This window comes from Dendropsophus ebraccatus, unplaced genomic scaffold, assembly GCF_027789765.1.
Source record: "Dendropsophus ebraccatus isolate aDenEbr1 unplaced genomic scaffold, aDenEbr1.pat pat_scaffold_572_ctg1, whole genome shotgun sequence".
Taxonomy (NCBI): domain Eukaryota; kingdom Metazoa; phylum Chordata; class Amphibia; order Anura; family Hylidae; genus Dendropsophus; species Dendropsophus ebraccatus.
The window spans coordinates 1-102,329 of NW_027210171.1; the positions used below are offsets into that span (position 1 = coordinate 1).

General features: G+C 45.4%; 2 pseudogenes; both read right to left on the reverse strand.

Moving 5' to 3' along the window:
* Window positions 1–8,967: 8,967 nt before the first annotated feature.
* Window positions 8,968–9,909, reverse strand: LOC138777491 (oocyte zinc finger protein XlCOF22-like; annotated as a pseudogene).
* A 4,853-nt stretch (window positions 9,910–14,762) lies between these two features.
* Window positions 14,763–96,471, reverse strand: LOC138777492 (zinc finger protein 208-like; annotated as a pseudogene).
* Window positions 96,472–102,329: the final 5,858 nt, after the last annotated feature.

Genomic DNA, 102,329 nt, shown 5'->3' on the forward strand with positions numbered 1-102,329 from the left:
TTGCAATTGAGCATATTCAAACGAGTGCTTTACGGTAGGTGGGTCGTATCCAGGATCGCTGACAGGGTAATAGGGCGCCTTGTTTTGTACCTGATGGAAACGGAGGACCTTGTCGGCTGGGAGCCCTAAGAAAGATGAGAAAAGTCCCGATGCACTGGGTTTGTGTGTTGTTGGGTCAACGGTCCGTGGTTTCCGTAGCAGGGGTTGGGATTTTGCCTGCCAAGTGTAGGAGGCTAACGTATGTCGAGTAACGTAGGACAAGGCGGTGTCATCTCGCAGGAGGGTGACCAGTCCAAGGGAGGTGGAGAGGGGCCGGGGCACTGTGCCTCGCTGGTTGAACCATAACTTAAGAATTAGAATGATGGACATGTTTAATATACTCATGTTACACATGCGCAGGTAGTATAAGCGGCAATCTGGCAGACCACCCCGCCCGCAGCCTTAGAGCGAGACAAGGTCTCTCGCCTAATCCTGGGACGACCCCTGGACCATACGAAAGAGGTTAAGCAGCGTTGACTCGTTTCAGAGGAAATGGGGATGTGGATGGGGATGGTCTGCAGCGAATACAGAAGCCGAGCATTAAAGTCATTTTCAAGATATGATTCTCCCTAACCAAAGATTCTTTCTTGTTCCAGTGTCAAGATCCCTTGGTAAGCGGGCCAGCAAGGGGGAGGAAATTTACCTCAAACAGTGGGAAAGAGTGGGGGGGATGCGGATACCCGGTATGTGATGCCAGATATAGGCCATGCAATGGGAAGTTGGATTGAATGGTACTAACCAATGTGGGGTCCAGGGACACGTTCAGGGCTTCAGATTTTTGAGAGATTGATTTTAAAGTTGGACCAGGTTCCAACTGTTCCAACCGAGCAATCAGGGCGGGGAGGGCTACATGCGGATTAGTAACATAGACAAGAGAGGTCATCCGCAAAGGCTGAGCCATTTATACTCCCGGTTCCCGATGCGGATACCCGTGATATCTGGGTTGGAAACGAATCGAGGCTAATAAAATTCTCCATGATTAAGGCGTACAGGAGGGGGGATAAAGGGCATCCTTGCCTGGTGCCATTAAAATGGAGAAGGGGGCTGAGAACATCCCATTCACCTTCAATTGAGCCGAGGGGTTCTGGTATAAACCAGTATTTTAGTAAGGAAAAGGGGGCCGATTCCAACCTGTTAAAGGGTTTGTGTCAGGGAGGCCACGAAATCCTATCGAAAGCCTTTTCGGCATCTAGGGAAAGGATCATTAGAGGAATGTGGCGCGTTCGCGCATAGTGGATAATATCCAGAGTTTTGAGGGTGTTATCGCGGGCCTCCCCCCTGGCACAAAAACCCACTTGGTCAGAATGGATGAAGGGAGGGTAAGTGGGCATTTAACCTATTGGCCAGTAGCTTAGAATAAATTTTAAGTCAACGTTCAGCAGGGAAATTGGGCGATAGCTGCCACAGAGCTGGGGTCCTTGCCCGGTTTGGGATAAGAGTGATATGTGCGGTGGTAGCATGGGGCGGGAAAAGGGACAGAATCGAGATAGAGTTAAAGCCAGGAGCAGCATAGGGAGGGAATTCCAGGGGGCTTTATGAACTGAGCAGTCAGGCCATCCGGTCCTGGGCTCTTCCCTCCTTTAACTGTGAAATCACATAGGCGAGTTCATGCGCAGCAAACGGTCCTCCAAGTCTCCCATGACCTCAGCGGGGAGATGCGTTGTGAGGGTGGAGGAGAGAAGGGCCCAGGAGTCGTGACCCGAGTGGTCGGAAGGTGATATAGGGAGGAATAATATGCGTGGAAGTGGATGCTATTTCCGAACTATGATGCTGATTTGGTGTGCGGAATTCCTGATGCAAACGATGTGCATTTGTGCCATCCGATTCTTCAGGCTCTGGCCACATGCGCCCACACTTATTGCCGTATTCATAAAATTTACTACGGCAAGTTTGGAGAAGTTGCCCCCAGGCGCTTCAAGGAGGCGCTTAACCTCCGAGCGGGCAACTTGCAAGTCCCGTAATATAGGTAGGGACAGGGCCGCTATGGGCCAGCTCCAGAGGAAGAAACCTTGGCAAGTGCCTTTTGCAGGGAGATGGCCTTCGCTTTTTAAGCCTGGAGCCGTGCTTTATAAGCACTCCCCGGAGCACACATTTAAGGCCTCCCATTGAATATGCGTTATAGTTTGCTTTCAGATCAGCTAAACATACTGTATCCAGAAGCAAAGACTCATTTAAACGCCAGGACCCCCGCATCTTCGATAGGAACGGTAGGGTAAGGGAGCAAAAGACAGGGGCGGTGATCCGACCATAGTATGTTGCTATGGAGGCAGTCGCCAACCAGGAAATGCACTATGTGTATGAGGATATGGTCAATACGGCTGTATATCCCATGTGAATTAGAAAAAGAGGTATAATCTCGGTTCGCAGAATGCATCAAGCGCCAGGCATCATAAAGTTGTAGTTGGAGCAGGCTTTTTTGACTTTTTTAATCGCTGGGTACGAAAAATTAGAGCAGCCTTTGGAATTGTCCAAGGACGGGTCTAAGTTGAGATTAAGGTCTCCGCAGAAGAGCACGGTCCCCCCTGACTAAGGGGAGGGATAGATCAATTAGGTTCATGAGGAAAGCATTTGGTCTTGGTTCGGGGCATAAGTGTTATTATGGTAAAGATATGGCCACTAATGGAGAGGGTAAGTATTAGGTATCGTGCCGCTGGGTCCGTCGTGCAGGATAGTATTGGACATGGCAGGACTTGTGGTATAGCTAGGGCCACACCCTTGTTTCTAGAATCAGGGTTATTGGCGAAGAACCATTGTGTACAGTTCTGTCGCGGATCGTGGGTGCATGGCCTGTTTTAAAGTGCGTCTCCTTAAGCAGAGTATATGTACCTTCCGGCGGTGGAAATGGTGGAGAACCTGCGATCTTTTCCGGGGGCGTGTTCATCCACCTCGCGTTGTAGGTTTCTACATGTAAATCCGCCATTCAGGAAGATGTAGGTAGGCACCGCCGAAGACCTCCAGGGAATGTCCGGGACTGGGATATGAAATGAGACGGAGAAATCAGGGTGGGGGAGACACAGACAAACAGGGGAGCACACAAAGACAACAACAGCAGTAAAGGCAAAACTGCAGCGTATACTCTAAGAACCTCAAACTGAGTACTACCAGGCCCGGAAATGTCCAGGCTGGGTTTCCCATCTATTGGGGGGAAGAGACAGCTAAGCATGTAAAAGGCATAGACCTAAGGCTCCCTCCCAGACCCAATGATGAAATGCAAACAAAATTACAGCATAACTCGGCTGAAAATCATAGAAACTGATTAAAACAATAACGGGTGTAGCTACAGGGCTAGAGACGAGATGCTGTCCATGGCTCAGGGAAGGCGGGCTCGGGAGCCAGCGTGGGCGGGGGAGTGCGAGGGAGAAGCCGGGGCAGGTCGGGGGCCATCTCGCCTGGAGGATCGGGGCCCCACGGGCGTCGAGTTGGGAGATCGGGGCGAGAAAGGCCTTTTTGGTGCTCCTGGAGGAGGTCAGTAGCGAGGGCCACTCAGGTATGAAGATGTTGGTGATGTTTAAATCTCGTACGAAATCCCGGGATGTCTTCTGGCGCGCGCAGGGGTGAGGGACCGACCATTCAAGCGCACAATGAGGGCGAAGGGAATCCCCAGCGGAAGGGGATATTACGGTCACGTAGGATGTCCAACACCGGGCGGAGAGCTGGCCCTTTGGGCCAAGGTATGTCGGGAGAGGTCCTGTAGGATAAGCAGATGCACTCCTCTAGTGACATTGCGTCGGCGCCGGGCTCTTTAGTAGAGTAAAAGTGGACGCGCCAGATGACATCCCTGGGTCTCTGGTTGTCTCGGCTAGGGGGCTTAGTGCCTATGCGCTCTGTCTATCTCGATGTGCGTATTAGTGGCTGCTCAGGAGGTCATTAAGATGGTGGACAGCACCGCAAGTAGATCAGAGGAAGGCACAATATCTGGAGGCCGCGGATCCTGAGATTATTGCGCCTGTTGCGGTTTTCAATATCGTTCTATGTGTTGTTTGCAGGCAAACAGCTGATCAGAATGTGATTGCACATCGTGTTGAAGGGCTAGCAGAGTTGTGGAGGTAGTCTCCTGCACAGTTTCCAATACATCTACTTTAGATGAGACCGTGTGAGTTCAGCATGAAATTGCGCAAATTCATGTTTACATTCATCTAGTAGTTGCTTGGCCAGAGTGGAAATGTCGGTTTTAGTAGGAAGGGACTGGGTAAGAGCCGCTGAGATCCGCCAGGACACCGGCCTATTGTCATCCAGTACTGAGGGGCGGCTGGCAGTCAGTGGAAATGGCAAGTCAGGGACCCCAGAGGTAGCAGATTGGGAGCAAACCCTGAAAATAGGGGGGTGCCCTCCAGGGAAGAAGGGTACGTCCGCAGCCTCCTAGGTGACAATATTCGGCCGTGAGGTGAGACAGCAGTGGCGGTGCGTGGATGAGGGCAACCGTGTGGGTTACAGCCGCCCCCCGTGGTATGTGAGCTCCCCCAAGAGGATCCTGTGACCAGTGGGATGAGGAGGCTGGAGAAGCCCCCTTGATCAGGTTGGGGTAAGGGCGGGGGTCCCCCAGCTGGGTTTGAGCAGGCATTGGGGGTGCGAACCATGGGTTGTGCTCCGCGCCGCCGTCCCATGGTGCTGTCTGGGGTTGAGGCCTGGTGTGGCGTAGTAGGCAGAAGGCTGCAGTAGTAGGCCCGATGGGGGGGTCGGCCTTGGAGCGGCACGGCGGTAGTGCCAGATAGGGGGGGCACAGTGCGGGGTCTCCGATGAGGGAGGGGTACCTGCCGGACACTCTGGTCAGTGTCCTCCGCTGCCGCCGCTCCTCCGGCTCGCTCTGGTCTGCTGCGCGCCGCTCCGGCCTAGATCAAGATGGCGCCGAAGGTCCCATCGGGCCCTCCTGTGCAGCTGCGAGGAGGCCGGGGTAGTAGTCCTCTGGTTGCTGCAGGGAGGTGTCGGTGCCGGCGGAGGACCTCGGTAGGTGTCGGTGCTCAATTGCGGCCACAGATGATCTTGTGCGGGCTGCTGTAGGGTGGTCAGGTGCCTCGTCAGCATGGCGGCGGCCATTTTCTGTGTCCTGCAGCTCCGTGCCTGATGCGGGTCTGGTGTCTCCGGGCGTCGAAATATGCCCCGATGTCCCCCTGTGGGGTGTAGAGCGGGTTAAGGATGTCCCCTGTTCTTTTAGCGGTCTTTCCCCATGTTGAAGAGGGCCGATACCAGCAGATTGTAGTCTGGGTCTGGAGGAGCTCAGGCTGAAGCGTCCTCACACGGCCATAGTTGGTCACGCCCCCCTCGCTTCAGTTTTTAAAATGGCAATTTGCATATGTCACATACACACTAGCACGTGACGTGGATGCCACTGCAAGGGTTAATCTATTTTCACTCACTCAATCTTGCACTCACCTACCGCTTCAGGTGGCAAATTGAGCATAAATCCCACCCCAACACAGTCCAAGCACCTCAACACACACGCTGCCACCACCACCTTTCAAAATTTAATTGAAAAAATAATTGAAGCACATTACAAAGTTCTATAACTCTGTAATGTGCTTCAATCACCGTCTGCCTCCTTTCCTGTCTTTTCCCCCTTCCACCCCCCACCAGGAAGTGTCCTAACTCACACACCTAATTACTGTCGTCACCGTCACCAAGCTCTTCTCTCAGCTCCTTCTCCTGTTACACTAGCCTTCTCCTCCCCCGCCTTTTCAGGTGACTCAGCTTGCTCAGCTCCCATTGGCTGAACAACTGCAAGCCATCACTTGACTGGGGAGGGGGGGCTGCTGTAACAGGACCTAGACCAGCCCTCCTGCTGATGACTCATTCTCACAAGAAGGAGCTGCCTGGTGACGGTGACGGCAGTCATTATGTCTGGTGAGTTAGGACACTTCCTGGTTGGGGGTGAAGGGGGAAAAGACAGGGAAGGGAGGCAGATAGGTGATTGAAGCACATTACAGAGTTATATAACTTTGTAATGTGCTTCAATTACTGGGAAAAAGTTTTTCATGGCACTTGTCCTTAGAGTGTAAAAGGACACTGTCAACCCACAACACCACTCACTGGCACTCACAGGGTTAAAAACAACTACATCCAAAGGCTATGGATTCTTAGAGCATACAAGGACCAAACTTATTAAAGTTTTAAGCTTTAATAGACAAAGGTACAGTGCTTACAAAAAAAAGTAAAAATAAGATGACATACATTACATACTATAACAGTATAAAATAAAAGGGAGAAATAAGCAGTAACTATCTAAGACTTACAATAGTCGTTGCCTTCCCAGGGGGGTAGGAGAAATCATGGATCGCAGCTCAGTCAGACGACCCCTACACTGCCATCCCAGTTTTGCTGTTGCCGCCATATTTTATACAGTCAAACTCAGCTCAGTTTCAGAGCTGCCCATCAGGTGATTAGGATAATGAGTTGTCCCTGATGGCCGCCCATCAGGTGATTAGGCTATGAGTTGTCCCTAATTGGCTGATTAGGTGATATGGGGACGGACCAGGGACACCTCATTGCACTATGTCCTGTAATTGAACCATTGCCCTATGGTTGGGGTGTTGTGTTTTGAGTGGGTCTTCCATTCATTGAAGTAGATAAGAACTCAGGTTTCCCCGAGACCCTTAATAAACCAGGCGTAGTGTTTCCTGACCAGAGATCATATAAAATCTACCCAGAGTTTTGATGTTTCGACAAGCTAAGGTATAGTGAGTGGAATACACATAACGGTCTGTAGTGTGTGAATACGTAAACACTTTCATACCACATATAATATAACTGTACACACAATAGGAACAGGGCTGTCCATATTCCTCACAGCATATACTCCAGAATGTTATATAAGAGTAATCAGCTTAACAGCAATTACTTGCGAAGTCAATTTGCCTAGAAAATGAACTTTATCCCCCAAAACACATTTCAAACATCATTGCAGCCCTGCCTTAAAAGGACCAGCTAACATCGTTTCAGTGATTGCTCCATTAACACAGGTGTGGGTGGTTTGATGAGGACAGGGTCTGGAGATCAATCTATCATGATTAAGTAAGAATGGGACACACTGACACTTTAAAAGGAGGCTGGTGCTTGGCATCATTGTTTCTCTTTTGTTAACCATGGTTACCGCTAAAGAAACACGTGCAGTCATCATTGCACTGCACAAAAATGGCCTAAAAGGTAAGAGTATCGCAGCTAGAAAGATTGCACCTCAGTCAACAATCTATCGTATCATCAAGAACTTCAAAAGAGAGGTTCCATTGTTGCCAAAAAGGCTCCAGGGCGCCCAAGAAGACAGCAAGCAACCAGGACCGTCTCTTAAAAGTTGTTTCGGCTGTGGAATCGGGCTACCAGCAGTGCAAAGCTTTTCAGGAATGGCAGCAAGGCAGGTGTAAGTGCATCTGCATGCACTGTGAGGCGGAGACTCTTTGAGCAAGGCCTGGTCTCAAGGAGGCAGCAAAGAAGCCACTTCGCTCCAGAAAAACTCAGGGACAGACGGATATTCTGCAAAAGGTCCAGGGAGTGGACTGCTGAGGAATGGGGGTAAAGTCATTTTCTCTGATGAATCCCCTTCCGATTGTTTGGGACATCTGGAAAACGCTTATTCGGAGAAGACGAGGTGAGCGCTACCACCAGTCTTGTCTCATGCCAACTGTAAAGCATCCTAAAACCATTCATGTGTGGGGTTGCTTCTCAACCAAGGGAATCGGCTCTCTCACAGTCTTCCTAAAAACACGGCCATGAATAAAGAATGGTACCAGAATGTCCTCCAAGAGCAACTTCTCCCAACGTCCAAGAGCAGTTTGGCGATCAACAATGCCTTTTCCAGCATGATGGAGCACCTTGCCATAAAGCAAAGGTGATAACTAAATGGCTCAGGGCAAAACATAGAGATTTTGGGTCCATGGCCTGGAAACTCACCAATCTTAATCCCATTGAGAACTTGTGGTCAATCAAGAGATAGGTAGACAAACAAAAAACCAACAAATTCTGACAAAATGCAAGCATTGATTGTGCAAGAATGGACGGCTATCAGTCAGGATTTTGGTCCAGGAGTTGATTGAAAGCAGCCAGGGAGAACTGCAGAGTCCTGAAGAAGAAGGGTCCAACAATGCAAATATTGACTTGCTGCAGTAACTCATTCTAACTGTCAGTATAAGCTTTTGTTACTCATAATATGATTGCAATTGTATTTCTGTATGTGATAAAAACATCTGACAAACACACATAAACCAGAGGGCAGCAGATCATGTGCAAATATAATATTTGTGTCATTCTCAAAACTTTTGGCCCACTGTACACAGCTGATCCACCAACGGCCATTGCTGTCCTAGGAGAAAACTTAATTTTATGCCAATGTCTTTTTTTTTTTAATATTATTTTTATTCAGATTTTTACACACAAACTTCCCTAAAAAGGGAAGAATAAACTTAAACATACAAAAAAAAAAAAAAAACATACAGAAAGAACAAAGGAAGCAATGGGGATAACAATATCTCTCAAAATACAGGCTTACAACCTGAGGCAGGAATAACAGTGTAAGCTAAACCGCATAATACAACAATAATTAAATGGGCCGTGAGGTTTTCAAGGTGTCCTCCCCGGTCGCGAGCTACTGCGGTCGACGATGGGACTCGTAAGCGTCCCAGAGTGCCCGCCACGTCTTGCTGACAGTACCATTCAGTATATCTAAAAGGATACATTATGTTGTGTATGTCCTGAGTACTGTAATGGGTTTCCAAGAAGGATCGCCAACGCCAATGCCAATGTCTATGGCTGAAATTGAAAGCTTGTTTTTTTGTTTGTGTTTGTTTTTTAAATTGTGATTTATTTTTTCCAACTTTTGACACTTTACAAGAACATGCATTAACACATTGGTCCTTCTGTAACAGTCCCAGTACTGAAGCTGGTCCTTCTGTAACAGTCCCAGTACTGAAGCTGCTATAGTTGTCTGTTTTACTGAGAAATTGCTTATCTCCCAACAACAAGATTTGATTTCTGAGTAAAACATTTTCCACACTCCCGAGTATTAAAATGGCTTCTCGTCTGTGTGAATTCTTTTATGTTTAGCAAGATTTGATTTATGAGAAAAACTTTTTCCACATTCTGAACATGAAAATGGCTTCTCCCCTGTGTGAATTCTTTGATGGTCAACAAGACGTGATTTCACTATAAAACATTTTCCACATTCTAAACATGAAAATGGCTTCACCCCTGTGTGAATTCTTTGATGGCAAAGAAGATTTGATTTCTTATTAAAACATTTCCCACATTCTGAGCATGTAAATGGTGTGGCCCCTGTGTGAATTCTTTGATGGTCAACAAGACTTGATTTCTCAGTAAAACATTTCCCACATTCTGAACATGAAAATGGCTTCTCGTCTGTGTGAATTCTTTGATGTTGAACAAGATTTGATTTATAATTAAAACATTTCCCACATTCTGAACATGAAAATGCCTTTTTCGTCTATGTGAATTTTTTGATGTATAACAAGATTTGATTTTAAAGTAAAACCTTTCCCACATTCTGAACATGAAAATGGCTTCTCGTCTGTGTGAATTCTTTGATGCTAACAAGATTTGATGTCAGAGTAAAATATTTCCCACATTCTGAACATGAAAATGCCTTCTTGTCTGTGTGACATCTTTGATGTTTAACAAGATTTAATTTATAAGTAAAACATCTCCCACATTCTGAACATGAAAATGGCTTCACCCCTGTGTGAATTCTCTTATGTTCAACAAGATGTGATTTCACGTTAAAACATTTTTCACATTCTGAACATGAAAATGTCTCCTCCCCTTTGTAAGTTCTTTGATGGTGAAGAAGACTGGATTTGACTACATTGCTGTGAGGGGCTGAGGGTGTATCTGGCATAGTGGACGGCTCCTCATATGTATCTTGTTTGATATGATCCCTGAGGAGATCTGATGTCCCCCTGAGCTCCTGGTAGAATCATCTGCAAAGGAGAAAACACCATTTCTCTTATTTCCCAGTAATAGAAGCTTAAACATATTGCAGACATGGAAAGTTACTCTTTTTTATGTAACATAATAAGAATGATCAGATCTGTTCCCATCCACAGGAAGTGTCAGGGAGAAGAATCTAGAAGCTGGAGGCCGGGGAGATGACGTCCTTAGTAGGAAAAGAAATGGAAACTCTTCTCAAATAAAAAATAGGACTACTGACCCCCTACATATCAATAACTGAAATACAGAAAGTGCAACAGTAACCTACAGGTGCAAACACTTATTGTACTACTCCCCCCCCCCCCCCCCCCCCGTATACACACGATAAAAACCTGCTCTATAGATATTACAAAATGAGGATCTTCGCCAAACTATTTGACCCTACAGAGTGCACCGTGTCACCACATTAAGTGTCCTCAGAGACATGGTCCCTACTCCAGCATTCTCACACTAGCAATGGCCTCTCCTGGGCTGAATAAGCCTACAACTGGGCAGATGGGAGCCAAATCTCTATTTATAACACTTGCAGGACATGGGTGGAGTACAAGCCAACAGGAAGCAGCCGCAGCCCCTGCAACCTGAGAGGTATCTTATCTAAAGGGCCTTTTACACGGCCTGATTATCGTAAAAAAAAAAAAAGAAATTTAATCAATAATCTTCTGGTGTAAATGTGGCAACGATCACAACTACTACAAATATTCGCTTGTATGTCGCCGATCGTATCTTTCGGGCTTACCTCAAAATCATTGTTAATCCTTCTCCAGTCTTTCAGTGTAAACGCTCGTCGCTCACAGTATATAGATACGACCGCAATTACGGATATTCACAGAATATATACAACTGCATTTACTATGGTAATAATGATCGCATTATAAACGTTTCATAGCGATTTACCTTCTCGTTTATAACAAAAAATCATCACTTGTCGTTCACTAAATGAGCGATTTATCTGTATGTGTAAAAGGACCCTAATACTGCTCGGAGGGCTCAGTGTGTGTGTATGAGGGTATATATACACATATACATACAGGGGACAAATGTAGCGCCCAGGAGTAAGGTACCTGTGATCATGGACACCTGCGGACATTCACTATAATGGAAGGCCATCACTATCTCACTTTATTGTACTTTCAGGGGATAACTTGCACTGTGTTGTTTTGTTGTGCACACTTGTACTCGGTATATAAGGTCTTTTTGTCATGTTCACTGTAATTGCACTGTACCTGCACCATACTCTGAAGGGTTATATAAAGCCAAGCTATGACACAGGAAGCTTAGAAGCCGGTAGTTTCCCACTGTTGCTGTGAGATGGTGTGCAGAGCTGAGGTTTTGGAGGGGAAAAACAGACACTGATCTTTTCAATGTTGTTTATGTCTAGAAAGAAGCTGCTGTGTCATTCCCATAGACCTGTATGGAAACTCAATCAAAGTCTGTGGCATACTAAAGTTGTGATTGTGTGATATAAAGCTGTGATTGCTGCCCCACTGACAGATTTGTATAACCAATCCCTGCTAACAGGAGATGTCCCCGATGATTGGAGAACAGCCAATGTTATACCAATCCACAAGAAGGGAGTAGAGAAGAGCCCAGTAACTACAGGCCAGTGAGCCTGACATCTGTAGTAGTGAAAATGACGAAAAAGAAGATAATGGATCGCCTAAGAATCAACAACTTTGATGGATCCAAAAAGCATGGCTTTACTGGGGGCCGATAATGCCAGACTAATCTCATTGATTTCTTTGATTATGCCACAATAGTGCTGGATGAAGGTGGTGCTGTGGATATCGCCTATCTGGACTTCAGCAAAGCTTTTGATACAGTTCCCCATCAACCCCATAAAGGGTTGATATTCCTGGAGGTGTCAGTAATATGGAAAAACAATTTAGCTTGGCTAGATAAGTGGTCCAAACTGTGCAAATTGAAAAGTTTAACGTTTCCAAATGTAAAATAATGCACTTGGGGAGGAGGAATCCTCTATCAGAGTATCACATCGGCAGTTCTGTGTTGGAAAAGACTTCAGAAGAGAAGGATTTAGGGGTAATGATATCGGACAGCCTTAAAATGAGTCACCAGTGCAACCAGGCGGTGGGAAAGCAAATCGTATGCTGGGGTGTATAGCTAGAGGTATAACCAGTAGGAAGAGGGAGATTGTGATCCCGCTGTATAGAGCTCTGGTGAGGCCACATCTGGAATACTGTGTCCAGTTCTGGAAACCTCATCTAAAAAAGGACATTGATAAAATAGAACGGGTCCAAAGACGCGCTACATAAATGGTGGAGGGTGTGAGGCATAAACCATATCAGGAAAGACTTAGGCCCCATTCACACATCCGTGTCAGTTTTTACTGTCAGGAAATCCAGATCAGGAGGCCTTAAATGTCATCAGGAAAGTATCAGGATTTCCTGACAGTAATCCGTTTTTACCTTCAGGAAACCATCAGGAAAAACCTTCAGGATTTACTGATGAGAAAATAGGACATGTATTTCTGCAAACTGGATGGTCACAGCTTGCAGAATTACATCTCCCATCATGCTTGGCTGACAGGTCATGATGAAGTTGTACTTCTGCAGCCTGTGGCCATCCAGGTTGTAGAAGTACAACTCCCATCATGACTTGTCAGCAGGGGCATGGTGGGAGTTGTACTTCTACAACCTCGATGGCCACAGGCTGCAGAAGTAGAACTCCCATCATGGCCTGTCAGCGTCGAGTGGCCGCGGGGGGTGCGGGGGTGCCGCGAGTGGCCGCGGGGGGGGGGGTGTGGGGGTGCCGCGAGTGGCCGCGGGGGGTACCTGCAGACAAGGATGCGGACGAAGAGGCAGCAGGACGACGGGGCAGAGGCGGAAGGTGAGTGGAACTCTGGACGCTTTCCTGATGTTCTAAAAAATCCGGTCCTATTTTCCGGAACGGACACCCTTCCGGAAAATTACGGAAGGGTGTCCGTGTCCAATGAAAGTCTATGCGTCCGTAAATCCGGACGGAAATCCGGGTGGTTTTTCCGGACGTGTGAAGGGGGCCTTAAGGATTTGAATCTGTATAGTCTGGAGGAAAGAAGGGAAAGGGGGGACATGACGGAAACCTTTAAGTATGTTACAGGACTAAATAAGGTTCAAGAGGGAAGTGTTTTAGTAAAAAACTGAGCTCAAGAACAAGAGGACACAGTGAGAGGTTAATTGGGGGAAAGATCAGAAGCAACGTGAAAAAATATTATTTTACTGAAAGAGTAGTAGATACTTAAAACAAACTTCCAGCAGAGGTGGTTGGTAAATCCACAATAACAGAATTTAAACATGCCTGGGATAAACATACATCTATCCTAAGATAATAAGAAAGGAAATACTAAAAGGGCCGACTAGATGGACCTAGTGGTTTTTTTTCTGCCGACAATCTTCTATGTTTCTATGTAAAGTTGAAACATTGTATCTGTTAAGGCCGTGCTTCTCCACTCCACCCCGCCCACTAGAAAGTTCTAATTTTCTCCCAAACAGTATAAAAGGGAAGAGTCAGTCAGTCACCTGCTATTCTGCAGAGACCAAGGAGTGAAGAGACTCTGCTAGACCGCACAGAGACGAAGAAGAAACCGCTGTTTCCTGTGAACCCTGACTGTCTGGACTTATTACCCATTGGGGTGCACCACATCTTACCATCCCTCCCCAGAGAGCAGTAACACGTGGTGACACCTCAATAGTGTCTGAGGGCCGAGCACTGTCACCAACTTCAACCCCGGGGGCGCTACAGACATATCTGGATACTTAGGGGCACATAAGGGGGGATGCAACATGGATTTCAAATTTTAATCCAGCTGTGGCATCTACCCTCCATGTCCGTTCACTGCAGATCATATCAGGAAGCCCATTCAGCTCAATAGTCGTAGTATAATAATTTTACTTAATATTTAAAAAAAAAAAAGGATGTGTGAAAATTCATTGGGAGCGTTATTTAAAAAAAAAAGTGATTCCCGCTACAGATCCTGTCTGTGCTAGTCGCTCCTCAACAAGTGCTTCTGCTGCCATCTACTGTGTCTGTGCTAAGTCCTTCTGGGTCGAAGAGAGTCCATGTGCTAGCGCTGTCTACTGCTTTTCTGGGAGAAAGCGCCATTTTACAACGCTGATCCACCGGCGTCCAATGATGTCATAGAGAAGAGGTGAGTATACACAGCTGATCCACCAACGGCCATTGCTGTCCCTAGAAGAAAACTTAATTTAATGCGGCTGGCCCACCGATGTCCACTGCTGTCCTTGGGAGATAGTGTCACTTTACGCTTCTCAATTACCAATATCCACTGCTTTCCTGGGAGAAAATTGATGTTACGCCGCTGATCCGCAGATGTCTACTGCTGTCTATGGCAGAAATTGAAAATTTTACTTTTTTAAATTGTGATTTTTCCAACTTTTGACACTTGCATGAACATGCATTACCACATTGGTCCTTCTGTAATAAACCCAGTACTGCAGCTGCTATAGGTTTGGCTGTTCGGCTTGAGTAAAAACATTTCCCACACTATGAATATTAAAATGGCTTCTCTTCTGTGTGAATTCTTCGATGTTAAACAAGATTTGATTTTTCAGTAAAACATTTGCCACGATCTGAACGTAAAAATGGCTTGTCATCTGTGTGACTTTGATGTTTTAAATATATTATCAGATTTTTTTTAAAAATACATGATTTCTTAGAAAAACAAGCCCCTCTTTCTGAACATGGACTGGCTACTTTCTTTTGTGAAATTTGATTTACAAGTAAAACATTTCTCACATTTTGAACATGAAAATGGCTTCTCTTCCGTGTGAATTATTTGATGTTTAAAAGAGATTTGATTTTTCAGTAAAACATTTTCCACAATCTAAACATGAAAATGGCTTCTCTTTTGTGTGAATTCTTTGGTGTTTAACAGATTTGATTTCAGAGTAAAACATTTTCCACATTCTGAACATGAAAATGGCTGATCTCCTGTATGAAATCTTTGATGCTCACAAGATTTGATTTTACAGTAAAACATTTTCCACATTCTGAATATGAAAAAGGCTTCTCCATTGTGTGAAATCTTTGATGGTGAAGATTTTATAGTAAAACAGTTCCCACATTCCGAACATGAAAATGGCTTCTCCCCTGTGTGAGTTTTCTGATGATGAACAAGAGATGATTTGAGTAAAAATTCTTCCACAGTCTGAACATGAAAATGCCCTCTCCCCTATAAGATATTTTTTGTGAGTAAAACATTTTTCACGTTGTAAATATGAAAACTGAGGCTTTCCTATATTTTCTCTTTGATGCTCATTGTCTTTTCTGTAAATGTCAGCTTGCTGTGATGAGCTCCACGACGCCACCATAGAACAATGCCAACATTTACCTTAGTGAGGGACCACAGCTTGAAGAACATTTGGACATCCAGGGTATGGAACTTTTCTACCAGATCATTTTTTGGATTTTCACAAAAAGATGGAAGAACGATGTCTTGTGATCGGTGGTAATCTGAAACCACCTTAGGTAGGAAGTTAGGTTAGATCTGTATTCAGGATTATCCTATCTTGGATAACACAGTAGGGACAGGCTATGGTTAGAGCCTGGAGCTCACGTATCCGCCTTACTGAGGAGATGGCAACTAAGAAAGCAGTCTTAAAGGAGCGTAGTCTCAAAGGAGATCTAGAAATACGTTCCAAGACTACATTTAAATGCGGATAAATATTTTATAGGGTAGGATTAATTTTTGATGCCTTTTTATAAATCTCTTGATCCAACGATGGTCGGCTAGGTTGGTATCATGCATAGCGGATAGAGCAGAAGTTTGAATTTTAAGGATAGCAGGTTTAAGACCTTTAACTAAACCTGCCTGCAAGAAGTCCAGAATTTGAGGCATGTTGGGTGGTGATGGCATCTGAGGTGGAGAATCACACCAGGCACAAAAAAAAAACCTTTCCACAACTTCAAATATATCTTTGCTGTGACTGGTTTCCTGCTTTTTATCAGCGTGGAAATCACCACATCTGAAAGTCCGCTATTCTTAAGGATGGACTTTTGAGGACCCAGGCAGAAAGAAGATGAGCTGGGTTTGGATGGTATACCGAACCCTGATGAAGGTCCTGTAGAAGAGGGAGATGTAGCGGATGGTCTATTCGCTAACTTTGAAGAAGACCAAACCAACTCCTCTTGGGCCAATAAGGGACAATTAGTATTACAGTGGTCCTTTCTGTTAGGATCTCCTGTAGGACCTTTGGCTGGGTGAAAGGACCAAGGTTGGTCCTAGAGCTACGGATTAGTGAAAAAAAAGATGTCCACTTTCCGGTGTTCCTGGTAGTGAACGGGTCTATCTCAGGGACTCCAAGTGAGAGGTGGCCTGATTAAAAATGGCGTTCTTCAGAGACCACTTGCCTGTATCTATGATGTTCCTGCTGAGGAAGTCCGCTTGAATATTCATTGTTCCCCTGAGGTGGGTAACAGACAGAGATCTGATGTTTTCTTCTGCCCAGATGAAAATCTTATCCGATAGGGACTGCAATGCGTCACCTTTGGAGCTGCCCTGTCGCCTTAGATGGGATACAGCTGACATGTTGTCCGATAACACGTGAACGTGTGCATTCTTTAATGTATGCTTGGCATGAAGAAATAACATCTGCATGGTCTTTAGCTCTTGGTAGTTGGAAAGACATGTTTGTCATGTGGGAGGCCATGTTCCCTGAAATATTTGAGATCCCATCTGGGCTCTCCACCCTAATTTGCTGGCATCTGTGTACACTATATTTTGTGGTGTAGATTGCAGAAACTACTTTGATTAAGTTGTTGGTCTGAAGCCACTACTTTCGAGATATTCTCACCAAGGGTGTTAGAGTGTGTTTACGCCCCAAGTCGTTTTTGGAGGCATCTGGAATGCTCTTGGCTCCAGGACACCGCTGGTATGCAGGAAGTATGCAGGAAGATCCAAGGATCGATATCGCCTCCCGTATCTTGCGCTTCTTTTTCCTGATTCTAAGAACTAGTTTCCCTTTTTGTCTGCTGAGCGAAAACACATCTGTAATTTTGAGTCCACCAATATTCACAGGAATACTTTTTGTTGAGACGGGGTTAAATCAGATTTTTTTTTTTAGATTGATTATTGAGTCTACTGATCCCAGTAGTGACTGAACCGTCTGGAGATCCTCCTGTAGTTTCTGGGTATATTCTGCAATCAGAAGAAGCTGCAACACGTGGTGACACCAAGACAATGTCTGAGGGCCCAGCATTGGCAACACTTCATAAAGGGACATAAGGGGGGGGGGGTGCATTCACCATGGATTTTAAAATTTGAATATAGCTGTGACAAAATGATCCATCTACCCTCCATGTCTGTTCAGTGCAGATGGTAGGAGGAGAGGGGGCAACCTTGTGTCATTCCTGTGAAGATGTCGAAGGGCAAAGTATTATGGTGCGTTTACACAGAGATTTATCTGCAAGGTTTTGGAAGCCAAAGCCAAGAATAGATTTGAAAAGAGGAGAAATCTCAGTCTTTCCTTTATGGCCTTTTCTCTATTTATAGTCTATTCATGCCTTTGGCTTCAAAAATCTGTCTCTCTTTGTGTGTAAACGCACCGTGAAGTCTGTTGATCTGGAGTTGCCGTCAGTTTCTGTATAAGTTATAATATATTGGGAGAATATAGGGCCAAACCGTCTACGCTGAATAGTGGTGGGAATACAGGGCCATGAGGTCTTGTCAGAGGCCTTTCCTGCATCTAAACTAAGTATAATGGTCAAAGGTCATGAGGGGTTGTGAATTCGATCACTTATGAATTCTTAACCCTAGTAACAAGCACTCGTCATTACCGAGCCATGTCTGTGAGCGCCGGGACTATCTGTGTTTTGTCTCTTTTTTTTTTTAACAGAGAAAAGACCAAATATCGTCACGAAGGGAAAAAGGAGCTCACCAAATGTATAACGCTGATTTAAAGATGGAATAAAAAATAAATAAATAAAGTGAGTATATTACATAGCTGCTAGTGATCACAACCCCTGTTTTTTTTTTTTTTTAATTTTCACAACAGGTACCGCCGGGACTGTGATGTATATTAAAATTTAGGCAGAATGATAATATAGCTGGAAAACTGACAGGACACAGAGCTTATAATATTCCACACAGAATAGTTACAGCCGGTGACTGAGGAGAATGTGTGACTGTTCTCTGCATTTAGTGGTCACTACTCACCTGGGCGGTTACCTGTAGTGATGTCCTCCTTATACTGCTCATCACTGCTGTCATCTGTCTCTTCTTCTTTTACCCTTATGTCTATGGCATTCATAGAGTTTAGATGTTTCCCCATAGGAATGTCTCCCTTATACTGCTCATCACTGCTGTCATCTGTGTCTTCTTCTTCTTTTACTACTATGTCCATAGCCATTTTATGATTCAGATGCTCCCCGATAGTAATTTCCTCCTTGTACTGCTCATTACCGCTCACATCTGTCTCTGGAGCATTAATATTGTTCACATCTTCTCCCTGATTCATAAGATGTGAGAGAAATATTGTAGAAGTCATCAGACAGTCGGAGAAGTCAGGTGGGATGTACAGATCATAGGGAACATCTCCATCTACCTGATCCTGTGGGAGAAGAGGACGGGGACATCTCTCTGGTGCTGTTCTCTTACTGGATCTGACTGGAGGGAACACATACAGAGACTGAATTCATTCTTTCCATCCAGATAATACAGAGAGGAGGTGTGTATATAGTCCTGTCTATTACCTGCTGATGGGAGGGGCTGCTGATCCTCCAGCATCACATCCTTGTACTGATCCTTGTGTCCTTCTACATACTCCCACTCCTCCATGGAGAAATAGACCGCCACGTCCTGACACCTTATAGGAACCTGACACACACAATGATCACACAGTCATCCCCCCCACCCCTCCAGTGGTGTTACTGTATAATGTCCCAGCATTCCCAGCAGCCACAGTCTCACCTCTCCACTCAGCAGCTCCACCATCTTGTTGGTGACTTCTAGGATCTTCTCTTCCTCCATGTCCTCATGTATCAGGGGCCCCGGGATTGGGCTCAGGGTTCTTCCCCATCCTTCACACCTAGGGGCCCCACAGCGCCCACTAGAGGACTTCTTCACTACTGTGTAATCCTGCGTATGGAGAGACACATTACTATCACTCCATCCATTCCCAGAATCCCTCACCTCTCCAGTCCTATCCATCTGTTATTCCATAGATAAGAATGATGTCATGATGACATCACTCCCAGAATCCCTCACCTCTCCAGTCCTATCCATCTGTTATTCCATAGATAAGAATGATGTCATGATGACATCACTCCCAGAATCCCTCACCTCTCCAGTCCTATCCATCTGTTATTCCATAGATAAGAATGATGTCATGATGACATCACTCCCAGAATCCCTCACCTCCCCAGTAAGCAGGAAGAGTATGTGTAGGGTGAGGGTTATTATCCTCTCGGCCATCTTGTCTCTGTCTCTCTCCATGGTTGATGGGTTGGTCTCTTATATAGAAGATATCAGCAGAGGATCCTGTAGAGATGAATAGAAAGTAGAGGATACAATGTATAATAAAGAATGGGAGTAAAAAGTACAACAAACCCGGCACAGCGATAGAAAGAAAAACGTTATGAATGTACAAAGATGTTTGAGCTCTTGTGATGCGTCATAGAAAGAAAACTTTATCCTCACAACTCAGCACCGCAGGGACGGGGGGGGGGGGGGGGGGGGGGGGGGGGGGGTTGGGGGGGCCCTGGTGCAAGAGGTCAACCTGGCCGCCAACCCAACCTTCCTAAGGTCACTGTGTTCCTACTATTAAAGGACACCTGTCACCCCCCGTGCCGGGTGACAGGCTCCCGACCCCCTGTTAGATCCCCCTATACTTACGTGATCCCGCCGATTTCAGCGCCCGAAGCCCGGCGCGCGCGCTGACAGCAGAGTCAGATGCCCATAGAGAATGAATGGGGAGTCCGATGCTCCGTCATTCTCTATGGGCATCGGACTTATCTCTCAGCACGCGCGCCGGGCTTCAGGCACTGAAATCTCCGGGACCCGGCCGGCTCAGGAAGCGGGACCTGGCGGGATCACGTAAGTATAGGGGGATCTAACAGGGGTCGGGAGCCTGTCACCCCGGCACGGGGGTGACAGGTCCTCTTTAAAGGGGTTATCCAGTGTTAGAAAAACATGGCCACTTTCTTTCTTATAGAGACAGCACGACTCTTGTCTCCAGTTCCACTGTGGTTTGCTATTAAAGTGACTGTACCACCGGGTCCAGACAGAAGCACTGGAGGCGGTCGACCCACCCTTAGTGGAAAGAAACCCCCGCCCCTCTAGGATAGGGTTTCATTGATACTAATGGAGTCACGTCATGGAGTGGCTGGGGTTTTTACCAATAAGGGTGGGTCGGCCGCCTCCAGTGCTTCTGCCTGGGCCTGGTGATACAGTCACTTTTAGCCAAGTTTAAAAAACCGCACCCAGCCTGGAGACCAGAGTGATGCTGTCTCTGGAAGAAAGTGGCCATGGTTTGTTTGTTTTTTTTTTAATACATTTTATTAAGGCCCAAGAGCACCCTTATACATGACCATGAGGAGCTTATAAAATGTACTCGTGTAGCGGTCAGGCCCAGGTGCCTCAGAGTTTTTAAGAGACGCAATGGTTTCCTTAACGGTGGTAGAGAAGTTGAGTTGTTCTGGCGTTATACAGGGAGGTGTAACTTTATTGAGAATTGTATTGGGGTTTGGAGAGGGAGAAGTAGTGCTGATATAAAGGTCAGTATTGTACCTGCCCAGCCAGTCAATTATTTGCTTCGGGTAAAAAAATGTTTTATAATGGGTTGAAAGGGTTTGAGCCCCCTGCAGATTGGCCAAGAGGTTTCCTGTTTTATTACTAAATCAGCGATTGCGGCGTTTAAGTGTAAGTGACAGGAAGAGTTCCCTGTCACCTAACGCAGTGTGACTGTGGGGGTCCTGATCGTTGTAACGGACCGCCGGAGGTCTCTCACCTTCCTCTGTGCGGTCCGATCGGCGATCTGTGTAATGTAATAAATGAATGTAACAATCCCTCAAAGGGACTTAAAGTGTGTAAATAAAAAAAGTAAAAACCATTATTACACTACCCCAAAGCCCCTCCCCCAATAAAAGTTAAAATCACCCCCTTTCCCATTATATAAATAAAACATATAAAAATAAATAAACATATAATATACTGTAGCGTGCGTAATTGTCCGATCTATTAAAATATAACAATCGTCATCACTAACGGCGAACGGCATAAACCAATTACCAATTTTTTTTTTTTGTTACATTTTATTATATATATATATATATATATATATATATATATATATATACTAGAAAATGTACCCGGCGCTGCAAGTATAAAGTGTCAGTGTGCTAATTAGATTTGTTAATCAGTGGAATTAGTGTATACCTGTAGTGCATAGTTGGAGGGGTTCTGTATACCCACAATGTATAGTTTTTAGGGGTCTCGCATATCTGTAGTGCATAGTTGGGGGGGCTGTATACCTATAGTGTATAGTTGGGGGGGTCCTGTATACCTGTAGTGTGTAGTTGGGGGGGGCTGTATACCTGTAGTGTATAGTTGAGGGAGGTCCTGTATACCTGCAGTGTACAGTTGGTGAAGGTCCTGTATACCTGTACTGTATAGTTCGGGAGTCCTGTATACCTGTAGTATATAGTTGGTGCTGGATACCTGTAGTGTATAATTGGTGGAGGTCTTGTATTCCTGTAGTATATAGTTCGGGGGTCCTGTATACCTGTAGTGCATACTTTGAGGGTCCTGTATAACTGTAGTATAGAGTTGGTGGAGGTGCTGTATACCTGTAGTATAGAGTTGGTGTAGGTCCTGTATACCTGTAGTATAGAGTTGGTGTAGGTCCTGTATACCTGTAGTATAGAGTTGGTGTAGGTCCTGTATACCTGTAGTGTATAGTTTTGGGGTCCTGTATACCTGTAGTGTATAGTTTGGGGTCCTATATACCTGTAGTATATAGTTGTCAAAGATCCTGTATACCTGTAGTGTATAGTTTTGGGGTCCTGTATACCTGTAGTGTATAGTTTGGGATCCTGTATACCTGAAGTATATAGTTGGTGGAGGTCCTGTATACCTGAAGTATATAGTTGGTGGAGGTCCTGTATACCTTTAGTGTATAGTTTTGGGTCCTTTATACCTGTAGTGTAAAGTTCGGGGTCCTGTATACCTGTAGTATATAGTTGGTGGAGGTCCCATGCACTTTTAGTGTATAGTTTTGGGGTCCTGTATACCTGTAGTGTCCTGTATACTTGCAGGGTCGTATTTACCATTAGGCACCCTGGTGCGTAGGGTAGCACCTTGCAGAGGGGCAGTACCCTCCCGTTCAGACTTGCCAAAAAATCTTTGGTCAGGTCTTGTATAGCGGTGTTATCCAGTCACAGTATGGCGGTATTGGTCAGGTCTGGTATGGCAGTGTTATTCAGTCACAGTGTGTCGGTATTGGTCATGTCTGGTATGGCGGTGTTATCCAGTCACAGTATGGCGGTATTGGTAAGGTCTGGCAGTGTTATTCAGTCACAGTGTGTCGGTATTGGTCATGTCTGGTATGGCAGTGTTATCCAGTCACAGTATGGCGGTATTGGTCAGGTCTGGTGTGGCGGTGTTCTCCAGTCACAGTGTGGTGGTATTGGTCAGGTCTGGTATAGTGGTGTTATCCAGTCACAGCATGGCGGTATTGGTCAGGTGTGGTATGGCAGTGTTATCCAGTCACAGTATGGCGGTATTGGTCAGGTCTGGTATGACAGTGTTACCTAGCACAGTATTGCGGTATTGGTCAGGTCTGGTGTGGCAGTGTTATCCAGTCACAGTATGGCGGTATTGGTCAGGTCTGGTGTGGCAGTGTTATCCAGTCATAGTATGGTGGTATTGGTCAAGTGTGTTATGACAGTGTTATCCCGTCACAGTAAGGTGGTATTGGTCAGGTCTGGTATAGTGGTGTTATCCAGTCACAGTATGGCGGTATTGGGCAGGTCTGATATGATGGTGTTATCCAGTCACAGTATGGCGGTATTGGTCAGGTCTGGTGTGGCGGTGTTACCCAGTCACAGTTTGGTGGTATTGGTCAGGTCTGGTATGGCGGTGTTATCCAGTCACAGTATGGCGGTATTGGTCAGGTCTGGTGTGGCAGTGTCATTCAGTCACAGTATGGTGGTATTGGTCAGGTCTGGTATGACAGTGTTACCCAGTCACAGTATGGCGGTATTGATCAGGTCTGGTGTGGCAGTGTTACCTAGTCACAGTTTGCTATACCTGTAGTGCCCTGTATATACATGTACTGTATAGATGGAGTAGGGGGTCCTGTATACATGTACTGTATAGTTGGAGTAGGGGGTCCTGTATATACATGTACTGTATAGATGGAGTAGGGGGGCCCTGTATATACATGTACTGTATAGATGGAGTAGGTGGCCCTGTATATACATGTACTGTATAGATGGAGTAGGGGGTCCTGTATATACATGTACTGTATAGATGGAAAAGGGGGCCCTGTATATACATGTACTGTATGGATGGAGTAGGGGGTTCTGTATATACATGTACTGTATAGATGGAGTAGGGGGTCCTGTATATACATGTACAGTATAGATGGAGTATGGGGTCCTGTATATACATGTACTGTATAGATGGAGTAGGGGGCCCTGTATATACATGTACTGTATAGATGGAGTAGGGGGTCCTGTATATACATGTTCTGTATAGATGGAGTAGGGGGTCCTGTATATACATGTACTGTATAGATGGAGTAGGGGGTCCTGTATATACATGTACTGTATAGATGGAGTAGGGGGCCCTGTATATACATGTACTGTATAGATGGAGTAGGGGGTCCTGTGTATACATGTACTGTATGATGGAGTAGGGGATCTACCAGTTATTACTGTGGATGTTGTGAGGCAGCTTCCCTAGCAACCATTGCTCCCTGTGAAAATGAAAGCAGTAATCCTATTGGTTGCTAAGGCTCCAACTGCCGTGTCTGCTGCAGCTAATTATATCACCTGTGTGTGCAGTGAGGAGATTTTCCCATTCATCTCTATGGGGCGCCGCTCTTCCCCCTCCCCCTCCCCTCCTGTACATCTGGGGGGACGGGACCTTCGCAATAACCTTCCCGGGCACCCAATGTATCTGTGTGTCAAATTTGGGGTCAAACGGTTCAGGCGTTTGGAAGTCTATTTGGGACAGACAGACAGACTTTGATTTTTATTATATAGATATATGAAAAAAATAAAAAGTGATCAAAACGTCCGATCTTCACAAATATGGTATTAATAAAAACTAGAGCTCATGGCGGAAAAAATTACACCCCATACAGCCCCATAGGTGAAAAAATAAAACCGTTATAAGCGTCACAATAGGCCCATTTTATTAATAATTGCAAAAAAGGATTTCATAAAAATATATATATAACATTAGAGAATCTGTGTAACCTGCATATGGTTGTGTTCAGACTGACCTATAGAATAATAGTATCATGTCGCTGTTACCATATAGTGCATTACGTAGACACAGGAACCCCCCAAACGTTACCATATTGCATTCTTTTTTATGATTTCACCAATTTATATCTTCATAAATAATATATTTGGGATTCCATCATACATGTTATGGTAGAATGAAAGACGCCATTACAAAGTACAACTATTCCTGTAACAAATAAGCCCTTACATGGCCTTGTAGATAGAAAACTGAGAGTGCTGGAGCTCTTAGATGGGGAGGAGGGAAAAAGGAAACACTAAGATTGCGCGGTCCACTGGGTCATTTTGGGCCTGGTCCTCAAAGGGTTAAAGTGGTTATCCTATGTCCTCCACACTGCTCCCCCTTACTATCCCCCCATCCATAGTGCCCTCTCCCCTAAACACTTTAAAACTCTTACCTGGAAGGGTGGAGGCTAGAATGTAGTTGCCAGAGGTAGGTCTTGAGGACCTTTGATGATGTCATGCCCATGTGACCAGCCTCATGTGTGGGAGGAGCGCTTCCAGGACCTGCCATGATGTCACAGTCATGTGATCAGTCACATGGAGGAGGAGTCACATGATCAGGGGCTGCTGCTCAGTGTATGCAGGACTCTGCTGTGCTGGATGAGCTGAAGTGATGTGTGTGCAGCAGAGCTGTGTGTGTGATGTGCGTGGAGCAGAGCTGTGTATGTGTGTGTTATATATGCCTGCAGCAGAGCCCTGTGTGTAATGTACATGTAGCTGAGCTGTATGTGTGTAATGTACATGTAGCTGAGCTGTATATGTGTAATGTACATGTAGCTGAGCTGTATATATGTGTAATGTACATGTAGCTGAGCTGTATGTGTGTAATGTACATGTAGCTGAGCTGTATATGTGTAATGTACATGTAGCTGAGCTGTATGTATGTAATGTACATATAGCTGAGCTGTATGTGTGTAATGTACATGTAGCTGAGCTGTGTGTGTGTAATGTGCATGTAGCTGAGCTGTATATGTGTAATGTACATGTAGCTGAGCTGTATGTGTGTAATGTACATGTAGCTGAGCTGTATGTGTGTAATGTACATGTAGCTGAGCTGTATGTGTGTAATGTACATGTAGCTGAGCTGTATGTGTGTAATGTACATGTAGCTGAGCTGTATATGTGTACACAGTAGAGCTGTATATGTGTAATGTACATGTAGCTGAGCTGTATGTGTGTAATGTACATGTAGCTGAGCTGTATATGTGTAATGTACATGTAGCTGAGCTGTATGTGTACACAGTAGAGCTATATATTTGTAATGTACATGTAGCTGAGCTGTATATGTGTAATGTACATGTAGCTGAGCTGTATATGTGTAATGTACATGTAGCTGAGCTGTATATGTGTAATTTACATGTAGCTGAGCTGTATGTGTGTAATGTACATGTAGCTGAGCTGTATGTGTGTAATGTACATGTAGCTAAAACCGCATGCACCATAATTATGCTGAAATATAATTGCTGCTGGAAAGACACTCTACCTTGCCCATATTTATCGTGTTGGGACAAAAATTGCAGTAGGAACTTAGCGGGGAACAGTCCGCAGCAACAAATCCACAAATGAAAAAATGTTCCAGCAAAAAAAAAAGTCCTTAAAAAAAAATACTAACTTTATTATAGAAAAAAAACTTCCATAAAATATAGCATGTGAACAGGTACGTGTAAGCTAGACGCGTTTCAGCCTTTATCACTGCTAAATGAATAATGAACATACAACTGTGTGCAACAAAATGTGTGCAAGTTTGCGCACAAGACAAAAACATTTATAGGTACTAACAACAAGTCCCACAATATCCAGTCATTTATTAACTGTGATTCACACCATGCAGTTTATGCCATTCAGTGTTCCTCTTGTAACCTTATGTACATAGGATGCAGCGCCGGAAAATTAAAACCCGCATAGCAGAGCACCTACACTCACCGGCCACTTTATTAGGTAAACCTGTCCAACTGCACGTTACAACTTAATTTCTAATCAGCCAATCACATGGCGGCAACTCAGTGAATTTAGGCATGTAGACATGGTCAAGACAATCTCCTGCAGTTCAAACCGAGCATCAGTATGGGGAAGAAAGGGGATTTGAGGGCCTTTGAACGTGGCATGGTTGTTGGTGCCAGAAGGGCTGGTCTGAGTATTTCAGAAACTGCTGATCTACTGGGATTTTCACGCACAACCATCTCTAGGGTTTACAGAAAATGGTCCGAAAAAGAAAAAACATCCAGTGAGCGGCAGTTCTGTGGGCGGAAATGCCTTGTTGATGCCAGAGGAGAATGGGCAGACTGGTTCGAGCTGATAGAAAGGCAACAGTGACTCAAATAGCCAACCGTTACAACCAAGGTAGGCAGAAGAGCATCTCTGAATGCACAGTACCTCCAACTTTGAGGCAGATGGGCTACAGCAGCAGAAGACCACACCGGGGGCCACTCCTTTCAGCTAAGAACAGGAAACTGAGGCTACAATTTGCACAAGCTCATCGAAATTGGACAGTAGAAGATTGGAAAAACGTTGCCTGGTCTGATGAGTCTCGATTTCTGCTGCGACATTCGGATGGTAGGGTCAGAATTTGGCATCAACAACATGAAAGCATGGATCCATCCTGCCTTGTATCAACGGTTCAGGCTGGTGGTGGTGTCATGGTGTGGGGAATATTTTCTTGGCACTCTTTGGGCCCCTTGGTACCAATTGAGCATCGTTGCAACACCACAGCCTACCTGAGTATTATTGCTGACCATGTCCATCCCTTTATGACCACAATGTACCCAACATCTGATGGCTACTTTCAGCAGGATAATGCGCCATGTCATAAAGCTAGAATCATCTCAGACTGGTTTCTTGAACATGACAATGAGTTCACTGTACTCAAATGGCCTCCACAGTCACCAGATCTCAATCCAATAGAGCATCTTTGGGATGTGGTGGAACGGGAGATTCGCATCATGGATGTGCAGCCGACAAATCTGCCGCAACTGTGTGATGCCATCATGTCAATATGGACCAAAATCTCTGAGGAAGCTTCCAGCACCTTCTTGTATCTATGCCACCAAGAATTGAGGCAGTTCTGAAGGCAAAAGGGGGTCCAACCCGTTACTAGCATGGTGTACCTAATAAAGTGGCCGGTGAGTGTACGTGACATAAGAGCCAAGAATGTAAAATCATCTGGTGCAGCTAAGCACTTTATTGATCACCATGAAGGAGATGTAACATTTTTCACTTTTATGGGTTTAGAAAAAGTAACCAAAAATGTAAGAGGCGGTGACTGGAAGCAGAAGCTCCTCACTAGAGAAGCGTTCTGGATTCTTAAACTAAATACACGCTTTCCAGCAGGTTTAAACTTCAGATCTTCTTTATATCTATGAATAGTTTTTTAAAAACCTATGCTGATACTTTTAGTGCACCACTTTTTCATCCTTAGGACGTCAGTTCTCTCTTCATGTGAATTTTGCTCTACAATTGTAATTGCTAATGGTGCGTTTACACGTAACGATTATAGTGCGAATTTGCGCGATATTGATAGAATTCGAACGATAATCGTACGTGTAAACGCAGCGAACGATAAAACTACGAACGAGAAATCGTTCATTTTGATCTTTCAACATGTCATCAAACCGTTGTTCGTCGTTCGCAAAAAATTCGCAGATCGTTCCGTGTGAACAGTCGTTCGCCGATTTAACCAATGTGTGAGATAGGCTTAAGCGATCGCAAAACGATTTTCCGTACGCTATATCGTATCGTCTAAACGCTGATCGTTATGAAAAAAAAATCGTTACTCTGACATAGTTAATCGTACGATCGGGCCAATTATCATTTCGTGTAAACGCACCTTAATCAGCATTGTGCAGGTTGCTTGTCTTTTCCCCTTCCCCACTCCCAAGTCTGGTTCGAACCTTGCTTATTAATTAGTCATCTGATGTGTGAACCTGACTGGATACCATGTGGTGAGAGGGTGTTTCTTCTGTTGTTTTAGTTGTATGTCTATTATTCATTTAGCTGTGATAAAGGGAGGTTACAGCCGAAACGCGTCTAGCTTACATGTACCTGTTCACATGCTGTATTTTATGGAAGTTTTTCCTACAATAAAGTTAGTGTACATGTAGCGGAGCTGTATGTGTACACAGTAGAGCTGTATGTGTGTAATGTACATGTAGCTGAGCTGTATATGTGTAATGTACATGTAGCTGAGCTATATGTGTGTAATGTACATGTAGCTGAGCTGTATATATGTAATGTACATGTAGCTGAGCTGTACGTGTGTAATGTACATGTAGCTGAGCTGTACATGTGTAATGTACATGTAGCTGAGCTGTATATGAGTAATGTACACGTAGCTAAGCTGTATATGTGTAATGTACATGTAGCTGAGCTGTATATGTGTAATGTACACGTAGCTAAGCTGTATATGTGTAATGTACATGTAGATGAGCTGTATGTGTGTAATGTACATGTACAGTTATGGTTAAAAGTTTTGAGAATGATACAAATATAAATTTTTAAAAAGTCTACTGCTTCAGTTTTTTTGTTTTTTTTTAATTTAAAGTTTTATTTTATTTTCAATAAGAACAACAAACAAAGGACGTTGAGTCCCGTTTAAGACATAAACCACGTAGAAACACAATAACAAGGCAATATGCAAGCAGTATAAATCAAGGCGAATAGCCAAACAAGTATAGTTGGTACCTGACAGGGCCATAAAACCTGGCTACAAGGTGATAATTGCATGAATTTAGCAATAACTTAAAAAGAAAAACTTTGTCATGAGAAATTAGACATAGTGACACAAAAAGACAAGGACAAGAAGACACAGACACTGGGGGGGGGGGGAGGGGATGTTGTTAGCTGAATAACTTGCGTTTATAATGACATTCATTATGTTAAACATTTCGGCCGTGCCTACCAGTAGGGCGATGAGAATGGACCACGCGAGGGGAGGACAGCTCCCATGTTGAAAAGAGCAGGATTGTTCAAACAGCCACGGTTCTATAAGAATCGGTGGAACGAAAGAGCAACCACGGGCTCCAGGTGGCTGTGTACTTCTTTACAGCTGTTGGGGTGACCGCAATAAGATTCTCCATATCATGTATTTGGGCAATTTCAGCGAACCAATCATCTAATGTTGGGGGCTCCGTGGATCTCCACCGTTGGGGTAGCACTGTCTTCGCTGCCTGCAGGAGATGTCTAGCTAAGGACTTCTTGAAACGGGATTGGGCAGTGGGAAACATATATAACAGCACTGCTTTTGGGGTGTTGGGGATAAGGACACCTATGACATTGTGTATGGTGCGTAGGATAGTCGACCAGTATCCCCGTAGCCGCGGGCACGTATACCATACGTGCGACATGGTCCCCAACTCTGTCTCCCAGGCCGAGCAGAAAGACGGTAAGTGCCGAGAACCTGAGGACAGTAACTGTTGGTATACCACAGAGATGATGTGTGGAGGACAGGGAGGGGACACGTATAGATGTTCGAAATCTGTCAGTTCCTGGTGCAAAGTGTGCATACATTTAGTAGTGGAGTAAAAATGTTGCAATTGAGCATATTCAAACGAGTGCTTTACGGTAGGTGGGGTCGTATCCAGGATCGCTGACAGGGGTAATAGGGCGCCTTGTTTAAGTACCTGATGGAAACGGAGGACCTTGTCGGCTGGGAGCCCTAAGAAAGATGAGAAAAGTCCCGATGCAAACTGTGGGTTGTGTGTTATGGGGGTCAACGGTCCGTGTTTCCGGAGCAGGGGGTGGGATTTGCCTGCCAAGTGTAGGGAGGCTAACGTATGTCGAGTAACGTAGGACAAGGCGGTGTCATCTCGCAGGGAGGGTGACCAGGTCCAAGGGAGGGTGGAGAGGGGCCTGGGGCACTGTGCCTGCGCTGGTTGAACCCATAACTTAGAATTAGAATGATGGACCATGTCCAATATACGAGCATGTACACAGGCCAGGTAGTATAAGCGGCAATCTGGCAGACCAACCCCGCCCGCAGCCTTAGAGCGAGACAAGGTCTCTCGCCTAATCCTGGGACGACCCCTGGACCACACGAAAGAGGTGAAGCAGCGTTGCACTCGTTTCCAGAAGGAAATGGGGATGTGGATGGGGATGGTCTGCAGCAAATACAGAAGCCGAGGCATTAAAGTCATTTTCAAGATATTGATTCTCCCGAACCAAGAGAATTCTTTCTTGTTCCAGGTGTCAAGATCCTTGGTAAAGCGGGCCAGCAAGGGGAGGAAATTTACCTCAAACAGTTGGGAAAGAGTGGGGGGGATGCGGATACCCAGGTATGTGATGCCAGACGTAGGCCATGCAAATAAGAAGTTGGATTGAATGGTACTAACCAATGTGGGGTCCGGGGACACGTTCAGGGCTTCAGATTTGGAGAGATTGATTTTAAAGTTGGACCAGGTTCCAAACTGTTCCAACCGAGCCATCAGGGCGGGGAGGGCTACATGCGGATTAGTAACATAGACAAGAAGGTCATCCGCAAAGGCTGAGCATTTATACTCCCGGTTCCCGATGCGGATACCCGTGATATCTGGGTTGGAACGAATCGAGGCTAATAAATTCTCCATGATTAAGGCGTACAGGAGGGGGGATAAAGGGCATCCTTGCCTGGTGCCATTAAAAATGGAGAAGGGGGCTGAGAACATCCCATTCACCTTCAATTGAGCCAAGGGGTTCTGGTATAAAACCAGTATTTTAGTAAGGAAAGGGGGCCGATTCCAACCTGTTAAAGGGTTTGTGTCAGGGAGGGCCACGAAATCCTATCGAAAGCCTTTTCGGCATCTAGGGAAAGGATCATTAGAGGAATGTGGCGCGTTCGCGCATAGTGGATAATATCCAGAGTTTTGAGGGTGTTATCGCGGGCCTCCCGCCCTGGCACAAAGCCCACTTGGTCAAGATGGATGAGGGAGGGTAAGTGGGCATTTAACCTATTGGCCAGTAGCTTAGAATAAATTTTTAAGTCCACGTTCAGCAGGGAAATTGGGCGATAGCTGCCACAGAGCTGGGGGTCCTTGCCCGGTTTTGGGATAAGAGTGATATGTGCGGTGGTAGCATGGGGCGGGAAAGGGACAGAATCCGAGATAGAGTTAAAGGCCAGGAGCAGCATAGGGGAGAGGAATTCCAAGAGGGCTTTATAGAACTGAGCAGTCAGGCCATCCGGTCCTGGGCTCTTCCCTCCGGGTAACTGTGAAATCACATAGGCGAGTTCATGCGCAGCAAACGGTTCCTCCAAGTCTCCCATGACCTCAGCGGGGAGATGCGTTGTGAGGGGTGGAGGAGAGAAGGGCCCAGGAGTCGTGACCCGAGTGGTCGGAAGGCGATATAGGGAGGAATAATATGCGTGGAAGGTGGATGCTATTTCCGAACTATGATGCGTGAGTTGGTGTGCGGAATTCCTGATGCAACCGATGTGCATTTGTGCCATCCGATTCTTCAAGGCTCTGGCCAACATGCGCCCACACTTATTGCCGTATTCATAAAATTTACTACGGCAAGTTTGGAGAAGTTGACCCCAGGACGCTTCAAGGAGGCGCTTAACCTCCGAGCGGGCAACTTGCAAGTCCCGTAATATAGGTAGGGACAGGGCACGCTTATGGGCCAGCTCCAGGGAAGAAACCTTGGCAAGTGCCTTTTGCAGGGAGATGGCCTTCGCTTTTTTAAGCCTGGAGCCGTGCTTTATAAGCACTCCCCGGAGCACACATTTAAGCGCCTCCCATTGAATAAATGCGTTATAGTTTGCTTCAGATCAGCTAAACATACTGTATCCAGAAGCAAAGACTCATTTAAACGCCAGGACCCCGCAGTCTTCGATAGGAACGGTAGGGTAAGGGAGCAAAAGACAGGGGCGTGATACGACCATAGTATGTTGCCTATGGAGGCAGTCGCCAACCACGGCAATGCACTATGTTGGATGAGGATATGGTCAATACGGCTGTATGTCCCATGTGAATTAGAAAAAGAGGTATAATCTCGGTTCGCAGAATGCATCAAGCGCCAGGCATCATAAAGTTGTAGTTGGAGCAGGGCTTTTTTGACTTTTTTAATCGCTGGGTACGAAAAATTAGAGCGGCCTTTGGAATTGTCCAAGGACGGGTCTAATGTGAGATTAAGGTCTCCGCAGAAGAGCACGGTCCCCCTGACTAAGGGGAGGGATAGATCAATTAGGTTCATGAGGAAAGCAATTTGGTCTTGGTTCGGGGCATAAGTGTTAATTATGGTAAAGATATGGCCACTAATGGAGAGGGTAAGTATTAGGTATCGTGCCGCTGGGTCCGTCGTGCAGGATAGTATTTGACATGGCAGGGACTTGTGTATAGCTAGGGCCACACCCTTGGTTCTAGAATCAGGGTTATTGGCGAAGAACCATTGTGTACAGTGTCTGTCGCGGATCGTGGGTGCATGGCCTGTTTTAAAGTGCGTCTCCTGTAAGCAGAGTATATGTACCTTCCGGCGGTGGAAATGGTGGAGAACCTGCGATCTTTTCCGGGGCGTGTTCAATCCCCTCGCGTTGTAGGTTGCTACATGTAAATCCGCCATTCAGGAAAGATGTAGGTAGGCACCGCCGAAGACCTCCAGGGAATGTCCGGGACTGGGATATGAAATGAGACAGAGAAAATCAGGGTGGGGGAGACACAGACAAACAGGGGAGCACACAAAGACAACAACAGCAGTAAAGGCAAAACTGCAGCGTATACTCTAAGAACCTCAAACTGAGTACTACCAGGCCCGGAAATGTCCAGGCTGGGTTTCCCATCTATTGGGGGGAAGAGACAGCTAAGCATGTAAAGGCATAGACCTAAGGCTCCCTCCCAGACCCAGATGATGAAATGCAAACAAATTACAGGCATAACTCGGCTGAAAATCATAGAAACTGATTAAACAATAACGGGGGTAGCTACAGGGCTAGAGACGAGATGCTGTCCATGGCTCAGGGAAGGCGGGCTCGGGAGCCAGCGTGGGCTGGGGAGTGCGAGGGAGAAGCCGGGGCAGGTCGGGGGCCATCTCGCCTGGAGGATCGGGGCCCCACGGGCGTCGAGTTGGGAGATCGGGGCGAGAAAGGCCTTTTGGTGCTCCTGGAGGAGGTCAGTAGCGAGGGCCAATCAGGTATGGAGATGTTGGTGATGTTTAAATCTCGTCGAAATCCCGGGATGTCTTCTGGCGCGCGCAGGGTGAGGGACCGACCATTCAAGCGCACAATGAGGGCGAAGGGGAATCCCCAGCGGAAGGGGATATTACGGTCACGTAGGATGTCCAACACCGGGCGGAGAGTGGCCCTTTGGGCCAAGGTATGTCGGGAGAGGTCCTGTAGGATAAGCAGATGCACTCCTCTGTAGGTGACATTGCGTCGGCGCCGGGCTCTTTAGTAGAGTAAAAGTGGACGCGGCAGATGACATCCCTGGGTCTCTGGTTGTCTCGGCTAGGGGGCTGTAGTGCCCTATGCGCTCTGTCTATCTCGATGTGCGTATTAGGTGGCTGCTCCAGGAGGTCATTAAAGATGGTGGACAGCACCGCAAGTAGATCAGAGGAAGGCACAGATTCTGGGAGGCCGCGGATCCTGAGATTATTGCGCCTGTTGCGGTTTTCAATATCGTCTATGTGTTGTTGCAGGACAAACAGCTGATCAGAATGTGATTGCACATCGTGTTGAAGGGCTAGCAGAGTTGTGGAGGTAGTCTCCTGCGCAGTTTCCAATACATCTACTTTAGATGAGACCGTTGTGAGTTCAGCATGAAATTGCGCAAATTCATGTTTACATTCATCTAGTAGTTGCTTGGCCAGAGTGGAAATGTCGGTTTTAGTAGGAAGGGACTGGGTAAGAGCCCTGAGATCCGCCAGGGACACCGGCCTATTGTCATCCAGTACTGAGGGGCGGCTGGCAGTCAGTGGAAATGGCAAGTCAGGGACCCCAGAGGTAGCAGATTGGGAGCATACCCTGAAAATAGGGGGGTGCCCTCCAGGGAAGAAGGTACGTCCGGCAGCCTCCTAGGTGACAATATTCGGCCGTGAGGTGAGACAGCAGTGGCCGGTGCGTGGATGAGGGCAACCGTGTGGGTTACAGCCGCCGTGGTATGCGGGGGTGAGCTTCCCCAAGAGGATCCTGTGGACCAGTGGGACGAGGAGGCCGGAGAGAGCCCCCCTTGAGCAGGTTGGGGTAAGGGCAGGGGGTCCCCCAGCTGGGTTTGAGCAGGCATTGGGGGTGCGAACCATGGGTTGTGCTCCGCGCCGCCGTCCCATGGTGCTGTCTGGGGGTTGAGGCCTGGTGTGGCAGTAGGCGGCAAGGCCGCAGTAGTAGGCCCGATGGGGGGGGTCGGCCTGGGAGCGGCGCGGCGGTAGTGCCACGGATAGGGGGGCACAGTGCGGGGTCTCCGATGAGGGAGGGGGTACCTGCCGGACACTCTGGTCAGTGTCCTCCCGCTGCCACCGCTCCTCCGGCTCACTCTGGGTCTGCTGCGCGCCGCTCGGCCTAGGATCAAGATGGGCGCCGAAGGTCCCGTCGGGCCGCGTGTGCAGCTGCGAGGAGGTCGGGGTAGTCGTCTCTGGTTGCTGCAGGGAGGTGTCGGTGCCGGCGGAGGACCTCGGTAGGTGTCGGTGCTCAATTGCGGCCACAGATGATCTTGTGCGGGCTGCTGTAGGGTGGCCAGGTGCCTCGTCAGCATGGCGGCGGCCATTTTCTGTGTCCTGCAGCTCCGTGCCTGATGCGGGTGCTGGTGTCTCCGGGCAGGCGAAATATGCCCCGATGTCCCCCTGTGGGGGTGTAGAGAGGGTTAAGGAATGTCCCCTGTTTTTTTTAGCGGTCTTCCCCATGTTGAAGAGGGCCGATGCCAGCAGATTGTAGTCTGGGTCTGGAGGAGCTCAGGCTGAAGCGTCCTCACACGGCCATAGTTGGTCACGCCCCCCTCGCTTCAGTTTTTAAAATGGCAATTTGCATACGTCACATACACACTAGCACGTGACGTAGATGCCACTGCAAGGGGTTAATCTATTTTCACTCACTCAATCTTGCACTCACCTACCGCTTCAGGTGGCAAATTGAGCATAAATCCCACCCCAACACAGTCCAAGCACCTCAAACACACACGCTGCCACCACCTTTCAAATTATAATTGAAAAAAATAATTGAAGCACATTACAAAGTTCTATAACTCTGTAATGTGCTTCAATCACCTGTCTGCCTCCCTTCCCTGTCTTTTCCCCCTTCCACCCCCCACCAGGAAGTGTCCTAACTCACACAGACCTAATTACTGTCGTCACAGTCACCAAGCTCTTCTCTCAGCTCCTTCTCCTGTTACACTAGCCTTCCCCTCCCCGCCTTTTCAGGTGACTCAGCTTGCTCAGCTCCCATTGGCTGAACAACTGCAAGCCATCACTTGGACTGGGGAGGGGGGGCTGCTGTAACAGGACCTAGACCAGCCATCCTGCTGATGACTCATTCTCACAAGAAGGAGCTGCCTGGTGATGGTGACGGCAGTCATTAGGTCTGTGTGAGTTAGGACACTTCCTGGTGGGGGGTGAAGGGGGGAAAAGACAGGGAAGGGAGGCAGATAGGTGATTGAAGCACATTACAGAGTTATATAACTTTGTAATGTGCTTCAATTACTGGGAAAAAGTTTTTCATAGCACTTGTCCTTTAAGTGTGAAAGGACACTGTCAACCCACAACACCACTCACTGGCACTCACAGGGTTAAAACACTACATCCAAAGGCTATGGATTCTTAGAGCATACAAGGACCAAACTTATTAAAGTTTTAAGCTTTAATAGACAAAAGGTACAGTGCTTACAAAAAAAAAAGTAAAATAAGGTGACATACATACATACTATAACAGTATAAAATAAAAGGGAGAAATAAGCAGTAACTATCTAAGACTTACAATAGTCGTTGCCTTCCCAGGGGGTAGGAGAAATCATGGATCGCAGCTCAGTCAGACTGACCCCTACACTGCCATCCCAGTTTTGCTGTTGCCGCCATATTTTATACAGTCAAAACTCAGCTCAGATTTCAGAGCTGCCCATCAGGTGATTAGGATAATGAGTTGTCCCTGATTGGCCGCCCATCAGGTGATTAGGATAATGAGTTGTCCCTAATTGGCTGATTAGGTGATAATAGGGACGGACCAGGGACACCTCATTGCATATGTCCTGTAATTGAACCATTGCCCTATGGTTGGGGGGTGTTGTGTTTGAGTGGGTCTATCCATTCATTGAAGTAGATAAGAACTCCAGGTTTCCCCGAGACCCTTAATAAACCAGGCGTAGTGTTTCCTGACCAGAGATCCTCAATAAACTACCCAGAGTTTATGATGTTTCGACAAGCTAAGGTATAGTGAGTGGAATACACATAACGGTCTGTAGTGTGTGAATACGTAAAACACTTTCATACCACATATAATATAACTGTACACACAATAGGAACAGGGCTGTCCATATTCCTCACAGCATATACTCCAGAATGTTATAAAGAGTAATCAGCTTAACAGCAATTACTTGCAAAGTCAATATTTGCCTAGAAAATGAACTTTATCCCCCAAAACACATTTCAACATCATTGCAGCCCTGCCTTAAAAGGACCAGCTAACATCGTTTCAGTGATTGCTCCATTAACACAGGTGTGGGTGTTGATGAGGACAGGGCTGGAGATCAATCTATCATGATTAAGTAAGAATGACACCACTGGACACTTTAAAAGGAGGCTGGTGCTTGGCATCATTGTTTCTCTTTTGTTAACCATGGTTACCGCTAAAGAAACACGTGCAGTCATCATTGCACTGCACAAAAATGGCCTAAAAGGGAAGAGTATCGCAGCTAGAAAGATTGCACCTCAGTCAACAATCTATCGTATCATCAAGAACTTCAAGAAGAGAGGTTCCATTGTTGCCAAAAAGGCTCCAGGGCGCCCAAGAAAGACCAGCAAGCACCAGGACCGTCTCTTAAAAGTGTTTCGGCTGTGGAATCGGGCTACCAGCAGTGCAAAGCTTGTTCAGGAATGGCAGCAGGCAGGTGTAAGTGCATCTGCATGCACTGTGAGGCAGAGACTCTTTGAGCAAGGCCTGGTCTCAAGGAGGGCAGCAAAGAAGCCACTTCTCTCCAGAAAAAACATCAGGGACAGACGGATATTCTGCAAAAGGTCCAGGGAGTGGACTGCTGAGGACTGGGGTAAAGTCATTTTCTCTGATGAATCCCCTTTCCGATTGTTTGGGACATCTGGAAAACAGCTTATTCGGAGAAGACGAGGTGAGCGCTACCACCAGTCTTGTCTCATGCCAACTGTAAAGCATCCTAAAACCATTCATGTGTGGGGTTGCTTCTCAACCAAAGGAATCGGCTCTCTCACAGTCTTGCCTAAAAACACGGCCATGAATAAAGAATGGTACCAGAATGTCCTCCAAGAGCAACTTCTCCCAAACGTCCAAGAGCAACTTCTCCCAACCGTCCAAGAGCAGTTTGGCGATCAACAATGCCTTTTCCAGCATGATGGAGCACCTTGCCATAAAGCAAAAGGTGATAACTAAATGGCTCAGGGAGCAAAACATAGAGATTTTGGGTCCATGGCCTGGAAACTCACCAGATCTTAATCCCATTGAGAACTTGTGGTCAATCATCAAGAGATGGGTAGACAAACAAAAACCAACAAATTCTGACAAAATGCAAGCATTGATTGTGCAAGAATGGACGGCTATCAGTCAGGATTTGGTCCAGAAGTTGATTGAGAGCAGCCAGGGAGAACTGCAGAGGTCCTGAAGAAGAAGGGTCAACAATGCAAATATTGACTTGCTGCAGTAACTCATTCTAACTGTCAATATAAGCTTTTGTTACTCATAATATGATAAGCTTGTTTTTTTGTTTGTTTTTTTAAATTGTGATTTTTTTTCCCAACTTTTGACACTTTTACAAGAACATGCATTAACACATTGGTCCTTCTGTAACAGTCCCAGTACTGCAGCTGCTATAGTTTGTCTGTTTTACTGAGAAATTGCTCATCTCCCAACACCAAGATTTGATTTCTGAGTAAAACATTTTCCACACTCCGAGTATTAAAATGGCTTCTTGTCTGTGTGAATTCTTTTATGTTTAGCAAGATTTGATTTATGAGAAAAACTTTTTCCACATTCTGAACATGAAAATGGCTTCTCCCCTGTGTGAATTCTTTGATGGTCAACAAGACGTGTTTTCACTATAAAACATTTTCCACATTCTGAACATGAAAATGGCTTCACCCCTGTGTGAATTCTTTGATGGCAAAGAAGATTTGATTTCTTATTAAAACATTTCCCACATTCTGAGCATGTAAATGGTGTGGCCCCTGTGTGAATTCTTTGATGGTCAACAAGACTTGATTTCTCAGTAAAACATTTCCCACATTCTGAACATGAAAATGGCTTCTCGTCTGTGTGAATTCTTTGATGCTTAACAAGATTTGATGTCAGAGTAAAACATTTCCCACATTCTGAACATGAAAATGCCTTTTCGTCTATGTGAATTTTTTGATGTATAACAAGATTTGATTTTAAAGTAAAACATTTCCCACATTCTGAACATGAAAATGGCTTCACCCCTGTGTGAATTCTTTGATGCTTAACAAGATTTGATGTCAGAGTAAAATATTTCCCACATTCTGAACATGAAAATGCCGCCTTGTCTGTGTGACATCTTTGATGTTTAACAAGATTTAATTTATAAGTAAAACATCTCCCACATTCTGAACATGAAAATGGCTTCACCCCTGTGTGAATTCTCTTATGTTCAACAAGATGTGATTTCACGTTAAAACATTTTCCACATTCTGAACATGAAAATGTCTCCTCCCCTTTGTAAGTTCTTTGATGGTGAAGAAGACTGGATTTGACTACATTGCTGTGAGGGGCTGAGGGTGTATCTGGCATAGTGGACGGCTCCTCATATGTATCTTGTGTGATATGATCCTCTGAGGAGATCTGATGTCCCCCTGAGCTCCTGGTAGAATCATCTGCAAAGGAGAAAACAGCATTTCTCTTATTTCCCAGTAATAGAAGCTTAAACATATTGCAGACATGGAAAGTTACTCTTTTTTATGTAACATAATAAGAATGATCAGATCTGTTCCCATCCACAGGAAGTGTCAGGGAGAAGAATCTAGAAGCTGGAGGCCGGGGAGATGACGTCCTTAGTAGGAAAAGAAATGGAAACTCTTCTCAAATAAAAAATAGGACTACTGACCCCCTACATATCAATAACCTGAAATACAGAAAGTGCAACAGCAACCTACAGGTGCAAACACTTACTGTACATACTCCCCCCCCCCCGTATACACACGATAAAAACCTGCTCTATAGATATTACAAAATGAGGATCTTCGCCAAACTATTTGACCCTACAGAGTGCACCGTGTCACCACATTAAGGTGTCCTCAGAGACATGGTCCCTACTCCAGCATTCTCACACTAGCAATGGCCTCTCCTGGGCTGAATAAGCCTACAACTGGGCAGATGGGAGCCACATCTCTATTTATAACACTTGCAGGACATGGGTGGAGTACAAGCCAACAGGAAGCAGCCGCAGCCCCTGCAACCTGAGAGGTATCTTATCTAAAGGGCCTTTTACACGGCCTGATTATCGTAAAAAAAAAAAAGAAATTTAATCAATAATCTTCTGGTGTAAATGCGGCAACGATCACAACTACCAACGAATATTCGCTTGTATGTCGCCGATCGTATCTTTCGGGCCGACCTCAAAATCATTGTTAATCCTTCTCCAGTCTTTCAGTGTAAACGCTCGTCGCTCACAGTATATAGATACGACCGCAATTACGGATATTCACAGAATATATACAACTGCATTTACTATGGTAATTATGATCGCATTATAAACGTTTCATAGCGATTTACCTTCTCGTTTATAACAAAAAATCATCACTTGTCGTTCACTAAATGAGCGATTTATCTGTATGTGTAAAAGGACCCTAATACTGCTCGGAGGGCTCAGTGTGTGTGTATGAGGGTATATATACACATATACATACAGGGGACAAATGTAGCGCCCAGGAGTAAGGTACCTGTGATCATGGACACCTGCGGACATTCACTATAATGGAAGGCCATGAGTATCTCACTTTATTGTACTTTCAGGGGATAACTTGCACTGTGTTGTTTTGTTGTGCACACTTGTACTCGGTATATAAGGTCTTTTTGTTATGTTCACTGTAATTGCACTGTACCTGCACCATACTCTGAAGGGGTTAATATAAAGCCAAGCTATGACACAGGAAGCTTAGAAGCCGGTAGTTTTCCACTGTTGCTGTGAGATGGTGTGCAGAGCTGAGGTTTTGGAGGGGAAAAAACAGACACTGATCTTTTCAATGTTGTTTATGTCTAGAAAGAAGCTGCTGTGTCATTCCCATAGACCTGTATGGAAACTCAATCAAAGTATGTGGCATACTAAAGTTGTGATTGTGTGATATAAAGCTGTGATTGCTGCCCCCCTGACAGATTTGTATAACCAATCCCTGCTAACAGGAGATGTCCCCGATGATTGGAGAACAGCCAATGTTATACCAATCCACAAGAAGGGGAGTAGAGAAGAGCCCAGTAACTACAGGCCAGTGAGCCTGACATCTGTAGTAGTGAAAATGACGAAAAAGAAGATAATGGATCGCCTAAGAATCAACAACTTTGATGGATCCAAAAAAGCATGGCTTTACTGGGGGCCGATAATGTCAGACTAATCTCATTGATTTCTTTGATTATGCCACAATAGTGCTGGATGAAGGTGGTGCTGTGGATATCGCCTATCTGGACTTCAGCAAAGCTTTTGATACAGTTCCCCATCAACCCCATAAAGGGTTGATATTCCTGGAGGTGTCAGTAATATGGAAAACAATTTAGCTTGGCTAGATAAGTGGTCCAAACTGTGCAAATTGAAAAGTTTAACGTTTCCAAATGTAAAATAATGCACTTGGGGAGGAGGAATCCTCTATCAGAGTATCACATCGGCAGTTCTGTGTTGGAAAAGACTTCAGAAGAGAAGGATTTAGGGGTAATGATATCGGACAGCCTTAAAATGAGTCACCAGTGCAACCAGGCGGTGGGGAAAGCAAATCGTATGCTGGGGTGTATAGCTAGAGGTATAACCAGTAGGAAGAGGGAGATTGTGATCCCGCTGTATAGAGCTCTGGTGAGGCCACATCTGGAATACTGTGTCCAGTTCTGGAAACCTCATCTAAAAAAGGACATTGATAAAATAGAACGGGTCCAAAGACGCGCTACATAAATGGTGGAGGGTGTGAGGCATAAACCATATCAGGAAAGACTTAGGCCCCATTCACACATCCGTGTCAGTTTTTACTGTCAGGAAATCCTGATCAGGAGGCCTTAAATGTCATCAGGAAAGTATCAGGATTTCCTGACAGTAATCCGTTTTTACCTTCAGGAAACCATCAGGAAAAACCTTCAGGATTTACTGATGAGAAAAATAGGACATGTATTTCTGCAAACTGGATGGTCACAGCTTGCAGAATTACATCTCCCATCATGCTTGGCTGACAGGTCATGATGAAAGTTGTACTTCTGCAGCCTGTGGCCATCCAGGTTGTAGAAGTACAACTCCCATCATGACTTGTCAGCAGGGGCATGGTGGGAGTTGTACTTCTACAACCTGGATGGCCACAGGCTGCAGAAGTAGAACTCCCATCATGTCCTGTCAGCGTCGAGTGGCCGCGGGGGGGTGCGGAGGTGCCGCGAGTGGCCGCGGGGGGGGGGGGTGTGGGGGTGCCGCGAGTGGCCGCGGGGGGTACCTGCAGACAAGGATGCGGACGAAGAGGCAGCAGGACGACGGGGCAGAGGCGGAAGGTGAGTGGAACTCCGGACGCTTTCCTGATGGACCTAGTGGGTTTTTTTCTGCCGACAATCTTCTATGTTTCTATGTAAAGTTGAAACATTGTATCTGTTAAGGCCGTGCTTCTCCACTCCACCCCGCCCACTAGAAAGTTCTAATTTTCTCCCAAACAGTATAAAAGGAAGAGTCAGTCACCTGGTATTCTGCAGAGACCAGAGAAGTGAAGAGACTCTGCTAGACCGCACAGAAGACGAAGAAGAAACCGCTGTTTCCTGTGAACCCTGACTGTCTGGACTTATTACCCATTGGGGTGCACCACATCTTACCATCCCTCCCAGAGAGCAGTAACACCTGGTGACACCTCAATAGTGTCTGAGGGCCGAGCACTGTCACCACTTCAACCCCGGGCGCTACAGACATATCTGAATACTTAGGGGCACATAAGGGGGGATGCAACATGGATTTCAAAATTTTAAATCCAGCTGTGGCACCTACCCTCCATGTCCGTTCACTGCAGATCATATCAGGAAGCCCATTCAGCTCAATAGTCGTAGTATAATAATTTTACTTAATATTTAAAAAAAAAAAGGATGTGTGAAAATTCATTGGGAGCGTTATTTAAAAAAAAGGTGATTCCCGCTACAGATCCTGTCTGTGCTAGTCGCTCCTCACAAGTGCTTCTGCTGCCATCTACTGGTGTCTGTGCTAAGTCCTTCTGGGTCGAAGAGAGCCCATGTGCTAGCGCTGTCTACTGCTTTTCTGGGAGAAAGCACCATTTTACAACGCTGATCCACCAGCGTCCAATGATGTCATAGAGAAGAGGTGAGTATACACAGCTGATTCACCAACGGCCATTGCTGTCCTAGAAGAAAACTTAATTTAATGCAGCTGGCCCACCGATGTCCACTGCTGTCCTTGGGAGATAGTGTCACTTTACGCTTCTCAATTACCAATATCCACTGCTTTCCTGGGAGAAAATTGATGTTACGCCGCTGATCCGCAGATGTCCACTGCTGTCTATGGCAGAAATTGAAAATTTTACTTTTTTTAAATTGTGATTTTTCCAACTTTTGACACTTGAATGAACATGCATTACCACATTGGTCCTTCTGTAATAAACCCAGTACTGCAGCTGCTATAGTTTGGCTGTTTGGCTTGAGTAAAACATTTCCCACACTCTGAATATTAAAATGGCTTCTCTTCTGTGTGAATTCTTCGATGTTAAACAAGATTTGATTTTTCAGTAAAACATTTGCCACGATCTGAACGTAAAAATGGCTTGTCATCTGTGTGACTTTGATGTTTAAATATATTATCAGATTTTTTTAAAAATACATGATTTCTTAGAAAAACAGCCCCTCTTTCTGAACATGGAACTGGCTACTTTCTTTTGTGAAATTTGATTTACAAGTAAAACATTTCTCACATTTTGAACATGAAAATGGCTTCTCTTCCGTGTGAATTCTTTGGTGTTTAACAAGATTTGATTTCAGAGTAAAACATTTTCCACATTCCGAACATGAAAATGGCTTCTCCCCTGTGTGAGTTTTCTGATGATGAACAAGAGATGATTTGAGTAAAAATTCTTCCACAGTCTGAACATGAAAATGCCCTCTCCCCTATCAGATATTTTTTGTGAGTAAAACATTTTTCACGTTGTAAATATGAAAACTGAGGCTTTCCTATATTTTCTCTTTGATGCTCATTGTCTTTTCTGTAAATGTCAGCTTGCTGTGATGAGCTCCACGACGCCACCATAGAACAATGCCAACATTTACCTTAGTGAGGGACCACAGCTTGAAGAACATTTGGACATCCAGGGTATGGAACTTTTCTTCCAGATCATTTTTTGGATTTTCACAAAAAGATGGAAGAACGATGTCTTGTGATCGGTGGTAATCTGAAACCACCTTAGGTAGGAAGTTAGGATCTGTATTCAGGATTATCCTATCTTGGATAACACAGTAGGGACAGGCTATGGTTAGAGCCTGGAGCTCACGTATCCGCCTTACTGAGGAGATGGCAACTAAGAAAGCAGTCTTAAAGGAGCGTAGTCTCAAAGGAGATCTAGAAATACGTTCCAAGACTACATTTAAATGCGGATAAATATTTTATAGGGTAGGATTAATTTTTGATGCCTCTTTTATAAATCTCTTGATCCAACGATGGTCGGCTAGGTTGGTATCATGCATAGCGGATAAAGCAGAAGTTTGAATTTTAAGGATAGCAGGTTTAAGACCTTTAACTAAACCTGCCTGTAAGAAGTCCAGAATTTGAGGCATGTTGGGTGGTGATGGCATCTGAGGTGGAGAATCACACCAGGCACAAAAAAAAACCTTTACACAACTTCAAATATATCTTTGCTGTGACTGGTTTCCTGCTTTTTATCAGCGTGGAAATCACCACATCTGAAAGTCCGCTATTCTTAAGGATGGACTTTTGAGGACCCAGGCAGAAAGAAGAAGATGAGCTGGGTTTGGATGGTATACCGAACCCTGATGAAGGTCCTGTAGAAGAGGGAGATGTAGCGGATGGTCTATCGCTAACTTTTGAAGAAGACCAAACCAACTCCTCTTGGGCCAATAAGGGACAATTAGTATTACAGTGGTCCTTTCTGTTAGGATCTCCTGTAGGACCTTTGGCTTGGTGAAAGGACCAAGGTTGGTCTAGAGCTACGGATTTAGTGAAAAAAAGATGTCCACTTTCCGGTTGTTCCTGGTAGTGAACGGGTCTATCTCAGGGACTCCCAGTAAGAGGTGGCCTGATTAAAAATGGCGTTCTTCAGAGACCACTCTCCTGTATCTATGATCTTCCTGCTGAGGAAGTCCGCTTGAATATTCATTGTTCCCCTGAGGTGGATAACAGACAGAGATCTGATGTTTTCTTCTGCCCAGATGAAAATCTTATCCGATAGGGACTGCAATGCGGTCACCTTTGAGCTGCCCTGTCGCCTTAGATGGGATACAGCTGACATGTTGTCCGATAACACGTGAACGTGTGCATTCTTTAATGTATGCTTGGCTTGAAGAAATAACATCTGCACGGTCTTTAGCTCTTGGTAGTTGGAAGACATGTTTGTCATGTGGGGAGGACATGTTCCCTGAAATATTTGAGATCCCATCTGGGCTCTCCACCCTAATTTGCTGGCATCTGTGTACACTAGTATTTTGTGGTGTAGATTGCAGGAAACTATTTTGATTAAGTTGTTGGTCTGAAGCCACTACTTTCGAGATCTTCTCACCAAGGGTGGTTGAGGGTGTTTACGCCCCAAGTCGTTTTTAGAGGCATCTGGAATGGGCTTGGCTCCAGGACACCGCTAATATGCAGGAAGTATGCAGGAAGATCCAAGGATCGATATCGCCTCCCATATCTTGCGCTTCTTTTTCCTGATTCTAAGAATTAGTTTCCCTTTTTTGTCTGCTGAGCGAAAACTCATCTGTAATTTTGAGTCCACCAATATTCACAGGAATACTTTTTGTTGAGACGGGGTTAAATCAGATTTTTTTTTTAGATTGATTATTGAGTCTACTGATCCCAGTAGGGACTGAACCATCTGGAGATCCTCCTGTAGTTTCTGGGTATATTCTGCAATCAGAAGAAGCTGCAACACGTGGTGACACCTCGACAATGTCTGAGGGCCCAGCATTGGCAACACTTCATAAAGGGACATAAGGGGGGGGGGTGCATTCACCATGGATTTTAAAATTTGAATATAGCTGTGACAAAATGATCCATCTACCCTCCATGTCTGTTCAGTGCAGATGGTAGGAGGAGAGGGGGCAACCTTGTGTCATTCCTGTGAAGATGTCGAAGGGCAAAGTATTATGGTGCGTTTACACAGAGATTTATCTGCCAGGTTTTGGAAGCCAAAGCCAAGAATAGATTTGAAAAGAGGAGAAATCTCAGTCTTTCCTTTATGGCCTTTTCTCTATTTATAGTCTATTCATGCCTTTGGCTTCAAAAATCTGTCTCTCTTTGTGTGTAAACGCACCATGAAGTCTGTTGATCTGGAGTTGCCGTCAGTTTCTGTGTAAGTTATAATATATTGGGAGAATATAAGGCCAAACCGTCTACGCTGAATAGTGGTGGGAATACAGGGCCATGAGGTCTTGTCGGAGGCCTTTCCTGCATCTAAACTAAGTATAATGGTCAAAGGTCATGAGGGGTCGTGAATTCGATCACTTATGAATTCTTAACCCTAGTAACAAGCACTCGTCATTACCGAGCCATGTCTGTGAGCGCCGGGACTATCTGTGTTTTGTCTCTTTTTTTTTTTAACAGAGAAAAGACCAAATATCGTCACGAAGGGAAAAAGGAGCTCAACCAAATGTATAACGCTGATTTAAAGATGGAATAAAAAATAAATAAATAAAGTGAGTATATTACATAGCTGCTAGTGATCACAACCCCTGTTTTTTTTTTTTTTTTAATTTTCACAACAGGTACCGCCGGGACTGTGATGTATATTAAAATTTAGGCAGAATGACAATATAGCTGGAAAACTGACAGGACACAGAGCTTATAATATTCCACACAGAATAGTTACAGCCGGTGACTGAGGAGAATGTGTGACTGTTCTCTGCATTTAGTGGTCACTACTCACCTGGGCGGTTACCTGTAGTGATGTCCTCCTTATACTGCTCATCACTGCTGTCATCTGTCTCTTCTTCTTTTACCCTTATGTCTATGGCATTCATAGAGTTTAGATGTTTCCCCATAGGAATGTCTCCCTTATACTGCTCATCACTGCTGTCATCTGTGTCTTCTTCTTCTTCTTTTACTACTATGTCCATAGCCATTTTATGATTCAGATGCTCCCCGATAGTAATTTCCTCCTTGTACTGCTCATTACCGCTCACATCTGTCTCTGGAGCATTAATATTGTTCACATCTTCCCCCTGATTCATAAGATGTGAGAGAAATATTGTAGAAGTCATCAGACAGTCGGAGAAGTCAGGTGGGATGTACAGATCATAGGGAACATCTCCATCTACCTGATCCTGTGGAAGAAGAGGACGGGGACATCTCTCTGGTGCTGTTCTCTTACTGGATCTGACTGGAGGGAACACATACAGAGACTGAATTCATTCTTTCCATCCAGATAATACAGAGAGGAGGTGTGTATATAGTCCTGTCTATTACCTGCTGATGGGAGGGGCTGCTGATCCTCCAGCATCACATCTTTGTACTGATCCTTGTGTCCTTCTACATACTCCCACTCCTCCATGGAGAAATAGACCGCCACGTCCTGACACCTTATAGGAACCTGACACACACAATGATCACACAGTCATCCCCCCCACCCCTCCAGTGGTGTTACTGTATAATGTCCCAGCATTCCCAGCAGCCACAGTCTCACCTCTCCACTCAGCAGCTCCACCATCTTGTTGGTGACTTCTAGGATCTTCTCTTCCTCCATTTCCTCATGTATCAGGGGCCCCGGGATTGGGCTCAGGGTTCTTCCCCATCCTTCACACCCAGGGGCCCCACAGCGCCCACTAGAGGACTTCTTCACTACTGTGTAATCCTGTGTATGGAGAGATACATTACTATCACTCCATCCATTCCCAGAATCCCTCACCTCCCCAGTCCTATCCATCTGTTATTCCATAGATAAGAATGATGTCATGATGACATCACTCCCAGAATCCCTCACCTCTCCAGTCCTATCCATCTGTTATTCCATAGATAAGAATGATGTCATGATGACATCACTCCCAGAATCCCTCACCTCTCCAGTCCTATCCATCTGTTATTCCATAGATAAGAATGATGTCATGATGACATCACTCCCAGAATCCCTCACATCTCCAGTCCTATCCATCTGTTATTGCATAGATAAGAATGTCATGATGACATCACTCCCAGAATCCCTCACCTCTCCAGTCCTATCCATCTGTTATTCCATAGATAAGAATGATGTCATGATGACATCACTCCCAGAATCCCTCACCTCTCCAGTCCTATCCATCTGTTATTCCATAGATAAGAATAATGTCATGATGACATCACTCCCAGAATCCCTCACCTCTCCAGTCCTATCCATCTGTTATTCCATAGATAAAAATGATGTCATGATGACATCACTCCCAGAATCGCTCACCTCTCCAGTCCTATCCATCTGTTATTCCATAGATAAGAATGATGTCATGATGACATCACTCCCAGAATCCCTCACCTCTCCAGTCCTATCCATCTGTTATTCCATAGATAAGAATGATGTCATGATGACATCACTCCCAGAATCCCTCACCTCCCCAGTCCTATCCATCTGTTATTCCATAGATAAGAATGATGTCATGATGACATCACTCCCAGAATCCCTCACCTCCCCAGTAAGCAGGAAGAGTATGTGTAGGGTGAGGGTTATTATCCTCTCGGCCATCTTGTCTCTGTCTCTCTCCATGGTTGATGGGTCGGTCTCTTATATAGAAGATATCAGCAGAGGATCCTGGAGAGATGAATAGAAAGTAGAGGATACAATGTATAATAAAGAATGGGAAGAAAAAGTACAACAAACCCGGCACAGCGATAGAAAGAAACACGTTATGAATGTGTAAAGATGTTTGAGCTCTTGTGATGCGTCATAGAAAGAAAACTTTATCCTCACAACTCAGCACCGCAGGGACGGGGCAGGGGGGGGAGGTTGGTGGGGGCTACCTGGTGCAAGAGGTCAACCTGGCCGCCAACCCAACCTTCCTAAGGTCACTGTGTTCCTACTATTAAAGGACACCTGCCACCCCCCGTGCCGGGGTGACAGGCTCCCGACCCCCTGTTAGATCCCCCTATACTTACGTGATCCCGCCGATTTCAGCGCCCGAAGCCCGGCGCGCGCTGACAGCAGAGTCAGATGCCCATAGAGAATGAATGGGGAGTCCGATGCTCCGTCATTCTCTATGGGCATCGGACTTATCTCTCAGCGCGCGCGCCGGGCTTCAGGCACTGAAATCTCCGGGACCCGGCCGGCTCAGGAAGCGGGACCCGGCGGGATCACGTAAGTATAGGGGGATCTAACAGGGGGTCGGGAGCCTGTCACCCCGGCACGGGGGGTGACAGGTCCTCTTTAAAGGGGTTATCCAGTGTTAGAAAAACATGGCCACTTTCTTTCTTCTAGAGACAGCACGACTCTTGTCTCCAGTTCCACTGTGGTTTGCTATTAAAGTGACTGTACCACCAGGTCCAGGCAGAAGCACTGGAGGCGGTGGACCCACCCTTAGTGGAAAGAAACCCCCGCCCCTCTAGGATAGGGTTTCATTGATACTAATGGAGTCACGTCATGGAGTGGCTGGGGTTTTTTCCCAATAAGGGTGGGTCGGCCGCCTCCAGTGCTTCTGCCTGGGCCTGGTGATACAGTCACTTTTAGCCAAGTTTAAAAACCGCACCCAGCCTGGAGACCAGAGTGATGCTGTCTCTGGAAGAAAGTGGCCATGGTTTTTTTTTTTTTTTTTTAAATACATTTTATTAAGGCCCAAGAGCACCCTTATACATGACCATCAAAGTGTTTGATATTTGAGGAGCTTATAAAATGTACTCGTGTAGCCATCAGGCCCAGGTGCCTCAGAGTTTTTAAGAGACGCAATGGTTTCCTTAACGGTGGTCGAGAAGATGGGGGCATTAGGAAAGTGGAGTTGTTCTGAAGTTATACAGGGAGGTGTAACTTTATTGAGAATTGTATCAGGGTTTGGGGAGGGAGAAGTAGTGCTGGTATAAAGGTCAGTATTGTACCTGCCCAGCCAGTCAATTATTTGCTTCGGGTAAAAAAATGTTTTATAATGGGTTGAAAGGGTTTGAGCCCCCTGCAGATTGGCCAAGAGGTTTCCTGTTTTATTACTAAATCAGCGATTGCGGCGTTTAAGTGTAAGTGACAGGAAGAGTTCCCTGTCACCTAACGCAGTGTGACTGTGGGGGTCCTGATCGTTGTAACGGACCGCCGGAGGTCTCTCACCTTCCTCTGTGCGGTCCGATCGGCGATCTGTGTAATGTAATAAATGAATGTAACAATCCCTGAAAGGGACTTAAAATGTGTAAATAAAAAAAGTAAAAACCATTATTACACTACCCCAAAGCCCCTCCCCCAATAAAAGTTTAAATCACCCCCTTTCCCATTATATAAATAAAACATATAAAAATAAACATATAATATACTGTAGCGTGCGTAATTGTCCGATCTATTAAAATATAACAATCGTCATCACTAACGGCGAACGGCATAAACCAATTACCAATTATTTTTTTTTGTTACATTTTATTATATATATATATATATATATATATATATATATATACTATAAAATGTACCCGGCGCTGCCCGGGTATAAAGTGTCAGTGTGTTAATTAGATTTGTTCTAAGGTGCCCAGGAGGCAAAGCTAAAGGTATTGTTTCATCTGAGTTAATCAGTGGAATTAGTGTATACCTGTAGTGCATAGTTGGAGGGGTTCTGTATACCCACAATGTATAGTTTTTAGGGGTCTCGCATATCTGTAGTGCATAGTTGGGGGGGCTGTATACCTATAGTGTATAGTTGGGGGGGGTCCTGTATACCTGTAGTGTGTAGTTGGGGGGGGGGGCTGTATACCTGTAGTGTATAGTTGAGGGAGGTCCTGTATACCTGCAGTGTACAGTTGGTGAAGGTCCTGTATACCTGTACTGTATAGTTCGGGGGTCCTGTATACCTGTAGTATATAGTTGGTGCTGTATACCTGTAATGTATAGTTGGTGGAGGTCTTGTATACCTGTAGTTTATAGTTTAAGGGTCCTGGATACCTGTAGTGTATAATTGGTGGAGGTCTTGTATTCCTGTAGTATATAGTTCGGGGGTCCTGTATACCTGTAGTGCATAGTTTGAGGGTCCTGTATAACTGTAGTATAGAGTTGGTGGAGGTCTTGTATACCTGAAGTGTAAAGTTTGGGGTCCTATATACCTGTAGTAAATAGTTGTGGAGTTCCTGTGTACCTGTGGTATATAGCTTTGGGGTCCTGTATACCTGTAGTGTATAGTTTGGGGTCCTGTATACCTGTAGTATATAGTTGATGGAGTTCCTGTATACCTGTAGTATATAGCTTTGGGGTCCTGTATACCTGTAGTAAAAAGTTGGTGAAGGTGCTGTATACCTGTAGTATAGAGTTGGTGTAGGTCCTGTATACCTGTAGTGTATAGTTTTGGGGTCCTGTATACCTGTAGTGTATAGTTTGGGATCCTGTATACCTGTAGTATATAGTTGGTGGAGGTCCTGTATACCTGAAGTATATAGTTGGTGGAGGTCCTGTATACCTTTAGTGTATAGTTTTGGGTCCTTTATACCTGTAGTGTAAAGTTCGGGGTCCTGTATACCTGTAGTATATAGTTGGTGGAGGTCCCATGCACTTTTAGTGTATAGTTTTGGGGTCCTGTATACCTGTAGTGTCCTGTATACTTGCAGGGTCGTATTTACCATTAGGCACCCTGGTGCGTAGGGTAGCACCTTGCAGAGGGGCAGTACCCTCCCGTTCAGACTTGCCAAAAAATCTTTGGTCAGGTCTTGTATAGCGGTGTTATCCAGTCACAGTATGGCGGTATTGGTCAGGTCTGGTATGGCAGTGTTATTCAGTCACAGTGTGTCGGTATTGGTCATGTCTGGTATGGCGGTGTTATCCAGTCACAGTATGGCGGTATTGGTCAGGTCTGGCAGTGTTATTCAGTCACAGTGTGTCGGTATTGGTCATGTCTGGTATGGCAGTGTTATCCAGTCACAGTATGGCGGTATTGGTCAGGTCTGGTGTGGCGGTGTTCTCCAGTCACAGTGTGGTGGTATTGGTCAGGTCTGGTATAGTGGTGTTATCCAGTCACAGCATGGCGGTATTGGTCAGGTGTGGTATGGCAGTGTTATCCAGTCACAGTATGGCGGTATTGGTCAGGTCTGGTATGACAGTGTTATCCAGCACAGTATTGCGGTATTGGTCAGGTCTGGTGTGGCAGTGTTATCAGTCACAGTATGGCGGTATTGGTCAGGTCTGGTGTGGCAGTGTTATCCAGTCATAGTATGGTGGTATTGGTCAAGTGTGTTATGACAGTGTTATCCCGTCACAGTAAGGTGGTATTGGTCAGGTCTGGTATAGTGGTGTTATCCAGTCACAGTATGGCGGTATTGGGCAGGTCTGATATGATGGTGTTATCCAGTCACAGTATGGCGGTATTGGTCAGGTCTGGTGTGGCGGTGTTACCCAGTCACAGTTTGGTGGTATTGGTCAGGTCTGGTATGGCGGTGTTATCCAGTCACAGTATGGCGGTATTGGTCAGGTCTGGTGTGGCAGTGTCATTCAGTCACAGTATGGTGGTATTGGTCAGGTCTGGTATGACAGTGTTACCCAGTCACAGTATGGCGGTATTGATCAGGTCTGGTGTGGCAGTGTTACCTAGTCACAGTTTGCTATACCTGTAGTGCCCTGTATATACATGTACTGTATAGATGGAGTAGGGGGTCCTGTATACATGTACTGTATAGATGGAGTAGGGGGTCCTGTATATACATGTACTGTATAGATGGAGTAGGGGCCCCTGTATATACATGTACTGTATAGATGGAGTAGGGGCCCCTGTATATACATGTACTGTATAGATGGAGTAGGGGGTCCTGTATATACATGTACTGTATGGATGGAGTGGGGGGCCCTGTATATTTGGTCGTGCACTCCACCTGTCTCACCCAGGTGATGCAATTATTTTTGCAGGTATTAGACGGATCTTGCATGCCCAGAGCATAGGCGTATTACACGCCATGGAGAGGCCATAGTGTACATACAGTGTAGGGTCTGCCTCGATATGAGTCCACCTTATCGTGGTGAGGCAGTTTACGCTGTTTGCAAATAGTAACCAAGAGACTCATTATTTTTGTGGGAATTTTTTGGGCAGTTGGGGGGGCTGCTTTTAATTATTTTCATGTCTATGGTGGGTCTGTATCTTGCTGTTGCGGTGAGCTGTTGCATTTTTCTGTGTTTTTGTGTGTTTGCAATTTCAGCCATGGCAACGTGCTCCTGCCTAGTGTGAACAGTGTTCTAGGAGAGCTGACCAATTTTTTCCTTTTTTTCTGTGGCCCTGTATATACATGTACTGTATAGATGGAGTAGGGGGTCCTGTATATACATGTACTGTATGGATGGAGTAGGGGGTCCTGTATATACATGTACTGTATGGATGGAGTAGGGGGTCCTGTATATACATGTACTGTATGGATGGAGTAGGGGGTCCTGTATATACATGTACTGTATAGATGGAGTAGGGGGTCCTGTATATACATGTACTGTATGGATGGAGTAGGGGGTCCTGTATATACATGTCCTGTATAGATGGAGTAGGGGGTCCTGTATATACATGTACTGTATAGATGGAGTAGGGGGTCCTGTGTATACATGTACTGTATGGATGGAGTAGGGGATCTACCAGTTATTACTGTGGATGTTGTGAGGCAGCTTCCCTAGCAACCATTGCTCCCTGTGACAATGAAAGCAGTAATCCTATTGGTTGCTAAGGCTCCAACTGCCGTGTCTGCTGCAGCTAATTATATCACCTGTGTTTGCAGTGAGGAGATTTTCGCAGTGAGGAGATTTTCCCATTCATCTCTATGGGGGGGGGCGCCGCTCTTCCCCCTCCCCCTCCCCCTCCCCCCCTGTACATCTGGGGGGGGGGGGGACCTTCTCTAACACCTTCCTGGGCACCCAATGTATCTGTGTGCCAAATTTGGGGTCAAACGGTTCAGGCGTTTGGAAGTCTATTTGGGACAGACAGACAGACTTTGATTTTTATTATATAGATATATGAAAAAAATAAAAAGTGATCAAAACGTCCGATCTTCACAAATATGGTATTAATAAAAACTAGAGCTCATGGCGAAAAAAATGACACCCCATACAGCCCCATAGGTGAAAAAATAAGACCGTTATAAGCGTCACAATAGGCCCATTCTATTAATAATTGCAAAAAAGGATTTCATAAAAAATATATATAACATTAGAGAATCTGTGTAACCGGCATATGGTTGTGTTCAGACTGACCTATAGAATAATTGTATCATGTCGCTGTTACCATATAGTGCATTACGTAGACACAGGAACCCCCCAAACGTTACCATATTGCATTCTTTTTTACGATTTCACCAATTAATATCTTCATAAATAATATATTTGGAATTCCATCATACATGTTATGGTAGAATGAAAGACGCCATTACACAGTACAACTATTCCTGTAACAAACAACAAGCACTTACATGGCCTGTAGATAGAAAACTGAGAGTGCTGGAGCTCCTAGAAGGGGAGGAGGGAAAAAGGAAAACACTAAGATCAAAATTTGCGCGGTCCACTGGGTCATTTTGGGCCTGGTCCTCAAAGGGTTAAAGTGGTTATCCTATGTCCTCCACACTGCTCCCCCTTACTATCCCCCCATCCATAGTGCCCTCTCCCCTAAACACTTTAAAACTCTTACCTGTCTCCTACCTGGAAGGGTGGAGGCTAGAATGTAGTTGCCAGAGGTAGGTCTTGAGGACCTTTGATGATGTCATGCCCATGTGACCAGCCTCATGTGTGGGAGCAGCGCTTCCAGGACCTGCCATGATGTCACAGTCATGTGATCAGTCACATGGAGGAGGAGGAGTCACATGATCAGGGGCTGCTGCTCAGACGAGGCTGAAGTTGGTTTCTTATTCGGACAGTTTCTTATTCAGAGGATTTTTCTTTTTCCTGTTTTAGCTATTATTCTTACAGAAAATGTATAATATTCGTACCCTACCGTAAGTGAGGGGCCCTGAGAGGACTGCTGATAAAAATGGCCAAAAGGACCCCACGGTTGGCATAAAAATGGGCATCAAAGTAAAACCACAAAATTATTATTTAAAAATAAAATTGACTTTGGGCCACTGATCTCACACTGATAATATACAGAGAGGGATGCCCCGCATCACATCCAAGAGAGTCCAGCCTGGCCCAAGGTGGTTCTGGGTATAAAAACTGGCATCAAAGTGGGCAGATTGGCATTTTTTTCCTAATTTGAATAAGTAACAGGTGTTTTCAAAGGGTTAAATGAGTTTGGGCCACTGATCTCATACTGATAATACACAGAGAGGGATGCCCCGCATCACACTGATAATACACAGAGAGGGATGCCCCGCATCACACTGATACTACACAGAGAGGGGGGACCCCGCATCACACTGATAATACACAGAGAGTGATGCCCTGTAGGTCCTTACCAGACTTTGGAGCAAATGCCAAACTTTCCTGAAACGGTAATGAGGATTAAGGTAAAACACACCTTTATCCATGGTGTTTTTGGTGCAATAAGGAGCTATCGGCAGTTTACATTAATCTAACTGGCTGACAGTTCCCCTGTAATAATGGTCATTATTTGCCCTTATTTTTACTTTGTTTAAACATAGCCTAAAGGGTTATCCTGGAAAAATTGAAAAAAAAAAAAAAGAACCAAAATTAACCCTTAACTAAAGAACTTATATATTCCTTGTTGGCTTTACTCGGAGATTGCTGGTCCAGTCACATCATGCAACCTTTCTTACAGTGATGTCCTACTTCCTTTCATCTTCTTGGGTATGGTGACGTCAGCACTTGGGGGCAAAGCCATCTCTCGTACCCAGAACGGCCTTCCTACACGTGCGCAGTGCGATCATTAGTATTGCAGCATGCATCTGCTAATCCCACTGGGTACAGGGACATCAATGCTCCCGTAATCAGGTTCTGCTGGCTACAAGGGCGGTCTTACTGGCTACAAAGGGGTCCTATATGGCTACAAGGGGACCCTGACATTGCAGGCAACACATAGGACAAATATATTTCAATGGCCCTGTTCACACATCTGTACAAGTGTTCAGGTCCACGTCCCGCGCTACAAAAAAATAAAGGATAGATTATAGTGCGGACTTGCATTTGCGGCACGAATCATTGTCTTCTACATAGTGCTCCGTAAACTGCGTAGCACTGTTACTGCACATTCATAGTGCGGTCCACCATTACAGGTCCGTATTCACTGGCTGAACTATGGATGTGTGAATGAGGCCTAACATAGCCTAAAGCAGACCTGTCAGCAGAAAACATTGCTGCAGGTATTGTTATTATAGAAATGTATTCGGGGTTAGCCGAGAAATGTTTAATAAGAAGAGATGGGACAGCTAATTCTGGGATCCTGTTATGCTGACAAATGCCTCCTGAGTACTTTAGCCCTGTTTGCTTAAAGGGGTAGTGCGGCGCTAAACATTTATTCACAAAATACCCAGAACCACTTTGGGCCAGGCTGGACTCTCTTGGATGTGATGCGGGGCATCCCTCTCTGTGTATTATCAGTGTGAGATCAGTGGCCCAAACTCATTTAACCCTTTGAAAACACCTGTTACTTATTCAAAATAGGACAAAAATGCCCATCTGCCCACTTTGATGCCAGTTTTTATACCCAGAACCACTTTGGGCCAGGCTGGACTTTCTTGGATGTGATGCGGGGTATGCCTATCTGTGTGTATGTAGTGTGAGATCAGTGGCCCAAACTCATTTAACCCTTTGAAAACAGCTGTTACTTATTCAAATTAGGAAAAAATGCCAATCTGCCCACTTTGATGCCAGTTTTTATACCCAGAACCACTTTGGGCCAGGCTGGACTCTCTTAGATGTGATGTGGGGCATCCCTCTCTGTGTATTATCAGTGTAAGATCAGTGGCCCAAACTCATTTAACCCTTTGAAAACACCTGTTACTTATTCAAAATAGGACTAAAATGCCCATCTGCCCACTTTGATGCCAGTTTTTATACCAAGAACCACTTTGGGCCAGGCTGGACTCTCTTGGGTATGATGCGGGGCATCCCTCTCTGTGTATTATCAGTGTGAGATCAGTGGCCCAAACTCATTTAACCCTTTGAAAACAGCTGTTACTTATTCAAATTAGGAAAAAATGCCAATCTGCCCACTTTGATGCCAGTTTTTATACCCAGAACCACTTTGGGCCAGGCTGGACTCTCTTGAATGTGATGCGGGGCATGCCTGTCTGTGTGTACGTAGTGTGAGATCAGTGGCCCAAACTCATTTAACCCTTTGAAAATAGCTGTTACTTATTCAAATCATGAAAAATGGCTATGTGCCCACTTTGATGCCAGTTTTTATACCCAGAACCACTTTGGGCCAGGCTGGACTCTCTTGGGTATGATGCGGGGCATCCCTCTCTGTGTATTATCAGTGTGAGATCAGTGGCCCAAACTCATTTAACCCTTTGAAAACAGCTGTTACTTATTCAAATTAGGAAAAAATGCCAATCTGCCCACTTTGATGCCAGTTTTTATACCCAGAACCACTTTGGGCCAGGCTGGACCCTCTTGGATGTGATGCGGGGCATCCCTCTCTGTGTATTATCAGTGTGAGATCAGTGGCCCAAACTCATTTAACCCTTTGAAAACAGCTGTTACTTATTCAAATTAGGAAAAAAATGCCAATCTGCCCACTTTGATGCCAGTTTTTATACCCAGAACCACTTTGGGCCAGGCTGGACTTACTTGGATGTGATGCGGGGCATCCCTATCTGTGTGTACGTAGTGTGAGATCAGTGGCCCAAACTCATTTAACCCTTTGAAAATAGCTGTTACTTATTCAAATCATGAAAAATGGCTATGTGCCCACTTTGATGCCAGGTTTTATACCCAGAACCACTTTGGGCCAGGCTGGACTCTCTTGGATGTGATGCGGGGCATCCCTCTCTGTGTATTATCAGTGTGAGATCAGTGGCCCAAACTCATTTAACCCTTTGAAAACACCTGTTACTTATTCAAAATAGGACAAAAATGCCAATCTGCCCACTTTGATGCCAGTTTTTATACCCAGAACCACTTTGGGCCAGGCTGGACTCTCTTGGATGTGATGCGGGGCATCCCTCTCTGTGTATTATCAGTGTGAGATCAGTGGCCCAAACTCATTTAACCCTTTGAAAACACCTGTTACTTATTCAAAATAGGACAAAAATGCCCATCTGCCCACTTTGATGCCAGTTTTTATACCAAGAACCACTTTGGGCCAGGCTGGACTCTCTTGGATGTGATGCGGGGCATCCCTCTCTGTGTATTATCAGTGTGAGATCAGTGGCCCAAACTCATTTAACCCTTTGAAAACACCTGTTACTTATTCAAATTAGGAAAAAATGCCAATCTGCCCACTTTGATGCCAGTTTTTATACCCAGAACCACTTTGGGCCAGGCTGGACTCTCTTGAATGTGATGCGAGGCATGCCTGTCTGTGTGTACGTAGTGTGAGATCAGTGGCCCAAACTCATTTAACCCTTTGAAAATAGCTGTTACTTATTCAAATCATGAAAAATGGCTCTGTGCCCACTTTGATGCCAGTTTTTATACCCAGAACCACTTTGGGCCAGGCTGGACTCTCTTGGGTATGATGCGGGGCATCCCTCTCTGTGTATTATCAGTGTGAGATCAGTGGCCCAAACTCATTTAACCCTTTGAAAATAGCTGTTACTTATTCAAATCATGAAAAATGGCTATGTGCCCACTTTGATGCCAGTTTTTATACCCAGAACCACTTTGGGTCAGGCTGGACTCTCTTGGGTATGATGCGGGGCATCCCTCTCTGTGTATTATCAGTGTGAGATCAGTGGCCCAAACTCATTTAACCCTTTGAAAACAGCTGTTACTTATTCAAATTAGGAAAAAATGCCAATCTGCCCACTTTGATGCCAGTTTTTATACCCAGAACCACTTTGGGCCAGGCTGGACTTTCTTGGATGTGATGCGGGGTATGCCTATCTGTGTGTATGTAGTGTGAGATCAGTGGCCCAAACTCATTTAACCCTTTGAAAATAGCTGTTACTTATTCAAATCATGAAAAATGGCTATGTGCCCACTTTGATGCCAGTTTTTATACCCAGAACCACTTTGGGCCAGGCTGGACTCTCTTGGATGTGATGCGGGGCATCCCTCTCTGTGTATTATCAGTGTGAGATCAGTGGCCCAAACTCATTTAACCCTTTGAAAATACCTGTTACTTATTCAAATCATGAAAAATGCCTATGTGCCCACTTTGATGCCAGTTTTTATACCCAGAACCACTTTGGGCCAGGCTGGACTCTCTTGGATGTGATGCGGGGCATCCCTCTCCGTGTATTATCAGTGTGAGATCAGTGGCCCAAACTCATTTAACCCTTTGAAAACACCTGTTACTTATTCAAATTGGGAAAAATGCCAATCTGCCCACTTTGATGCCAGTTTTTATACCCAGAACCACTTTGGGCCAGGCTGGACTCTCTTGGGTATGATGCAGGGCATCCCTCTCTGTGTATTATCAGTGTGAGATCAGTGGCCCAAAGTCAATTTTATTTTTAAATAATAATTTTGTGGTTTTACTTTCATGCCCATTTTTATGCCAACCGTGGGGTCTTTTTTGCCATTTTTATCACCAGTCCCCTCAGGGCCCCTCACTTACGGTAGGGTACGAATATTATACATTTTCTGTAAGAATAATAGCTAAAACAGGAAAAAGAAAAATCCTCTGAATAAGAAACTGGCTGAATAAGAAACCAACTTCAGCCTCGTCTCCTCAGTGTATGCAGGACTCTGCTGTGCTGGATGAGCTGAAGTGATGTGTATGCAGCAGAGCTGTCTGTGTGTAATGTACATGTAGCTGAGCTGTATATGTGTAATGTACATGTAGCTGAGCTGTATGTGTGTAATGTACATGTAGCTGAGCTGTATATGTGTAATGTACATGTAGCTGAGCTGTATGTGTGTAATGTACATGTAGCTGAGCTGTATATGTGTAATGTACATGTAGCTGAGCTGTATGTGTGTAATGCACATGTAGCTGAGCTGTATGTGTGTAATGCACATGTAGCTGAGCTGTATGTGTGTAATGTACATGTAGCTGAGCTGTATGTGTGTAATGTACATGTAGCTGAGCTGTATGTGTGTAATGTACATGTAGCTGAGCTGTATGTGTGTAATGTACATGTAGCTGAGCTGTATATGTGTACACAGTAGAGCTGTATATGTGTAATGTACATGTAGCTGAGTTGTATGTGTGTAATGTACATGTAGCTGAGCTGTATGTGTACACAGTAGAGCTGTATATGTGTAATGTACATGTAGCTGAGCTGTATATGTGTGTAATGTACATGTAGCTGAGCTGTATGTGTGTAATGTACATGTAGCTGAGCTGTATGTGTGTAATGTACATGTAGCTGAGCTGTATGTGTGTAATGTACATGTAGCTGAGCTGTATGTGTGTAATGTACATGTAGCTAAGCTGTATATGTGTAATGTACATGTAGCTGAGCTGTATATGTGTAATGTACATGTAGCTGAGCTGTATGTGTGTAATGTACATGTAGCTTAGCTGTATGTATGTAATGTACATGTAGCTGAGCTGTATATGTGTAATGTACATGTAGCTGAGCTGTATATGTGTGTAATGTACATGTAGCTGAGCTGTGTATGTGTGTAATGTACATGTAGCTGAGCTGTATGTGTGTAATGTACATGTAGCTGAGCTGTATGTGTGTAATGTACATGTAGCTGAGCTGTATGTGTGTAATGTACATGTAGCTGAGCTGTATATGTGTACACAGTAGAGCTGTATATGTGTAATGTACATGTAGCTGAGCTGTATATGTGTAATGTACATGTAGCTGAGCTGTATGTGTAATGTACATGTAGCTGAGCTGTATATGTGTAATGTACATGTAGCTGAGCTGTATATGTGTAATATACATGTAGCTGAGCTGTATATGTGTGTAATGTACATGTAGCTGAGCTGTATATGTGTAATGTACATGTAGCTGAGCTGTATATGTGTAATGTACATGTAGCTGAGCTGTATATGTGTAATGTACATGTAGCTGAGTTGTATGTGTGTAATGTACATGTAGCTGAGCTGTATGTGTACACAGTAGAGCTGTATATGTGTAATGTACATGTAGCTGAGCTGTATGTGTGTAATGTACATGTAGCTGAGCTGTATATGTGTGTAATGTACATGTAGCTGAGCTGTATGTGTGTAATGTACATGTAGCTGAGCTGTATGTGTGTAATGTACATGTAGCTAAGCTGTATATGTGTAATGTACATGTAGCTGAGCTGTATATGTGTAATGTACATGTAGCTGAGCTGTATGTGTGTAATGTACATGTAGCTTAGCTGTATGTATGTAATGTACATGTAGCTGAGCTGTATATGTGTAATGTACATGTAGCTGAGCTGTATATGTGTGTAATGTACATGTAGCTGAGCTGTATATGTGTGTAATGTACATGTAGCTGAGCTGTGTATGTGTGTAATGTACATGTAGCTGAGCTGTATGTGTGTAATGTACATGTAGCTGAGCTGTATGTGTGTAATGTACATGTAGCTGAGCTGTATGTGTGTAATGTACATGTAGCTGAGCTGTATATGTGTACACAGTAGAGCTGTATATGTGTAATGTACATGTAGCTGAGCTGTATGTGTGTAATGTACATGTAGCTGAGCTGTATGTGTACACAGTAGAGCTGTATATGTGTAATGTACATGTAGCTGAGCTGTATATGTGTAATATACATGTAGCTGAGCTGTATATGTGTAATATACATGTAGCTGAGCTGTATATGTGTGTAATGTACATGTAGCTGAGCTGTATATGTGTGTAATGTACATGTAGCTGAGCTGTATGTGTGTAATGTACATGTAGCTGAGCTGTATGTGTGTAATGTACATGTAGCTGAGCTGTATGTGTGTAATGTACATGTAGCTGAGCTGTATATGTGTAATGTACATGTAGCTGAGCTGTATATGTGTAATGTACATGTAGCTGAGCTGTATGTGTACACAGTAGAGCTATATATTTGTAATGTACATGTAGCTAAGCTGTATATGTGTGTAATGTACATGTAGCTGAGCTGTATGTGTGTAATGTACATGTAGCTGAGCTGTATGTGTGTAATGTACATGTAGCTGAGCTGTATGTGTACACAGAGCTATATATTTGTAATGTACATGTAGCTAAGCTGTATATGTGTAATGTACATGTAGCTGAGCTGTATATGTGTAATGTACATGTAGCTGAGCTGTATATGTGTAATTTACATGTAGCTGAGCTGTATGTGTGTAATGTACATGTAGCTGAGCTGTATGTGTGTAATGTACATGTAGCTAAAACCGCATGCACCATAATTATGCTGAAATATAATTGCGGCTGGAAAGACACTCTACCTTGCCCATATTTATCGTGTTGGGACAAAAATTGCAGTAGGAACTTAGCGGGGAACAGTCCGCAGCAACAAATCCACAAATGAAAAAATGTTCCAGCAGAAAAAAAGTCCTTAAAAACACTAACTATTGTAGAAAAAAAACTTCCATAAAATACTGCATGTGAACAGGTACGTGTAAGCTAGACGCGTTTGAGCCTTTATCACTGCTAAATGAATAATGGACATACAACTGTGTGCAACAAAATGTGTGCAAGTTTGCGCACAAGACAAAAACATTTATAGGTACTAACAACAAGTCCCACAATATCCAGTCATTTATTAACTGTGATTCACACCATGCAGTTTATGCCATTCAGTGTTCCTCTTGTAACCTTATGTACATAGGATGCAGCGCCGGAAAATTAAAACCCACATAGCAGAGCACCTACACTCACCGGCCACTTTATTAGGTAAACTTGTCCAACTGCACGTTACAACTTAATTTCTAATCAGCCAATCACATGGCGGCAACTCAGTGAATTTAGGCATGTAGACATGGTCAAGACAATCTCCTGCAGTTCAAACCGAGCATCAGTATGGGGAAGAAAGGGGATTTGAGGGCCTTTGAACGTGGCATGGTTGTTGGTGCCAGAAGGGCTGGTCTGAGTATTTCAGAAACTGCTGATCTACTGGGATTTTCACGCACAACCATCTCTAGGGTTTACAGAAAATGGTCCGAAAAAGAAAAAACATCCAGTGAGCGGCAGTTCTGTGGGCGGAAATGCCTTGTTGATGCCAGCGGTCAGAGGAGAATGGGCAGACTGGTTCGAGCTGATAGAAAGGCAACAGTGACTCAAATAGCCAACCGTTACAACCAAGGTAGGCAGAAGAGCATCTCTGAACGCACAGTACGTGGAACTTTGAGGCAGATGGGCTACAGCAGCAGAAGACCACACCGGATGCCACTTCTTTCAGCTAAGAACAGGAAACTGAGGCTACAATTTGCACAAGCTCATCGAAATTGGACAGTAGAAGATTGGAAAAACGTTGCCTGGTCTGATGAGTCTCGATTTCTGCTGCGACATTCTGATGGTAGGGTCAGAATTTGGCGTCAACAACATGAAAGCATGGATCCATCCTGCCTTGTATCAACGGTTCAGGCTGGTGGTGGTGGTGTCATGGTGTGGGGAATATTTTCTTGGCACTCTTTGGGCCCCTTGGTACCAATTGAGCATCGTTGCAACACCACAGCCTACCTGAGTATTATTGCTGACCATGTCCATCCCTTTATGACCACAATGTACCCAACATCTGATGGCTACTTTCAGCAGGATAATGCGCCATGTCATAAAGCTAGAATCATCTCAGACTGGTTTCTTGAACATGACAATGAGTTCACTGTACTCAAATGGCCTCCACAGTCACCAGATCTCAATCCAATAGAGCATCTTTGGGATGTGGTGGAATGGGAGATGCGCATCATGGATGTGCAGCCGACAAATCTGCCGCAACTGTGTGATGCCATCATGTCAGTATGGACCAAAATCTCTGAGGAAGCTTCCAGCACCTTGTTGAATCTATGCCACGAAGAATTGAGGCAGTTCTGAAGGCAAAAGGGGGTCCAACCCGTTACTAGCATGGTGTACCTAATAAAGTGGCCGGTGAGTGTACGTGACATAAGAGCCAAGAATGTAAAATCATCTGGTGCAGCTAAGCACTTTATTGATCACCATGAAGGAGATGTAACATTTTTCACTTTTATGGGTTTAGAAAAAGTAACCAAAAATGTAAGAGGTTTGTGACTGGAAGCAGAAGCTCCTCACTAGAGAAGCGTTCTGGATTCTTAAACTAAATACACGCTTTCCAGCAGGTTTAAACTTCAGATCTTCTTTATATCTATGAATAGTTTTTTAAAAACCTATGCTGATACTTTTAGTGCACCACTTTTTCATCCTTAGGACGTCAGTTCTCTCTTCATGTGAATTTTGCTCTACAATTGTAATTGTTAATGGTGCATTTAAACGTAACGATTATAGTGCGAATTTGCGCGATATTGATCGAATTCGAACGATAATCGTACGTGTAAACGCGGCGAACGATCAAACGACGAACGAGAAATCGTTCATTTTGATCTTTCAACATGTCATCAAACCGTCGTTTGTCGTTCGCAAAAAATTCGCAGATCGTTCCGTGTGAACAGTCGTTCGCCGATTTAACCAATGTGTGAGATAGGTTTAAGCGATCGCAAAACGATTTTCCGTACGATATATCGTATCGTCTAAACGCTGATCGTTATGAAAAAAAATCGTTACTCTGACATAGTTAATCGTACCAATTATCATTTCGTGTAAACGCACCTTAATCAGCATTGTGCAGGTTGCTTGTCTTTTCCCCTTCCCCACTCCCAAGTCTGGTTCGAACCTTGCTTATTAATTAGTCATCTGATGTGTGAACCTGACTGGATACCATGTGGTGAGAGGGTGTTTCTTCTGTTGTTTTAGTTGTATGTCTATTATTCATTTAGCTGTGATAAAGGGAGGTTACAGCCGAAACGCGTCTAGCTTACATGTACCTGTTCACATGCTGTATTTTATGGAAGTTTTTCCTACAATAACGTTAGTGTACATGTAGCTGAGCTGTATGTGTACACAGTAGAGCTGTATGTGTGTAATGTACATGTAGCTGAGCTGTATGTGTGTAATGTACATGTAGCTGAGCTGTATGTGTGTAATGTACATGTAGCTGAGCTGTATATGTGTAATGTACATGTAGCTGAGCTGTATGTGTGTAATGTACATGTAGCTGAGCTGTATGTATGAATTTAGCAATAACTTAAAAAGAAAAACTTTGTCATGAGAAATTAGACATAGTGACACAAAAAGACAAGGACAAGAAGACACAGACACTGGGGGGGGGAGGGGATGTTGTTAGCTGAATAACTTGCGTTTATAATGACATTCATTATGTTAAACATTTCGGCCGTGCCTACCAGTAGGGCGATGAGAATGGACCACGCGAGGGGAGGACAGCTCCCATGTTGAAAAGAGCAGGATTGTTCAAACAGCCACGGTTCTATAAGAATCGGTGGAACGAAAGAGCAACCACGGGCTCCAGGTCGCTGTGTACTTCTTTACAGCTGTCGGGGTGACCGCAATAAGATTCTCCATATCATGTATTTGGGCAATTTCAGCGAGCCAATCATCTAATGTTGGGGGCTCCGTGGATCTCCACCGTTGGGGTAGCACTGTCTTCGCTGCCTGCAGGAGATGTCTAGCTAAGGACTTCTTGAAACGGGATTGGGCAGTGGGAAACATATATAACAGCACCGCTTCTGGGGTGTTGGGGATAAGGACACCTATGACATTGTGTATGGTGCGTAGGATAGTCGACCAGTATCCCCGTAGCCGCGGGCACGTATACCATACGTGCGACATGGTCCCCCAAGCCTCTTCACATCGCCAGCACACATCAGGTACCGTGGGATACCACTTATGGAGAAGAGAGGGGACACGATACCATCGGGAGATGATTTTGTAACTAGTTTCTTGTGATTTGCACGCCAGTACTGCCTTGTGGGATAGAAAAAAGGCCTTAGACCATTGCTGTGGCGTAAAGCTTTTTCCCAACTCTGTCTCCCAGGCCGAGCAGAAAGACGGTAAGTGCCGAGAACCTGAGGACAGTAACTGTTGGTATACCACAGAGATGATGTGTGGAGGACAGGGAGGGGACACGTATAGATGTTCGAAATCTGTCAGTTCCTGGTGCAAAGTGTGCGTACGTTTAGTAGTGGAGTAAAAATGTTGCAATTGAGCATATTCAAACGAGTGCTTTACGGTAGGTGGGGTCGTATCCAGGATCGCTGACAGGGGTAATAGGGTGTGGTGTAATAGGTAGTATAATCTACCTTGCGATATTACCTCGTTCTTGCAGCGTTTTTTTCAAGATGAGCTGTCCTTCTAAGATTAGAGAGACACATACTCACAATAGATGCTTTCCATTGTTTTATTTTTCTTTTTCATATGCAAGGTATATCGCAAACGTAGCTCACAGGCTGAGTAATTTCATGAACACATGCCAAACACCATGGCCTCCCGCCGGCGTTATAGTTTGCTTCAGATCAGCTAAACATACTGTATCCAGAAGCAAAGACTCATTTAAACGCCAGGACCCCGCAGTCTTCGATAGGAACGGTAGGGTAAGGGAGCAAAAGACAGGGGCGTGATTCGACCATAGTATGTTGCCTATGGAGGCAGTCGCCAACCACGGCAATGCACTATGTTGGATGAGGATATGGTCAATACGGCTGTATGTCCCATGTGAATTAGAAAAAAAGGTATAATCTCGGTCCGCAGAATGCATCAAGCGCCAGGCATCATAAAGTTGTAGTTGGAGCAGGGCTTTTTTGACTTTTTTAATCGCTGGGTACGAAAAACTAGAGCGGCCTGTGGAATTGTCCAAGGACGGGTCTAATGTGAGATTAAGGTCTCCGCAGAAGAGCACGGTCCCCCTGACTAAGGGGAGGGATAGATCAATTAGGTTCATGAGGAAAGCAATTTGGTCTTGGTTCGGGGCATAAGTGTTAATTATGGTAAAGATATGGCCACTAATGGAGAGGGTAAGTATTAGGTATCGTGCAGGATAGTATTTGACATGGCAGGGACTTGTGTATAGCTAGGGCCACACCCTTGGTTCTAGAATCAGGGTTATTGGCGAAGAACCATTGTGTATAGTGTCTGTCGCGGTGCGTGGGTGCATGGCCTGTTTTAAAGTGCGTCTCCTGTAAGCAGAGTATATGTACCTTCCGGCGGTGGAAATGGTGGAGAACCTGCGATCTTTTCCGGGGCGTGTTCAATCCCCTCGCGTTGTAGGTTGCTACATGTAAATCCGCCATTCAGGAAAGATGTAGGTAGGCACCGCCGAAGACCTCCAGGGAATGTCAGGGGAGCACACACAGACAACAAACTGCAGCGTATACTCTAAGAACCTCAAACTGAGTACTACCAGGCCCGGAAATGTCCAGGCTGGGTTTCCCATCTATTGGGGGGAAGAGACAGCTAAGACGAGATGCTGTCCATGGCTCAGGAAAGGCGGGCTCGGGAGCCAGCGTGGGCTGGGGAGTGCGAGGGAGAAGCCGGGGCAGGTCGGGGGCCATCTCGCCTGGAGGATCGGGGCCCCACGGGCGTCGAGTTGGGAGATCGGGGCGAGAAAGGCCTTTTGGTGCTCCTGGAGGAGGTAAGTAGCGAGGGCCACTCAGGTATGGAGATGTTGGTGATGTTTAAATCTCGTAGAAATCCCGGGATGTCTTCTGGCGCGCGCAGGGTGAGGGACCGACCATTCAAGCGCACAATGAGGGCGAAGGGGAATCCCCAGCGGAAGGGGATATTACGGTCACGTAGGATGTCCAACACCGGGCGGAGAGTGGCCCTTTGGGCCAAGGTATGTCGGGAGAGGTCCTGTAGGATAAGCAGATGCACTCCTCTGTAGGTGACATTGCGTCGGCGCCGGGCTCTTTAGTAGAGTAAAAGTGGACGCGGCAGATGACATCCCTGGGTCTCTGGTTGTCTCGGCTAGGGGGCTGCAGTGCCCTATGCGCTCTGTCTATCTCGATGTGCGTATTAGGTGGCTGCTCCAGGAGGTCATTAAAGATGGTGGACAGCACCGCAAGTAGATCAGAGGAAGGCACAGATTCTGGGAGGCCGCGGATCCTGAGATTATTGCGCCTGTTGCGGTTTTCAATATCGTCTATGTGTTGTTGCAGGACAAACAGCTTATCAGAATGTGATTGCACATCGTGTTGAAGGGCTAGCAGAGTTGTGGAGGTAGTCTCCTGCGCAGTTTCCAATACATCTACTTTAGATGAGACCGTTGTGAGTTCAGCATGAAATTGCGCAAATTCATGTTTACATTCATCTAGTAGTTGCTTGGCCAGAGTGGAAATGTCGGTTTTAGTAGGAAGGGACTGGGTAAGAGCCCTGAGATCCGCCAGGGACACCGGCCTATTGTCATCCAGTACTGAGGGGCGGCTGGCAGTCAGTGGAAATGGCAAGTCAGGGACCCCAGAGGTAGCAGATTGGGAGCAAACCCTGAAAATAGGGGGGTGCCCTCCAGGGAAGAAGGTACGTCCGGCAGCCTCCTAGGTGACAATATTCGGCCGTGAGGTGAGACAGCAGTGGCCGGTGCGTGGATGAGGGCAACCGTGTGGGTTACAGCCGCCGTGGTATGCGGGGGTGAGCTTCCCCAAGAGGATCCTGTGGACCAGTGGGACGAGGAGGCTGGAGAGAGCCCCCCTTGAGCAGGTTGGGGTAAGGGCAGGGGGTCCCCCAGCTGGGTTTGAGCAGGCATTGGGGGTGCGAACCATGGGTTGTGCTCCGCGCCGCCGTCCCATGGTGCTGTCTGGGGGTTGAGGCCTGGTGTGGCAGTAGGCGGCAAGGCCGCAGTAGTAGGCCCGATGGGGGGGGTCGGCCTGGGAGCGGCGCGGCGGTAGTGCCACGGATAGGGGGGCACAGTGCGGGGTCTCCAATGAGGGAGGGGGTACCTGCCGGACACTCTGGTCAGTGTCCTCCCGCTGCCACCGCTCCTCCGGCTCACTCTGGGTCTGCTGCGCGCCGCTCGGCCTAGGATCAAGATGGCCGCCGAAGGTCCCGTCGGGCCACATGTGCAGCTGCGAGGAGGTCGGGGTAGTCGTCTCTGGTTGCTTCAGGGAGGTGTCGGTGCCGGCGGAGGACCTCGGTAGGTGTCGGTGCTCAATTGCGGCCACAGATGATCTTGTGCGGGCTGCTGTAGGGTGGCCAGGTGCCTCGTCAGCATGGCGGCGGCCATTTTCTGTGTCCTGCAGCTCCGTGCCTGATGCGGGTGCTGGTGTCTCCGGGCAGGCGAAATATGCCCCGATGTCCCCCTGTGGGGGTGTAGAGCGGGTTAAGGAATGTCCCCTGTTTTTTTTAGCGGTCTTCCCCATGTTGAAGAGGGCCGATGCCAGCAGATTGTAGTCTGGGTCTGGAGGAGCTCAGGCTGAAGCGTCCTCACACGGCCATAGTTGGTCACGCCCCCCTCGCTTCAGTTTTTAAAATGGCAATTTGCATACGTCACATACACACTAGCACGTGACGTAGATGCCACTGCAAGGGGTTAATCTATTTTCACTCACTCAATCTTGCACTCACCTACCGCTTCAGGTGGCAAATTGAGCATAAATCCCACCCCAACACAGTCCAAGCACCTCAAACACACACGCTGCCACCACCTTTCAAATTATAATTGAAAAAAATAATTGAAGCACATTACAAAGTTCTATAACTCTGTAATGTGCTTCAATCACCTGTCTGCCTCCCTTCCCTGTCTTTTCCCCCTTCCACCCCCCACCAGGAAGTGTCCTAACTCACACAGACCTAATTACTGTCGTCACCGTCACCAAGCTCTTCTCTCAGCTCCTTCTCCTGTTACACTAGCCTTCCCCTCCCCGCCTTTTCAGGTGACTCAGCTTGCTCAGCTCCCATTGGCTGAACAACTGCAAGCCATCACTTGGACTGGGGAGGGGGGGCTGCTGTAACAGGACCTAGACCAGCCATCCTGCTGATGACTCTTTCTCACAAGAAGGAGCTGCCTGGTGATGGTGACGGCAGTCATTAGGTCTGTGTGAGTTAGGACACTTCCTGGTGGGGGGTGAAGGGGGGAAAAGACAGGGAAGGGAGGCAGATAGGTGATTGAAGCACATTACAGAGTTATATAACTTTGTAATGTGCTTCAATTACTGGGAAAAAGTTTTTCATAGCACTTGTCCTTTAAGTGTGAAAGGACACTGTCAACCCACAACACCACTCACTGGCACTCACAGGGTTAAAACACTACATCCAAAGGCTATGGATTCTTAGAGCATACAAGGACCAAACTTATTAAAGTTTTAAGCTTTAATAGACAAAAGGTACAGTGCTTACAAAAAAAAAAGTAAAATAAGGTGACATACATACATACTATAACAGTATAAAATAAAAGGGAGAAATAAGCAGTAACTATCTAAGACTTACAATAGTCGTTGCCTTCCCAGGGGGTAGGAGAAATCATGGATCGCAGCTCAGTCAGACTGACCCCTACACTGCCATCCCAGTTTTGCTGTTGCCGCCATATTTTATACAGTCAAAACTCAGCTCAGATTTCAGAGCTGCCCATCAGGTGATTAGGATAATGAGTTGTCCCTGATTGGCCGCCCATCAGGTGATTAGGATAATGAGTTGTCCCTAATTGGCTGATTAGGTGATAATAGGGACGGACCAGGGACACCTCATTGCATATGTCCTGTAATTGAACCATTGCCCTATGGTTGGGGGGTGTTGTGTTTGAGTGGGTCTATCCATTCATTGAAGTAGATAAGAACTCCAGGTTTCCCCGAGACCCTTAATAAACCAGGCGTAGTGTTTCCTGACCAGAGATCCTCAATAAACTACCCAGAGTTTATGATGTTTCGACAAGCTAAGGTATAGTGAGTGGAATACACATAACGGTCTGTAGTGTGTGAATACGTAAAACACTTTCATACCACATATAATATAACTGTACACACAATAGGAACAGGGCTGTCCATATTCCTCACAGCATATACTCCAGAATGTTATAAAGAGTAATCAGCTTAACAGCAATTACTTGCAAAGTCAATATTTGCCTAGAAAATGAACTTTATCCCCCAAAACACATTTCAACATCATTGCAGCCCTGCCCTAAAAGGACCAGCTAACATCGTTTCAGTGATTGCTCCATTAACACAGGTGTGGGTGTTGATGAGGACAGGGCTGGAGATCAATCTATCATGATTAAGTAAGAATGACACCACTGGACACTTTAAAAGGAGGCTGGTGCTTGGCATCATTGTTTCTCTTTTGTTAACCATGGTTACCGCTAAAGAAACACGTGCAGTCATCATTGCACTGCACAAAAATGGCCTAAAAGGGAAGAGTATCGCAGCTAGAAAGATTGCACCTCAGTCAACAATCTATCGTATCATCAAGAACTTCAAGAAGAGAGGTTCCATTGTTGCCAAAAAGGCTCCAGGGCGCCCAAGAAAGACCAGCAAGCACCAGGACCGTCTCTTAAAAGTGTTTCGGCTGTGGAATCGGGCTACCAGCAGTGCAGAGCTTGTTCAGGAATGGCAGCAGGCAGGTGTAAGTGCATCTGCATGCACTGTGAGGTGGAGACTCTTGGAGCAAGGCCTGGTCTCAAGGAGGGCAGCAAAGAAGCCACTTCTCTCCAGAAAAAACATCAGGGACAGACGGATATTCTGCAAAAGGTCCAGGGAGTGGACTGCTGAGGACTGGGGTAAAGTCATTTTCTCTGATGAATCCCCTTTCCGATTGTTTGGGACATCTGGAAAACAGCTTATTCGGAGAAGGACGAGGTGAGCGCTACCACCAGTCTTGTCTCATGCCAACTGTAAAGCATCCTAAAACCATTCATGTGTGGGGTTGCTTCTCAACCAAAGGAATCGGCTCTCTCACAGTCTTGCCTAAAAACACGGCCAAGAATAAAGAATGGTACCAGAATGTCCTCCAAGAGCAACTTCTCCCAACCGTCCAAGAGCAGTTTGGCGATCAACAATGCCTTTTCCAGCATGATGGAGCACCTTGCCATAAAGCAAAAGGTGATAACTAAATGGCTCAGGGAGCAAAACATAGAGATTTTGGGTCCATGGCCTGGAAACTCACCAGATCTTAATCCCATTGAGAACTTGTGGTCAATCATCAAGAGATGGGTAGACAAACAAAAACCAACAAATTCTGACAAAATGCAAGCATTGATTGTGCAAGAATGGACAGCTATCAGTCAGGATTTGGTCCAGAAGTTGATTGAGAGCAGCCAGGGAGAACTGCAGAGGTCCTGAAGAAGGGTCAACAATGCAAATATTGACTTGCTGCAGTAACTCATTCTAACTGTCAATATAAGCTTTTGTTACTCATAATATGATAAGCTTGTTTTTTTGTTTGTTTTTTTAAATTGTGATTTTTTTTTCCCAACTTTTGACACTTTTACAAGAACATGCATTAACACATTGGTCCTTCTGTAACAGTCCCAGTACTGCAGCTGCTATAGTTTGTCTGTTTTACTGAGAAATTGCTCATCTCCCAACACCAAGATTTGATTTCTGAGTAAAACATTTTCCACACTCCGAGTATTAAAATGGCTTCTTGTCTGTGTGAATTCTTTTATGTTTAGCAAGATTTGATTTATGAGAAAAACTTTTTCCACATTCTGAACATGAAAATGGCTTCTCCCCTGTGTGAATTCTTTGATGGTCAACAAGACGTGTTTTCACTATAAAACATTTTCCACATTCTGAACATGAAAATGGCTTCACCCCTGTGTGAATTCTTTGATGGCAAAGAAGATTTGATTTCTTATTAAAACATTTCCCACATTCTGAGCATGTAAATGGTGTGGCCCCTGTGTGAATTCTTTGATGGTCAACAAGACTTGATTTCTCAGTAAAACATTTCCCACATTCTGAACATGAAAATGGCTTCTCGTCTGTGTGAATTCTTTGATGCTTAACAAGATTTGATGTCAGAGTAAAACATTTCCCACATTCTGAACATGAAAATGCCTTTTCGTCTATGTGAATTTTTTGATGTATAACAAGATTTGATTTTAAAGTAAAACATTTCCCACATTCTGAACATGAAAATGGCTTCACCCCTGTGTGAATTCTTTGATGCTTAACAAGATTTGATGTCAGAGTAAAATATTTCCCACATTCTGAACATGAAAATGCCGCCTTGTCTGTGTGACATCTTTGATGTTTAACAAGATTTAATTTATAAGTAAAACATCTCCCACATTCTGAACATGAAAATGGCTTCACCCCTGTGTGAATTCTCTTATGTTCAACAAGATGTGATTTCACGTTAAAACATTTTCCACATTCTGAACATGAAAATGTCTCCTCCCCTTTGTAAGTTCTTTGATGGTGAAGAAGACTGGATTTGACTACATTGCTGTGAGGGGCTGAGGGTGTATCTGGCATAGTGGACGGCTCCTCATATGTATCTTGTGTGATATGATCCTCTGAGGAGATCTGATGTCCCCCTGAGCTCCTGGTAGAATCATCTGCAAAGGAGAAAACACCATTTCTCTTATTTCCCAGTAATAGAAGCTTAAACATATTGCAGACATGGAAAGTTACTCTTTTTTATGTAACATAATAAGAATGATCAGATCTGTTCCCATCCACAGGAAGTGTCAGGGAGAAGAATCTAGAAGCTGGAGGCCGGGGAGATGACGTCCTTAGTAGGAAAAGAAATGGAAACTCTTCTCAAATAAAAAATAGGACTACTGACCCCCTACATATCAATAACCTGAAATACAGAAAGTGCAACAGTAACCTACAGGTGCAAACACTTACTGTACATACTCCCCCCCCCCCCCCGTATACACACGATAAAAACCTGCTCTATAGATATTACAAAATGAGGATCTTCGCCAAACTATTTGACCCTACAGAGTGCACCGTGTCACCACATTAAGGTGTCCTCAGAGACATGGTCCCTACTCCAGCATTCTCACACTAGCAATGGCCTCTCCTGGGCTGAATAAGCCTACAACTGGGCAGATGGGAGCCAAATCTCTATTTATAACACTTGCAGGACATGGGTGGAGTACAAGCCAACAGGAAGCAGCCGCAGCCCCTGGAACCTGAGAGGTATCTTATCTAAAGGGCCTTTTACACGGCCTGATTATCGTAAAAAAAAAAAAAAGAAATTTAATCAATAATCTTCTGGTGTAAATGCGGCAACGATCACAACTACCACAAATATTCGCTTGTATGTCGCCGATCGTATCTTTCGGGCTTACCTCAAAATCATTGTTAATCCTTCTCCAGTCTTTCAGTGTAAACGCTCGTCGCTCACAGTATATAGATACGACCGCAATTACGGATATTCACAGAATATATACAACTGCATTTACTATGGTAATTATGATCGCATTATAAACGTTTCATAGCGATTTACCTTCTCGTTTATAACAAAAAATCATCACTTGTCGTTCACTAAATGAGCGATTTATCTGTATGTGTAAAAGGACCCTAATACTCGCTCGGAGGGCTCAGTGTGTGTGTATGAGTGTATATATACACATATACATACAGGGGACAAATGTAGCGCCCAGGAGTAAGGTACCTGTGATCATGGACACCTGCGGACTATAATGGAAGGCCATGAGTATCTCACTTTATTGTACTTTCAGGGGATAACTTGCACTGTGTTGTTTTGTTGTGCACACTTGTACTCGGTATATAAGGTCTTTTTGTTATGTTCACTGTAATTGCACTGTACCTGCACCATACTCTGAAGGGGTTAATATAAAGCCAAGCTATGACACAGGAAGCTTAGAAGCCGGTAGTTTTCCACTGTTGCTGTGAGATGGTGTGCAGAGCTGAGGTTTTGGAGGGGAAAAAACAGACACTGATCTTTTCAATGTTGTTTATGTCTAGAAAGAAGCTGCTGTGTCATTCCCATAGACCTGTATGGAAACTCAATCAAAGTCTGTGGCATACTAAAGTTGTGATTGTGTGATATAAAGCTGTGATTGTTGCCCCCCTGACAGATTTGTATAACCAATCCCTGCTAACAGGAGATGTCCCCGATGATTGGAGAACATCCAATGTTATACCAATCCACAAGAAGGGGAGTAGAGAAGAGCCCAGTAACTACAGGCCAGTGAGCCTGACATCTGTAGTAGTGAAAATGACGAAAAAGAAGATAATGGATCGCCTAAGAATCAACAACTTTGATGGATCCAAAAAAGCATGGCTTTACTGGGGGCCGATAATGTCAGACTAATCTCATTGATTTCTTTGATTATGCCACAATAGTGCTGGATGAAGGTGGTGCTGTGGATATCGCCTATCTGGACTTCAGCAAAGCTTTTGATACAGTTCCCCATCAACCCCATAAAGGGTTGATATTCCTGGAGGTGTCAGTAATATGGAAAACAATTTAGCTTGGCTAGATAAGTGGTCCAAACTGTGCAAATTGAAAAGTTTAACGTTTCCAAATGTAAAATAATGCACTTGGGGAGGAGGAATCCTCTATCAGAGTATCACATCGGCAGTTCTGTGTTGGAAAAGACTTCAGAAGAGAAGGATTTAGGGGTAATGATATCGGACAGCCTTAAAATGAGTCACCAGTGCAACCAGGCGGTGGGGAAAGCAAATCGTATGCTGGGGTGTATAGCTAGAGGTATAACCAGTAGGAAGAGGGAGATTGTGATCCCGCTGTATAGAGCTCTGGTGAGGCCACATCTGGAATACTGTGTCCAGTTCTGGAGACCTCATCTAAAAAAGGACATTGATAAAATAGAACGGGTCCAAAGACGCGCTACATAAATGGTGGAGGGTGTGAGGCATAAACCATATCAGGAAAGACTTAGGCCCCATTCACACATCCGTGTCAGTTTTTACTGTCAGGAAATCCTGATCAGGAGGCCTTAAATGTCATCAGGAAAGTATCAGGATTTCCTGACAGTAATCCGTTTTTACCTTCAGGAAACCATCAGGAAAAACCTTCAGGATTTACTGATGAGAAGAAAAATAGGACATGTATTTCTGCAAACTGGATGGTCACAGCTTGCAGAATTACATCTCCCATCATGCTTGGCTGACAGGTCATGATGGAAGTTGTACTTCTGCAGTCTGTGGTCACCCAGGTTGCAGTACATGATGGGAGTTGTACTTCTGCAGTCTGTGGCCATCCAGGTTGTAGAAGTACAACTCCCATCATGACTTGTCAGCAGGGGCATGGTGGGAGTTGTACTTCTGCAACCTGGATGGCCACAGGCTGCAGAAGTAGAACTCCCATCATGGCCTGTCAGCGTCGAGTGGCCGCGGGGGGGTGCGGGGGTGCGGCGATTGGCCGCGGGGGGGGGGGTGCGGGGGTGCGGCGAGTGGCCGCGGGAGGGGGGGGGTGCGGGGGTGCCGCGAGTGGCCGCGGGGGGTACCTGCAGACAGGGATGCGGACGAAGAGGCAGCAGGACGACGGGGCAGAGGCGGAAGGTGAGTGGAACTCCGGACGCTTTCCTGATGTGCATCAGGAAAGCGTCTGGGGCCCGGGCGCTCCCATAGACTCCTATGGGCCGGATTTCCGGACGAAAATAGGACCGGTTCTAAAAAATCCGGTCCTATTTTCCGGAACGGACACCCTTCCGGAAAATTACGGAAGGGTGTCCGTGTCCAATGTAAGTCTATGCGTCCGTAAATCCGTCCGGATTTCCTGATAGGAAATCCGGGTGGTTTTTCCGGACGTGTGAAGGGGGCCTTAAGGATTTGAATCTGTATAGTCTGGAGGAAAGAAGGGAAAGGGGGGACATGACGGAAACCTTTAAGTATGTTACAGGACTAAATAAGGTTCAAGAGGGAAGTGTTTTAGTAAAAAAATGAGCTCAAGAACAAGAGGACACAGTGAGAGGTTAATTGGGGGAAAGATCAGAAGCAACGTGAAAAAATATTATTTTACTGAAAGAGTAGTAGATACTTGGAACAAACTTCCAGCAGAGGTGGTTGGTAAATCCACAATAACAGAATTTAAACATGCCTGGGATAAACATACATCTATCCTAAGATAATAAGAAAGGAAATACTAAAAGGGCCGACTAGATGGACCTAGTGGTCTTTTTCTGCCGACAATCTTCTATGTTTCTATGTAAAGTTGAAACATTGTATCTGTTAAGGCCGTGCTTCTCCACTCCACCCCGCCCACTAGAAAGTTCTAATTTTCTCCCAAACAGTATAAAAGGAAGAGTCAGTCAGTCACCTGGTATTCTGCAGAGACCAGAGGAGTGAAGAGACTCTGCTAGACCGCACAGAAGACGAAGAAGAAACCGCTGTTTCCTGTGAACCCTGACAGTCTGGACTTATTACCCATTGGGGTGCACCACATCTTACCATCCCTCCCAGAGAGCAGTAACACGTGGTGACACCTCAATAGTGTCTGAGGGCCGAGCACTGTCACCACTTCAACCCCGGGCGCTACAGACATATCTGGATACTTAGGGGCACATAAGGGGGGATGCAACATGGATTTCAAAATTTTAAATCCAGCTGTGGCATCTACCCTCCATGTCCGTTCACTGCAGATCATATCAGGAAGCCCATTCAGCTCAATAGTCGTAGTATAATAATTTTACTTAATATTAAAAAAAAAAAAGAATGTGTGAAAATTCATTGGGAGCGTTATTTAAAAAAAAGGTGATTCCCGCTACAGATCCTGTCTGTGCTAGTCGCTCCTCACAAGTACTTCTGCTGCCATCTACTGGTGTCTGTGCTAAGTCCTTCTGGGTCGAAGAGAGTCCATGTGCTGCCGCTGTCTACTGCTTTTCTGGGAGAAAGCGCCATTTTACAACGCTGATCCACCGGCGTCCAATAATGTCCATAGAGAAGAGGTGAGTATACACAGCTGATCCACCAACGGCCATTGCTGTCCTAGAAGAAAACTTCATTTAATGCGGCTGGCCCACCGATGTCCACTGCTGTCCTTGGGAGATACTGTCACTTTACGCTTCTCAATTACCAATATCCACTGCTTTCCTGGGAGAAAATTGATGTTACGCCGCTGATCCGCAGATGTCCACTGCTGTCTATGGCAGAAATTGAAAATTTTACTTTTTTTAAATTGTGATTTTTCCAACTTTTGACACTTGAATGAACATGCATTACCACATTGGTCCTTCTGTAATAAACCCAGTACTGCAGCTGCTATAGTTTGGCTGTTTGGCTTGAGTAAAACATTTCCCACACTATGAATATTAAAATGGCTTCTCTTCTGTGTGAATTCTTCGATGTTAAACAAGATTTGATTTTTCAGTAAAACATTTGCCACGATCTGAACGTAAAAATGGCTTGTCATCTGTGTGACTTTGATGTTTAAATATATTATCCGATTTTTTTAAAAATACATGATTTCTTAGAAAAACAGCCCCTCTTTCTGAACAAGGAACTGGCTACTTTCTTTTGTGAAATTTGATTTACAAGTAAAACATTTCTTACATTTTGAACATGAAAATGGCTTCTCTTCCGTGTGAATTATTTGATGTTTAACAAGATTTGATTTTTCAGTAAAACATTTCCCACAATCTAAACATGAAAATGGCTTCTCTTTTGTGTGAATTCTTTGGTGTTTAACAAGATTTGATTTGAGAGTAAAACATTTTCCACATTCTGAACATGAAAATGGCTGATCTCCTGTATGAGTTCTTTGATGCTCAACAAGATTTGATTTTACAGTAAAACATTTTCCACATTCTGAATATGAAAAAGGCTTCTCCATTGTGTGAAATCTTTGATGGTGAAGATTTTATAGTAAAACAGTTCCCACATTCCGAACATGAAAATGGCTTCTCCCCTGTGTGAGTTTTTTGATGATGAACAAGAGATGATTTGAGTAAAAATTCTTCCACAGTCTGAACATGAAAATGCCCTCTCCCCTATAAGATATTTTTTGTGAGTAAAACATTTTTCACGTTGTAAATATGAAAACTGAGGCTTTCCTATATTTTCTCTTTGATGCTCATTGTCTTTTCTGTAAATGTCAGCTTGCTGTGATGAGCTCCACGACGCCACCATAGAACAATGCCAACATTTACCTTAGTGAGGGACCACAGCTTGAAGAACATTTGGACATCCAGGGTATGGAACTTTTCTTCCAGATCATTTTTTGGATTTTCACAAAAAGATGGAAGAACGATGTCTTGTGATCGGTGGTAATCTGAAACCACCTTAGGTAGGAAGTTAGGATCTGTATTCAGGATTATCCTATCTTGGATAACACAGTAAGAATAGGCTATGGTTAGAGCCTGGAGCTCACGTATCCGCCTTACTGAGGAGATGGCAACTAAGAAAGCAGTCTTAAAGGAGCGTAGTCTCAAAGGAGATCTAGAAATACGTTCCAAGACTACATTTAAATGCGGATAAATATTTTATAGGGTAGGATTAATTTTTGATGCCTTTTTTATAAGTCTCTTGATCCAACGATGGTCGGCTAGGTTGGTATCATGCATAGCGGATAAAGCAGAAGTTTGAATTTTAAGGATAGCAGGTTTAAGACCTTTAACTAAACCTGCCTGCAAGAAGTCCAGAATTTGAGGCATGTTGGGTGGTGATGGCATCTGAGGTGGAGAATCACACCAGGCACAAAAAAAAACCTTTCCACAACTTCAAATATATCTTTGCTGTGACTGGTTTCCTGCTTTTTATCAGCGTGGAAATCACCACATCTGAAAGTCCGCTATTCTTAAGGATGGACTTTTGAGGACCCAGGCAGAAAGAAGAAGAGGAGCTGGGTTTGGATGGTATACCGGACCCTGATGAAGGTCCTGTAGAAGAGGGAGATGTAGCGGATGGTCTATCGCTAACTTTTGAAGAAGACCAAACCAACTCCTCTTGGGCCAATAGGGGACAATTAGTATTACAGTGCTCCTTTCTGTTAGGATCTCCTGTAGGACCTTTGGCTTGGTGAAAGGACCAAGGTTGGTCTAGAGCTACGGATTTAGTGAAAAAAAGATGTCCACTTTCCGGTTGTTCCTGGTAGTGAACGGGTCTATCTCAGGGACTCCAAGTGAGAGGTGGCCTGATTAAAAATGGCGTTCTTCAGAGACCACTTGCCTGTATCTATGATGTTCCTGCTGAGGAAGTCCGCTTGAATATTCGTTGTTCCCCTGAGGTGGATAACAGACAGAGATCTGATGTTTTCTTCTGCCCAGATGAAAATCTTATTCGATAGGGACTGCAATGCGGTCACCTTTGAGCTGCCCTGTCGCCTTAGATGGGATACAGCTGACATGTTGTCCGATAACACGTGAACGTGTGCATTCTTTAATGTATGCTTGGCTTGAAGAAATAACATCTGCATGGTCTTAAGCTCTTGGTAGTTGGAAGACATGTTTGTCATGTGGGGAGGCCATGTTCCCTAAAATAATTGAGATCCCATCTGGGCTCTCCACCCTAATTTGTTGGCATCTGTGTACACTAGTATTTTGTGGTGTAGATTGCAGGAAACTACTTTGATTAAGTTGTTGGTCTGAAGCCACTACTTTCGAGATATTCTCACCAAGGGTGTTAGAGTGTGTTTACGCCCCAAGTCGTTTTTGGAGGCATCTGGAATGCTCTTGGCTCCAGGACACCGCTGGTATGCAGGAAGTATGCAGGAAGATCCAAGGATCGATATCGCCTCCCGTATCTTGCGCTTTTTTTTCCTGATTCTAAGAACTAGTTTCCCTTTTTTGTCTGCTGAGCGAAAACACATCTGTAATTTTGAGTCCACCAATATTCCCAGGAATACTTTTTGTTGAGACAGGGTTAAATCAGATTTTTTTTTTAGATTGATTATTGAGTCTACTGATCCCAGTAGTGACTGAACCATCTGGAGATCCTCCTGTAGTTTCTGGGTATATTCTGCAATCAGAAGAAGCTGCAACACGTGGTGACACCTCGACAATGTCTGAGGGCCCAGCATTGGCAACACTTCATAAAGGGACATAAGGGGGGGGGTGCATTCACCATGGATTTTAAAATTTGAATATAGCTGTGACAAAATGATCCATCTACCCTCCATGTCTGTTCAGTGCAGATGGTATCAGGTAGTGATTAAAGAGAAGGAGGAGAGGGGGCAACCTTGTGTTGTTCCTGTAAACATGTCAAAGGGCAAAGTATTATGGTGCGTTTACACAGAGATTTATCTGCCAGGTTTTGGAAGCAAAAGCCAAGAATAGATTTGAAAAGAGGAGATATCTCAGTCTTTCCTTTATGGCCTGTTCTCTATTTATAGTCTGTTCATGGCTTTGGCTTCAAAAATCTGTCTCTCTTTGTGTGTAAACACACTGTGAAGTCTGTTAATCTGGAGTTGCCGTCAGTTTCTGTATAAGTTATAATATATTGGGAGAATATAAGGCCAAACCGTCTACGCTGAATAGTGGTGGGAATACAGGGCCATGAGGTCTTGTCGGAGGCCTTTCCTGCATCTAAACTAAGTATAATGGTCAAAGGTCATGAGGGGTTAGTGAATTCGATCACTTATGAATTCTTAACCCTAGTAACAAGCACTCGTCATTACCGAGCCATGTCTGTGAGCGCCGGGACTATCTGTGTTTTGTCTCTTTTTTTTTTTAACAGAGAAAAGACCAAATATCGTCACGAAGGGAAAAAGGAGCTCGACCAAATGTATAACGCTGATTTAAAGATGGAATAAAAAATAAATAAATAAAGTGAGTATATTACATAGCTGCTAGTGATCACAACCCCTGTTTTTTTTTTTTTTTTAATTTCCACAACAGGTACCGCCGGGACTGTGATGTATATTAAAATTTAGGCAGAATGATAATATAGCTGGAAAACTGACAGGACACAGAGCTTATAATATTCCACACAGAATAGTTACAGCCGGTGACTGAGGAGAATGTGTGACTGTTCTCTGCATTTAGTGGTCACTACTCACCTGGGCGGTTACCTGTAGTGATGTCCTCCTTATACTGCTCATCACTGCTGTCATCTGTCTCTTCTTCTTTTACCCTTATGTCTATGGCATTCATAGAGTTTAGATGTTTCCCCATAGGAATGTCTCCCTTATACTGCTCATCACTGCTGTCATCTGTGTCTTCTTCTTCTTCTTTTACTACTATGTCCATAGCCATTTTATGATTCAGATGCTCCCCGATAGTAATTTCCTCCTTGTACTGCTCATTACCGCTCACATCTGTCTCTGGAGCATTAATATTGTTCACATCTTCCCCCTGATTCATAAGATGTGAGAGAAATATTGTAGAAGTCATCAGACAGTCGGAGAAGTCAGGTGGGATGTACAGATCAAAGGGAACATCTCCATCTACCTGATCCTGTGGAAGAAGAGGACGGGGACATCTCTCTGGTGCTGTTCTCTTACTGGATCTGACTGGAGGGAACACATACAGAGACTGAATTCATTCTTTCCATCCAGATAATACAGAGAGGAGGTGTGTATATAGTCCTGTCTATTACCTGCTGATGGGAGGGGCTGCTGATCCTCCAGCATCACATCCTTGTACTGATCCTTGTGTCCTTCTACATACTCCCACTCCTCCATGGAGAAATAGACCGCCACGTCCTGACACCTTATAGGAACCTGACACACACAATGATCACACAGTCATCCCCCCCACCCCTCCAGTGGTGTTACTGTATAATGTCCCAGCATTCCCAGCAGCCACAGTCTCACCTCTCCACTCAGCAGCTCCACCATCTTGTTGGTGACTTCTAGGATCTTCTCTTCCTCCATTTCCTCATGTATCAGGGGCCCCGGGATTGGGCTCAGGGTTCTTCCCCATCCTTCACACCCAGGGGCCCCACAGCGCCCACTAGAGGACTTCTTCACTACTGTGTAATCCTGTGTATGGAGAGACACATTACTATCACTCCATCCATTCCCAGAATCCCTCACCTCTCCAGTCCTATCCATCTGTTATTCCATAGATAAGAATGATGTCATGATGACATCACTCCCAGAATCCCTCACCTCTCCAGTCCTATCCATCTGTTATTCCATAGATAAGAATGATGTCATGATGACATCACTCCCAGAATCCCTCACATCTCCAGTCCTATCCATCTGTTATTGCATAGATAAGAATGTCATGATGACATCACTCCCAGAATCCCTCACCTCTCCAGTCCTATCCATCTGTTATTCCATAGATAAGAATGAGGTCATGATGACATCACTCCCAGAATCCCTCACCTCTCCAGTCCTATCCATCTGTTATTCCATAGATAAGAATAATGTCATGATGACATCACTCCCAGAATCCCTCACCTCTCCAGTCCTATCCATCTGTTATTCCATAGATAAGAATGATGTCATGATGACATCACTCCCAGAATCCCTCACCTCTCCAGTCCTATCCATCTGTTATTCCATAGATAAGAATGATGTCATGATGACATCACTCCCAGAATCCCTCACCTCTCCAGTCCTATCCATCTGTTATTCCATAGATAAGAATGATGTCATGATGACATCACTCCCAGAATCCCTCACCTCCCCAGTAAGCAGGAAGAGTATGTGTAGGGTGAGGGTTATTATCCTCTCGGCCATCTCGTCTCTGTCTCTCTCCATGGTTGATGGGTCGGTCTCTTATATAGAAGATATCAGCAGAGGATCCTGGAGAGATGAATAGAAAGTAGAGGATACAATGTATAATAAAGAATGGGAATAAAAAGTACAACAAACCCGGCACAGCGATAGAAAGAAACACGTTATGAATGTGTAAAGATGTTTGAGCTCTTGTGATGCGTCATAGAAAGAAAACTTTATCCTCACAACTCAGCACCGCAGAGACGGGGCGGGGGGGGGGGGGGGGGGTTGGGGGGGCCCTGGTGCAAGAGGTCAACCTGGCCGCCAACCCAACCTTCCTAAGGTCACTGTGTTCCTACTATTAAGGGACACCTGTCACCCCCCGTGCCGGGGTGACAGGCTCCCGACCCCCTGTTAGATCCCCCTATACTTACGTGATCCCGCCGATTTCAGCGCCCGAAGCGCGCTGACAGCAGAGTCAGATGCCCATAGAGAATGAATGGGGAGTCCGATGCTCCGTCATTCTCTATGGGCATCGGACTTATCTCTCAGCGCGCGCGCCGGGCTTCAGGCACTGAAATCTCCGGGACCCGGCCGGCTCAGGAAGCGGGACCCGGCGGGATCACGTAAGTATAGGGGGATCTAACAGGGGATCGGGAGCCTGTCACCACGGCACGGGGGGTGACAGGTCCTCTTTAAAAGGGTTATCCAGTGTTAGAAAAACATGGCCACTTTCTTTCTTCTAGAGACAGCACGACTCTTGTCTCCAGTTCCACTGTGGTTTGCTATTAAAGTGACTGTACCACCAGGTCCAGGCAGAAGCACTGGAGGCGGTGGACCCACCCTTAGTGGAAAGAAACCCACGCCCCTCTAGGATAGGGTTTCATTGATACTAATGGAGTCACGTCATGGAGTGGCTGGGGTTTTTTCCCAATAAGGGTGGGTCGGCCGCCTCCAGTGCTTCTGCCTGGGCCTGGTGATACAGTCACTTTTAGCCAAGTTTAAAAACCGCACCCAGCCTGGAGACCAGAGTGATGCTGTCTCTGGAAGAAAGTGGCCATGGTTTGTTTGTTTTTTTTAAAATACATTTTATTAAGGCCCAAGAGCACCCTTATACATGACCATCAAAGTGTTTGATATTTGAGGAGCTTATAAAGTGTACTCGTGTAGCGGTCAGGCCCAGGTGCCTCAGAGTTTTTAAGAGACGCAATGGTTTCCTTAACGGTGGTCGAGAAGATGGGGGCATTAGGAAAGTTGAGTTGTTCTGGCGTTATACAGGGAGGTGTAACTTTATTGAGCAGTGTATCGGGGTTTGGGGAGGGAGAAGTAGTGCTGGTATAAAGGTCAGTATAGTACCTGTTCAGCCAGTCAATTATTTGCTTCGGGTAAAAAAATGTTTTATAATGGGTTGAAAGGGTTTGAGCCCCCTGCAGATTGGCCAAGAGGTTTCCTGTTTTATTACTAAAGCAGCGATTGCGACGTTTAAGTGTAAGTGACAGGAAGAGTTCCCTGTCACCTAACGCAGTGTGACTGTGGGGGTCCTGATCGTTGTAACGGACCGCCGGAGGTCTCTCACCTTCCTCTGTGCGGTCCGATCGGCGATCTGTGTAATGTAATAAATGAATGTAACAATCCCTCAAAGGGACTTAAAATGTGTAAATAAAAAAAGTAAAAACCATTATTACACTACCCCAAAGCCCCTCCCCCAATAAAAGTTTAAATCACCCCCTTTCCCATTATATAAATAAAACATATAAAAATAAACATATAATATACTGTAGCGTGCGTAATTGTCCGATCTATTAAAATATAACAATCGTCATCACTAACGGCGAACGGCATAAACCAATTACCAATTATTTTTTTTTGTTACATTTTATTATATATATATATATATATATATATATATGTATATACTAGAAAATGTACCCGGCGCTGCCCGGGTATAAAGTGTCAGTGTGTTAATTAGATTTGTTCTAAGGTGCCCAGGAGGCAAAGCTAAAGGTATTGTTTCATCTGAGTTAATCAGTGGAATTAGTGTATACCTGTAGTGCATAGTTGGAGGGGTTCTGTATACCCACAATGTATAGTTTTTAGGGGTCTCGCATATCTGTAGTGCATAGTTGGGGGGCTGTATACCTATAGTGTATAGTTGGGGGGGGTTGTGTATACCTGTAGTGTGTAGTTGGGGGGGGGGGCTGTATACCTGTAGTGTATAGTTGAGGGAGGTCCTGTATACCTGCAGTGTACAGTTGGTGAAGGTCCTGTATACCTGTACTGTATAGTTTGGGGGTCCTGTATACCTGTAGTATATAGTTGGTGCTGTATACCTGTAATGTATAGTTGGTGGAGGTCTTGTATACCTGTAGTTTATAGTTTAAGGGTCCTGGATACCTGTAGTGTATAATTGGTGGAGGTCTTGTATTCCTGTAGTATATAGTTCGGGGGTCCTGTATACCTGTAGTGCATAGTTTGAGGGTCCTGTATAACTGTAGTATAGAGTTGGTGGAGGTCTTGTATACCTGAAGTGTAAAGTTTGGGGTCCTATATACCTGTAGTAAATAGTTGTGGAGTTCCTGTATACCTGTGGTATATAGCTTTGGGGTCCTGTATACCTGTAGTAAAAAGTTGGTGAAGGTGCTGTATACCTGTAGTATAGAGTTGGTGTAGGTCCTGTATACCTGTAGTGTATAGTTTTGGGGTCCTGTATACCTGTAGTGTATAGTTTGGGATCATGTATACCTGTAGTATATAGTTGGTGGAGGTCCTGTATACCTGAAGTATATAGTTGGTGGAGGTCCTGTATACCTTTAGTGTATAGTTTTGGGTCCTTTATACCTGTAGTGTAAAGTTCGGGGTCCTGTATACCTGTAGTATATAGTTGGTGGAGGTCCCATGCACTTTTAGTGTATAGTTTTGGGGTCCTGTATACCTGTAGTGTCCTGTATACTTGCAGGGTCGTATTTACCATTAGGCACCCTGGTGCGTAGGGTAGCACCTTGCAGAGGGGCAGTACCCTCCCGTTCAGACTTGCCAAAAAATCTTTGGTCAGGTCTTGTATAGCGGTGTTATCCAGTCACAGTATGGCGGTATTGGTCAGGTCTGGTATGGCAGTGTTATTCAGTCACAGTGTGTCGGTATTGGTCATGTCTGGTATGGCGGTGTTATCCAGTCACAGTATGGCGGTATTGGTCAGGTCTGGCAGTGTTATTCAGTCACAGTGTGTCGGTATTGGTATGTCTGGTATGGCAGTGTTATCCAGTCACAGTATGGCGGTATTGGTCAGGTCTGGTGTGGCGGTGTTCTCCAGTCACAGTGTGGTGGTATTGGTCAGGTCTGGTATAGTGGTGTTATCCAGTCACAGCATGGCGGTATTGGTCAGGTGTGGTATGGCAGTGTTATCCAGTCACAGTATGGCGGTATTGGTCAGGTCTGGTATGACAGTGTTATCCAGCACAGTATTGCGGTATTGGTCAGGTCTGGTGTGGCAGTGTTATCAGTCACAGTATGGCGGTATTGGTCAGGTCTGGTGTGGCAGTGTTATCCAGTCATAGTATGGTGGTATTGGTCAAGTGTGTTATGACAGTGTTATCCCGTCACAGTAAGGTGGTATTGGTCAGGTCTGGTATAGTGGTGTTATCCAGTCACAGTATGGCGGTATTGGGCAGGTCTGATATGATGGTGTTATCCAGTCACAGTATGGCGGTATTGGTCAGGTCTGGTGTGGCGGTGTTACCCAGTCACAGTTTGGTGGTATTGGTCAGGTCTGGTATGGCGGTGTTATCCAGTCACAGTATGGCGGTATTGGTCAGGTCTGGTGTGGCAGTGTCATTCAGTCACAGTATGGTGGTATTGGTCAGGTCTGGTATGACAGTGTTACCCAGTCACAGTATGGCGGTATTGATCAGGTCTGGTGTGGCAGTGTTACCTAGTCACAGTTTGCTATACCTGTAGTGCCCTGTATATACATGTACTGTATAGATGGAGTAGGGGGTCCTGTATACATGTACTGTATAGATGGAGTAGGGGGCCCTGTATATACATGTACTGTATAGATGGAGTAGGGGGTCCTGTATATACATGTACTGTATAGATGGAGTAGGGGCCCCTGTATATACATGTACTGTATAGATGGAGTAGGGGCCCCTGTATATACATGTACTGTATAGATGGAGTAGGGGGTCCTGTATATACATGTACTGTATGGATGGAGTGGGGGGCCCTGTATATTTGGTCGTGCACTCCACCTGTCTCACCCAGGTGATGCAATTATTTTTGCAGGTATTAGACGGATCTTGCATGCCCAGAGCATAGGCGTATTACACGCCATGGAGAGGCCATAGTGTACATACAGTGTAGGGTCTGCCTCGATATGAGTCCACCTTATCGTGGTGAGGCAGTTTACGCTGTTTGCAAATAGTAACCAAGAGACTCATTATTTTTGTGGGAATTTTTTGGGCAGTTGGGGGGGCTGCTTTTAATTATTTTCATGTCTATGGTGGGTCTGTATCTTGCTGTTGCGGTGAGCTGTTGCATTTTTCTGTGTTTTTGTGTGTTTGCAATTTCAGCCATGGCAACGTGCTCCTGCCTAGTGTGAACAGTGTTCTAGGAGAGCTGACCAATTTTTTCCTTTTTTTCTGTGGCCCTGTATATACATGTACTGTATAGATGGAGTAGGGGGTCCTGTATATACATGTACTGTATAGATGGAGTAGGGGGCCCTGTATATACATGTACTGTATAGATGGAGTAGGGGGTCCTGTATATACATGTACTGTATAGATGGAGTAGGGGGTCCTGTATATACATGTACTGTATGGATGGAGTAGGGGGTCCTGTATATACATGTACTGTATAGATGGAGTAGGGGGTCCTGTATATACATGTACTGTATGGATGGAGTAGGGGGTCCTGTATATACATGTACTGTATAGATGGACTAGGGGGTCCTGTATATACATGTACTGTATAGATGGACTAGGGGGTCCTGTATATACATGTACTGTATGGATGGAGTAGGGGGCCCTGTATATACATGTACTGTATAGATGTAGTAGGGGGTCCTGTATATACATGTACTGTATAGATGGAGTAGGGGGTCCTGTATATACATGTACTGTATAGATGGAGTAGGGGGCCCTGTATATACATGTACTGTATAGATGGAGTAGGGGGTCCTGTATATACATGTTCTGTATAGATGGAGTAGGGGGGTCCTGTATATACATGTACTGTATAGATGGAGTAGGGGGTCCTGTATACATGTACTGTATAGATGGAGTAGGGGGTCTACCAGTTATTACTGTGGATGTTGTGAGGCAGCTTCCCTAGCAACCATTGCTCCCTGTGACAATGAAAGCAGTAATCCTATTGGTTGCTAAGGCTCCAACTGCCGTGTCTGCTGCAGCTAATTATATCACCTGTGTTTGCAGTGAGGAGATTTTCGCAGTGAGGAGATTTTCCCATTCATCTCTATGGGGGGGGGCGCCGCTCTTCCCCCTCCCCTCCCCCTCCGCCCCTGTACATCTGGGGGGGGGGGGGGGACCTTCTCGGGCACCCAATGTATCTGTGTGCCAAATTTGGGGTCAAACAGTTCAGGCGTTTGGAAGTCTATAGAGGACAGACAGACAGACAGAAGGACGGACAGACAGACAGACAGACAGACAGACAGACAGACAGACAGACAGACAGACTTTGATTTTTATTATATAGATATATGAAAAAAATAAAAAGTGATCAAAACGTCCGATCTTCACAAATATGGTATTAATAAAAACTAGAGCTCATGGCGAAAAAAATTACACCCCATACAGCCCTGTAGGTGAAAAAATAAAACTGTTATAAGTGTCACAATAGGCCCATTTTATTAATTAATTGCAAAAAATAGAGAATCTGTGTAACCTGCATATGGTTGTGTTCGGACTGACCTATAGAATAATAGTATCATGTCGCTGTTACCATATAGTGCATTACGTAGACACAGGAACCCCCCAAACGTTACCATATTGCATTCTTTTTTACGATTTCACCAATTAATATCTTCATAAATAATATATTTGGGATTCCCTCATACATGTTATGGTAAAATGAAAGACGCCATTACACAGTACAACTATTCCTGTAACAAATAAGCACTTACATGGCCCTGTAGATAGAAAACTGAGAGTGCTGGAGCTCTTAGAAGGGGAGGAGGGAAAAAGGAAAACACTAAGATCAAAATTTGCGCGGTCCACTGGGTCATTTTGGGCCTGGTCCTCAAAGGGTTAAAGTGGTTATCCTATGTCCTCCACACTGCTCCCCCTTACTATCCCCCCATCCATAGTGCCCCCTCCCCTAAACACTTTAAAACTCTTACCTGTCTCCTACCTGGAAGGGTGGAGGCTAGAATGTAGTTGCCAGAGGTAGGTCTTGAGGACCTTTGATGATGTCATGCCCATGTGTGGGAGCAGCGCTTCCAGGACCTGCCATGATGTCACAGTCATGTGATCAGTCACATGGAGGAGGAGGAGTCACATGATCAGGGGCTGCTGCTCAGTGTATGCAGGACTCTGCTGTGCTGGATGAGCTGAAGTGATGTGTATGCAGCAGAGCTGTGTGTGTGTGATGTGTGTGGAGCAGAGCTGTGTATGTGTGTGTTATATATGCCTGCAGCAGAGCCCTGTGTGTAATGTACATGTAGCTGAGCTGTATGTGTGTAATGTACATGTAGCTGAGCTGTATGTGTACACAGTAGAGCTGTGTATGTGTGTAATGTACATGTAGCTGAGCTGTATGTGTGTAATGTACATGTAGCTGAGCTGTATGTGTGTAATGTACATGTAGCTGAGCTGTATGTGTGTAATGTACATGTAGCTGAGCTGTATATGTGTACACAGTAGAGCTGTATATGTGTAATGTACATGTAGCTGAGCTGTATGTGTGTAATGTACATGTAGCTGAGCTGTATGTGTACACAGTAGAGCTGTATATGTGTAATGTACATGTAGCTGAGCTGTATGTATGTAATGTACATGTAGCTGAGCTGTATATGTGTAATGTACATGTAGCTGAGCTGTATGTGTACACAGTAGAGCTATATATTTGTAATGTACATGTAGCTAAGCTGTATATGTGTGTAATGTACATGTAGCTGAGCTGTATGTGTGTAATGTACATGTAGCTGAGCTGTATGTGTGTAATGTACATGTAGCTGAGCTGTATGTGTGTAATGTACATGTAGCTGAGCTGTATGTGTGTAATGTACATGTAGCTGAGCTGTATGTGTGTAATGTACATGTAGCTGAGCTGTATGTGTGTAATGTACATGTAGCTGAGCTGTATGTGTGTAATGTACATGTAGCTGAGCTGTATATGTGTAATGTACATGTAGCTGAGCTGTATGTGTGTAATGTACATGTAGCTGAGCTGTATATGTGTAATGTACATGTAGCTGAGCTGTATGTGTACACAGAGCTATATATTTGTAATGTACATGTAGCTAAGCTGTATATGTGTAATGTACATGTAGCTGAGCTGTATATATGTATAATGTACATGTAGCTGAGCTGTATATGTGTAATTTACATGTAGCTGAGCTGTATGTGTGTAATGTACATGTAGCTGAGCTGTATGTGTGTAATGTACATGTAGCTAAAACCGCATGCACCATAATTATGCTGAAATATAATTGCGGCTGGAAAGACACTCTACCTTGCCCATATTTATCGTGTTGGGACAAAAATTGCAGTAGGAACTTAGCGGGGAACAGTCCGCAGCAACAAATCCACAAATGAAAAAATGTTCCAGCAGAAAAAAAGTCCTTAAAAACACTAACTTTATTGTAGAAAAAAAACTTCCATAAAATACTGCATGTGAACAGGTACGTGTAAGCTAGACGCGTTTGAGCCTTTATCACTGCTAAATGAATAATGGACATACAACTGTGTGCAACAAAATGTGTGCAAGTTTGCGCACAAGACAAAAACATTTATAGGTACTAACAAGTCCCACAATATCCAGTCATTTATTAACTGTGATTCACACCATGCAGTTTATGCCATTCAGTGTTCCTCTTGTAACCTTATGTACATAGGATGCAGCGCCGGAAAATTAAAACCCACATAGCAGAGCACCTACACTCACCGGCCACTTTATTAGGTAAACTTGTCCAACTGCACGTTACAACTTAATTTCTAATCAGCCAATCACATGGCGGCAACTCAGTGAATTTAGGCATGTAGACATGGTCAAGACTATCTCCTGCAGTTCAAACCGAGCATCAGTATGGGGAAGAAAGGGGATTTGAGTGCCTTTGAACGTGGCATGGTTGTTGGTGCCAGAAGGGCTGGTCTGAGTATTTCAGAAACTGCTGATCTACTGGGATTTTCACGCACAACCATCTCTAGGGTTTACAGAAAATGGTCCGAAAAAGAAAAAACATCCAGTGAGCGGCAGTTCTGTGGGCGGAAATGCCTTGTTGATGCCAGAGGTCAGAGGAGAATGGGCAGACTGGTTCGAGCTGATAGAAAGGCAACAGTGACTCAAATAGCCAACCGTTACAACCAAGGTAGGCAGAAGAGCATCTCTGAACGCACAGTACGTGGAACTTTGAGGCAGATGGGCTACAGCAGCAGAAGACCACACCGGATGCCACTCCTTTCAGCTAAGAACAGGAAACTGAGGCTACAATTTGCACAAGCTCATCTAAATTGGACAGTAGAAGATTGGAAAAACGTTGCCTGGTCTGATGAGTCTCGATTTCTGCTGCGACATTCTGATGGTAGGGTCAGAATTTGGCGTCAACAACATGAAAGCATGGATCCATCCTGCCTTGTATCAACGGTTCAGGCTGGTGGTGGTGGTGTCATGGTGTGGGGAATATTTTCTTGGCACTCTTTGGGCCCCTTGGTACCAATTGAGCATCGTTGCAACACCACAGCCTACCTGAGTATTATTGCTGACCATGTCCATCCCTTTATGACCACAATGTACCCAACATCTGATGGCTACTTTCAGCAGGATAATGCGCCATGTCATAAAGCTAGAATCATCTCAGACTGGTTTCTTGAACATGACAATGAGTTCACTGTACTCAAATGGCCTCCACAGTCACCAGATCTCAATCCAATAGAGCATCTTTGGGATGTGGTGGAATGGGAGATGCGCATCATGGATGTGCAGCCGACAAATCTGCCGCAACTGTGTGATGCCATCATGTCAGTATGGACCAAAATCTCTGAGGAAGCTTCCAGCACCTTGTTGAATCTATGCCACGAAGAATTGAGGCAGTTCTGAAGGCAAAAGGGGGTCCAACCCGTTACTAGCATGGTGTACCTAATAAAGTGGCCGGTGAGTGTACGTGACATAAGAGCCAAGAATGTAAAATCATCTGGTGCAGCTAAGCACTTTATTGATCACCATGAAGGAGATGTAACATTTTTCACTTTTATGGGTTTAGAAAAAGTAACCAAAAATGTAAGAGGTTTGTGACTGGAAGCAGAAGCTCCTCACTAGAGAAGCGTTCTGGATTCTTAAACTAAATACACGCTTTCCAGCAGGTTTAAACTTCAGATCTTCTTTATATCTATGAATAGTTTTTAAAAAACCTATGCTGATACTTTTAGTGCACCACTTTTTCATCCTTAGGACGTCAGTTCTCTCTTCATGTGAATTTTGCTCTACAATTGTAATTGCTAATGGTGCGTTTACACGTAACGATTATAGTGCGAATTTGCGCGATATTGATCGAATTCGAACGATAATCGTACGTGTAAACGCGGCGAACGATCAAACGACGAACGAGAAATCGTTCATTTTGATCTTTCAACATGTCATCAAACCGTCGTTTGTCGTTCGCAAAAAATTCGCAGATCGTTCCGTGTGAACAGTCGTTCGCCGATTTAACCAATGTGTGAGATAGGCTTAAGCGATCGCAAAATGATTTTCCGTACGATATATCGTATCGTCTAAACGCTGATCGTTATGAAAAAAAATCGTTACTCTGACATAGTTAATCGTACGATCGGGCCAATTATTATTTCGTGTAAACGCACCTTAATCAGCATTGTGCAGGTTGCTTGTCTTTTCCCCTTCCCCACTCCCAAGTCTGGTTCAAACCTTGCTTATTAATTAGTCATCTGATGTGTGAACCTGACTGGATACCATGTGGTGAGAGGGTGTTTCTTCTGTTGTTTTAGTTGTATGTCTATTATTCATTTAGCTGTGATAAAGGGAGGTTACAGCCGAAACGCGTCTAGCTTACATGTACCTGTTCACATGCTGTATTTTATGGAAGTTTTTCCTACAATAACGTTAGTGTACATGTAGCGGAGCTGTATGTGTACACAGTAGAGCTGTATGTGTGTAATGTACATGTAGCTGAGCTGTATGTGTGTGTAATGTACATGTAGCTGAGCTGTATGTGTGTGTAATGTACATGTAGCTGAGCTGTATGTGTGTGTAATGTACATGTAGCTGAGCTGTCTGTGTGTAATGTACATGTAGCTGAGCTGTCTGTGTGTAATGTACATGTAGCTGAGCTGTATATGTGTAATGTACATGTAGCTGAGCTGTATGTGTGTAATGTACATGTAGCTGAGCTGTATATGTGTAATGTACATGTAGCTGAGCTGTATATGTGTAATGTACATGTAGCTGAGCTGTATGTGTACACAGTAGAGCTGTATGTGTGTAATGTACATGTACAGTTATGGTTAAAAGTTTTGAGAATGATACAAATATAAATTTTTAAAAAGTCTACTGCTTCAGTTTTTTTTTTTTTAATTTAAAGTTTTATTTTATTTTCAATAAGAACAACAAACAAAGGACGTTGAGTCCCGTTTAAGACATAAACCACGTAGAAACACAATAACAAGGCAATATGCAAGCAGTATAAATCAAGGCGAATAGCCAAACAAGTATAGTTGGTACCTGACAGGGCCATAAAACCTGGCTACAAGGTGATAATTGCATGAATTTAGCAATAACTTAAAAAGAAATACTTTGTCATGAGAAATTAGACATAGTGACACAAAAAGACAAGGACAAGAAGACACAGACACTGGGGGGGGGGAGGGGATGTTGTTAGCTGAATAAATTGCGTTTATATTGACATTCATTATGTTAAACATTTCGGCCGTGCCTACCAGTAGGGCGATGAGAATGGACCACGCGAGGGGAGGACAGCTCCCATGTTGAAAAGAGCAGGATTGTTCAAACAGCCACGGTTCTATAAGAATCGGTGGAACGAAAGAGCAACCACGGGCTCCAGGTGGCTGTGTACTTCTTTACAGCTGTCGGGGTGACCGCTATAAGATTCTCCATATCATGTATTTGGGCAATTTCAGCGAACCAATCATCTAATGTTGGGGGCTTCGTGGATATCCACCGTTGGGGTAGCACTGTCTTCGCTGCCTGCAGGAGATGTCTAGCTAAGGACTTCTTGAAACGGGATTGGGCAGTGGGAAACATATATAACAGCACCGCTTCTGGGGTGTTGGGGATAAGGACACCTATGACATTGTGTATGGTGCGTAGGATAGTCGACCAGTATCCCCGTAGCCGCGGGCACGTATACCATACGTGCGACATGGTCCCCCCAGCCTCTTCACATCGCCAGCACACATCAGGTACCGTGGGATACCACTTATGGAGAAGAGAGGGGACACGATACCATCGGGAAATGATTTTGTAACTAGTTTCTTGTGATTTGCACGCCAGTACTGCCTTGTGGGATAGAAAAAAGGCCTTAGACTATTGCTGTGGCGTAAAGCTTTTTCCCAACTCTGTCTCCCAGGCCGAGCAGAAAGACGGTAAGTGCCGAGAACCTGAGGACAGTAACTGTTGGTATACCACAGAGATGATGTGTGGAGGACAGGGAGGGGACACGTATAGATGTTCGAAATCTGTCAGTTCCTGGTGCAAAGTGTGCGTACGTTTAGTAGTGGAGTAAAAATGTTGCAATTGAGCATATTCAAACGAGTGCTTTACGGTAGGTGGGGTCGTATCCAGGATCGCTGACAGGGGTAATAGGCCGCCTTGTTTAAGTACCTGATGGAAACGGAGGACCTTTTCGGCTGGGAGCCCTAAGAAAGATGAGAAAAGTCCCAATGCAAACTGTGGGTTGTGTGTTATGGGGGTCAACGGTCCGTGTTTCCGGAGCAGGGGGTGGGATTTGCCTGCCAAGTGTAGGGAGGCTAACGTATGTCGAGTAACGTAGGACAAGGCGGTGTCATCTCGCAGGGAGGGTGACCAGGTCCAAGGGAGGGTGGAGAGGGGCCTGGGGCACTGTGCCTGCGCTAGTTGAACCCATAACTTAGAATTAGAATGATGGACCATGTCCAATATACGAGCATGTACACAGGCCAGGTAGTATAAGCGGCAATCTGGCAGACCAACCCCGCCCGCAGCCTTAGAGCCTTAGTCTCTCGCCTAATCCTGGGACGACCCCTGAACCACACGAAAGAGGTGAAGCAGCGTTGCACTCGTTTCCAGAAGGAAATGGGGATGTGGATGGGGATGGTCTGCAGCAAATACAGAAGCCGAGGCATTAAAGTCATTTTCAAGATATTGATTCTCCCGAACCAAGAGAATTCTTTCTTGTTCCAGGTGTCAAGATCCTTGGTAAAGCGGGCCAGCAAGGGGAGGAAATTTACCTCAAACAGTTGGGAAAGAGTGGGGGGGATGCGGATACCCAGGTATGTGATGCCAGACGTAGGCCACGTAAATGGGAAGTTGGATTGAATGGTACTAACCAATGTGGGGTCCAGGGACACGTTCAGGGCTTCAGATTTGGAGAGATTGATTTTAAAGTTGGACCAGGTTCCAAACTGTTCCAACCGAGCCATCAGGGCGGGGAGGGCTACATGCGGATTAGTAACATAGACAAGAAGGTCATCCGCAAAGGCTGAGCATTTATACTCCCGGTTCCCGATGCGGATACCCGTGATATCTGGGTTGGAACGAATCGAGGCTAATAAATTCTCCATGATTAAGGCGTACAGGAGGGGGGATAAAGGGCATCCTTGCCTGGTGCCATTAAAAATGGAGAAGGGGGCTGAGAACATCCCATTCACCTTCAATTGAGCCGAGGGGTTCTGGTATAAAGCCAGTATTTTAGTAAGGAAAGAGGGGCCGATTCCAACCTGTTAAAGGGTTTGTGTCAGGGAGGGCCACGAAATCCTATCGAAAGCCTTTTCGGCATCTAGGGAAAGGATCATTAGAGGAATGTGGCGCGTTCGCGCATAGTGGATAATATCCAGAGTTTTGAGGGTGTTATCGCGGGCCTCCCGCCCTGGCACAAAGCCCACTTGGTCAGGATGGATGAGGGAGGGTAAGTGGGCATTTAACCTATTGGCCAGTAGCTTAGAATAAATTTTTAAGTCCACGTTCAGCAGGGAAATTGGGCGATAGCTGCCACAGAGCTGGGGGTCCTTGCCCGGTTTTGGGATAAGAGTGATATGTGCGGTGGTAGCATGGGGCGGAAAAGGGACAGAATCCGAGATAGAGTTAAAGGCCAGGAGCAGCATAGGGGAGAGGAATTCCGAGAGGGCTTTATAGAACTGAGCAGTCAGGCCATCCGGTCCTGGGCTCTTCCCTCCGGGTAACTGTGAAATCACATAGGCGAGTTCATGCGCAGCAAACGGTTCCTCCAAGTCTCCCATGACCTCAGCGGGGAGACGCGTTGTGAGGGGTGGAGGAGAGAAGGGCCCAGGAGTCGTGACCCGAGTGGTCGGAAGGTGATATAGGGAGGAATAATATGCGTGGAAGGTGGATGCTATTTCCGAGCTATGATGCGTGAGTTGGTGTGCGGAATTCCTGATGCAACCGATGTGCATTTGTGCCATCCGATTCTTCAAGGCTCTGGCCAACATGCGCCCACACTTATTGCCGTATTCATAAAATTTACTACGGCAAGTTTGGAGAAGTCGCCCCCAGGACGCTTCAAGGAGGCGCTTAACCTCCGAGCGGGCAACTTGCAAGTCCCGTAATATAGGTAGGGACAGGGCACGCTTATGGGCCAGCTCCAGGGAAGAAACCTTGGCAAGTGCCTTTTGCAGGGAGATGGCCTTCGCTTTTTTTAAGCCTGGAGCCGTGCTTTATAAGCACTCCCCGGAGCACACATTTAAGCGCCTCCCATTGAATAATGAGGGAGGTTGTGTCCGCTGCATGGTCAGTGCGAAAATGCGTTATAGTTTGCTTCAGATCAGCTAAACATACTGTATCCAGAAGCAAAGACTCATTTAAACGCCAGGACCCCGCAGTCTTCCATAGGAACGGTAGGGTAAGGGAGCAAAAGACAGGGGCGTGATCCGACCATAGTATGTTGCCTATGGAGGCAGTCGCCAACCACGGCAATGCACTATGTTGGATGAGGATATGGTCAATACGGCTGTATGTCCCATGTGAATTAGAAAAAAAGGTATAATCTCGGTCCGCAGAATGCATCAAGCGCCAGGCATCATAAAGTTGTAGTTGGAGCAGGGCTTTTTTGACTTTTTTAATCGCTGGGTACGAAAAACTAGAGCGGCCTGTGGAATTGTCCAAGGACGGGTCAAATGTGAGATTAAGGTCTCCGCAGAAGAGCACGGTCCCCCTGACTAAGGGGAGGGATAGATCAATTAGGTTCATGAGGAAAGCAATTTGGTCTTGGTTCGGGGCATAAGTGTTAATTATGGTAAAGATATGGCCACTAATGGAGAGGGTAAGTATTAGGTATCGTGCCGCTTGGTCCGTCGTGCAGGATAGTATTTGACATGGCAGGGACTTGTGTATAGCTAGGGCCACACCCTTGGTTCTAGAATCAGGGTTATTGGCGAAGAACCATTGTGTATAGTGTCTGTCGCGGATCGTGGGTGCATGGCCTGTTTTAAAGTGCGTCTCCTGTAAGCAGAGTATATGTACCTTCCGGCGGTGGAAATGGTGGAGAACCTGCGATCTTTTCCGGGGCGTGTTCAATCCCCTCGCGTTGTAGGTTGCTACATGTAAATCCGCCATTCAGGAAAGATGTAGGTAGGCACCGCCGAAGACCTCCAGGGAATGTCCGGGACTGGGATATGAAATGAGACAGAGAAAATCAGGGTGGGGGAGACACAGACAAACAGGGGAGCACACAAAGACAACAACAGCAGTAAAGGCAAAACTGCAGCGTATACTCTAAGAACCTCAAACTGAGTACTACCAGGCCCGGAAATGTCCAGGCTGGGTTTCCCATCTATTGGGGGGAAGAGACAGCTAAGCATGTAAAGGCATAGACCTAAGGCTCCCTCCCAGACCCAGATGATGAAATGCAAACAAATTACAGGCATAATTCGGCTGAAAATCATAGAAACTGATTAAACAATAACGGGGTAGCTACAGGGCTAGAGACGAGATGCTGTCCATGGCTCAGGGAAGGCGGGCTCGGGAGCCAGCGTGGGCTGGGGAGTGCGAGGGAGAAGCCGGGGCAGGTCGGGGGCCATCTCGCCTGGAGGATCGGGGCCCCACGGGCGTCGAGTTGGGAGATCGGGGCGAGAAAGGCCTTTTGGTGCTCCTGGAGGAGGTAAGTAGCGAGGGCCACTCAGGTATGGAGATGTTGGTGATGTTTAAATCTCGTAGAAATCCCGGGATGTCTTCTGGCGCGCGCAGGGTGAGGGACCGACCATTCAAGCGCACAATGAGGGCGAAGGGGAATCCCCAGCGGAAGGGGATTTTACGGTCACGTAGGATGTCCAACACCGGGCGGAGAGTGGCCCTTTGGGCCAAGGTATGTCGGGAGAGGTCCTGTAGGATAAGCAGATGCACTCCTCTGTAGGTGACATTGCGTCGGCGCCGGGCTCTTTAGTAGAGTAAAAGTGGACGCGGCAGATGACATCCCTGGGTCTCTGGTTGTCTCGGCTAGGGGGCTGCAGTGCCCTATGCGCTCTGTCTATCTCGATGTGCGTATTAGGTGGCTGCTCCAGGAGGTCATTAAAGATGGTGGACAGCACCGCAAGTAGATCAGAGGAAGGCACAGATTCTGGGAGGCCGCGGATCCTGAGATTATTGCGCCTGTTGCGGTTTTCAATATCGTCTATGTGTTGTTGCAGGACAAACAGCTTATCAGAATGTGATTGCACATCGTGTTGAAGGGCTAGCAGAGTTGTGGAGGTAGTCTCCTGCGCAGTTTCCAATACATCTACTTTAGATGAGACCGTTGTGAGTTCAGCATGAAATTGCGCAAATTCATGTTTACATTCATCTAGTAGTTGCTTGGCCAGAGTGGAAATGTCGGTTTTAGTAGGAAGGGACTGGGTAAGAGCCCTGAGATCCGCCAGGGACACTGGCCTATTGTCATCCAGTACTGAGGGGCGGCTGGCAGTCAGTGGAAATGGCAAGTCAGGGACCCCAGAGGTAGCAGATTGGGAGCATACCCTGAAAATAGGGGGGTGCCCTCCAGCGAAGAAGGTACGTCCGGCAGCCTCCTAGGTGACAATATTCGGCCGTGAGGTGAGACAGCAGTGGCCGGTGCGTGGATGAGGGCAACCGTGTGGGTTACAGCCGCCGTGGTATGCGGGGGTGAGCTTCCCCAAGAGGATCCTGTGGACCAGTGGGACGAGGAGGCCGGAGAGAGCCCCCCTTGAGCAGGTTGGGGTAAGGGCAGGGGGTCCCCCAGCTGGGTTTGAGCAGGCATTGGGGGTGCGAACCATGGGTTGTGCTCCGCGCCGCCGTCCCATGGTGCTGTCTGGGGGTTGAGGCCTGGTGTGGCAGTAGGCGGCAAGGCCGCAGTAGTAGGCCCGATGGGGGGGTCGGCCTGGGAGCGGCGCGGCGGTAGTGCCACGGATAGGGGGGCACAGTGCGGGGTCTCCGATGAGGGAGGGGGTACCTGCCGGACACTCTGGTCAGTGTCCTCCCGCTGCCACCGCTCCTCCGGCTCACTCTGGGTCTGCTGCGCGCCGCTCGGCCTAGGATCAAGATGGGCGCCGAAGGTCCCGTCGGGCCGCGTGTGCAGCTGCGAGGAGGTCGGGGTAGTCGTCTCTGGTTGCTGCAGGGAGGTGTCGGTGCCGGCGGAGGACCTCGGTAGGTGTCGGTGCTCAATTGCGGCCACAGATGATCTTGTGCGGGCTGCTGTAGGGTGGCCAGGTGCCTCGTCAGCATGGCGGCGGCCATTTTCTGTGTCCTGCAGCTCCGTGCCTGATGCGGGTGCTGGTGTCTCCGAGCAGGCGAAATATGCCCCGATGTCCCCCTGTGGGGGTGTAGAGCGGGTTAAGGAATGTCCCCTGTTTTTTTTAGCGGTCTTCCCCATGTTGAAGAGGGCCGATGCCAGCAGATTGTAGTCTGGGTCTGGAGGAGCTCAGGCTGAAGCGTCCTCACACGGCCATAGTTGGTCACGCCCCCCTCGCTTCAGTTTTTAAAATGGCAATTTGCATACGTCACATACACACTAGCACGTGACGTAGATGCCACTGCAAGGGGTTAATCTATTTTCACTCACTCAATCTTGCACTCACCTACCGCTTCAGGTGGCAAATTGAGCATAAATCCCACCCCAACACAGTCCAAGCACCTCAAACACACACGCTGCCACCACCTTTCAAATTATAATTGAAAAAAATAATTGAAGCACATTACAAAGTTCTATAACTCTGTAATGTGCTTCAATCACCTGTCTGCCTCCCTTCCCTGTCTTTTCCCCCTTCCACCCCCCACCAGGAAGTGTCCTAACTCACACAGACCTAATTACTGTCGTCACCGTCACCAAGCTCTTCTCTCAGCTCCTTCTCCTGTTACACTAGCTTTCCCCTCCCCGCCTTTTCAGGTGACTCAGCTTGCTCAGCTCCCATTGGCTGAACAACTGCAAGCCATCACTTGGACTGGGGAGGGGGGGCTGCTGTAACAGGACCTAGACCAGCCATCCTGCTGATGACTCATTCTCACAAGAAGGAGCTGCCTGGTGATGGTGACGGCAGTCATTAGGTCTGTGTGAGTTAGGACACTTCCTGGTGGGGGGTGAAGGGGGGAAAAGACAGGGAAGGGAGGCAGATAGGTGATTGAAGCACATTACAGAGTTATATAACTTTGTAATGTGCTTCAATTACTGGGAAAAAGTTTTTCATAGCACTTGTCCTTTAAGTGTGAAAGGACACTGTCAACCCACAACACCACTCACTGGCACTCACAGGGTTAAAACACTACATCCAAAGGCTATGGATTCTTAGAGCATACAAGGACCAAACTTATTAAAGTTTTAAGCTTTAATAGACAAAAGGTACAGTGCTTACAAAAAAAAGAGTAAAATAAGGTGACATACATACATACTATAACAGTATAAAATAAAAGGGAGAAATAAGCAGTAACTATCTAAGACTTACAATAGTCGTTGCCTTCCCAGGGGGTAGGAGAAATCATGGATCGCAGCTCAGTCAGACTGACCCCTACACTGCCATCCCAGTTTTGCTGTTGCCGCCATATTTTATACAGTCAAAACTCAGCTCAGATTTCAGAGCTGCCCATCAGGTGATTAGGATAATGAGTTGTCCCTGATTGGCCGCCCATCAGGTGATTAGGATAATGAGTTGTCCCTAATTGGCTGATTAGGTGATAATGGGGACGGACCAGGGACACCTCATTGCATATGTCCTGTAATTGAACCATTGCCCTATGGTTGGGGGGTGTTGTGTTTGAGTGGGTCTATCCATTCATTGAAGTAGATAAGAACTCCAGGTTTCCCCGAGACCCTTAATAAACCAGGCGTAGTGTTTCCTGACCAGAGATCCTCAATAAACTACCCAGAGTTTATGATGTTTCGACAAGCTAAGGTATAGTGAGTGGAATACACATAACGATCTGTAGTGTGTGAAAAAACACGGCCATGAATAAAGAATGGTAC